Raw genomic sequence first — 114345 nt, forward strand, 5'->3', positions numbered from 1 at the left:
ATCAAGGACAAAGGACACAAGCCTGTGGGATACGAGCCGGAACCGGAAGTGTAGTGAGAGCGCTGGATTCAGAGCTGAGAAAGCCTGTCCAACCCAGCAGGGTGGCCTGGGTGACAGACTTCAACCTCTCTGCTTCTCATTTATCACCTGTGGTAATGCTTGCACAGACTCAGGTGACCCAAAGTTCTCTGGCAAAGCCATACCCATGTCGAGGGTTCTGGAGACTGAGTGACTAACCAGAACTACTGTGACTGTAGAAAGTCTGAATGTTGCAGATCAAGGGCCAACATCTATTAGGATGTTCAAGTTCCCTATACAGCGCTACATCACCTGCCTCTGTGTCTGAACCAGTGTCCCTTTGACTCTCAGGTAACACCTTTGGAATGCATAACTTAGCAGACTGCTAACTTCCACCAATCTCAGCATCAGGGTGTGGCCAGGACACATCGAAAACCTGAGATAGAAATGTCCCTGTCTTGCTGTCACTTGTCTACCTGATGTCTTCACCAGTGGATCTGGTTTACACACTAATTCACTTTCCCCCCCTTCTGTAACTATTTTTCTTTTTAAATTGAGCCCACGTGGTGGTGGTACACTCTTGTAATCCCAATGCTCAGGAGGCAGAGGCAGGTGGATCTCTGAGTTCAAGGCCGGCCTGGTCTACAGAGTGAGTTCCAGGACAGCAAGGACATAGAGAGAAATCCTGCTTCAAATAGATAAATAAATAAATAAATAAATAAATAAATAAATAAATAAATAACCCAACCAATCAACCAAACTAACAATGCTCTCAAAGTGGGAGCAGATAATCTGGGACAATGCAAGTCATGCTCACTCTGATTTGGCTCAGAATAAATTCTCTTTTATTCTCTTTGGGTGAAAGCTGTGCTTTACGCCAGTCCTGGCACGAGGAAGCCTTTAGTCTGTGGATAGCCCAGTCCACTGGTGAATTATGGGGCTGTGTTGTTATCTGTTGAGGCTTCCATTCCATGTTAACACGATGGCTGTGTTTTATGTTTGTTTCTATCTTGAGGACTTGGGAATTAAGGCCCTGGAGCTTGAGAGGTTGGGAGTGTCCTCTCCTGGTTTTCCAGCTTTATTTTATTCTGTGCTGGCGATCCATCCCAGGCCTTGTGTAAATCAGGCAAGCCGGATACTCCTGAGCTCCAGCCTCAGCCCCTTCGTACTTTTTGAGACAAGGGCTCATTATGTTGTTCAGGCTGGACTTGAACTCACTCTGCATCCCAGTCAGGCCTTGAACTTGAGATCCTCCTGCTTTAGGCTCGCAAGTGCTGGGGTTAATGCCTATGCTCTGAGACCTGACCCCCCTTAATAAATGACTTATCCTGAGACTTTTCATTATGTATCCCTGGATGCCTTGAAACTTGTTTTGTAGACCAAGCTGGCCTTGAACTCACCAAGAGCTGTCTGCCCTCTGCCTCCATGATACTAGAATTATAGACATGCCCAACCTCGCCCAGGACCACACACACACACACACACACACTAAATATTTTAAATTGTTAATAAATATTTGAATTATGAAACCAGCAAATGTGTTTGAACGTCCTCATTCCATTTATTTGTTTGTGTGCATGTGTGTTCCATGGTGCACACATGGAAATCAGAGGACAACTTCCAGGTGTTGAGTCTTCCTTTTTTCTATGTGGGTCCTCAGAATCAAATTCAGGAGTCAAACTTGGCAGCGAGTGCCAAGGCTCACTAACCGCAGGCTAGCTTGTGTTACTTAGTGAGACTTGGTCTATAAAAATAGAATAAGGGTCCTGGGTGAGGTTGGGCCTGTCTGTAATCCTAGCACTATGGAGGCAGAGGGCAGACAGCTCTTGGTGAGTTCAAGGCCAGCTTGGTTTACATAACAAGTTTCAAGGTTGCCAGGGATATATAATGAAAAGTCTCAGAATAAGTCCTTGTGCACGAAACCATCTTACCTGCCTCATAAACTTAGTTAAACAAACAAACAAACAAACAAATGACAACAACAAAATCCTTGTGAGAGCTGGAGAGATGGGCCAGAGGTTCAGAGCAACTGCTTACTCTTCTAGAGGATTGGACTTTGATTCCAAGCTCTCCTATGGAGGCTCCTAACATCTGTAACCCCACTGCAAGGGGATCAGTACCCTCTTCTGGCCTCAGAAGGCACCAGGCATGAATGTGGTACCCAAACATACATAGAAACAAAACACCTATGTATGTAAGGTAAAACCAGGCCTTGCATTTTTAAAATAATTTTAGATTTATAGAAAAATTGAAAAATTAATACAGAGAATTTCCATATAGCCTCCACCAAGCTTCCCTTAATGTTAGTGTCTTACGGATCCAGGAAACATTTCTCAGAATGAAAGATTCATATCGGCACATTCCCATCACCTGAACTACACGCAGGCCGTGGCCTACTGGTTTCCCCAATGGTATTGCTTTCTTTGCCAGGATTCCAAAACCAGAATGGCGTTTAATTGTGGTATCTCCATTGTCTCTTGCAGTTGGATAGAGTCTGGCTTTTCCTAACCGTGACAACTACTTTTATTCTGTTTTATTTTCCATCTTGTTGAGACCAAGTCTCACTAAGTAACACAAGCTAGCCTATGGTTAGTGAGCCTCTGACCTTGGCCTCTCGAGTGCTGGGATTACAGGTGGATGCTACCATGCCTAGCTGACCTTGGTGTTAGAGGGGCATCGAGGTGCCCTGGAGGGTGCTGCTCAGCTTGGCTTCTGCTCTTTTCTCACAATCAGACTGGAGGTTGCAGGTTTTGGGGAGATTACCTCAATGCTGAAGGTCCCATCCGAAGGTTGCTGTTATCAACGGCTCTCATGAGCTCTCAGGTATTGTAGCAACTGCCCAACTACGCAGGGCAGCCTCTCCTTCCTTAACAGCAGAAGATGATGGAGATAGGCCCTGGGGTAAGTCCACCTTTCTCATATGTACAAGGAACCAGAGTAAATATGAAAGCAGGAAGGTCCAGTAGGATTCTCCTCTCTGAGGTTGACTTGCAAATCCAGCCCCAACCTTTGCTCTCCTCATCATCGGCAAACAGGAACATTCCAGTAACTACTTGCCTTTCCCCTTCACCAAGGAGTCCTGGTTCAGACCTTGGGTCTTTTGTTTTACTTGGTCACTATGGTCAGTCAGTAAGGTGCTTCATAAGTGGCTGCCACGTGACAGTTTGTGGACACTTTGCCTATCCGGGTGACTTCCTCTCACGAGACACTCTACCCACCTAGAAATTTCAGAAAACAGACCAACAGGCCCAGCTTTCAAGGTGAATTTTGACAGCCTTTGCCTGCAGCCCTCAGACAGGTCTTCAGTGATTCCCCAAGTACTCACGAACCACTGAGCACATCTTTAGGCATTAAAAATAGAGCTTCAAGAGATGGAGAGGTGGCTCGATCTGTAAAGTACATGCTGAACAGGCATGAGGACCTGGGCTTGGATTCACGGCATTCACATATGAAACAGGCAGGTGTAGTAGAGTGCATATGTAACCCCAGAGCTAGGGGTCTGAGGGTGGGGACTGGTGGAGCTCATTGGCTAGTCATCGAATCAATGAACTTCTGGTTCAGTAAGAAACCTTGTCTCAAAGATTAAGGTGGACAGTGATGGAGGGAGACATCAGATGTTGACCTCTGGCCTCCACATGCATGTGTATGTACACTTAAACAGACACACATCACACACACATACAGACTCACACATACGCACACAGAAACACACAGACACACATATAGACACACACAGAGACGCACACACACAGACGCACACAGACACACACATATATAGACACATACAGACATACACACACACACACAGAAACACACAAAGACATACACAGACACAAATATACTCAGACAGACACAGACACACAGACAAACACACACACATACACACACACACACACGCACACACACGCACACACACACACACACAGATATAGACACACACACACACACACACATTTGCAGGCCCCATTTCCTCCAAGCAGGAGGTGTTGTAAATTGGGCATTTTGAGTGTCTTAGCATTCTGAGTTACAAATGAGGGCTTAGCTGGGCAGTTAAGCCATGGATGCAGGTGAGTTTTGAGAGGATTATGGGTAGAAGAGGAGTCACCAGCCAAGGCAGATCTTCATGTGCAAGGCTGTTGGCCACTGTTGTTTGTGGGGCTTCTGTCTTTTCCTGCTCCAGTCTCCAAAGGATTCAATCGGTGGTTGCTGTTCTACAACATTCCATTCCTGCTTCCTCTATTCTCTCTCTCCTTATGGAGGCCCCACCGGTGGCCTCGGACCGGCAGTGACCTCGCATCTCTTTAATGCCATCTGCATCATTGCTTTCATGTTCTGTCACTTATGGGTGGATGGCTTGTCCTTAAAGAGTGTGAAACTGGGTGTGGGGACGTATGCCCTTAAAAAAAATCAGCATTCAGGAACTGCAGGCAGGAACATCAGAAGGTCACATGGCAACATGGCAAGTTCAAGGTCTGTGCGGGATACATGAGACTCTGTCTCAAACAAACAAACAAACAAACAAACAAACAAAAATGTTACTGTGTGGGCTGGTTAGTTATAACTCTCAGCTTGACACATCTAGAATCCCCTGAGAAGAGAGCCTCTCAGTAAGGAGTTATCTTGATCAGGTTAGTCTGTGGGCTTGTCTGTGATGGACTCCCTTGATTGTTGATTGGAACGAGAAGTTCCACTATGAACTTTGGTGGCATTATTTCATGAGCTGGGTTGGAACTGTGTGAGAATTCAGAGAGCACTAAGCAAACAGGCAGCAAGGGTGTGGTCTTTTCTCTCTGTTCTTGGCTGTGGATGTGAGGTGACAGCTGCCTGGATGCCTGCCTACCTTGACTTCTCTGAAATGATGACCTGTGATCTGGAATTGCAAGCTAAAAGAAACCCTCCCTCCCCTAAGTTGCTCTTGGTTGGGGTATTTTTTCACAGCAGTATAAAAGGAACCAGAATTCTATGCTTCCCCAATGAAGGTGGCACATAGACCGTTTTATCTGGAGTCTGTGAGAAAATGTCAATTGCCTGAAGCTTCTCCCCTGGTTGGGTTCTCTCTGAAACAGCCAAGGGGGCAAGAGTTGGTCTTGTACGAGAGTAGGGTTGCTTTTTATAATAACATATGCCTATGTTGACTTTAAGTTACTCTAGGGCCAGAAGCTTCTGGATCTATTGACACTTGTTGCTAACAGGGAGGGGGCAGGGCATGATTAGGATTTATTGCTAGGGCTCCTTTCTCTGGCCAGGCAGTGAGAAGCCCTTCACTGGCTTGGCTGGTTAACTCTCTATGAACTAGAGAGGAAGGAAAGGAAAAGAATTAAGATGCTTTATACAGGCAAATGTGCACAGACACATATACATCCATACACGCGTTTACATTTTCATTCATGTTCTCATTTACACATTAACAATTCACATTTTTTTTTTTTTTTTTTTTTTTGGAGCTGGGGACCGAACCCAGGGCCTTGCGCATGCTAGGTAAGCGCTCTACCACTGAGCTAAATCCCCAACCCCACCAATTCACATTTTTGTTGGGCCCAACCACCTGTCTCATACACTCCACAAGTATTCATGCATGCTTACATACATACACATATACCTACACACATATGTACAAACAGACATGTACATTTGGATGGATGGATGGATGGATGGATGGATGGATGGATGGATGGATGGATGGATGGATGGATGGGACAGAGCTTCCCAAGCCAAACTATCCAATCAACAACTTTATTTCTTTTCTCTGGACTTTTTATACCTTCTTAGACAAAAAGTTCTTTAGAAAATTACCTCAGTGATAAAATGTTACATAGAATGGGAATTACAGAAGGATGCTGATATTAAGTTCAAAGCAGTGTTTCATTCTGTAAGCTCATTATAAGTTCAAAGCAACAGTTTCACATGGCCTTGCCTTATCATAGTGCAGGCCTGTGACTTATCTTGGACCTAAATGTTTTTTCCTTGAACACAAATTTGTCCCAAACCCTATTCTCTTTTAAGTGTAATTATGAAAGCTCATTGTATTTCTTATTATTCAGATTTTACTTACTATTATGAGGAGTAGGCACATTCTGTTATTGATTCTAACTTTATTACACCTTCCTAGCAAAGCAACTAAGGCCATCTCTTAAAACTTTCTTCCTAAAATTATTTGAATCAAATCAGGAATTCTATAGAATCATTAATTCATCTAAACAGCATTATTTCATGACAGTTCATCTTTACGTTGATCTGCAGTAAATCTAATCAATAGGGTGGGCTAATGCCCAGGGCTATTATATTGATTTAATAATGACAGGAAGGGCATATCAGCTGCAAGAAACAATCCTGAGAAGTCTCTTTGGAGCCTTGCCATTGAGGTCACCCATCACAGACCATGCAAAAACAGTGGGCCACTTCCAGGAAGTCCACCTGCTAGTCTTAGCCTATCCAAGATGGCTCCTGACAGTCAATCATTCATAGTCCAGTTATTCTACATTAATCACTTAGATTTCTTTTCATAGTCACAGAACAAGGGGCTCAGCAGTAAGGCACTTACCTAGCAGCAGGTACAAGGCCCTGGATTCAATCCCTAGCCCTGCAAATAATAAAAATTAGAGGAAAAAACCAAACAAACAATGTGGACATAGAAGAACACATTTCCCAACCACGTGAACTCTTTAGTCCGAGATTGCTGCCATCCTTCAGTTGATGGCTTCCCGTGTTGACTTTCTCCCATTTGCTGCCACCAGTAGGCAGCATAACAGGAGGGCTGTGAGCAGAGCACCTGTTTCCTTTCCATGTATCAAGGTCAAGGAGCGAACGACGTCATTGCACCATTTGGAGTACAGCAAGAGAGGTACATCTTGGTCTTGTGAAATCTTGAAGAAGCCTCCAGGACATTGTGTTGGTTTAAATGAGAATCGATTGCTGCGGGTTCAGGCTTGAATACTTGTTCCTCAGTTGGTGAAGCCTTTTGAGAAAAACAGAGAGGAGCGGTGGCCTTGTTGGAGAAGGTGTGTCATTGGGATTGGGCTTTGTGATTTCAAAAGCCCATGTCAGGCCCAGTCTTTCTTTCTTCTCTGTCTGCAGCCTGTGGCTCAGGATGTAAAGCTCTCAGCTACTGCTCCTGTGCTATGCCTGTCTGCTTCCCACCATGATGTTCATGGACTAACCCTTGAAAACTGTAAGCAAAGTCCCAACTAAATGCATTCTTTCATAAGAGTCGCCTTGGTCATGCTGTAGAACAGTGGCTAAGATAAGCATTATAGGCTGATCGTGTATGTCCTCTGATGTGTACGGTGACAGCCTGTGACCCATTGTGGTTGGATTAGGAAGCAGAGCCTTGGAATGTGTTTGTCTTCCCTTTCCTGCATCTGTAGTAAGACGTTCTGACAGAGCATCTTGAGGGAGAAAAGGTCCATTCTGACTCACAGTTCAGGTTACTGTTCATCATGGTGGGGAAGCCACAGTGGCAGGAGCTAGAGAGCTGGTCACCTTGCATCTGTAGTCAAGAGCAGAAAGGAACAAATGCTGCTACTCTGCTTGCTTCTCCATTCCCACAGTCTGAGATCCCTGCCCGGGGGATGGTCCTGCCCACAATCAAGATGGTTCTTCCCACACCAATTGACTTATGAGGCCCATCTCCCAGGTGATTCCAGCTCTTGTCAAGCTGACAACACTAACTATCCCAGAAGGTAATTAAGTTTCAACGAAACCCTGAAGGTGGAGCTCTAATGATAGGTTTAGTGTCTTCATGAGAAGGGAGAGACACCAGAGTTTCCTCTCTCTACCAAGTGCAGACACAGTAAGAAGACAAACCAGGAACAATGCCTTCACCAGAACTGGGTTAGATAATACCTTGAACTTGAACTCTTGGCTTCCAGAACTTTGCGAAATAAGGTTGTGTTTTGTCACAGCAGCCTTAGATGGACATAAGAGTTGCTGTTCTGGGAGGACAGTCTGATATAAGAGTCAGGGTCTGCCTGTCCGCGCATAGGCCAAAAGGCCACATAAGCCAAAGGTGCCTGGGGCACACCATCTGTGCTGCAAAGGGTCAGGTGATGAATTCTGAACACAAAATAACAGCCAAGGCTGGGACTGTCCTCTCCCATAAAGCTCAAGTCCAGGTTGGGTGTTTTTGTTTTTGTTTTTTTGTTTTTAACCAAGACTCGATTTTTATTACTTAAAAAAGTCGCACATTTATTTTCCTTTCTGAATCTGTGCTTGTGCCTTCAACACTCTCATAATTTTCTTTGCCTCAATGAGGAAAGCCCTCTCGATCCCTGTCACAGTCTCAACTCGGCTCACACAGAACCCCTGTAGGCCCAGCTGACGTGCTTCCTTGTCTTAGAAAATCATAAGGACTTTAGGCCTCACCGCACGAACCCCTTGTAGTCTGCCTAGGCACATACTGAATGTGGATTTCGGTGCTTTCCCCAACCTTCTTGGTATAAAGGTGGGCAGCCCTGTTGTCGGAGGGTTCGAGAGGCTGTCTTGTAAGAGAGCCTACAACAGAATTCAAACACTGGACCCTTCCGAATGCCTCTAGGCATTGTGCCTGGAAGAGCAAAAGGAAAAGGCCTCAAGTCCAGGTTTTGAAGAGGGTTACTTGTATCCTAGAGTCTTGAACTCGTCCTGAACCGAACATGAGTGTCTGCCAGTCACTCATCAACACCAATTTACTCTGTACAAAAGTACTCTGAAGAGGAAAACATGGCAATTGGGAACTCCAGGTCTGGAGCCCAGTTGTTCTGCTAACTGGCACTCATGGCCCTGGCCAGTCTAACCATGGGACTGAGAAAATTTTAAGGTCTAAAATCCTGGCTAACAAAACCCATGCACAGCTTGGAGAAAACTCCAGGCATCCTTTATAGACGCTCTAACGGGCTCCAGAGGTCACTTGACTTTCTCCACAGCATCACTTCTGCCTCCTGGATTGGAATGGTCATGGCGTCAACCAGATCCAAAGAGGGTTGAAACCATGACCCGCCTCTCAGTGGGAGGAGCATCAGTTATGCTGTAATAACAGCTGTAGGATGGGTCCTGTGATTGATGTCCACCTTTGGAGAACAGTCTGTCACGAGAGACAAAATGGTAGCGCTTTTCATGTCAGCCAAGATATGGGACCAGTCTCTAATGATGTACAACTGAGTCAAGAACATGTGCTGTGCCTACACAATGGAATAGTGAAGGGCTGGAAAGAGAATAACATCCCAGCCTTTACAGCAATGCAGATGGAGCTGGATGCCATTATTGAAAAAAAAGGAGACTTACATCCTTGCATTCATATGGTAGTTAGAAAGTTAGCTTGAAAGTTAGCCATGCATATGGTTAGTAGAGGAAGGCATGGGAGGGTCAGGTGGAGAAAGGGCAACTAGTGGTACTGAGATGGGGCAGGATAGAAGGAGGAGTAACTTCTTACGTTCTTCCTTGCATAGTGGGATAACCATGGCTGACAGTAATTCATGAAATATTTCAATATACCCATTGAAGAGCAACTGAGCCCTCCCAATACACACAACGTCTGATGCAACAGATACGCTAGTTACCCTGTGTGATGGTCAGTTTTGATTGTCCACTTGTCACCATGACGGATGGTCTAGATCAGATTGGCCTGTGGGGTTGTTTTGATTAATAGATGCGGGAGGACCCAGCCCACTGTAGGTGGCGCCATTCTCTAGGTTTGGGCCTTGGGACTGAATAAGTGTGAATGAACTTGACAGTGTAAATATGCGTGCCATTTCTCTCTGTTGTTGACTGGCTGATGTGGCTAGCCGCATCAAGTTCCTGCTGTCTCGACTTCCACACAAATGACGGACTGTAACTTGGAATTATGAGGTAAAAGAAACCCTTGCTCCTCTAATCTGCTGGTGAGCATTTTTTACCACAGAAACAAGACACTAAAATAAAGCACTCGGTCTAGTATTCATTGCTTACACATGTTTCTGTCTAGTATACATTGTTTGCATATGTTGAAATGCCACACTAGACTTCCTAAGTATGTATACCACATCCAATTACTAGGTGTCAATAAAAAGAAGATCAAAACATGATTAAGCTGCATGTTATAGCATGGAAAAGAATCCCAGTTCACATTCGTATCTACCATGGCAGTTGAGCTATAGAAATATGTAGAAATTCCCTAGCTGGGTAGTTAGGACTTTTAAAACTTCGATTTGTTCTACTTCTGTTCTCTTTTACAATAGTTCTTTTTTGTGTGTGTGAAATAAAAATGATAAGAAAATCTAGGTGCCTCAGGTTGGAACTGAATACAACTTCTTTTCCAAATTTTAAAGGAATGGAAACTCCCCGTCCCTGTAGCTCCCCTTAAAAGAACTGGGTCTGCCATGAATTAAAGTCTCAAGATGGAGGGGTTAGAGGTATTTTCACTTTTCCAAGTACTTTTGTCTTTTTTGAGACACGGTCTTGTGTAGCCCAAGCTGGCCTAAAGCAGTCTGTGTAACAAGTTCAAGGATGAATATGCTACTAGATATGGATTATGTAGTGCTGGGAACCATACACACCAGGCAAGTACTCCTCCAACTAAGGTACATCTGAAGTCTCATGTGCTTTAAAAAGGTCCCCAGTTCTCTGTGTCTGTCACTTTTCCAGCTGCAATTCAACCCTATCGGTCTGATCTACCATAGATATTCAATATTCACAGCATTAGGAGTGTGGTTGCAAGTAACAGAGAACTCAACGGATTGTGGTAGAAATAAGGTCCACCACCCTCTTTAAAGCAGGAAAGGAGTGGGGGGGTTTATGCAGTTTCCTTAGTGTGCCATAAAGAGGCAGGTTTCTCTGTCTTGTTTTACATTTATAGTAAAGTCTTCCTCAAGGTCTCAGAATGACTGTCATATCTCCTGGCATTGTATCCTACCACAGTTCAATCGTGAAGTAGGGGAAAGTGGAAGGACACAAAAGTTCCCAGGACTTCCTTCATATCCTAGGTCTCCCTTGGAACTTTGGCTTATGCTTTATGGACTAGAACTCTGCTTCTCTGGTACGCTGTCAAGCGCTTTGCTTTTTGACCTCTGTAGTGTAGAAGTGGGAAGGAGAGGGGCTTCTGAATTTGCTAAAGCATTTATCAAAAACTTTGTTTAATTGAACTCTATTGTCTCATCCACACACTGTCCTGACACACTGTTACCCACCCTTTCCCCTCTTTCTTTAGCTACTTTCCTGGGGTAGGTGAGGTTGTAGTCTTGAAGAAATTCTTGTTTTATCTCTTATAAGAGGGCACCAGTGTCTTCTTCATTCCTGCTTGGTTCATGGTCTCTTCTGAGTGTGATGGTCACTGATTTCTCTGCTTTCCACACGAACGTGTTCTTTGCACAACTTAACACCCTGATCCCTCCATCTCTGAATTCCAAGGTCAGTCACAAGGCCAGGCCCTCTACGAAGCCGTCTCCAGCCCTCTTTTCTCTCAGCCTGATACGTGGGGAGTATGTCTCAAATGTTACTTTCTTCGTGGAAGTTGAAACTAAATTATTGACAGTGGTACTATTTCCAAAATGACTGGTGCATTGCAGGTGCTCGAACTTGTAGTTCTTGCTAGTAATAGCTTATCTCCTAGATCGGATTCAATTCGTTGATGACAGGTTCTGAATCATCCTTTGAAAGCATACCATGCCTGGCGAGGGCAATGCCCATATTAATGCTGCGCCCATGTAATAAGGGGCTGGGCAAAGGAAGAGCTAAAATGCTGTGATATGAGACATTCCTTTAGCCTGAATGGTACCAACATTTCAGAGAAGCCCCTTACTCTTCTGCACTAAGAACAAGCAGAAGCTAGATGGCTTCTAGAGCCTGCAGCGGGATGAGGTAACTGCTCCGTCACTTTACTCCTCCTTCTCCACTGGAGCCCGAAAGGGGGCGATGTGGGCAATCGCGCTTCGCGCGGCCCTCTGGGACGGCTGCGCACGCGCAGCTTCCGGCTCCAGGCTTCGAGATTTATTTGACGCTGCCCACTCGGTTCCCTCAGAAGTCTCGGGTCAGACGCGCTGCGCAGGCGCAGTGGTCCCTTCGGCTGGGGAATTATTTGACGCCACCGCCCCTGGCAGTCGGAAGTTGCTTGAACGGAGCTCAGCCGGCCGGCCAAGCGACCGGTCTTCGTCGTCCCCTGGGCGCCCTGTGAGAGTCACTGACGGGTGGACGGACTGACCGCCAGTGGAGGGCCGGCCGGGGCAGTGGCAGCGCGGGCCGGATGGCGCGGGTCGCGTGAGGCGGCAGGCCGAGTGCGGCCCGCGGTGCGCCCGCCCAGCGATGCGGGCCCCGCCCGTCGCCTCAGGTACGCGGCGGCCGGCGCGGTGCGGCCGGACCCTCCCCTCTCGCCGTGTTGTTTTTTTTTTTTTTCCCCTCAGCAGCCACTGAGGCGGGGGCTCTCTCCACCTCCAGTGCTCCCGGGGCCGGGCGTTGGCAGGCGCATTCCTGGGCTCTGAAGTGGAAGCACCGGGCGCGGGAGCACAGTCCTGGCCCGCGGCTTCTGCCGGGTGTGAGCGAACCCAGGAGGGTCGGACTGGCGGAGCGCTCCCCTGGCTGCCTGGGGACAGGGGCGGGTCTGGAGTGGTGACCGCAAATCCGGGGAGAATGCGGTCCACTGAAGGGGCTTGTGGAGTTGCTGCCGTCCGGTGAGGATGCTCTTGCCCGGGGCACGGTGACGCTTGGAGAGTAAACAGCCACCCTCCTTAAGCGCTTGCAGTCCGCCAGGCCCAGGCCAGATGGGGAACTTCAACACCCTGCACGGCAGGACTGTTACCCCATTCTACGGACCAGGCAACCGAGGCCCGGAGCGATCGGGCACCTTTTGTGCCCAAGGTCATATAGCTGGGTAATTTGAACTCAGGCAGCCTTGACAGTCCAGTCCAGGTTCTTAACAACTAGGTCATTGGATCTCCAACTTTGATGCACGGTAAAATCACTTGGAGTTTTGAAAAGATTCCTGGTTCCATAGCACCCCAAACTAGTTAAGCCACCATGCCTAGAGGGTAAGGGGAGACAAATACCGGTATCATTCTAGTATTTGCCTTTCCGGAACTCCCCTAGTGGTTCTGGGCTATAGTAAGGTTTGGCAATTGTGAAAGCGTGTAATCTCAGAGGTCCAAGTGTGTCTCTCCAGCTATGTGTGCAGGAGGATGCTTGTTAAAAGTGCGGATTCCACTGGCAGAGATTCATATTGTCACTCCCTTCCCCCCAGCGCGCTCTTGTTCTATTGCTGGAACTCTCCATTTTTCTGCCTCAGCCTCCTGAGTGCTGGGATGGTAGCTGTTGTCAGGAGAGAGCTTTTCCTTAGGTTCACTGACTACCACCCCTTTGATAGGTAGGCCTCCTTGAGGGTGAGATGTAATTAGGGATTCTTAGTCAGCTGAGCTTTTAAAAAATGTATACATCCCTTGCAAAAACTGTTGGTTTGCAATTTTCCTTAATATACAGCACTCGTGGTTTCTCTAGCCTCTGGACTTTTGCATGTACTATTCTTTCTTCAAGACTGTCCTCCGTGTTTTCTCAGCACCCTACCCAAATACATACACTTTCTCATACGCATCATTTCTGTCTGCTGCCTAGCTCTCAACCTTCCCTTCAAGAACCTTTGCCACCCGTGAACCTTGCCCACCTTTGCGTTATCGTAGAGTAGCTCACATATTTTATTTTTCTGTCTTGTAGTTCTAGCTCTTCTATAATGTTTAGATGGCAGGGACCATGTTTTATTGGAGTACTTTGACACAGAGGCTGATAAACCTTTTTTAAACACAATGTTTAGTCCCTTTATGTCACAGACCTCATGCTGCAGAGACATCTGTTTTCTATTTTTGTAAAAGGTATTTGATGTTCTTAGCCTAAGGGCTTTTTTCCTTAGGAATACTCTGGGTAGATTTATTCATTTATTCAGCAGATGAATAAAATGTTGAATTCTTACCCATGACAAGGTGCTGTGTGCAAGACTATGTTCTAGCAACATTGATTGGTTTAGCTGGGTGAGGTGGCACATACTTTTAATCCCTGCACTCAGGAGGTAGAAGCAGGTGGATTTCTGTGAGTTCAAGACCAGCCTGCTCTGCACAATGAGTTAGTACCAGGATAGCCAGGGTTTCATACAGAGGCCTGTCAAAAAAACAAAACAAAACAAAAAAAAAACAAACCAAAAAACCCCTCCACCCAACCAGTCAACACACACAAAACAAAACAAAAACATTGATAAATTTTCATGTTAACTTCCATATCAGACAATCAGTTCTATAGTGAGAGACATTTTACTGCCATTGGGGTTTTGCATGTAGTCTTTCCTCATTGTGTAAAAGGAGTATTGATTGTCTAAATGTTATTGCCTTGTGAGTATGTATCAACACAAGCAGATGGGATAGCTCTCAGTTACAGTTCATCCCATTTGACGGGAGACAGTAAAACTTTATATCAGAGCAACCGACAAACTAGATATAGTTTATTACATAATGTCTGAGCTGCCATTGCTGCCCATGCATACCAGTTTTAAAGGAAGTCAATGCAATAATTCAGACTGCTTTTGTCTTTAGTACCTCCCCTTTTTTTGTTAATTTATTTTTATGTGTATGGGCATTCTGATTGCGTGCATATATGTGCACTCTTTGGGCGTCTGGTGCTTGCAGAGGCCAGAAGAAGGTACCACATCCTTTGGAACTGAAGTTACAGAGGGTTGTGAGTTTCCATGCAGTCGCTGGAACTTGAACATGGGTACTCTGCCAGAGCTGTCAATAAGTGCCCTTAACCACTGAGTCAATTCTCTGGTTCTTTATTCTTGGTTATTCTTTTTTTTTTTTTTTCTTTTTTTTTTTCGGAGCTGGGGACCGAACCCAGGGCCTTGCGCTCGCTAGGCAAGCACTCTACCGCTGAGCTAAATCCCCAACCCCTATTCTTGGTTATTCTTAAAGCCATAGTAGACTAATGAGATTAAATATTATAAGGTCATTATGAAGAAGTTTGTCGACAGTGAAGATTCCCCCATTCCTGTCTTTTTATATTGGTACTGGGGGTTCAGTACAGAACCTTCTATACAAGTGTTGTACCACTGTATCTTCATTCCCATTTTATTTGTGTGTGTGTGTGTGTGTGTGTGTGTGTGTGTGTGTGTTTCTTTTTTTTTTTTTCTGAATAGGGTTTCACTTTGTAGCCCTTGCTACATAACCTAGAAATGGTTATGTAGATCATGATGTCCTTGAACTCAGAAAGGTTTATATGTCTCTACCTCCTGAGGGATTAAAGGCATGTGTTACCATACATGGCTCTATTTTTTATTTTGAAACAAAGTCATAACAAGCTACCTGGGTTGACCTTGAACTTAGTCTATAGCTTAAGCAGGCCTTCAACTTAGGGTTCTCCTGGCTCAGCTTCCTAGGTAGATGGGATTGTAGGCCAGTACTAGCATGCCTAGATGAGTTATTTCTCCCTAGTTAAATGTCAAATATGTAGATTGAATAAGTACACATTTCGTAAAGTAATTGTTACAGTATAATGTTAGAGGAAGGTTCTCCTGTCTTACTCTTATATACGGTTTGCTTAGTTTTTAGACTAAGGCTAATAGAGAAGGTGATGGGATGAAAGGTGTTAAATTCAGCCTCTCGAGAAACTTGCCCTTGTTCTCTAATCAGATACGAACAGAGTATCCAGTTCTGGTCTTAGCATATGGAAGAAACTCAGTTTTTTTAAGCTTGAGGTTAAAGTCTTTAGTTGGCTTTAACATCTCTAGTGTATGTGTGAAAATGTTCACATGCTCAGTTAGTGACCAAAGTCACAGTAACCTATGACTTTGGCAAGAATTCTGCCTGAATGGAGGGACCTGTCAGTATTGTTCTAGACATGTACAAAGGTCTTTTAGACAGATTGAGTGATTCTTGTGGTATAAGATAAAGTTTTAAGCTGGCTGTTGTGCTCACACCTATAATCTCCGATAAGGCAGGCAGATTGGGACAAGTTTGAGGCCACCCTGAGGTGTATAGTGAGAGCCTGTCTCACCTCCTTTTCCAAAGATGTTTTAGAAGTAGTGTCTACACAGTTTAGTTTTAACTTTTTATAGATAAATCGTGCCTAAAGCTTCTAGTATACTCAGGACTGGAAAAACAGACCTTTTCCCTCTAGACTGTGTCCCTCATGTGACATTCTTTTGTTGGGAGACAATTGGGAAAGCTGAACTGTATAATCTGTATCTAAGTATGTAAGATTAGAACTGTAAGATTAGAACGTTTGGTATGTGACGTGCATTTTGTTACAGAACTGGAGGTATTGAGTGTAGGATACAGCTTCTGAACTTAAGGAGTTCTGTAGCTAGGATTGTGATAAAAAGTATATAGTATCTTAAGCATCCCTGTGAAATAGAATTTTCTGTCATGTCCGATGAGTCCAGTACACTGTGTACTAGTTTTGTGTGCCTACTAAGCACTTTAAATGCAGTAAAGGAACTGAGTTCTAAATGTATAGTTAATGTATAGTTACCCATGCCAGTAGATATGACAGACACTAGGAATATCAGTTCCGAACAGTTGTGATAGTTCTGGCTGGGGCTAGGAGTATATTTACATTTCTTTCATAGACTAGCAAAAACCATCTTTTTCTTTTTCTTTTTTTTAAATCTCTGGGAAGAAATGCAGGCAGAACTTGTCTCTCTCCTGTAATTCAAGAGCTTGATAGGACCCTTAGCAGTTACAGTCTAGTGCATAGGAGACACCATTTCCCCTCCTTTTTTTTTTTTTTTTTTTTTTTTTTTAAGTTCCCGCTTGTTGGTTGTTTGCCTTGTGGAGTCATTAAGACCACAACAGAATTAGGAAATGCGGTCCTTTGGTCATAACATTATATGGATGAGTTCAGATGCACTTGTACCTTAAGATCTAGTGACACTTTATTTATTGTGTGCTACCCTTTACTGTTTTAACATATACCTTTGTATTTCCTGAAGTATGTTGTTAGACTGTTTATTTGAGCCTTCTCCCAAGTCACTCGAGATAAGCACTGAGGTGCTCACCTGGTTTTAGAAACAGGGAGACTGTGAAAGTAAACGTAGAGTGACTTGTTCAAGGTCATATGTGAGACACAGAGTCAGAAGCATTGGACCTTGAGGTGAGAGGTAGAGTTTCTTGTCCCAATGTTGCATTTACCTGATGTGACCCTGAACGAGTCGTAGTCTTATTTGTGTCCTTTCCTAATGGCTAGTGTGTCTTTCTAACTTAAACAGCCTAAGGTAGTTGTTGGAATAAAATGAAGTAACCTGTGAAAGTTCTTGGAAATTGGTCAGTAACAGTTACACAAAGGCACATTATTATCAAGTCAAGATCTCCGGTAGTTCTAATCTGCTGCCTTGTAGCTGATCACATCATTGATCATATTAAATGTTATTTTGTTATGATGTCTCATTGGTTTCTATCTTAATCATTATAAAACTTTCTCTTGGCCATTGTGTTCTGTTTATATCTGCATACCTAAATCCTAGGACAAACTGATAATACAGGTGTTTAATGATATTTGCTTAGTGATATAACTGATATCTAGATTTATTTCAGGAAGTTTGCAAACAATTGTTCTTATAGTGTGACTTGAAGCTCCTTGGGAATAGTTTGATTGTTACTGTGGTACTCACTGTGTTTACCGTATACAGTACATATGATGACTATTGTTTGAGTCAGTTGATGTGACTAATATTAGGTTGTGGCCTTTGTGGGCCACCACTGTATTGATTGTTTTGGTTATTGTTATTTAGACTGAACTTACATATGGAGTGCTTATGAGCTGTAAGCTGGTAAGCCTCACAAGGTCAAACAATGACAACCTTTAGAGAAGGTACTTGGAAAAGGGTCCATGTGGAGTAGAGAAGGAAACTAGGGATCAACTGGTGCACTTTATCTTGTTCCTCTAGTATTTACTTCTGGCACAACTCCCACAGCTGCACACGCTAATATCAGATCATGTATAGAGGTGCGGTGACAGTCTTGAACCCACATGAACCCCCGCATTATCTCTCCATTGGTATTTAGGAAGTGGATTTACTGACTTCTTTCCAGATGATTATTCAGGCCCTGTATTACACCCACCAGTTCTGACAGATAAGGTGTGTAGAATCTTCTGGAACATTGTACAGGGATGCTGGTGGTGTGATTGCATAAGGGGAGATGCATAGTACCTCTAAGTATATCTTCCTGGGAGGGTAGCTTCTGGTTTAATTTTCTGTATCCCATATCTAGCACTTTTTTTGTTGCAAAGTTTTAGTTGATGTGGACACAGTCTATTCCTAGTTTTCTGCTTTTATTTTTTAATTGTGTGAGTGTATGCTATTGTGCATGTTTGGTTAGAGGACAACTTGTAGGAGTCAGTTCTCTCCTTTCACCACGTGGATCCTGTGGGTTGAATTTAGGTCCTTAGCCTTGCTGAGTCATCTCACAGGCCTTGCCTCCAGTTTTTACTGAATTAATTATAAATCTCTAATCCTGCCTTTCAAAGTCTTTCAAAATTGGGTATTGCTTATGTTTTAAAAATTATTTAAATTAATGGAAAAAAAGTATTTTTTTCTTGAGTCAGGGTCTCACTTCAAGCCTGGAATTCACTATGTAGACCAGGCTGGCCTGAACTCACACAGATGGACCTGCTTCCACTTTCTCAGATTAAAAGCATATACCACCATGTCTGGCCTTTTTTCAAATAAAATTCTATTACTGTCTACAATATAATCTTTTCCCCGTTCTACTCTGAGCATCTTGTTCCAGATGTGGATTTGTTTTAAAACATTAGAAAAAGTGTGTGTGTGTGTGTGTGTGTGTGTGTGTGTGTGTGTGTGTGTGTCCCCGTCCGTCCATCCATCCGTCTGTCTGTCTGTCTGTCAGTGGTTGTATATGCTGTAGGCATGCAGGTACCCAGGGAGGCTAGAAGAGAGTATCAATGTCAGATTCCTAGAGATTGAGTTACAGGCAGTTGTGACCTGCTTAATATGGGTGCTTGGGTTTGAACTCAGGTCCCTTCGAAGAGTGGTAAGTGTTTTTACCCGCTGAGCCATTTCTCCAGTCCTGTTTATTTTTTGTTTTTCTTCTTGTTTTTTTTTTTTCTTTTTTTTTAATTTTTTTTTTTTAATAGAAGGATCTTACTGTAGCCTATGGTAGCTTTTTTTTTTTTTTTTTGGGTTCTTTTTTTTTTTTTTTTTCGGAGCTGGGGACCGAAACCCAGGGCCTTGCACTTCCTAGGCAAGCGCTCTACCACTGAGCTAAATCCCCAACCCCTATGGTAGCTTTGAACTTGCAGTCTTTGCCTTGGTTTTTGAAGTGTTAGAATTACAGGTGTGGGCCATTATACTTTGTTCCCTGTTCTTACTGTCTTTATGGTTGACTTTCATTCCTATCTACCCGCTTTTCTTGTAATCAGTATCCAGTTTGTATGCTCCATATCCTTCTTGTACCCTGAATCTACCAGGCTTTCAGTTCACTCTCTTTGTATCAAAAGTAGTCTTTTCCCTGAATTTTTATGGTTGCTTATAATTTTCACATCTTGTACCTTAATGTCCCAGTTTGCATCATAGTTATTATGTGTTAAACTGCAACCTAATTGAAAACAGGATGTGGATCTCTTAGTCATCTCCTTGGTGTTAACACTGTCTATTGTATGTAATAGATGGTTAATAACTATTGAATGAGTCCGCTTGGTGATCTCTTTCTTTTGTTTGTTTGTTTTTCTCTATAGGATTTCACTGGGTAGTCCTGGCTGTCTTGGAATTCACTCTGTAGACCTGGCTTGCCTCTCAAACTCACAGGGCTCTGGCTCTGAAGGGCTGGGATTCAAGATGTGCATAATCACAACCTGACTCAATTTGGTGGCTTCTATGAGTGACTGAATTGTCACAAGTAATCAGGATGCTGACATTTTTATTAATTCTCTGTCATGGAGATTAGCATAAATTTATTGTATTAATTATAGTAATAGTACTACTTTCTTTCATCTTTCATAGTACCTCTTACCTTTCATCTTTATAATCTGAAGTCATACATGTTCGCCTAGTTGTTATTATGATATATATTTTGCTCCAGTTAATAGCAATCATTTATTGGTCCCTTACTATTAACTAGGACAAGCCCCAAATATACTTCTTAATTCTTTAATTCTCCCAACACCAGTGAAACAGGCTATTCTCCCTCGAGGTTTTGTTTTTGTTTTTGTTTTTACAGTTTTGGGTGCTCAGACACAGGGGACAAGTAACTTTTTAGGGACAGGGATAGCTTAGGTTAAGAGCAGTTGGAGCTTTTATAGAGGAACCGTATTTGGTTCTTAGCACCACAGAGCTGCCAACAACCATTTGTAATTCCAGTTTCAGAGGACTTGACACCCCTTTCTATCCTCTTTGGGCATTGCATGTGCAAGCTGTATAGACAGACATACATGCAGGCAAAATACCCAAGCATATAAAACAAAAATAAATCTTTAAAAAAAAAAATGACCTCATGTTCTAGCTTAAACCTACTGAATCAGAATTTCTAAAGTTGAGGCACAGGAAATTGCATTTTTCAGCCAAAATGTTATAGCTAATTTTTATGTGTGTATGAGATTTGATAGCTAGTATAACTTTCTGAAAATGAGAAAATTGCCTTCTTAAAACTTTCATTCCAGCCAGGCATGGGAGTGCACACCGTTAGTCCCAGCCTCAGGAGGCAGAGGCAGGCAAATCTCTGTGAGATCCAGACCAGCTTGGTCTACAAAGTGAGCCCAGGACAGCCAGGGCCTTTACACGGAGAAACCCAATCTAGATAAACAAAAATAACACCCCTCCCCCAAAAAACACCTTTTGTTCCTTGTAATGATAATTTGTAATATCAATTTTAATTTTAACTATTTTCTTTTAATATTTGGAGATGTAGTTTTATAATAACTTAGCTTGAAGTATATATAAAATTTGAAATATATATAATAGTATAACATTTTGGACATTCTTTAGTGAAATAGATGGGATATTTACTAAACTCTCTTTCCCTGCTGGTGCAGCAAACCTTGACATTCTCAAATATCTAATATGCAGTGTATGTAAGGAGTTGAGGTTCCCACTGAAGACTGGAATTACCTGTGGAGAACCTATGCATAACTATTGAGTAGTTGAATCTCTATAAGCAGATCAATAGAGTCTCAGAACAGGGAGGAGCTGCTTTTGGAGTCAAAATTTTAGCAAAAGGAAATATCTGGGCTGAACTCTGAAGGGTGAAACTTTATCAGATAGATTAAAGTTACCAGTAGGAGCGGCAAAAACAGTTGTAGAGAGTTGGTGGGATTGGTAGACGAGCAGTTATCACTCGTCCTTTGAAGCTGTAACTTGGAGGCAGGGAGTCACAATGCTGTAAGCAAGTTTCAAGGCCTGGCATTGTGGCTCAGTGGTAGAGGAGTTGCCTAACATGTATAGAGCCCTGGGTTTGATCCCTAGCATAGTATGTAAACAATTTCAGTTAGATTTCTAGCAAGTTTTATTTATACATTTTTTTAAATTAGAGAAACCCATACATTCTATATAAAAAGGACAATGCCTAGAATAGCCAGTAAATACTTTAAAATGAATGATGGGGAGATGTTCTTTGCAATTATAAAAGATTCTGTAAAGCTACTGGAATTGAATCATGTTATTGGCATAGTACATGACAAAAATGTTACTTCAATTTAATGAGATAAGGACTTTTTAGATTGAAAATTCATACAATGTGTTCTGATTATGGTTCCCCTCCCTCATCTTCCAGATCCTCCCTACCTCCTGATCCACCTAACTCCATGCCTTTCTTTTCTTTCTTTCTTTTTTTTTTTCTTTTCTATTTTTCAAAGCTGGGGACCGAACCCAGGGCCTTGCGCTTGCTAGGCAAGCGCTCTACCACTGAGCTAAATCCCCAACCCCTTTATTTTCTTTCTTTAGAAAGCAAACAGACAAATAAAAAAGGGAAACACACCAGAATATAAAAGGCCAAAACAAAATGAGAAACCATAAGAAACACAGACACAAATAAAACCTATAAAACACAAAATCTTGCTTGTAATATACAAGCAGAAGACTAGTAGCATAAAAATGCCCAGTCATAGCAATGAGACAAAAACAATTCCACACAAACATCATTGGGTTGGATTTTGTTTTGGACATGGGGCCTACTGTTGAGTGTGGTTAATATACCTTGTTAGACTCTATTGGAGAACACTGGTTTTTCCATTACAAGCTGTTGATAGTTGGAGAGAGACACCCACTTCTGGTCAGTGTGCAGAGAGTGAGAATCTTTGGGGACACTCAGTTCTAAATGGAATGTCTTCATTAAATCCTCTCCTCATCATTTATAGAAGTAAATTCCAGATGAGCAAAAAGCTTGAGTGTGAAGAATGTTGAAGGAAAACCTAAGAGACTGTATGCACACATAAAGTTGCCCTTAACATCTTAAGACACTCCATCTCACATTCACTTTGTCTCTGAAGGGGAATGTCCTTATGTTGTGGGAGAGTTTGGATCTGATTTTTCCTTTGTGTGTGTGTGTGTGTGTGTGTGTGTGTGTGTGTGTGTGTGTGTGTGTGTGTGTGTGTGTGTGTGTGTGTGTATATTTGTGTGTGTGAGCTTTCTTTCCAGTACTGCTGTTTTAAATCTAGGGCCTTGAGCATGCTAGGCAAGTATTCTATCACTGATATATTGTCTCGGACTCTCCTTGTATTTAAAAAATTTTTTCTGAGACAGGTCTTGCTAAATTGTGTAGGTCGACCTTGAATTTACCCAGAAGCAGGGGAGCTCTGTAGTGAAGGTGCTCATACAACTACCTCTCAGGAGCGATCTTCTCACTTGATCTCACCATGAAGCCTTTAGATAGCTCAGAACACTTAGAAATGTTTTAAAAATTACTTTTTAATTATGCACTTTTGTGTGGGGTATGTATATAGGAATGCCAGTGTTGTGGAGGCCACCAGAGGGCTTACTTAGATTCCCTTGAAATGGAGTTATAAGAAGTGAGCCACCTGCTGAAAGTGTTGGTCCTCTGGAAGAGCAGCAAGCACTCCTAACCTTTGAGTCCTTCTAGTTACATTTTTTTTTCTGAAACATGTTTTCCAGAATCAATGTGTTGCCACCCATTTTATTGTGCTGCCTAGTGTAAATCTTTTTTATTAGCAATAAACATAATTTAACATGTGTAACTGTTTTGTCTTTTCAGATGCCATTTGGATAGTACTTTAGTGGCACAATGTACTCTGAGTGGCGGTCACTACATTTGGTGATTCAGAATGATCAAGGCCATACCAGTGTGCTACACAGCTATCCAGAAAGTGTTGGGCGAGAGGTGGCGAATGCAGTGGTCCGTCCTCTTGGGCAGGCATTAGGTACCTCTTCAGTGGCTGGTAGTGAGAGTTTGTTAAAAACTGACAAAGAAGTAAGTGTTTCTTCATTTCATTCTATTGTTTGAAAATATGCATTGATTACTAAAAAAACTTATTTAATGTGTACTTTTTAAAAAGTAATAAAAGTAGTTTTATTACGTTTAAGTTTGTATCTGTATATAGTCTGTGTGAGCATGTATATATACATGGGTGCTTGTGAAAACCAGGGTTGTTGGATTCCTCTGCAGCTGGAGTTAGCAGCAGTTGTGATCCATCTGGCATGGTTGATAGGATTCAGACTTGGGTCCGCTGCTGGAACACTGTGCATTGTTACAGTGTTGACTTTTTAATGGATTGCTGCCCGATGTAGTGAAAGTTCTGTTTTTATCTCATTTGGATTCTGTGCTGGGACTCGGGGCCTATGGGAGATAAAAAGAAAGGGTTGTGCCGTTTTTGCTGCTAAGGCTTCTCATTGGCCCCTTCCATGTGAGCTGAGTGGTTGAGACAGAGAATCAAGTGTCAGACCCTTAAGTGCTAGGCTCAGTTTTCAGATTTCCTTTTCTGTTTCTGTTTGGAAGTCCCTGTCTTAGTTAGGTGATAAAACACCATAACCAAAAGCAGCTTGGGGAGGAAAGAGATTATTTAACTTGCATATCCAGAATCACAGTCCAAGGGAAGAACTCAAGCAGTACAGGAACCTGGAGGCAGGAGCTGACGCAGAGGCCATAGAGGGGTGCTGCTTATTAGTATGCTCCTCATGACGTGCTCAGCCTGCTTTCTTAGACTACCAGCCTAGGGTAGCACCACCTACAATGAGTTGGACCCTCCCCATCAGTAATTAAGAAAAAATTTTCAACTAAGGTTACCTCCTTGAAGATGACTATACCTTGTGTCAAGCTGACATAAAACTAGCTAGCATAGCCCCCTTCCCTGCTTATAGGTAGACACTGACTGAAAGCCTCACTTATGTCCGATTTTCCAAACTACACATATGTGCTGAGCTTGAGCTCTCCTGTGTCCCTTACGCTGCCCATTATCTAGCCTAGCTTCCACGTTTAAGGGTGATACAGAACAGCGATGCCCTTCTGGTTGTAAGCCAGGGTAGTTGGAATTGGGTTTGGAATTGCTGTTCCTAAATTTGCTGTTCAAAGGGTTTCTTGTTTTGGAACTGGTGTTCTGTTCCTGGGGTCAGGGCAGTTAGCTGACATAAAACCTCAGTGGGAAGTTGTAAAGGAATCCTGAGAATGATTCTGTGTAGGGTTAGAACTCTGTTTAAGAAAGGTCATGCCTTTTTTTTTTTTTTTTTTTTTGTAGCAGGGTTTCACTGTATCCCTGGCAGGCCTAGAATTCACTTTGTAGGCCAGATTGGGCTTGAATTTACAGAGATCCTCTTGCCTCTGCCTCCCAAGTGCTGGGATTATAGGTGTGACTTACTCTACTATTATTGTTATTATTATCATTATTATTACTATTAAAGATAAGGTCTTATTCTATAGATCAGATTGACCTAGAGCTCACTCTGTAACCAGAGTAGTGTCAAATTTGCAGTCATTCTCCTGTCTCAGCTTCTGAAGTGTTGGGATTACAGGAGTAAGCTGCTGTGTCTAGCTCTTCTTACTTTTGAGCATTCATGAAGCTTCAGATGTGACTGAAACTAAAGCCTACAGCCGCAGAGGCAGTTTGTTCATCCTCCCTTGCCCAAGGATCGCTAAAGGTTGAAGTCCCTCAGTCTTGGTAGTTTTCTCATTAAAGGACTACATAAGCCCTGACACCTTCTCTGGCTTTAGTTGTGATCTTTTGCTGCCTTTTCTCTAGATGAGATGGCATATACAGAGATAGAAAGTGACATAGTAACGCCCTTGGTTATTGTCCTTATTTCCCTCAGAAGATTATGGGAAGGTACTTTGTTTTCAAGTTTTATTTATTATTGTTTATGTTGGGGGTGAGGGACAGGGATGCATGTGTGCCATGGTGCACATTCAGAGATTAGAGGACAAATTTTGGAAATCAGGTCTTTTCTTCTACTTCTGGTCCTTAGAATCAAACTCAGGCTATCAGATACATATCAGCAAATGGTTTTACCCTTTAAGTCATCAAGGGTATTTTTCCTTTAGAACAATTATAATTTAGAACAATTTAGAACAATTTAACTGCTATGACATTATCCCAAAGATAACTTGTCTTTTTTCTTTCATCTAATAATTAGGGACCTATAGCTCCTTTAAGATTTCTTTTTTGGGCCTGGGGAGATGACTGTATAACTTGGGTTGCTTTGAACTTGAGGTCTTAGTTGATAAAGTGTTGTGCAGTCCAGCTTTAATCCACTGTGGTCTACATAGAAAGTTCTAGGCCAGACAGAGCCGCATAGCGGAATGCATGCAAAAACAGAAGCGAAAAACAAAAACAAAAAAACAAACCAACCAACAAATAAAAAAAACCCCAAAACCCGTCAAAACAGTATAGTGGCATGTACTTCAGTCACTGTTATGCCAGCACTGGGCATAAAGAGACAGGAGGATTTCTGGGTCTCACAGCTAGCATAGCCCAATCACAAGCCCCAGGTCAGTGACATACATGTCTCAACAAGCAAGGTGGTCAGTACCTGAGCAGTGAAACCTGAGGTTGACCTCTGGCATCTACACACAGGCACAGGCACACATGCATGTACCCACGTGTACATGAACACATCCACACTCTCTTTTCTTGTGTGGCTTAACATGCAACATTTCCTGCTCTGAGTATGTCACAACCTCAGTGTGGTGACAGTTACTTGTTGCAACTAACCATTCATTTTCTACCTTTAGTCTTTTGTAGGTGTTTTTGAGCTAAAGTTTTTAAGCTTTGGCAGGCGTAGGCAAGAGAATCCTGAGTGTCAGGACAGCTAGGACTATCTAACAAGACACTGTCTCAATTCCACATATCTTCTACCTCCAAAATTCAATATATGTATATATTTCATCAGATTCATATCTAGCAAGCCTTTAAAGTATTTTTGAATCCTAAATTCTTTTTTTATTAGATTTTTTTAAATTTACATTTCAAATGTTCCCTTTCCCAGTTTTTCCTGTCCATCCCATTGCCTCTCCCTCTTTTCTTCTTCTTCTTCTTCTTCTTCTTCTTCTTCTTCTTCTTCTTCTTCTTCTTCTTCTTCTTCCTCCTCCTCCTCCTCCTCCTCCTCCTCCTCCTCCTCCTCCTCTTCCTCCTCCTCCTCCTCCTCCTCCTCTTCTTCTTCTTCTTCTTCTTCCTCCTCCTCCTCCTCCTCCTCCTCCTCTTCCTCCTCCTCCTCCTCCTCCTCCTCTTCTTCTTCTTCTTCTTCTTCCTCTTCTTCTTCTTTTTTTTTTTTTCTTTTTCTTTTTTTTTCGGAGCTGGGGACCGAACCCAGGGCCTTGCACTTGCTAGGTAAGCGCTCTACCACTGAGCTAAATCCCCAACCCCTCTCCCCCTTCTTCTATGAAGGTGTTCCCCAATAACCCCTCCCTTCCCACCACCCTACCCTAACATTCCCCATTCCCCTAAGGCGGGGTACAGCCTTTGCAGGACCAAGGGCTTCTCCTCGTATTGGTGTCCAACCAGGCCATCCTCTGCTACATATGCAGCTGGAGCCATGGGTCAGTCCATGTGTACTTTTTGGGTAGTGATTTAGTCCCTGGGAGCTTTGGTTGTTTGTAAGTCTTAAATTCTGTCCAACAAACTGACTATACTTTTTGTCTTTATGTTGTTTACAGATAATTGCCCGTTGTTGTTGTTGTTGTTATTCTTTTGAGATAGGATCTTTGTGTTAGTTCAGGCCGTCTTAGACTCATTGTGTAGCTCAGACTTTCTTGAACTTGAGATCTCCCCGCCTTAGCACTTGGGAGTGCTGGCAACATCAACCACGCCTGGCCTAAATAAAAGCTTTGGCAAGGTTGGCTGGTATATCTCAGTAGTTGAGTGTTTCCCTGTTGTGTTTAGCACTCTGGGTTTAATCCCTAGTACCACCAAATAGCAGCAGCAACAACATGAACTTGGTGTGGCCTTTGGTAAGCCAGTACCCTTTCCCCAAATAATTTCAGAAACTTCATTCTGTTATTGTCTTGTGTGGTATTTGGACCACTTATAAATCTGGCCATTCTATATCCTACAGACTGTTATGTCTTCATCTTTGTCCATTAGAATTTCTTGCCAAATTTCCTGTTAGAGATAAGATACCCTGATTCCAAAAACACCTGTTAGTGGTTTAGTGAGACATTTCAAAATTTGTGGTTGGAAAACTGGGTTCATGCTTCTCATTGGAAGACAAGGTTCATTTTCAGCTTCACTATGTATGAACCGGTAGTGGACTGAGTTACTGAAATATGCTAAGTTTTATTTTTCGGATGTATGCTCTCATTAGGGCTATGGTGATAGTGGCTTTTATGAAGGTACTTTTTAACCTGCAGTGACTGTACAGTTGTCAGCCCTTATCATAATGAGCCTGTAGGAAAGCTTATCTGGCTTGACTTAGTCTGTTTGAGCAGCCTGGTTGTCAGTGCTCACACAGCCCCTTTTATTATTAAATGTTTACTGATCATCTGCTTAGTATTTGCCCCAGAATTATATCTAGAATTCACATAAACATCTAGGCGTTGGTGTCTAGACTATAGCTTCACTTTTCTTTTCCAAATTGGGAGATTTTTTTCCCCCTTTCTCTTAGTATCTTATTTCTTGTAGCACTTCAGTAAGTGGTCAGATGAAGTGTGACTAGATGCCTGGTTAAGACCTTTCCCATTCGCTCCCTCACCTCTGTGAGTTCTCACCTGTCCATTGTAGTGTTGTGGGTTTTTTTGTTCTGTTTTGTTTGTTTTTTGGCAGAGAAAACAAGTTATATAATAAGTTGAATGATTCATTTTCCTTTCTGTCATTTGTTCCTGTTGCATAATCTGAGAATGGAATATAATTGAAATGATTTCTTAAATGATACACATTTACATATGTAAATTGAGTAGAATAAAAATCCTGCATTTTCTTTTTTAAAGATGTATTTATTATATAATTTTTATGTATATGGGTCTTTTATCCGTATGCACATTTATAAACCAGAAGAGAGCATTGGATTCCATGGGACCATAGTTACAGATGGTTGGGAGCCACCATGTGGATGCTGGGAATTGAATTCAGGACTTCAGGAAGAGTAACCAGTGCTCTTAACCGATGAGCCATTCCTCCAGCTCCTGCATTTCCTATTTTTCTATTTCCAGTGTCTACAAGAAATTGAAAGGATCATTTTACAGAGTGAATGGTAATGATATCAAAGAGGTAAAACATACATAGGCATAATATTTAAAAATAATAAATTTAATTTCTTCTGAAATTTGCTTGTCAAAGGCAACATTAATATGTCTACAACATAGTAAGTATATCTATATTAAATTTGATGTATATGTTGAGATGATCGTATCTTCAATTCTGGGCACTAGAAGATGTTGAATTTTAAATTAATCTAGTGAGATACAGATAAAGATCTATAGTCTTTGCGAATGTTTTCTTTTGCTTAGGTAAAATGGACCATGGAAGTAATTTGCTATGGACTGACCCTTCCATTGGATGGAGAGACTGTAAAATATTGTGTTGATGTATATACAGATTGGATTATGGCTTTGGTGTTGCCAAAAGATTCTATTCCATTACCAGTTATTAAAGAACCTAATTTATATATTCAAAGTATATTAAAACATCTACAAAATCTTTTCGTACCAAGGTAAGTTGGAACTAACTATCTGGTCATTATCAAGATCATAAAAAATAATATTTATAGTTACTTTATTAAATATAAAAGCTGATTTTATTGTTAATCCTTTGAACTTTATTCATTCACTTATGGGTTCTATAAAAATGAATAAAAGAGGTAGGCTTACGAGATCATGTAACGTTTACCAAGAGGTTTTTCGTCGTTTGTTTTTGAGTTTGATGGCATCTCACTGCGTAGCCCAGACTGGTTATGAACTTGCTGTGTAGCCCATGTTGATCTAAACTCATTATCCTCCTGTTTTAGTTTTTTGAGTTCTGAGATTACAGTTGTGTAATCTTGGATTTAGCACAAGTTTTAAATAGCTGTGTCTTTATTTTAAATACTTTTTGGCCTTGTTTCTGAGATGTTGGATATTAAAATTTGGTGATGGTGACATATTTCTTTTCCTGTTTAAACATTTTTTGGGGGGTGGGGCTGGCCAGATGGCTCAGTGGGTAAAGGTGCTTGCCACCAAGCCTGGTGTATTGCTGAATGAAGTAATGGCATTTGAGGAAATCACGCTTTTGTTTTTACTTTTCTCTCTTGAAAAGTATGATTGTAAGTTGTTTTGCTATTTGATAGTTTGTTCCTCGGGGGTGGGGAGAGAGAGAGAGAGAGAGAGAGAGAGAGAGAGAGAGTGTGTGTGTGTGTGTGTGTGTGTGTGTGTGTGTGTGTGTGTACACAGGTCAGTGAAGTCTGAAAGGCACTAATTCAGGTATTAGAGTTCTCTCGACCAGTGATAATATATGAAGACTAGGTGAATGTTTTCAATGCTTTGTAATGGAACTTCTGATTTAATCTCCTGTTACTAGAAGTTTCAGTTTACAATTTTTAGATAGTCATCAAATTGTCATTAGCGCTTTCTTAATTAGTTGTGTTTACATAAACTGATTCTCAAAGTGGAGGAAACTGCCTTTATCTTTTGTTAGAGATTGAGTTAATATGATTTTCTCTTTTGCCCATTAGTTTATTTTTTTATAATTGAATGAAAAATGTATTATCTGTTGAAACTGATTGGAGTTTTAATTGCTTAGATATATTACATTATAAGAAATGCAGTATCTATCTTTTCTGGTCCCTGTGTACATGTTTCCTAAAGCAGTGCTCTGCTTTTTTTTGTAAAAAGCTAGCTAATAAATGTTTCTCCTTAGATCTGTGTTAGAGCAGGAAAGCAGACATTACATTCCGACTACTAAATTAAGAAATAAGAACTTTACTTACAAAGGCAGCTGGGGAGATGACTCAGCAGTTAAGAGCAGTGGCTGATTTTCCCACAGGACCTGGGTTTGATTACCAGCACTTCATATGGTGGCTCACAACTATCTTTATAACTCTAGTCCAAGGTATATCATGTGTTTTTTTGGAATCCATGGGCAAGGCACACACTTGGAACATAGACATACCTGCAGGCAGGATGCCAACATAAAAATTAAACAAACAAATAAACGAACAAATAGAGTGTTACTAAGGCAGGTGCTAGTCAAGTTCTCACAGGTTCACTAGTGCCCATTCTAAGGTGTTTCTGAAAACTACAGTCACTTTTGAGACGGAAGAAAATCTCATTTACTTTTTATATAAAGACTACCCTATTTCTTCTAGTTTTAGAAACTTGAATTCCATTCTTGAATTTAGGCTTTTTGAGTGAGGCTAAGGAACCAGAGGATACCTGGAAAGAGTTGCCACTGTGGGGAGCATGCACTGTAATAGCCACCTCAGAAGAATGTCAGCTCCAGCTGATTTCATATATATACAGTTCTTTTTTCTTTGCTCTTCCTCGAGTAAGGCAGAACAGGCACATGCTTGAGCTGTGTGGCATTTTATGGATGGGCTTCAGCTCTAGATGGATGCAGGATGGACACCCCCCCTCCCTGTGTATGTCGTCCTGATCCATGTACACATGTAAATGTGCCCACATGCAGAGGTCATAGGAGGAAATTGGGTGTCTTCCTCTATTGCTTTCTGCTTCACTCCCTTGAGACAGGGCTTTTTGCTGAACCAGAAGCTTGCCATTTCAGCTAAGCTGCCTGGCAGTTGAGCTTTTAGGACCACCCAGCTCTACCCTATGATGCTGGGCTACAGGTACACACAGCCATGCCCAGCTTTTCATGTGAGTGCTAGGGATTTGAACTTAGGCCTTACATGTTTGTACAGTGAATGATCTAATCTATTAAGCCATTTCTCTGGCCCAGTTCTGACTTCTTGAGGGAACATTTAGTTGGTTGTGTGATTTGTCTGTAACTTTAGGGTAAGGTCCAGCTTTCTGGGTCATGACCCAGGTTTGAGGAGTGGGCATTCTAGGAGTAGATGATTTGCTGATATTACTTAAAATTCTCCAGCTTTTCATGTCAAGTCACAATTTATAGAAATTTGTCTTTATATTTTCTATCAGTATTGTGTTCGGTTTCTCATGGGAAATCTGGAGGCCATCTGACTAGTCGTTAAAACTGTCCTTTAAATTCTCAGGTTGTGCATCTTGGAAAGAGAGACAAGGGCTAGGTCCTGGATCTCTGGCTTTTTCTTCTACTCCTATTTTATTGAGTAGTCTTCTCTTAAGGAGCAAACATGTCTAAAGAGAATTTTGCAACTGTTGTTTGAGGAGTCCTTGGAGCCCTTTGGAATGCCTGTGTTTTTATTAGAGCAGTAGTAGCAGGTACTCCTCTCTGAGGAAATGTTGACATGCTCTTCCAAGTTTGTATTCACCATTGGGCCTCTAAACAGAGGTTACCTTTGGGGTGACTGTGAATACTGTAAACCCTTGAATTCTTGTGAATGTATGTTTCAGAAAATTGAAAAAGAATATAAGGGCCTTTTCTGCTCCAGGGTGAAGAGCAGACGTAACTAGGCATGTACTCATGTATCGGGAACTAGTTGAATATCTGCTGTTATATGTGGGACACACATTTCAGAAAGGAAATCCAGAAGTGAAGTCTGCATTCTAGTTCTTCTGTTTCCTCACAGAAGAGGTGGATGGAGATCTCAGGGTGCTGAACTAAGTAGTGGGGGAAATTAGCTGTAAAGTGGGTTTTGCTGTCCACTGGTGCTTAGGCAGTGTCACTGGACCACTGTTCTGCTTCAGTAAGTTTCCTGTTCTTTGGCTGTTGCTGTCTCTCTTCCAGGCCTGTCAGTGATATCTGTCTGTCTTCTTCAGACAGGAACAGGGCTCCAGTCAAATCCGACTGTGCTTACAAGTTCTGAGAGCCATTCAGAAACTGGCCCGTGAGTCATCCATCATGGCTCGAGAAACCTGGGAAGTCTTACTGTTGTTCCTTCTACAAATTAATGACATACTTCTGGCCCCACCAACTGTTCAAGGTTTGTTGATGAATTTTACCCATATACTTCTGATCTCCAAGTACAGTTTACATTTAAATTTAGTGAATGATAGACTCTGGAAATTTAAAGTTCACTAAGAATGTTGAACAAACCAAAGTTAGCAATTTTTAGGCTGGAAAGATACAGTATGGGGGGTTGGGGGCAGTGGCGCTGCCCTTTAATATCAGAGCTCAGGAGGTTCAAGACCTGCCTGTCTACAGAGTGAGTTCCAGGCCAGCTAGGGTGACATAGTAAGACTGCCTTAAAAAGAGGTTGGGGGTTGTGTATGTATGTATGTTCGTGTGTCTTAAGTTATTTTACCTCTGGTGATTATTTTTGCTAATGTAGAAAAGTTAACTGTGAGCTTTTCCACCCATGCCCCACTTCCCAAGTAAGTACTTGGAGGCTTATTTATTTATGACTTAATCTTTAGGCCATAAGCTTTGGCTTGTTCCCCAACTAGCTTATAACCTATTAAACCATTTATATTAGTCTCTATCTGTTACAAGACTCGTTACCTTCCCCCAGTTTCATGCTCAGAGTCTGGGTGATAAATCTCCCTCGCCTGACTATCTCAGAGTTTCTCTCTCTCTCTCTCTTTCTCTCTCTCTCTCTCTGGTTGTCTCACCTTCTAATCCTCCGCTCATTAGCTTTTTATTGATAGGTGATGCTTCTGCACAGTGCATAAGAGATTGTCCCTACAGAGAAGAACTTGTAATTAAGCATGTTGGAGAAGGATAGGAACAAATTGTTTGTTTTGTGCAGTGGTATAGAACCTGTCTAGGAAGCAGCAAATGCTAAATTAGAGTCTATGGATAGTGTTCTGAATGGCAAAGTTGTTGTCAAAGTAGAGTCTCTAAAAACTGGATAGTGATGATATCTTGTTCTTGGAAACAACCCAGGGCCTTGCCCTTGGTAGGCAAACACTTAACCGAGACTGGGCTCCACCTCCAGCCCAGAAAACATCTTGTTTGGCAAATAAAACCTCCAAAGTCTTACGGTGTTTGATTTGGAAGTATGACATTCATTAGTAGCCCATAAAGAGCCTATATCTTTGTACAGTTTTACAGTGTATTTCAGCCCAGCTTTGTACATTAAAGCAGAGTATACATGAAGTATAAGTTGATAGTTGAGTCCCGGGGTTTGTTCTTATTTTCTGTGTATTCTAGCATGCTTGTGTTGTCAGATAGATGCAATGCCCAAGGAAATGCCTGGAAGGAATCATGGAATTGTAATGTGGGAAAGGACCTGTGATAGGAATACAGTCTGGTGCTGACAATAGCTTGCACAGTCAAAGCACTTGACACATTGGCTCTCTGTTATTGGTTCCCCATGCTCGTGACTGACCTCAGCAGTCTGAATCTGGCAACCCCCCATCCCCACCCCAAGGCTCTTTATTATTGGACCTTTGATTTTGCTTATTTGATGTGCACATTTCAATTACTTTCCCTTCTAGTCCCAACTCTATTTTCTTGAGCTGTGCATGTTCACTGCCCCTTCTGGTTTTGACTACACCAGACCAGACCAGACCAGACCAGTACTTTGACTAGAAGGATAACTTTGCCTTCTGTTTAAGGTTTGGGGCCTTACCTGGTACTAGTTCTTAGCTTTCTCTAAGTCTTTCTCCACTGAAGGGCAGCTTTAAGCACCTGGAGCATTTTTGTGGCAGACTTCGGAGTCAGGAAGACCTGGGTATTTGTTCTGAGTTCTTTTTTATTAGCTAAGTAGAGTGGAAACATACTGACATTGGAAGTTCAGGGTTACCCTTTACAACTTAGTTCCAGGTTAACTTGAGTTACATGGCAGGACTGTGTCTTTAAACAAAAACCTAATAGGTATTTATGAATACCTGTCCTGCAGAAATAAATGAGGATTATGTGAGATCATGTATGAGCTTCTTGGCACAGAAGTTGATTTATAGTGGTCACTCATTGTTGGCTTCCATCTTTTTCTTTCTTCCTGGTTGTCCCTAGCTAGAACCTGTACTAGATCTGTACTAAAACTGAGCAGGGCAATTTGAAAATTTTCCAAAAGTGATTCTTGATGTTCTCCATGGTTCAATAAGTATGCCAAAGTTAATTCTTTTCATTGCCTAGGTGGCATTGCTGAGAGTCTAGCGGAGAAGCTGATTGGTGTTCTCTTTGAAGTTTGGTTACTAGCTTGTACCCGGTGCTTCCCAACACCTCCTTACTGGAAGACAGCCAAGGAGATGGTGGCTAACTGGAGGCACCACCCTGCAGTGGTGGAGCAGTGGAGCAAGGTCATCTGTGCACTTACCTCCAGGTAAGTCATTGACTTCCTCATCCATCTGACAGGGGCACCTCTAGTCTGGTTCTGTTTTTATGGGCTTCATGGAATATATTTGAAAAGTCTGGATCCATCATTATTGTTCTTTATGGGCTGTGCCAGTTTAAAAGAAGCAAAGTCAGGGAGATGGCTCATGGTAGAGGTACAAGTTTGGGATAGTATTATTTACCTGTGTTTTTTGTTTGATGTTCAATTCATGTATTAATTTGTAAATAATTCTTGAGGTTGCATCTTAGTAACTTTATAGTCTTAAATAATTTAATAATTTTTATTTTGATAAAATATACTTTAGAAAAACTTTCTACAGTTTTATATATATTATGATTGTTTTATTAAAATAAGATCCCTAGATACAAAGTAATTGAGTCAAATGGCTTTGAAAAGTCTCAATACGTATAGAATATTACTGTTAGGTAAATAAGTTGTTGAATTCAGTTAGCTTTTATGGTACATCATAAAAATGTACTATATTGTAAATATATATACTAGATTCTGAACTTCATGTAAAGTTGTTATAAATAAATTATACTTTTTTACTTAGGTAAGGTGTTGCAGGATGTTTGATCACACTGTGAACTCTGAGACTGTGTTGTTTACTGGAAAAACCTGTTACTAGGGCTGGAGAGATGGCTCCGTGGTTAAGAGCACTGCCTGCTCTTCCAGAGGTCCTGTGTTCAAATCCCAGCAACCACATGGTGGCTCACAACCATCTGTAATGGGATCTGATGCCCTCTTCTGGTGTGTCTGAAGACAGCGACAGTGTACTCAAATATATTAAAAATAAATAAGAAATAAATCTTTAAAAAAACAAAACAAAACAAAAAAAAAACCAAAAATAAAAACCTGTTACTAGTTGTGGTGTGGCTCAGCTTTAGCACACACCTTTAATTCCTCTGACTGGAATACAGACATGTCCTTAGTATGCGCCTTTAGTCCAAATAGTGAAAGTAGTTAGTGTGTAGAAAGAAGCACCCGTGTTTGCAAGTGATGTTTAATTGTGTGGCAGACAAAGTGATGAATCAGTGAAAGATTTGACAGACTAGGATATGTCCAGTTCTCGTGAGAATAGAGAAAAAAGAGAGGCTACTTAAGAGAGAGCAGCGTGGAGAGAGGAGACAGTTTTACAGGGACAGTTGTTTAGAGGCAGGTAGCAGAGAGAGAACAAGCTAGTCACAGGTGAAGACAGAACAAGCCAGAGAGTGCGAATGAGCCAGATTAGAATATATTGCCAAAGATAGGATGATGACAAGTAGAATGATTCAGTGAGAAACTGAGAGAAGCCAGATTGAACCATGTAATAGTAAATAATTAAAAAATGGTATGGAGCACCATCTCATGCTAGCGCTGGCACCAGCAGGCCACATGGCCCCAGCAGTCTCATTCGGCCAGCCAGACTCAGCAGAACCTCTGGCCCAGAGCTCTCAAATCATCTCCATCAGACTTGCTAAGTTCCCTTGGGAGGTTGCTTCCACACCAGCCCCATAGTCATAATTCCCAGTATGTTGGAAAAAACAAAACTCTAGAAGCTTGTAATTTATCAATCATATTTATATCAGTAAATTCTCACTCCACAAAATGTCCACACAATAAACTCAGAGCCAATTGATATTGATATAAACTGCCTACCTAGAAAAGACAAATAATCCTATAATAATCCTTCCCTTATAAGCTATTTATACCTCTTATAGGATTAGGGTGGGGTCATCCTCCTCCATCTTCTCTTCTTCCCCTCTTCCTCCTCCTCTTCCTCCTCATTCTCCTCCTCTTCCTCCTTTTCCTCCTCTTCCTCTTCCTCCTCTCCCTCTTCTTCCTCCTCTCCTCCTCCTCTTCCTCCTCCTCTTCCTCCTTCTTCTCTCTCTCTCTCTCTCTCTCTCTGTCTCTCTCTTTCTCTTTCTCTTTCTCTCTTTTCCCCTCTCTCTCTTCCTCCCTCTCAGTTCCCCTCTCTGTCTTCCCCTCTCTCACTCTCTTCCCCTCTCTCCCCTCTCCAAAACTCTGTGCCTGCCTTACTTTGTCACTGCCCAATCACAGGCCTTGCCTTATCTTGCGCCTGCCCTCATCTGCATATAGACTTCAATCCACAGAAACAGTCCAGACTGCAGGTGACTTTTGAGCCAAAACAACTGAGTTGACCATCCAGAGTTCAAGAAGGAGTGACCTTATTCAGTAGTAAGTCTTGGAGGCCGAAAACATTCTAGACCTAGATAAGATTGTTCAGAAGCTGCAAGCTTCTAGGACTAGGCCTCAGTAAAAAGACTGAGGTGGTATGCCTTAGAGATGATAATTAGAGCAGGAGAATGAAAGTTACTTTTCCGTTAAAGCATGTGTAATCTATTTTCTTAAATAACGTTTGAATGTATGTTTAATTTGTTAATAATGGACTTGGTAGGTAGACCTGGTGGTAAAGACTAATCTTTATTAGTCAGGAGAAACAGAAGTTCATAGCCAGCCTCTGCAACTTAGATCTCTTTTCAAAATAAAAGTTAAAGTGGACTGGGATATATCTCATTTGCTTGAATGTGTGAGGCCTAGGTGCAGTCCTCAGTACCATCAAAAGAGAAGACAGAACCTGAAAGAAAGAAGCGGACTTAGTGGTGTGTGGTTTTTACTTTCCAGATTGCTCCGCTTTACATACGGTCCTTCATTTCCTCCATTTAAAGTTCCCGATGAAGATGCCAACCTGATCCCTCCAGAAATGGACAATGAGTGTATTGCACAAACATGGTTTCGATTTTTACACATGCTAAGGTATTGTCATTTTATTCATGGCAAGCACCATACTGTGTTTCTGCTGGAATGCAGCATGTGTGCTAAGCACAGTCCACTGGAAGGAGCTGAATTTGAACAGCATGTGCGTCTGCATCGTGCACCTCCTGTTCTCTCCGTTCCAGGATGCTCCAGTTGTCCTCAGCTGGTTTGGCCACCCTTTCTAGGAACTTGTTTTCTTGCTTGTTACTGCATCTTTGATGATGTAATCTCTCCCAGGACTTTGTCATATTCTTTGGGGATTTGAGCTCCTTTCTCTGTCATCAGTCTACTAGCCATTTCATTGGCTCAATAAAATGAAATTTTTAGAAAAGGAACCCCTACCAAATATAAGAAATGGTTCTTAGGATCTACTTTTAAAATTAAAAAGAATTATTTTTATGTATGTGTATGTGTATCTCTGCGTGCGAGTGGATGCTGTGCATTTGGGTGCCCTTAAGTGGCAAAAGAGAGCATCATATCCACGAGATTGGAATTAAAGGAGGTTGTGAGTCACTGGATGTGGATGTTGGGAACCAACCTCGAGTATTCTGGAAGAGCAGGGTGCACTCTTAACCACTTAGTTATCTCTCCAGCTCCATTTAGACATTTTTTTTTTTTTTTTTTTTTTTTTTTTTCGGAGCTGGGGATCGAACCCAGGGCCTTGCGCTTCTAGGTAAGCGCTCTACCCATGAGCTAAATCCCCAGCCCCATTTAGACATTTTATTTGGTGCTAGGAAGTGCATTTGAATTTAAGCATGTAGTTTACCACTTAGACATACTCTCCTCCTTTAATGGTTTATTATTTGAGACAAAGCTTTGCCATGTAGCTCAGACTAGCCTTGAACCTACTACTGTCTTAGTTTCCTTAGTACTGGAATTGAGCCATTGTGCTCAGTTACCCCAAAGTCCCTCTTTTAAGAGTCTTACATAGCTAACAAATGTTTTTTCCACAAAATTTGCATATTTCTTATATCATTATTTGTAAGTATTGCTAAGATAGTGGGAATCTTTGTTTTCCTATATTCTTATATGAGGCGGGAAGATCACAAGTTTAAGCCCAATATGGGCTATGTAATAAGTTTCATGCTAGTCTGTAACTTCAGTGTAAGACTTTTGTTTACAATTTTTTTTTAATTAAAATATTGTTGCCTAATGTTTTCTCATTTCTTCATTCCTAATTAATCTCTTAGGCTTTAATCTTTGTTCTTGGGATAATAATGGTGTTAGAGTTTGTTAAATTATAGATACTAGAAACCTGAGTAAGCAAATGTGTGCTCTGTGTGTGTGCTCTGTGTGTGTGTGTGTGCTGTGTGTGTGTGTGTGTGTGTGTGTGTGTGTGTGCTGTGTGTGTGTGTGTGTGTGTGTGTGTGTATGCTCTGTGTGTGTGTGTGCGCGCAGACCAAGACCCACACACACACACACCCCTGCCTCCCACCTCCCCACACACACACTATTGCCACCAGTGTGAGGGAGGTTACAGTGAATCCATGGAGAACCCTCATTAAACTTTAAGAAGCAGTTGGGAAAGATCAAGCCTTGAATTGTTGTTGAACCAAGAATACTTGACCTTCCCTAGCTCAGCTCCTTCCTTCTCTTGTACATACATACTATCTCTCTGGTAGACTGTTTCCTGTTTCTTATTTCCTTTCAGGACTTTCAGGACTGTGTGATTTAGTGGCATGAACAGCTGTGAACAACATTGGCTCTTTTAAGTTACTGGGGCTTTCCCTCAAAAGAGATATATTAGGCCAAATTATTTTTGTTAATTAGGCTAAAATGGTTATGGATTTTCTCACAGACATTTGGATGGATTCTTTTTGGATAAATTTTATGTTTTTATTTAAGTGAGCTGTGGGTGGGTCAGAAGCAGGGCTATGAGGATTACTCAGAAGGGGCAACTCTGTCCATTGGCAAATTTCCTGGGAAGAGAGCTGAATGTGATGTGTAATATAAACAGAATCTGGTCTAGTATGGTAGCTTCATCTTTTTTCCTGGAAAACAACAAGGCTCCCATTGATTTTTTTTTTTTTTTTTGACTAATGCTAGTCTCAAATGTTGTCCTTGTACTTGTTGGTAAGTCTGTACATAGATAAATGTTTATATTAAAATTTTCTTCGTGAAACTCTTGTTAACTTTATTTTTCTATTATTTGGTTCTGAACATTAAAAATAATTTTTTTATTCTTTTCCTCCTCCTCCTTTTATTGGGGGTGGGGTGGGACTGGGTTTCTCTGTGTAACAGCTTTGTAGACCTGAACTCATTGAGATTTGCCTGTCTCTTCCTCCTGAGAACTGGGATTAAAGGCATAAGCCATGATGCTGGGTGAAAATATTCTTAAAAAATTAAAATTTTAGTCTAGCTTGATTCTCATTCTATGAGGAAAGTAGGTTTTTTTGTCTTTGTCTTTGTTTTTTTGTTTTTTGTTTTCTTTGTTTTGTTTTTCAAAGAAGAGAAGAAGAGCAGTCTGGGTGTGATGGCTCCCACCTTTAAACCCAGCACTAGGGAAGAGGAGGCAGGGGAGGCAGAGTCTAGGAGGCAGGCAGAATTGGATATCTATGAGTTCTAGGCCAGCATGGTCTGCATAGCCAGTTCCAGACTAGCCTGGGCTACATGATGAGACCCTGTCTCAACAAACACAAACAAAAACATAGTATTAAATTCTCAAAAGAATTAATCAAACCATTACTAAAAAAGCAAATGAACAAATAAACATGCAGGCCTATAGAGAAACATCCATGTTTGAGTCCCTAGTTTATCAAATAAAGTCATTCTCCTCCACATTAAAGACACAGGCACAAGCAATCCTATTCTTTTTCGTTGTTGCTTTGTTTGTTTGTTTGTTTGTTTGTTTGTTTTTGAGACAGTGTCTCTCTAGATACTCTCAGTTGTCTGGAATTAACTCACTGTGGAGACCAGACTGGCCTGAAAGTCAGAGGGATCTGCCTGCCTCTGCCCATTGAAAGATGGGACTGAAGGAAGGTGTGTGCTATCATCAGGGATAGTCCTAATCCTTAAATTGCATTGCATGCATTTTGTATTGCTATAGACATCTCTAAGTGTATAATCAATTCTTTTTCCTTTTCAATAGTAATCCTGTGGATTTGAGTAACCCAGCCGTTATAAGCTCAACCCCCAAGTTTCAGGAACAGTTCTTGAATGTGAGCGGGATGCCACAGGAGCTCAGCCAGTATCCCTGCCTTAAACATCTGCCTCAGATATTCTTCCGTGCCATGCGTGGAATCAGCTGTTTGGTGGATGCATTCTTAGGTGAATTTTGTGTATGTTTCTTAGATGTTTGAAGAGCTGTGGGTAGATAGTCTATAGTTTAATGCTGGAGCCTCATAGGGAAGCCCAGAGAAAGGAACAAACTTGGTAGCCTATGGAAAATCATTTTCAGCAAATAGTGATAGCTAGAATGTTACTGTCTTTCTGTAAATCAAACAAAAATACCAGGAAAAAGGCAGTAACCTAGTAGATAGATGGAGACATTTTACACATAATTTGTGAAACAGATTGCAAATTGTAAAACTCATTCCAAAAGTTACCCATGAAATTAGTTTAAATTGCTCTAGCAACTGTTTTCATGGATATCATTGGTAAACTGTACCTTTTTAGTTTTTCATATGTAATGTACATGAAAAGTCAAAATATTTTTAATCTCTTAAAGAAGAGTGATATTTAATAGCTGTTATTTTCTAAAATAATTGTTATGTATATGTGTTAAATGTATCACACAATTGTATGTTTTTCCTCTGTCACAGATTTGTTTTTTGGATGGTGGATAAGTACATAAAAATATATTTGATAGTGAAAATGAAAAATAGAGTGAGAGACTGAATGGTCATTGAAATGTACAGACTTTAGTTTCTGGGTAATTCTTAGGTTTTGCTTGTTTTGTTTTGTTTTTGTTGTTTAAGTTTCTCTATGTAGCCCTGGCTGTCCTGGAACTCACTCTGTAGACCAGGCTGACCTTTAACTCACAGAGATCTGCCTGCCTCTGCCTCCTGAGTGCTAGGATTAAAAGCGTGGGCCACCACCACCCCATGGTGTGTGTTGTCATAGTGTGTTTATTTGCCAGTTTTTAAATGATAAAGTTTATTAAAATTTTAAAAAATAGGAAAACAAGTTAATAGATTTGTTCTGATTAGATTGCTGCCACACAACTGTCTTGAGTTCTTCATGGTTAATCATTTGTTTTCACAGGCCAGACAGTTGGCTACTCCAGTAATTTCCTGTCAGGGATCAAGACCCTTCTGTGGCTGTCCATTTTGTTTTGCACTGCCTTATACATATATAGGTTTCTAGCAGCTTTGTCCAGGAGTCAGGAAGGACTGGGAAGCCTGCTTGTCTTTTGTAAGGTTTCTTGGGAGGTGTATCCAGTTGTAGTCTACTTCTCTAAGCTTAGAACATGGTCACACCTTGTTACAAGGGAAGCTTGAAAACAGACATTTCTTCTGGCTTCCTATCCAACTGAAATAGGTTCTGTTACTTAGGAAGAAAGGCTAAGTGGATCATGGGGCAGGTTTGTTTTTCTTAAACAAAACTTTTGTTTTTTTAAAGGCATTTCTCGACCTCGATCAGACAGTGCTCCCCCAACACCCGTGAATAGATTAAGTATGCCCCAGAGTGCTGCTGTGAACACCACACCACCACATAACCGGAGGCACCGGGCTGTTACTGTGAACAAGGCCACAATGAAGACAAGTACAGTAAGAGCACTCAGCATTGTTGTTTGTTTTATGGGGGTTAACTTTTAAAATCTTACAACCTTAACTTTCTCTAACTTTTCATGTCTGTTGACACTTGTATTTTTCTGGTAGGTTACTACTGCTCACACCTCTAAAGTCCAGCACCAGGCATCCTCCACTTCTCCTCTGTCAAGTCCAAATCAGACTAGTTCAGAACCCAGGCCTCTGCCTGCCCCTCGAAGACCAAAGGTTAACAGCATCTTGAATCTCTTTGGATCGTGGTTATTTGACGCAGCATTTGTTCATTGTAAACTCCATAATGGAATAAACAGAGACAGCAGCATGACTGGTAAATATGCCCAGGAACATGTACTCATTACCCCTTTTCTGCTTCTTTCTTTTTAATCTTTCCTACCTGCAAGATTAATACAGATCTTGAAAAGCACCCTGTTTCTAACCAAGCAATATGTTGTGCTTAACCCCTTCCAGCTGAACTAGTAGAATTGTGTTAAGATTTCTTATCTATCCTTTCAATGTGTATTTTATGAAGCTTGGCCCTTTGTCTGGTGTTATTAGGGACACTTCAGGTTAGCCACTTTCTGTTGAATCAAATTCTGTTTTGTAGGTGACCTGGAAATTCTCTTTATGTCAGCCAGGATGATAATAGATATATGAATAATTAATGATTTTGAGTGAAAATTTACTCATTGAAATGTTTTCTTAGGTTTTTTGCAGCCATTTAATCATCGGTACATGTGAATATCAGGAATATTCTGCTTGCTTCGTGGTAGACTTTAACATTTCAGGTTTTAGTTTAGAGAAAATATGATCTGCCTTGTAGCTCCGTAAGACTTGTAAAACATTAACAAGCCAATCCCAGTATCTTTATTAGAGTTTACTATAGAATGAAACTGTCTAAATGAAATTGGATTTGTCATCTTACCAGTATGCTTGATGCTTGTGCCAGATGGATGGTGAGGTAGTGCAGGATGTTTTGATTGGTTATCATCTGTCCTGCGCAGTTGAATGATAATAATGGCTGGCATTTATTGAGTTGCTGTTAGTATGTGCCAGGTATCATGTTTTTGTATTAATGAGTGTATTGGTTGTTTTCTGAAAAGTACTATTCTACAGGTACTGGAGACAGACTGAGGTAAAAAGATGTCTGATAGTATTACTTTCTGATAGTTTTATTTTCCAGGAAGAGTGTTGAATCCAGAGATAAAGTCAACAATGTTCATAAGGAATTCTTTTTTTTTCTCAGAAGCTCATTTACACCTGGGTGTATGCCTATGAATAGTTTATAAGTGTAATTATTTTGGATGTTCTTATGAATCTTTTAAATGACTTAGAAAAGATTTTTAAGTATGAAGATGTTATGGGATATGAGGCTGCATGAGTGAGTTAGAAATTCTTTTGCTTGCTTTAGTTTGTTCAAATTCAATCACTTTATATTTTACCATTTCCTCATTATAGTTTTATACATGAGCTTGAGTAAGTGAAGATTTTAAAAACCATTCATGGGTATATTTTCATTATGTTATGTGCCATATATTTGAGTTTTTTGAACCATGTTTATTAATTTATATGCTTTTGTCCAGAGTCAGTCAGCCATTTATTTATTTATTTTGATAAGGTATACTTCTTGCAACATAAACTAACTGTTGAGAGGCTGTTGGCCTTGACATCTTTGAATCTAGCATGGCTTAGTCTGCTGCTTTGTGGAAGGCTTGTATAATGAGAATCTAGAGCTTTCTCTCTGGAGAGTTTGTAACAGCTTGGCTCACTGCACTAGAAAACAAGCAGAGTTCCAGTGACAAATGAGCAGCACAGCACTTCCTTCATTCTTACCCTTCTGCTTGCTTCCGAGATGAGAGATGCTCCTCCTGGCTGTGTCCAGAGATGCTAAAGGCTGTTACATTACCCAGGAGATTCGAGGTGTCCACATAGTTAAAGTGGACTTAGAGTGCTCTCGGGTGCCTGTCCTGAAGTCTTGGATGGGAGGCGCAGGGCTGGGATGTCACACGTTTTCTAAGTACTGGCTGCCATCAAGGGATTCTGCCATGCGGTTCACCTTTAACTCAACTATTTGCTCCTTTGAATTGTTAGCTTTCAGTTTGCCTCTGTGCTTTGTAAAAGTGACATTGAGCTGGGAAGGGTTAATAAACTAAAAACCTTAATGCACGTTATGGCCAGTTCAAAACCTCAATTCTTTGTAGCTGTGTAATTTTCTTTGTTCATTGTTTTGCATGATACAAAAATCATAATTTCGGACCTGAATGCACAATTTCCTATGTTTTTGAATTAGCTTGTGGTATCGTAAAGCTTTAAATCTAACTTTGAAAAAGCTAAAAAGCTTCTTAATTTATTGTAAATTTCACCATCTTTAAAGTATTTTATAATTACTGCTGTCCTTTGATTTGTTTCCATTTATTTCTATTATCTTGCAGCATCTTTTATCCAAATTCTTCTTTCTTATAAATCTTGTAAGTAGGAACCAGAAGCTTCTCCTTAATTGCAGTCATGTTTTTATTTTTTTTCCATAATTCCATTAAAATTTTTGATTGTCATTGTCTATTGTAGTTTTTGCACTTGGGAAGAAAACTATTTTTTCTGTGTTTTGAATGGGGAAGATTGTTGGCAAAAGCAAATTAATCTGCCTGAATCAATCCCATTATTTCTGTATACTAGTCTGGTCATGTCATGAATTCCAGGACTTTGCACTAACTGTGTTTTGGCTTTTTTTTTTTTTTAATTTTTTTTTTTTTTTTTTAGCTTTAAGCTTATTTTAATACAGATTTAGTGTTTGATTTGTATGCATTCTGCATGGAGTGTTTTCCAAATGTATTACTGCTGGATAGCTTATTCAGGACTAAAATGGCTCATGGGAAGTTGCATAAAGATTTATGCTTGACTCTGCATCTATTAAGCCTCCTATCATTACAATACAATTTAAATATTTTATGTAGAGTAATAAAAGATTTCAGAGTGATCTGTGTGCTATGAAATCTTTTGTTAAAAGCAACTTTCGAAGGGCTTCTGTTTTGTTGACAGCGAATGACCATGATAATCCTCCTTATCAACCCAATTTTCTGATTTATCAACCTCAAGTTTGCTGCTGTCTGTGGTTGTTAAAATTCATTCTCATTTGCTTGGTCGGGCAGCTCTTTGGTGTGTGTTTTGGAGCTGGGTGGGTTGTGGGAGTGCCCTCTTTGCCTTCCTTACTCAGTTCTTATCCTACCTTGTCATGTCATAAAGTACTCAGACTGGCATGCACTTGCCCCCTTAATTACTTTGTCCATTTGGGTTAATTGTATAAATTTTGATTGCTACTTTTCTTCATGGATAAGCATCATTCTCTAGAAGGAGGAAAAAAAAACAGAAAATAAATAATAGAAAAGGCAAATTCTGTATATATCTGTATGCAGATGTATACAATTATAGTCCTCTGACCAGAGATTCAATGAAGAAAATAATTTTTGTAGAATCTGTTGACGATGTTATTGTAAATTAATTGCTATCTATTTCAAAGAAGATATCAGAGAGCCCTTTAAAAATAAATTACGATATAGTTGCTAAACAAAAGCATTACTGGATTCTATTGAAGTAGTTATGTAATGACACCAGTATTTGATCTTTGTGTCCAGGGTCCCATGAGCCTATTTGGCACTTTGATAAAAGTAATAAAATGCTCCTTTTTTCTCCCCAGCCATTGCAACACAAGCTAGCATGGAGTTTCGACGGAAGGGTTCCCAAATGTCAACAGACACCATGGTTTCCAATCCTGTGTTTGATGCAAGTGAATTTCCTGATAACTATGAAGCAGGAAGAGCTGAGGCTTGTGGGACATTATGTAGAATTTTTTGTAGCAAGAAGACTGGAGAAGAGATTCTGCCAGCTTATTTATCCAGGTTTTAGAATTTTGTTGTTAATTTTTGCATTTATATCATTTGATGGTGAAATACTATTGTGGCATGGCTTGGTAAGCTAAATCAATAAGCCACTGTTGGTCTGAAATGCTTGCCAGTGTCTGTATGTAATTGAAATCTGCTTGAATTCTTTTACCTGCCTCATCAGATCTGGTAAAGACTTAAGGTTCTATTCTAGAGCTATTGTTATTCTATCATTTGTAAATTCTGGAGAGATTTGGAAGTACCACAATAATTCGTTAATAGATTTTTGAGACAATGTTAGGTTCTGTGTGCAGTCCAGAAATAAGTCAGCTGTGAATTTTACTCCAAGGAGTTTAATGACTGTGGTGAATAGATTCACCAAAATCACAGTGGTTCAATAGGAAGCAAAAGTTGGCAGGAGAGAGACATGATAGTTTTGAATGTTTGAAGGGAACAGCAGCCCGTACTTAGCCTACAGGGTTCGGGAAAGAGTTGTGGCATATTATTAGATGTGTATACTGGATTTAGAAAGATGGGTAGGTAGTGTTGGAAGGTTGGGTAGGAGTATCTTCCAAACCTCTGGCTTCCACCATCTGTAATTGCCTCTGCCATCCACAGACCAGACTAGGCTGCTCAGACCACAACCTAGGCATTGTTTGCCTCTCCTCTTTCATCATGGGTTGATTATTCAACTCCTGCCTTGTAGCACTTAGCTCTCCTATTTGTCTCTTCACTCTGCTCTTACCATGACATTTCAGATGTGTTATGCTTTGGAAATTTATAATTCTTGGTTCTGCTTTGCTCCTCTTCACTGCTTGCTTGCGTGGTTGCTGAGGTGGGGTTACAATCGAGTAGAACACTGAGATACCTATATTGCTAGGTGTTTTGGAAAGAGGGAACCAAGTCTGAAACGCAAGTCACAGGAAAACATGGTATATACGAGTCAGAACAGTTCTAACCATAGGCTCTTATCTTTAAATCTGGTTTAAGTCAAAGTGAATAAATGATGAGTTGCTAGTGATACTTAAGTTTAAGGTCAAGCAATACAGTAAGGCATAAAAAGTAGGAATCAGGAACTGGAAAGTGTTCACGGACCAGAACAACTCTCGTGCTTCCTGGGCCTCTGTCTCCAAGAACTGCTTCATTCTTCTCTGCAGATCATTTTCCTTATACTGCAGTGCTTCTAAGCTCCTAATTGTCATAGCCTTTGTCTAGAAGTCCAGTGGGGTAAGTTAGCATCTCTGAAATGTGAGAGTCTTGGGAAAGAAGATCTGATTAACTAGATGTCTGCCTCCCCTCTAGCTACACATAGCTGTGAGAGAAGGTCTCTGAGGGAGACCTCGGGCTGGCGAGTTATTTCAAATTGTATCAGCAGTTGGAAGGGAAAAGGTTATGGACGTGAGCTTTCTATCTAGTTCAGAAGACTGGGGGAGGGGTCATGTGACAAGCTCACAGTTTTGTGAGAGGACAAATGATGTATTTAAGTTTCAGTCTTGCATTTCAAGGACATGTGGGCTATTTATTGAGAACTGCGTATTACATGCCCGTTTAATTAAGTTCTGGATACGGAAGATGATTGAAATGAGTTGACTAGGCACTAGTGAGTGAGGAGATTTGCAAAGAAGGAAGAAATGTCCTGTGCTGAGAGTGGAGCAGTGTGCTTGCTCTTGAGTAGCCAGGCTGCCGGATGCTTAGTGACATGGTTATAGTTGGAGGGTGTAGGAAAGGAAGACATGTTCAGGCGGATTCCTCAAGGGAATCTTAGTGTGATCTTCATACTATGACGAGCAGAGTTGCCTGGGGCTCCCTTCTCTCTAACCACTCAGAAGCAGTGAAGGAAGGGAAAAGATACAGACTCACTCCTGTTTCTTAGGATTGTGAATGCTACAACAATTTACTACTTTAGAATTTGACTCTACCAGTTAATTCCACCAGATAAATACCCAGACGTTTGTTTTGGTGTAGGTATCTCATTTGTAGGCACCTGTAATTTGATGTACAGAGTTAAAACTTTTTTAGAGGGTATAGTGGTCATGGGTTGTATGATTTGAATTGCTGACTCCTAGTAGTTCCTTAGAGTCTGGAAACTAGAGTGCAGAGGGGACAGGGGCTTTTCAGATAACTGTGTAGAAAATGCTAATAATTTGGAAACATTTGATCAGCAGTTTGTTTAAATTTTTTTTCTTGCTTTCCTAGATTTTACATGCTTTTAATTCAAGGTTTGCAGATAAATGATTATGTATGCCATCCTGTCTTGGCCAGCGTTATTCTAAACTCCCCTCCTTTGTTCTGCTGTGACTTGAAAGGGATTGATGTTGTGGTTCCTTACTTTATTTCAGCTCTTGAAACCATTTTGCCTGACAGGTAAGTTGTCATTCTCTACTACTGTGTCAGTTGTCTAGCTCTTCCTCCAGTTTGCTAGTTTATCCTCTCTAGATGTTTTCACAGCCCAGTGGGACCTAGGCTGCATTAAATCGAGTACAGAGCATTCACACACTCTCAGTCCCTGGGTACCTTCATCTCTCATATGCCCATGGGCTTACTGAATCCTTTCTGGCTTGGTCTAGATGGATCAGACTTGAAATCCTACTGTTATAAAGTAGGCCTTAGATTTTCAGCTAATTCTAGCTTTAATTCAGTAAGTGTGTAACATAGCAGTTCTCATATATACAGTGCTTGGATTGTGGGAAAATGGTTATAGCATAGTATATGCTAAAGTAGCTAAAAATACTCTTTAGTTGAAAAATGCTAATAGTTTTTTTTTTTAATTTTTTTGGCAGAGAACTCTCAAAATTCAAAAGCTATGTAAATCCAACAGAATTGAGAAGATCATCCATTAATATCCTGCTTTCTTTGTTGCCCCTCCCTCATCATTTTGGCACAGTCAGATCTGAGGTAATGTTTCTTTAATTACTTCTTTTTCTGTCTCCTCCCCCTGACTGTCCCCCCAACTCCCCTTCATGATGCCTGGTCTTGCTAGGTAGCTCAGTTTGTTGCAAACTTAAAACCCTTCTGTCTCAGTATCCTGCCAGGCATCATCATTAACATTCTTTTGTATTCTGTATTCTGGTTTTGTATGTTAATTTAAGTAAAACTGCACTTTTAACAAAATGGAGCTGAGCTTTTAAAAAGTGGTTTTCTAGCCCTGCATAGTTACACAAGCCTTTAATTCCAGCACTTGAAGGCAGAGGCAGGTGGAGCCTTTGTGAGTTTGAGGCTTGCCAGGGCTATATAGTGAGACCCTGTCTCAACATTAAGTAAATAAACAAATATTTAAAAATATACAATATCAACCAACCAGACACCCCAGCGCTCCCAGGGACTAAACCACCAACCAAAGAGTACACATGTGGTTCCAGCCACATATGTAGCAGAGGATGGCTTTGTCAGTCATCAATGGGAGGAGAGGCCCTTGGTCCTGGGAAGGCTTGATTCCCCAATGTAGGGGAGTGCCAGGGTAGGGAGGCAGGAAGGAGTGGGTGGGTAGGTGGGGGAGCACCTTCATTGAAGCAGAGGGTGGGGGGATGAGAGATGGGGTTTGCAGAAGGGAAACCAGGAAAGGGTATAACATTTGAAATGTAAATAAAGAAAATATCCAAAAAAAAAAAAAAAAGACAATCTCCCCCCCCCCATTTATGTCATGGCTTACTGTCCATGTGTTATAGATTAATAATGTTAAATATTCTTTCTTTTTTTTCTCCAGGTGGTCCTAGAAGGAAAGTTTAGTAATGATGACAGCTCTTCTTATGATAGACCTATAACTTTTCTGTCCCTGAAGCTGAGACTTGTGAATATACTAATAGGTGCCTTGCAAACAGAAACGGACCCTAACAACACCCAAATGATACTAGGTTTGTGTCCAGACAGTTTTGTTTTGTGTTTTGGTAAGTGAAACCCAGGTACTAATGATCCTAGGTATGCTGTGGAGACAGGTGAGAGGAGCCAAGCCTAATGTCACTGTTACTATTCTGATTCAGAAGTGGAGGTGTCTTGGTTTTGTATTTTTGCTTTTTATAGAAGAAAATCTAAGGGGATCTGGCAAGATAATTCAGTGGTTAAAGATGCCTGCCACCAAGATGACACGGACCTGAATTTGATCCACAGGTCCCACAGGGTGAGAGGAGAGAACTGGGTCTTTTTAGCTGTCCTTTGACCTTCACACATGCCATGGCGTGCATGTAGCCTTTCTCTCCCCAAAGAAGCAAGTAAGCAAACAGATGTAGTAAACCATTTTTTTATTAAGAGTTAAGGAGATGAGGTGAGCGTTTAGTCATCTTGGTTATGCTTTTTTTCCCTCCCCTGTCCCGGCGTTTTTCCCTCTCTGCCCCTTTCCTTTCAGTACTGTAGTGAGTGCTTGGGAGGTGTGGCATGTTAATCAGTGAGAAGGTGGACTCCGTAGTAAATAAATGCTAAGTTGTCAGTTTGACAAGGAGCTGCAGGAACAGGGGATAACACACCTTTTCACGTTACTGTTGGTATGGCTATAGAAACAGAAGAAAGGCGAGAAAAACTAGAAGCAAGAGAATTCAGTTGTTTAAATTCTGCACTTGGGAGTTGCACACAGTTTTACATGTTAGAAACATATTTTAAACCAGAGAGAAAAACCAATAATGTTCACATGGAGGGATTGTCAGAAATAAAAAAATGCAAAAAGTTTAGTCCAGTCCAGGGGTTGGAGGGGTAGGATGGGTTGGTTGGAGGGGTAGGGGAACCATGGAGGCGGGCAGCAAGAAGTTCATTGGGTTAAGAGTGCTCACTGGGCTAAAGGTGCTTGCCTTATAAAACTAATGACCCGAGTTCCATACCTGGACCCTAACTTGGAAGGAGAGAACTGATTCCTGCACATTGTCCATGTACATATGCTGTGGCATGCACTTGTGTGCAACCAACCCTATCCCTATAAATGAAAGTATAAAAACTTGGAAGGCATATCAGAATATGGAGTTTTCTAAAGCATTGTTTGTTTTAACCTATCAACGTATTTATTTGTAATCTTCAGAGAATTTCAGGAATGCTTTACCAAAATTTCCCATTTCTTTCTTTTTTAGAGGGTGGGGAGGAGACACAGTATCTTGTCTATGTAACCCTGTACTTGCCTTGTAGCCAAGGTGGCTTCGGCTGATAGCAGTTCTTCTGCCTCAGGCCTCTGAATGCTAGGGTTATGAGTCTGACCAATCCTGGCTCCGAATTGTACTCTCTCTGCCCTGTCTGAGCCATCGCACTGTAATTATATACATGCCACTGCTTTGTTTCTTTTGCTGTTGCAGGGGCAATGTTAAATATTGTTCAAGATTCTGCACTTTTAGAAGCCCTTGGTTGCCAAATGGAAATGGTAAGAAGCTAACGTAGTCTGTCATAGAATATCTGCTTCTGATTTATGTAAATTCTATCCAGCAGTGCTGCAACCGAACCTAGAGCCTCAGTGCAAGCTGAACAAGCTGTCTGCCACTGAGCCGTGTCCTCAGCCCTTCATCTTTAATTTTTGAAGGAGTGTCTCACGTAGCCCAGGCTAGTCTCAAACTGTGTATGAGGCTGAAGGTGACCTTAAACTCTTGGTCTTCCTGCCTCCACACGTTTGCACTGTCACCCTGGTTTTAAAGCCAATTTGTTTGCTTATACATTTCAGCTCATAGACTTAAAGGATCCTATTTTCAAACATCACATATATTGAGATTTTTCTCATTAGATCCTTGAGAAATCCTACATGAGAGAAACACCAGTTGGGATTATTTTGAAGTACCAGTCAACTAGTCTGAATATTCTAGGAAAGGCCTTTTTAGTTTCTGTTATTCCTAACAGATAGAGACTACCGGTAAGATGTGCTGTCCTGTTTGTTGTTCCTGTAGACTCTTTAGAAAGCTCCCAGATATGGACAGTATCCCCAAAGATACATGTTATACTTGTGGTACAGGCTGGGCTATAGGGGAAATAATAAGGTATAATGGGCTGAGCTGGATAAATGAAAAATTATTAAGGAAATTTGTTCATGTTCCAGTAGATGGCTAATAATGTGCTGATCTGGATACAAGTTCTGTTTATATGGGGAAACGTACAAGGGATCTTTAACAAATGGGTTTATGTGCTCCTGGGTGTGTGGGAATTTAGACTAATTATAGTATTTTATTGTTTGTACTTTGTCATGCAGCTACATTTAAAAGTTGCTCTTTTATGTGTGTTTATACCCAAATGGATGTGGCTTTTCATGTGTGTATAGATACATGCGTGGGTATGCGCGCGCTCGCTCATGTGTGTGTATGTGTGTGTGTTAGGGTATGGGTGGGTGTGAGCATGGAGGTAAGAGGATATTACTTTGCCCTATTACCTAGAGACAATATCTTTTAATGAGCATGGAGCTAGACTGGCAGCCAGCAAGCCCAGCGGTGCGTCTGTTTAGACCCTCGATCCCAGCACTGTTGTTTTAGGCCATGTGGGTGGCCATGCTCAGCTTTAAGTAGGTTAGGGATTTGCACTGAGGTCCTACTGTTGTGTAGTAAGTGTTCTTACCCATAGCCATCTCCCTAGGTCCTCCTTCTGGCATTTTTTTAATTTAAAGTAGGTTCTGGGGATCAAACTCAGGTCCTCATTGTGAGTGGCAAATATTTGTTGAGCTCATTTCCCAGGCCCATGTTGTCTTCATTTGAAGATTATATTCCTGTTCTGAAGTCTTGCTGTGACTGCACTTTAAGGTATTTTCCTTAGTGACTTGAAGTTATTATTAGTTAGAGAACTCTCGCATATGTAAAGGGTTCTAAGATGACTCTTTGAAAACCAGCACAGGAGACCTCAGTATGGGTATTTGTAGTTATCAAACCCTGTGTATCCACAGTGATTTGAATCCCTTGTCTGTGTATCTGTGTATCATCAGTGCTAGTTAGCCTGTTAACTGTTTCAGTACTGGGGAAGAACCTAGGGCCTCCTGCATGTGAGGCAAGTGCTGTACTCCTGAGCCACAGCCCCAACTCTAACAGACTTGAATATTACTTTTGATGCCTGTAAACTGTTCATCTTGGTTCATCTGTCCAGGGTGGTGGAGAAAACAACCTGAAGAGTCACAGTCGCACCAACAGCGGCATTAGTTCAGCAAGTGGAGGAAGCACAGAGCCTACAACCCCTGATAGCGAGAGACCTGCTCAAGCTCTCCTGAGGGATTATGGTAAGCTGTGCTTAAAACAGTTTGTTAGCACTTACACGTGTGTTAATTCTCAGAGTTAGGCAGACTAAATCAGGTAGGCAAAACTAAAACTTTTCAAGAATTGAAAACAAAAATAAAAATTCTGTCTACTTAGGTTTAGGTATAATAGAAGATGTTAGTCAAAAAGAACTAAGGAAAAAGTATTTACATGATTTTTCTTTTGTAGACCCGTTTTGTAATTTGTTAGATCTTAGAGATGTTTATGATGAAAGGTCTGTGTTCTGCACCAGTCAGTGGTGATCCAGGCTCACATAAGAGTGGCCTTGCTTCAGAGCTCTCAGAACACTGGCAGAGATGGTCAGTGAGCCAAGAAATTGCAGCTGTGAGGGAAGAGATGGAGGTTGACTAGAGGAGACCCAGAGGAACATGTTTTTCCATGTTAAGACTGACTCAGATACTGTGTGGTTAGGCTCTTCAGTTACGAGAATAAAGAGACACTTTTTGCCCTGCTAAATACAGTACTTGTCCCCAAAGCATCTTGTGCAACCGTGCCCTTCACACTGAGCAAGTATTTTATGGACTTGGTGTGAACACTTTATAATGTTCTTATGCACAAGTGCTAATAGTGATTAAATCTGTGTTTATTCCATGAGATTAGCATATCTAATTCCCTAGATGTGAGCTTGATTTTTTTAGTCATCTGGAGAATTTTGAGCTGTGTCCATGGGGGACACTTTCAATTGAAGTTTATGATACAGTACCATCAGCATGTCAAATTCATAGTCATCATGTGGATATTCAATACATGTAAATTGTTATTTCTTACGTAGACTTAGTCATTTTCTAGGTTGAAGTGTTCTTTCTCATACTTTCTAAGACATTTCAGAACTAAAGATATCTCTGCATACAGCATGTGTTGTATCTAAGTGTTTGAAGTGATTGTTTGTCCCAGCATTTTCAGCTGGTGTTAGTGAGCTCTGCTTGTTATGTCATATTTTTACTGAGAAATCCAGATTTGTGTTAGTGTCGCATGACTGTCTCTCTTTAATGATCATTCCTTTTTCTGTTGTCACTGCCCTCTTTCTGATAGGATCCACAGGTATAATGCCCCTAAAGCTTCCTTTATAATTAGAATTTATCATTGTTTAATTTCTTAGATTTCACTCTTTAAGTAATAATTACTTTAAATATAAAATTGAAGTCCAAGTAAAAACACTGGCTTGGTTATTTTACCTTTATAAAGGTGTTAAAGTAGTGGTAAAGAGCGAAATGTAAACGTGTTTGAAAGGCATTGCATGTGGGTTTTACTGCCTTAAACCCTGTCATTCAACAGATGCTTTAAAGTAATTCCTAGCCTCTGAGGTGGTTCTAAGGCTGAATTTTTGCCTCTGTAAAACTCTAGGAAATACTTGGATGCCTTTTCATTCTTCTTTTTGAAGATTAAACTCTATAAGATACTTACTTAAGAATATAAGATGTTTCTTTATAAGGATTTTACTGAAATTGCCAAGTCCATAGTGTTCTTTGTTAAAATGTAGACTGGGAGCTAGAAGCTGGCCCAGCCCCATGTGTGCCTTGTGGGCGGGCCGTCAGTCAGGCCTGGGGCTCAAGATGGTGGGTGGGGAGCATAGCTCTCTGTGGGTTCCCATTGTGTTCACTGTGGCTGCTGTGGTCTGTGCCTGGTGGAATGCTGTGCTTCTGTTACTAATGCTTAGTTGTTTTCCCTCCCTGTGGATGTGGCATTGGGTTATATCCTAGCTCTTAATACAGATTCAGCTGCTGGGCTCCTGATTCGCAGCATTCATCTCGTCACTCAGCGACTCAACTCCCAGTGGCGGCAAGATATGAGTATATCCTTGGCAGCTCTAGAGCTCCTCTCTGGCCTGGCAAAGGTGAGACAGCCTTTAATTTAGCCCAGTACACTTTTGTCATTTTTTCTTTTTTTTAATTTTGACACACACTCTTTCGTGTGGGTATTTTAGTGTTATCAGTATACCTGCATACTTTACATTCAGAGTATACAAAATCAAGCCTCCAAGTGAAATTTGCAAAATGAAAAAATAGGTCAAAAGATAGGAGTCTTTCTGTTACGGTACAGAAAATATTTCAATACTGATGATTATTTGCACATAATATAGTATATAGTGTATTTTTTGCTTTTATAAAGAGTTTATTATAAAGTATTTCTGTGATTACCATTTTCTGTTATCAGTACTAAGCAAAAATTGACTATATATTTATTTTTTCCTGTTATTTGAATTTTATGGAACTTTAGAAGTATGGGATCTTTGCCCGTACATCTCACTCTCTCTCTCTCTTGTTCTCTTTCTCTTAAATTTATGTAACATAAAACTGACAACTTTAAAGCACGTGATTCAGTGGCCGTTAGTCATATGCTGTGTAATACAGCTCACCAACTACACTCGCAATGTGGTTTTTGTCACCTCAGAAATCCCTAAGCCTCAAAGCAAGTGCTCTTCTGCCCAGCCTTCCAACAACTACCTCCTCTGACAGCCACTAAGCTTTTGCTTCCTTGGGTCAGGGCTGTTCACATCAAGGGTTCAGGATGAAAGTTATGTTATGAGTGTCATTTCAAGAGTGCCTGTCCTTCTCCCTTGATGTAATATTTTAGTTTCAGCCCCCTTTTATGGTTGCACAGCACTGGGCTGAATGTAATTATCTCTGCTTGCTTGCCTGCTCATCAGTTGAGGGGTATTTAGACAGTTTCCATCCTCAGCTCTTACTATTAGAGTTGCTGTGGATGTATGTGTATTTATTTGGAATATCAGTTTCAGTTCTTTGGGATATATACTGAGGGATAAAATTCTTGGGTTTATGATAATTCTGTTTAGCTTTTGAAGAACTACAGATTGTTGTTCCTTAGCATCCAAGGGTTCCAAAATTTCTACATCCTTGCTAGTATCAGAATGCCTTTTATTTAAAAATGGAAAAGAATATTTTTCATATACCGGTTGGTGTTGTGAGGATTAGATGAGCTGAAAGAATAAAATGCATTGTGGTCATGTAGTAATAAGTCACCACAGAGTGGTACTGTTTGAGATGATGACGCCTAGGTCTTTGTGTCAGAGCTGTTGTAGAAGCTATGAGAAACAAAATAGACAAAAATATTGAGTAGTATTGAGTGTGTTGTCAATACTACTTGGAACTTTACTCCAGAAATCCCCAAATATAATAGATATGTGAGGAGCAGTTACTGATATAGAATGTTAGGATAGCTCCCCAGGAGATACGGTGGACCATACAGAAAGTGAGGTGCTGCTCCCTGTGACTTGTGGTCCACTTTTGGTTTAAGATGAATTAGCTTGGATGGAGCATTGCTTGGACCTTGTCCTCATGTACAATGGGCTAATACTACCTATTTCATAACTCTCTATAAAGATACAATGATTAAAACAGTCTGGTGTTAGAACAGGGTTGAATGAATAGACCAGTTGTCTGTAATTGAGACTTCATTACCATAGTTTTGAAAAAGGTGCAGAGATAACTCTAAGGAGGAAGGTTAGTCTTTTTGACCAGTGGTACTAGTAGAAAACTTGGTTTCATACCTGTTTGGTGTATGGTAGGTATAAATATCAGCTAAAAGTTGATTGTAGACTTAAATGTAAAGTGTATTAGTCACTGTCTCATGCTGTGACAAAATACCCTGACAATATCAACTTAAGGATGGAAGGGTTTATTTTGGCTCACAGTTCAAGGGTACAGTCCATTATGGCGGGGATGTCAAGGTGGCAGGAGCTTGAAGCAGCTAGTCACGTTGAGTCTGCAGTCAGGAAGAAGAGAGCAGATGAATGCTTGTGCTCAGCTGGCTTCCTCCTTTTTATGCAGTCCAGGACCTAAACCCAGGGAATAGTGCCACTCTCCTTTAAGGTGAGTTTTCCTACCTCAATATCATTAGTTGTTAGGGAAATGTAATTAGATTCACATTGAAATACTTTTACATAATCATTAGAATGGCTAACGTTGAGGACTAGGAGTATAGCTCAGGGCAAGAGTGCCTGTTAATTCAAATCCCCAGCATCTACTTAAAAAGAGCAAGCATGACCACAGGGACCTCAGAGTGGCAGGTAGAGATAGGCAGTTTTCAGGATTTACTAGTCTGTCAGCCTAGCTGAAACAGCAAGTTTTGGTTTTGTGAAAGACCCCCATCTAAAGGGAATAATGTAGAAAGCGTTAAGAGTAGTGGTTCTCAATCTGTGGGTTGTAACCCCTGTGGGGTCAAATGACCCTTTACAGGGGTTGCCTCAACCATAAGAATACACAGATATTTACATTATAGTTAACAACAGTAGCAAAGTTAAAGTTATGAAATAGCAACAAAAATAATGTTATGGTTGGGGGTCACTACAACATGAGGAACTGTATTAAAGGGTAATGAGAACCACTGTGTTAGAGGAAGACAGCCAGCAGTCCTCCTATGGCCTCTGCATACAGACTTATACACATACATATACACCACATATACACACATGAAAAAACAAAGACAGACTAAATTTAAAAAGACTTGACTGTACCAAATGTTGATGAGGAGATATGAGAATGTTTCTTATAATAACCACTTTGGAAGAAAGTTTGGCAAATCCTTAAAAATTTAATCACATGGGCTGGAGAGAAATGGCTCAGTGGTTAAGAGCACTGGCTGCCCAGTGCCCACATGACAGCTTACAATTGTCTGTAACTCCAATTCCAGAGACCCGTCACCTTCACACAGACATACACCAACGCACATGAAATAAAAATAAATTATACAAACAAACCCTCCAAAACAAACAACAACAAAGAAAACATTTAATCACATTTGTATCTTATGACCTTGTCATTCTAGTTCCAGTATAAGAGAACATATCTATTCAATGACATGGATGTTCATAGCAACTATATTTCCACAGGATGGAAATATCCTAGATGTCCATTAAGAAGCTATTGGTTAGACAGATTGTTCTATATTCATGTACTAATACAGCTCAGTAAGAAAGGATCATTACAAATTAGATACATCTGGAAGTAATTAATATGCTAAATAGAGCAAAGAAGCTAGCCAGATAGCCCTCCTTAAAGTAGATACTGTAGAAGTTACATATACTTTAGAAAATATAGTCTGATCAGTTATGGTAGCAGAGAATGATAGCAGTTCCTCACAGAGGGGGACAAGAGGAGTGGGAGGAAGCTTACAAAGGTGCATGAGGAGATTTGGGGGTGATATGCGTTTGTTATCTGATTGTACTTAACAGTTCTTTGAGGTTACATGTTTTGAAAATGTGTAACTTGCTGTAACTGATAATTGAACTTCTGGGCTATTTCATTAGACTTTGTGTAGAGCAAAACCCATCACTGTGAGGTTGGGTTAGGGACCTTAAAGTACGCACGTGTTTCTTTTCTGGCCATTCCTGCATATTTTGCAATATGAGTAAGAGCATCCAAGAACTTGGGGTTTTAAGCTACGAACAACCATGCTTTGGATTTGAGAGTACCACTTTTTTTGTTACATATAATGGTATATCTAGAATATTCTGTTCTAATATTTAAATAATATTTTTTAAAAAGGCCTCTTGTATATCACATTATCAGATAGGCACAGTCAGGGCAAATACTTGGTGTAGTGGTTCCTGACTGATTGGTTTTATTCCTTAAATGGACATGCTTAGGTGAAGGTGATGGTTGACTTGGGAGACCGGAAGCGTGCCATCAGTTCTGTGTGCAGTTATATCGTATACCAGTGCAGTCGGCCAGCTCCTCTTCACTCCCGGGATCTGCACTCCATGATAGTGGCAGCATTTCAGTGTCTCTGTGTCTGGCTGACAGAGCACCCTGATATGCTGGATGAAAAGGTGAGCTTACTCAGTCTTGAAACACTAAGCAGGAAGCTGGATGTTGAGAAAATACCTTTGAAAAGAGAATATCCGAATTTAAATACAGTATCACATACTTTGAATTTACTTGTTTGTTTTCAATAGGACACTTAACTCTTTTGAGGAAAACTTGAAAACTGTCATCATGCTTAGATTTGCTTCCAAATAATCCCATAGAGAAATTCTTCATGAAGAGAAGACCTTGCTTAATTTATCTGAACCAGCAAGATCTCTTTTATAAAAAATAATATTTTCACTAATATTTGTAAAATTTCATACTGTGTATTTTGGACATTCTTGTCTTTTCTCCAAATTCTACCCTCTATTCTCACTTTCTTACCTACACAATTTTGAGCGTTTTTTCCTTCTGTTGAGTCTTTGTGTTTCCTAGCTACTATTGAGAATGGGGCCTACCCTGGATTGTAGTCAACCTACCAGTGATCACGGCATTGAAGAAAGTTGATTCTACCTGTTGTCATACATGAGCACACATACCAATAGCTCCCTAACTAGTGGTAATAGTTTTGGCCCGTTTTTACCATCTCCATGCTGGAATTTTATTTAGCTTGAGCCTTCTACACTGTGTACACTTTCACAGTTGTTATGAGCTCACATGCATAACTGTTGGGTCTGGAAAATTACTTTTTTTGATAGTATGGCAGACTGGAGATAGCTATTGAAGCTATTTGGTTTCCTATTGTCAAACAAAGAAGGACACCTAACTGTGACTCTGGAATGCTAGTGGAACAGCTTGGCGATAAAGTAACTTTCATGGAAAACATTCCTCACAGGTTTCTGCACTTTTAGGTGGACTCAGATATCTGGTCTGTTTTCTCTGCCACTGTACCTTATAGGGAAGCAGGTGGAATGAGCTAGGAACATAACAGTAAAGCCTTTTCAGGGTCCTTGGATATTTATAGGGATCTTCATAAGTAATATTGTTGGTAAAATCTGAATTAGTTTCAGTGTGGCTTTTAAAGTTATGATATCAGAAATTGTTTACAGGACTAAACTTGTAGCTAAGTTTAATAGAATGCCTACTTAGTGTTTGATCTCTAACACTCAGTTTGATCTCTAACACAACATAAACCAGCTGTGATGGGGCTCATTCATAATTTCAGGTGCTTGGGAGGTAGAAGAAGAGGGACCATAAGGTCCGGGTCATCCCTGACTATATAATGAGTTAGAGGCGAGCCTGGGTTCCATGAAACTGTCACATAAAAACAATTTTAAAAAGAAATTATTTAAGATGTCTATCATTGGAGTTGGGGATGGTGTCACATGCCTATAATCCTACCATTTAAGCAGAGTCAGAGGGTTCTAGGATCAAGGCCAGCTTGGGTGGCATAGTGAGTTTGAGACTCTTCAAAAAAAAATAAGTAATTCTCCTTGATATATTAGGTAATCTGATGTCTCTTACACCACCTAGGTTTGACTGAATTACTTCTGAATCTGTTTTACTTAGCTTTCTAGGGTTTATGACAGTCCATGTTAATTATGTGAGCTCTGCAACTACTAAAATTAAAACCTGTCTTCAATTTCCTTTGAACATATCAATTTCTTTTAAAAGAAATTTAATGGAGGTTTAAGTTTATTATGTTATAATACAAACACATATCTGTTAAAGAGCATTAGAAACTGGAGCTCCACCTTCAAAACATAACCACGGTTATGGGTTCCTTGTCTTCTTTTAAGTAACATAAAAACTCATCTGGGGTTGACGAGATGGCTCAGCACATAAAACTTCTTGTCTAATGACTTAAGTTTGATCTCTGAATCGCAAATGGTAGGAGTTGAGAACCAGCTTCCAAAAGCTGTTCTCTGACCCTGGCTTGTACACAAACACACATTTTTTTCTTAAATAAAATAATGTATTTGAAATATTTTAAAAAATCATTCTGTCTTTTCCTGCTTCTAGGATTGCCTTAAGGAAGTCCTAGAGATTGTAGAACTGGGTATCTCAGGAAGCAAATCCAAGAACAGCGAGCAAGAAGTCAAGTACAAAGGCGACAAGGAGCCGAACCCTGCATCCATGAGGGTAAAGGACGCCGCAGAAGCCACGTTAACATGGTATGGAGGAGCTGCTGGAGACTGAGCTGTAACAGACAGGGCTGCAGTGGCCTCTGCTGCTTTGTCTTCCTTGTTCAGCACAAAGTAACTCAGCCCCTGTGGGGTGCTGCATCTCCAGACACAGAATGGAAAGGAATAATTCTTTTTGTACTCAGCAACAGGAAACCAGAGAGTTGGGGTGTTTGTCTTTCTACCCTGGCCGATACTAACTCAGGTCAGGTCATGTTAGCGCCAGGAGTCACTGGGAGCTAACTTCATCCCTTTCTTTGATGGCTTAGCCTAGAGCTGAGCTGTGCCACAGCGTCAGATCTGCTGCCCAGTGATTACATCTTTATATTCTATTCAGTTAAGATTTTTTTTAACTCTGCTGTAAAAGCTTGGTAATGAATCATATAGATAAGTTAGATTCAGCTATTACCATGAATACCATTCTGGTACAGTCGGGAAGATGAACTAGAAATACAAAGTTCTTCAGTATCAGGTGGATAGTTAGTGCCCCCCAAGAAGAGACACAAACATGTCAGAGAGCTGGGAGGAGGCAGTGAGTCCTTTGAGATAAAATGAGAGCAAAGTAACGTGCTTAGGGAGTCACTGACCCAGCCTGAGGACGGGGAGCCTTTGAACTGTGAGCAGCGCTGTGGGCAATTAAGACTGCATGTCACATGGAAACACGAGGTTCTGTCCTTGAGAGAATGGCAGGAAGAGTTGAGGAAGTCCCTTGTGCCTGCTGGATTGGGGACCGGAAAGATTGTGTTTAGGCACATCTACAGTTTGAAAGGACTGAATAAGTAGAGATTACATAGATTCACAGAATTTGTAAAAATATGGTTCATGTGAGGAAATGAGTGAATGAGAACCTTGAGAAACAACCACAGGAAGGAAGTGTCAGGTTACTAAGGGCTGGCTTGAAGACCTGTGTGTAAGCAGCCTAAGATCCTCACATCTTTGTGAGCGCAGTGCCCTTTGCTTTTTGGGTTGTATTCAGATTAGTTGGATTTGTTTCTGTTCTTCTTGGACTTAGGTGATGATTTTCAGAAGGATGCTTGCTTTTGTTTAGAGCTGTGCATTGTGTTAATAGCTAGACTCTCAGTATCTTTGTTGAGGTCTAGCTAGAAAACTGGTGAAGTATGTGCTTGTGCAACATCTGGGCTGGTGTAGTCATAAAGTGCCACAGAACTGGACTTGCTCTGTACCAGGAAGAGGAAGAAGAATGGGAGATAAGCAGGAGTTCTTTGTGCTGCAAGAAGTTTGTTCTCCTCCAGCCTGATTGTTCCTATGAGAGCTTAGTTGCTGTCGAGGACTGACTGTGTGCTGGGGTCTTTCTCCCTCAGACTGTAGCTATCCGAATGGCTTTTTCTTCATTTTCTGCTTTCTTGTCTGTTCGCAAGTCCATCATGAAGTCTTTAGTTTGCACTTTTCAGCAGAGCTCATCCAGGAGGGACATGCACCCTTTGTCACTGTTGCTGCTGTTTTTAATCACATCACTAGTTTTTGTGTGTGTGTGTGTGTGTGTGTGTTTTTTTTTTTTTTTTTTTTTTGGTTTTTGGGTTTTGTTTGTTTGTTTTGTTTTGTTTTTTTCTTGGGGGGTTGTTTTTTGAGGCAGGGCTTCAGTGTATAGCCCTGTCTGTCCTCTAGCTCACTAAATAGAGAAGGCTGGCCTTGGACTCACAGAGATCCACCTGCCTCTGTCTCCCAAGCACTGGGATTAAAGGCATGCACCACTGTGCCCAGCCGTCGGCTTTTTCTGTGATGTATAGCTGTCATTCCTCATGAGGCCATCACAGAGTCCCATAGACTGTCTTTGTAAGGTCTTCCCACTATCCCCTGAAGCCCCAGGCAATGTTCTGTAGTAGATGATCTCACTTTTTGCCTGATTTTTGTTTCCAGTCTCTTAACTCTTCCTGTTTGTCTTGTATTCTGTGACTAAACTCATCATCCTTAAACATTATTTCATCCTACTGTTTGAGTGATGAAAAGCCTTGTTTCCTGTGAAGTCTGAGTTCCAGTGGAGAGTCAGGGAGGTGATCCGATTTCTCCCTACCATTGCTTTTGAGCCCCGCCTTGCTGAAGCTAGGCCACTTGTAGTGGTGAACTGGGCATGCTCATACTTGCTTATATAGTTCTCTTGCATCTCAGGCACCAACATAGACTTTCCATGCTCACAGTAAATCTAGCTACTTGTAGGTGCCTCCTCTATTACTCTGTTTTTGGAAGTTTTGCACAACTCTTTTTACTATTTCTGTACTCACTGACCTGTCTCACACAGTGTGGGCGTCCATACTGTCACAGTCATACTGAGTTTATTTGGTACATGCCAGTCTATCTTTGATAACTTTTACAATGTACATATTAACTGTTTGGGTTTTTTGACCTTAACATACAAGAATAAATCCAGAAGTCATTTCAGTGGTTCCCTCTGCTAAGGTATATTTCTTTACTAAATGCTTAGCTTTCAGTTGGGGTTTAGAGTCTAGCCCCCTAAGCTTTCCTACTTTGTTTTAATTATTAAAAGCTTGATATTCTGTATCAAACTAAAAATCTCTCATGTTAAACTTATTCTCCTCCACTCTTGCTCAGACTTTTGGTAGTTAAATCCGTTCTACAGGCAGCAGCAGTATATAGGGACAGTGTGTGTGTAGCTCTGTTTCTCTAATTCCTTCATGTGGCTTTCGTAGTGCATGGATTTGAGTGTCTTTATTATCCTGTCACTCGATGGTTTAGCTTTGACCATGTCTCGCTCTCAGGTGTTAACCAGTGCAGTGTTCTCTGTGAGGTCTGACTGTCTCCAAACTCTGTAAAACAGTGTACTTCAGCAGCAGCTGCTGGGAGACAGCAGCAAGACTTGCAGCACTGAGAGTCTCATCAAGTTAACTGGACTCTTCCAGGTTTTTTCATGTTTTCTTTTCATGTTACTCTCACCCTATGCTTATTTGTTTGGGACTGTTTAAATTCCTTTTTGTAAGATATTCCGCATTATCTGTAGTCTGTTTAAATCCCGACCTTTACTCTGTTATATGATTTTTGCAGATTAAGTTCTATTCTGTTGTGGGTTTTTGGGTGGGTTTGTTGGTTTTCTTAATTATTTTGTCCCCCGTCGCCCGTCTCATTATGTAGCTCTAGTTGTCCCAGAACTCACTGTGTAGAGCGAGTTATCTCAGAGATAACTTTTGAGAGTCTTTTCTCTCTCCTCCATGTGAGCTTCAGGGAACCCAGTTTTGGTTGTTGGGACCGACAGCAGTGGTTTTGTACCTGCCGAGCCAGCTTACTGGCTCCTGTTTATTTTTGAGGCAGGGTCTCACTTTTTAGCCCAGGCTGGCCTCAGATTCATAGCAGTCCTCTTGCCTCACCTTCCTGGGTGTTGCTGTTACAGGCATGAGCAAGCTTTATGAGCTTGTTCTGTATGTTCTTATCAGAATACTGCTTATAGAAAGCAGAGGTTGAACCTCAGAGCACACCAAGAGAAACTTCCAGAAGTTCACAGGATTTTTAATCTTTAGCTACAGGTTTAATTTTAAAGATGTTTGCTCACCATTCCAGTCTAGTCAGTTCCATGAGAAGAAGAATGTGGTGAGGCTGGTAATGATTTCACCTGAGTGACCTAATCCTTCCAGCAGCCTATGAGATAACATTGTAGACCGTAATGGGACATGCAAGCTCGCCTGGTCTGTGTGCTTCGTGACATCTGTGTTTGCTCTGTGGGAGAAAGCCAAGGCTGTATTTTCTCAGTACTAGGCTCTAGGATGTCTCCTGTTTCTCAGAGTCTTAGAGTGCCAAACTTACTGAGGAGTTCTCTTGTTCTTGAATTGAGGCAGTACTTCTAGGAGGAGTGGAAACTGCAAGTCAACAGTGCCTTCCATCTCAGAGACCTTAGACCACACAAGCTAGAGATTGAATGATAAAGATGGTGTTGAGGCTGGAGGTGGCTCAGTGAGTAAGAACACTTGGTACACAAGCACAAGTACCTGGGTTCAGGTCTCCAGTGATAATAATAAAAATGACAATAATGATAGTACCTAATTCATATGGTTATTATGAAACTATATGAGAAATATGTATAAAGTGCCTAGACTAGTACTTGATACATAGTGAGAGCTAGGTGAGTTTTAATTCCTTGCATAGATGCAGAAATCTTTCTTCCCTCACTTTATGTATAAGTGTATACATACCCTCTATATACATACACACAAACATTTCTGAATGGTAAGTCTTGATCAGTAGAAGTCTGCTTTATGAAAGCATTTCGTGTTATATGTTTATTTATGATAGTTTTTTGAGATTTAACTCTTAGTATCTCAAGTTCCTTACTTGAAATGAGGATATATCTTTTCCTTGGTCATTTAGGGGGAAGGCAGCAGGCTTTGGGTTTTGGCCTCTTAACAATCATTTAGCTCTTTGGTTTTAAGTTTCCTTATCTGAAAAGTGAGGAGGTCTGGCTGATTTTTATGTCCTTTTCTAGACCTAACATACTTTGGCTATTATAATCCTGAAACTTGGAGCACACAAGCACAGTTGTAAATGTGTCTTTAGGAGCTTCCTGATTTGGAACTGCAGTCAGCCGTATTCCCTGGGTAACAGAGAGAAATTTGCTTGCAGTGGTTGTTAGGAGGAAGCAGGACTGGGCAGGTGGAGGGACAAAGGTGTGGACAGTGGAGGTAGAGTTGCAACCAGTGCTCAAACTGACTTGACCTTCAGAGTTCTTTCTAATTGGGAGGGAATTGGGACCTAGGACCCTTGTACTAACCTGTAAATATGGTCTGTCCTAGAAAGAAGCAGTGGTCCTGGGTGAGGCATTCATGACCGAGGGCAGTTCCTAGGCCAGTTGAAAGCTGTGATTGCTGTTACCCTCCCCAGGAGAGTGGCTTTCCTTATTAGGGTGCAGGTTCTACCCAGCACCCCACAGGGAGTAAATCTGGCTGACTTATGAAGAGGAAGCATAGCTGTATCAGTAAATTCAGAGAGGCAGAAGGATACAGAGATCTAAGAGGTACAGTTAGATTTTCTGTGGGAATTAATTGTTTTTTTCCATCCTTTGTAGTATCATGCAGTTGCTTGGCGCATTTCCTTCCCCCAGTGGTCCTGCCTCTCCTTGTAGCCTGGTGAATGAGACCACTCTGATCAAATACTCCAGGCTGCCAACCATAAACAAGCATAGTTTCCGGTACTTTGTTTTGGATAACAGTGTCATCCTGGCAATGCTGGAGCAGCCGCTTGGAAACGAGCAGAGTAAGTTGTAGCACTCTTAGGTTTCTCTCCTGCTCAAACCGTGTGTTCTCCGTTCTTTCAGGGAAGCAGAGACTGTGAGTTCTAAGTAACTATTTGTCAAAAAGATTTAAAGATATAGGATAACCACCAGAGAAACTGAGGTCAGAAAATAGAATGTGCATATGAAGTAGAACTGTTTAAAGATTCTTTATGTAGGTCTAAAATATCATAGTGTGCCAGACTTTTATATAAAGATTACTTAGTGAGATATTTTATATTTATAATTTATAAAAATTATTATCACACTTCCTTTCCGTGTGAAGTTTGGATCCTGCCCCTCTCCCTCCTTTGCCCTGACCCATCATTGTTCTGTTTCATTACTACCCATACAGGGAGAGATTTGAGAAGTCGTCTTTGCTTCCTCCTGCTGTTACTTCCTTACATGATTAGTCTCAGTGACTCTTGAATCTTTCCTTTATCCCTCCCAGTGCATCCAGAGGGAGGGCCTTATTAATTTCTTGCACTAATTTGTTGCATTTTCTTTCTACCTGGTCTGATACCCCTTTGGTAGTGTAACATCTTGCTTGCCCTTACCACCTCCTTCCTCACCATACTGCTTGCTCCCCCTTAGCATGTAGACGTGATCTGCTGAGAACACTCGACTGATTGTTCACAGACAAGACATACACAGAAGACATACAGTTATGAGGCTCACCGAGGGTGTGTGGTTTGCTTTCGGTAACATGAGACGAATATAACTAGGATTCAAATTCAGGTTTTCCAAACAATACTATTTTCTGTTGTTGTCCCACCACAGTAGGACTTCCTCAGTGACTAAAGACACATGCAAAAGTAACCAGAGTCTTTGAGTCCTGTACAGCTTCTGTTGACTATAAGCAAGATGTCATAATTCTACAAAAGGAGGGAACCAGCCCTGATTGCAGTACGATACCATCGCATATTTCTGTCCTGTTCCTCGTAGGTTTAGTGGCATTACTGTGAGATAGAATGGCACCATTCATCACTGGTCAGTTACCTTCCTTATCCCAGAGCTAAGGCTTGCCTGGCCTTTTCTCCCTGCTGCCTACTTTTCATTATCCCCACACTAAGCCATCTGTGAGCAGCCTGCAAAGTCCTAGTGTCCTTTCAGGCCTTCTGGTTCTCTTGCAAGTTTTTGTTTTGTTTTGTTTTGTTTTTAAAAAGGATTGCCATACTCTTGTTCCAAGTAAATTTACTGCATAGATCATCTATCCCAAAAAACCAAAAAACCAAAACCAAAATGAAAACAAAGAACAAAAATAAAGCAATTTTATACAATTATAAAGATATTTTATTTATTGAGATAGTTAATAACAGAAGAAATGAGAGCATTCAACCCAGTTTTAATTCCCATACCTGAGACTAACTGGCCTTTTAAATACACCTCCATCCCTGAACATCTGCTGGGAGGACACAGTGCCCGCCTACAGTATGCACACCATAGGAGCCCCATCTGAACAAGTGTCATGTCAACACTGCAGATGTCCAACCTGTTTTCTGGGTGTTTAAGAGTGTTTGCCTTGATAAATACCATCTTACCGAACTATGTATCGAGGGATGCAAGGATGTTAGAAGAGTTAGAAGAGTGCTTGGTACAGAGTGGGGTACTGGTACTCAGGCTACTTAACTGTGGCATTGCAATTCAGGAGGCACTGAGCTAGGACTTTAATCATGAGGTGCTCTGCAGGTGATAGCAGGTTGTATATTACATGGTTGTTATTTGGAGTAAAACTTTTACACATACACTTTATTCTAGATGACTTTTTCCCCTCTGTCACTGTGCTGGTCCGGGGAATGTCTGGAAGACTCGCGTGGGCTCAGCAGCTTTGCCTTTTACCCAGAGGAGCAAAAGCAAACCAGAAGGTACATGAAAAGTTACCGTGTGTGAGTGAGTACATATACATGCGGTTGTGTGTGCATCCGTGTGTGGGCGATTTAAAGTCATAATATTCCAACAGAAAGTCCCAGGTTACATGAATGTTTCTGGTTCCTAGCCGGGTCCTCTGTCACTTAATTTATTTTTAAGTCATCTTAGGAACTTAGAATTCCAGGTCTACTGAACTCCTTACAGGAACCTTTAAAGTAAGGAGAGTTGGCAAAGCTCTCCTGCTGATCCTGATGCTCAGTTGGGATAAGGACTGCTGGTCTAAACCGTCCCAGACAGTCTGTGCAACTTTAAAGTCAGATGCATACTGGACGTCAGAGAAGCTTGGATAGACCTTTGAGAGGTTTAACATTGTTTTGCATGATTTGTTCTGTATAATTGCTAATGTGCTATAAAATTTACTGTATTATTTTTTAACATTTAAGATTATGGGGCTATTACTTACTTGTTGGAAAATTCAGATAAAAAAGAGGAAATGTTAAATCACCTTTAGTCACTTTTCAGAGGGAACTAGACAGTTTGTTAGACTGATAATACTGATAATTTTACTCAGTTTCTTCAAATCACTTTTCTTTCTGTATAAGGTTAATAGCTTAAGGAAATATGCGTTTGGTATAGTACTTTGTAAATTATTACTTTTAAAGAATTTACTTATGTTACTAAAATTATTTTTAAATATTATAATGAAATTCCTCATCATTTGGCTTCTCTCCAAATTTAACACCTGAGATGTATCTGTTCGTGAGCTGAGCAGATTGCATTCTATTAGTAGCTCTGTAAGACTCAAGGGAGGGCAGAATAAGGAAGGAACTGAATTCTTTGAAGGTTCAGTGAATGCAGTGTACATATTAGGGTAGTGTGTTGGGGTGGTGCAGACCTGGATTTGGGATCATACTCTTAATTAAGCCAGCTACAGTTCTGATCAAACACACTTTCTAGACATGCATGGAGTGACTTGAGAGCTCTTAGGAAAAAAGGAAGTTTGGGTCTTTGGTCTTTTGTTTGTTAATTTGTTTTGTACTGGGGATAAAGCCTAGGGCAACAGGGCAGAGCCTGGTAGAGCAGGGCCTGGTAGGGCAGTGCCTGGTAGGGCAAGCCTTTAGTCCTGGAGCACTCAGGAGGCAGAGGAAGGCATAGCTCTGAGTTTGAGTCAAACCTGGCGTATAGAGTTCTGGGACAGCCATGGCTACACAGAGAAACCCTGTCTCAAAAAACAGAACAAAAATCCTAGGACAATGTAGATATTTAAGAAGTTTGAGTCTTAAAACTTTAAACTGCCTTAGTCATTAACTTAAGAGTTGTGTGTGGGGCTGGAGAGATGGCTCAGAGGTTAAGGACACTGACTGTGCTTCCAGAGGTCCAGAGTTCTGATTAAAGCAGACCAGGAAACGGAGAGAAGACACATCATTAGCAGTTGTTGTTGGAGATGTGCAATGCCCATAATTTCATTTGTGCTATTTTAACAGCTCTTTGTGCCTGAACCTCGCCCAGTTCCTAAAAATGATGTTGGATTTAAATATTCTGTGAAACATCGGCCATTTCCTGAAGAGGTGGACAAGATCCCTTTTGTAAAAGCAGACTTGAGCATTCCAGATTTACATGAAATTGTCACTGAAGAAGTAAGACAAGTTACTGTTCACTCCTGCTGAAAGGATAGATGCGAACATTCTTGGGGGGTAAATGGTCAGACATTGCCTTTTGTATAGGGAGGAGGGGAAGAAGGTGTGATTACCATCAGGAGGCTGGCATGTCAAAGGATGGCTGTGTAGATTTGGGCCAGTTGTTAAGAACTAAACGTCTTTTAGAGACAGGCTGCCTGGGCTGTTGACAAAAGGTGTGATAACATCAAAATCGGATAGTAAAGGTAGATATTCGAATAGTGTAAGAAGTGGGGTTGGGATTGGAGAGGGAAATACAACCCTTGAAAGGGGCTAACATCTGAATCTCAGAGCGTTTGCTCATGCATGGTTGTATTATTAAGCCAGGTTGTTTAGAGGTATCATGATGCATGAAGGGGTGAAACTGTAATGTAGGGTTGATCAGAAGGTAAGGAATCCATATGGGTAAGCACTTTAAAAAGATAGGTACTGCAGGGCGAGGATAACCATCTGGGAGTCAAGTGAGAAAACAGCTCAGAGCAGAGATAACAGGAGACAAAGAAGCAATTGATTATGTCCTGGGGAAGAATTTTGGGGTATAGGTCTGAAAGACCCTCAGACAGAGGAGACTCTCGCTCCAGTCCTGAGGACACCCACCACCCCACAAACACACGGGACTCAGTCTTGATGTAAAAACAAGAGGTTTACTTTGGGATACCAATGCATTGGGGCTCGACATGGTCCTCACGCAGGAGGGATGTGAAGAGCCTCGAACAACAGAAATGTACAGCTTAAATAGTCACTTAAGATTACACAGTTTCATTAGCTCAGCTATTTCAGTGCCAAGGATAACTAGGCAGATGTTTTTCGTCCTGGAGTTCCTGGGACAAGGCTGTAACCATATCAACGCAGCCATTTCAGTACCAAGGACATCTAACTTGATATAGGTTTTCCTGACTTGATATATGTTTTCCTATCCTGGGGTTCCCAGGACAAGGACCAAGGATATCTCCAGATGTTTCTCTCCTGGAGTTCCCAGGACAAGACTATAGCTATGCCAGCACGGCTATGTCAGTACCAAGGACATCTAACTTGATATAGGTTTTCTCATTTTAGGGCACAATCTATAGTGGTCAGTCAGCTTCCTGGAGATGTTTCCTGCCTTGTAATTGCCCTGCAGTAAATATGATCTATACCATCTGTTCTTATGGTTGGGCAGCTTTCTAGAGAGTGGGTTGGAATGTGCTTTCTGTACTTTCTGGTCTATTGTCTAACATCTAGGGGCTAAGCAAGGGCCAGCTTAAAAGATTCTCATTCTTAAGAAATGGCTGCACTAATATCAAATGGGGATCCTTCAGGTCTAATTTTGAACCGTGTTGGCTTATGCTCTATGTTTAACTAAGAAAGCAGTTAATCAGCAGAACTTACCATTTTCTTTGTTGTGTTTTGCTTTATTTTTGTTTTAAAATTGAAAGAAACTTCATTTTGGGGAAATGTTTTAAAAGTATCTGTCTTATTTCAGTTAGAAGAGAGGCATGAAAAGTTAAGAAGTGGTATGGCACAACAGATCGCTTACGAGATGCACCTGGAACAGCAGAGCGAGGGAGAATTGCAGAAGCGAAGCTTCCCTGACCCTGTTACGGACTGTAAGCCCCCACCTCCTGCCCAGGAATTCCAGACAGCCCGCCTTTTCCTTTCTCACTTTGGATTTTTGTCCTTAGAGGCATTGAAGGTAATTTCTAGAAATCTCTATGAATAAATATATCTACAAGCTAACCATCAGTTGATGATATCTATAAACTTTTGTCAAAATGAAGAAAGGTTTAAAACTAATGAACAAACGAAAAAACCAAGCTTCTATCCTGTTATCTGCTTTCAAGTCAGTGGGATTCTGAGCTGCTTTTGTGGGTTCAGTATGGGCTCCAGGACAGTGCACCCATGAAGGGATTGCTTCCGTGGTAAGCTGAGCTTGGAATTGGTTCTTTTCATTTTTTCATTTAAAAGAATGAAGTTAATTCTGTAGTAAAATTTTTCATTTATTATGTATCTGGGCTTCGGTTTGTGGTTCTAAGAATTGAATATGCATGCTAGGCAAAGCACCCTACCAGTGACCCCATCCTCAGCCCCAGATCTGCAGTATTACACCCCAAGCCACACACTCTTATGTTACACAGTTGGTAAGATTAGCTGGTCATGGTGACTCGTGCTTAAGTGGAGACAAAAAAGTTCAAGACCAGCCTGGTCTACATAGTGAGATCCTGTCTTTAAAAGGGGAGGGCCCTATACCCTAGTGTTGTAGGTAGGTAGGTAGATAGGTAGATAACTTGCCTGAAAAGTACCACAGACCTGGACATGTGTCATTTAATTTTTTAGGAAAGCAGAAAGATGTTGCTAATTGATTTGGATTGCAGCATATAAAGAGAATATATTTTATACTGTAGAAATTAGTTTGAGATGTGGAATGTAAGCATAAAACCTCTTAAAATGGAAAATGAAAGAACCTGATACGATAGTGCACGCCTTTAGTCCTATGCTTGAGAGGCAGACACAGGAAGACAGATCTCTTGAGTTAGAAGCCAGCCTGGTCTACAACGTGGGTTCCAAGCTGGCCAGGGTTCATAGCGAGGCCCTGTCTCTAAATAAATAAATGCAGAGTGAAAGAGCAGAGAATGGGAATAATAGGTGCAGAAGAAAACAAGGAAGGCACAGAACAAAGATCTAGCCTACAGTGATTAATGATGTTCCTAGTAGGTAAGTTACATAGTAGACACGTAAATCGAAATATCCGGGATGAAAATTACTTCATCCTTCACTAGCCTTGTTCCTGAGACTGCAGGGTGTTTCTCTTTTTAAATTAATTTATTTGTTCACTTTACATCCCAGTCAGTTTCCCCCTCCCCTGTTAGTGCTCACCCCCTTCTCTGAGCAGGGTGACACACCCCTGGGGTACGGCCAGCCTAGTCTACATAGTTGAGTTGTGGCCTAACGAAGACTACATAATGAGATCCTATCTCAAAAATAAACAAATACATATATACACACTACCCAAGGAATGTGAAAATACCCCAGCCACCACTGAAATAGTAACACAAATTACATTTACCCTGAAAAACTTTGTACAAGAGCTACAGAAAGAAACAAGGAAAATCACAAGTACGTGAACACTGCTCACGTCGTATCTGCACCATGCAGCACTCACAGTTCTCATCCACAATTCAAAGTAAAAGTAGAAAACTAGGAGGGCTGACTATATTTCAAGAAAATTCACTGAATGGCAAAAATCTGAGCATACCTTTACTCCCAGCATTTGGGAAGCCAAGATAGGTGGATCTCTTAAGTTCAAGGCAGAACTTAGGTTCAAAGCTTAAGAACAGAGAGAGTTCCAGACCAGACAAAGATCTATAATAAGTCCCCATCCCTGAAAAACAAAACCAAATAATCCATCCTGAATTGTCATTGGGACTATTTGTAATCTTCTACTGTGACTTCCGTTTTATATCAGGAAGATAATGTCTGTGGTCAGTATTTCCCAACTCTTAGTAAATCAAATTAACATGCCAAGTTCAGAATCCCCCTGTGTGAAAAAGGGTGATTCTTAGCACCCCTGAAAGTGGCTTTCCTAAAACAACAAAAACAAACACCACTGCCAACAAAACCTTGTTTTGTTAAAATTTTGTTTGACAAGATCAAAGAAGATTAGTGATTAGAAGAAAAATGAAGCAAAAGTACAATTCATTTATCTAATGTGTGTGTGTGTGTGTGTGTGTGTGTGTGTGTGTGTGTGTGTGTGTGTGTGCGCGCGCGCGCGCGCGAATGTGTGTGTTCTGTTTTAATGTAAGCCAGAATTGAGCATTGGATCCCATTACAGATGGTTGTGAGCCACCATGTGGTTGCTGGGAATTAAACTCAGGACCTCTGGAAGAGCAGTCAGTGCTCTTAACCACTGAGCCATCTCTCCAGCTCCCAAAATGCATTTAAGTTAATGGATTTTTTATCTTTCAAGAGTTTATAGAGTAGCCAAGCAAGAAGCGTGGGAGAAGGGGTGGAGGGGTCCAACTACTCTGTAGACCAGGTTGGTGCAGCTTCCAGACTTTCTGTGGTAGTGACTTCCACTGACGTGGTGTGTTTACTACAGCAGATCAGCATATGGCTGTGGGTTATTAACTGGAGTTTTTTTTTTTTTTTCCTATTCTTTTTTTTGGAGCTGGGGATTGAACCCAGGGCCTTGCGCTTCCTAGGCAAGCCACTCTACCACTGAGCTAAATCCCCAACCCCTTAACTGGAGTTTCTAATCTGCATTACAGTTCATTATTGCAACAGGCTAGTAAGTTCTGACAAATTGTATGAGACATGCCCACCATTGCAGGATTTAAAAAATACTACGTTACTTGTGTGTGTATCCATGTATGGGCACATGCATGTTCTGTGTGCAGAGTTCCCACCGTCACCACAGATCCCTGTAAACACTGGTCTTTGTGCTATTTCTGTGTTGTTGTACCTGTTCCCTAATGGTATATGTTTAGAGTCGTGAACAACACAGTCTCACACTGTTATTTTTCCACTTAGCAACAGGGAACTTAAAATTCGTACATTTCTTTTTTTAGGACTTAATACGTCATTTATTTTTATTAACAAGCAGTTTGTTTATCCATTCACCTATTGAAATACATCTTGGCTTCCTGTACATGTTGGCAGTTATGACTGAAGCCGCTATATAAACATCCATCATTTTCTGTGGTTATGTTTTTCTTGTACTGGGAAAAATACCAAGGTATACAGTTGCTGCATTGTATTGAAGACAGTATGTTGGCAAGAAACTGTCACTTATCTTCCAAAGTAACTTTACTGTACTGTGTCTGTATTAGCAATGGATGAGTTTTTTTTTTTTTTTTTTTTTTGGTTCTTTTTTTGAGCTGGGGACCGAACCCAGGGCCTTGCGCTTCCTAGGTAAGGCGCTCTACCACTGAGCTAAATCCCCAGCCCCGGATGAGTTTTTAAAATACATTTTTTTAAAAGTTTTGAAGGTCCTGGAAAGATGGCTCAGCTTTTAAGAACACCGTCTGCTCTTAGAGAGGATACAGATTAAATTCCCAGCACCCTTGTGGCGCCTAACAACTATCTGTAGCTCCGGCCCCATAGGAGGATCCTATGTCCTCTTCTGGCCTCTGTGGGCACCATATATACACGCAGAGAAAACAACCACATGTTGTTGCAGTCTACAAAGCATTATATTCTAGAGAAAAAAGTCCTCCGACTACATATACACTATTACCTCAGTTGTCTGAAGCAAATAAAGTAACTTGCAGTATGAGCACATTCAAGGATAGCAAGGCTACAAAATGGGTTGGAAGCTAACCTGGGCTGCCATGCTATCCTGAGACTGTACTGGAATGAATGAATGACTGACCAATCAACCAAGCTGTCACAGTCCCAAGTGCTGCTTTATGACTGGAGTACTGCAGTGATAACAATTGCTCCTTTGTCTTGTGTGACAGGAACCTGCAAATAGTCGTCTACCTCCTCACCTTATTGCACTCGATTCTACCATACCTGGGTTTTTTGATGACATTGGGTATCTGGATCTCTTGCCATGCCGGCCTTTTGACACAGTTTTTATTTTCTATATGAAACCAGGTCAGAAAACAAACCAAGAGGTAAGGATTCCGAACTCTCCTCCTCCTCCTTCTTTCTGTGCTATAAACATAAAGCTGTCATGTCAGCTGTTTGTGTTTGTACTTGCCGTGAGAATTTTATATGGATGCTTTGGCTCGTTTCATTTAGAAACTGAGTGCTGGGAACTCTGAGCCCAGTGTCCTGAGCCTTCCTACCACCGAGAAGCAAGGCTAGAGGAGGAGTCATCATGGACTCCTTTTCCCTGAGGAATTCATACCCATGAGGCAGGCAGAGGAAACTAAACCACCTGAAGGTTAGCTCCAGGGAGCCAGAACTGGGCCTCAAGCTTCAGAGTAGGACACGAGTCTTAAATGCTTGCTGCCAATCTTCCTGGGGCTCCTGCCAGACAGATGTGAGCAGCAGGCTTTCTTACAGGTAGCCTGACAGTAAGCTATTTCAGTTGAGCTAAAGCGTAAGATACGATGAAGTAAGAAAGGCACGGTTGGATGTGGGTAACAGAAAAGACAGCAGGAGCGTTGACGGAATGTGTGATATGAGAATGAAGAGCTGAGAGGAATGACGGGATGGGAAGTTTCTGTTGGAAACGAGATTGAAACATGGACTAGACAGTGGCTGTGACTAGGAGAGGGTCAAAGGAAGGTGTTACAGTGTTGTGGCTTGGAATTGCCCTATCATTAATCTGTCATTAAATTAACATACGTATAGAAACTTCCTGAAGTCACAGAATGTTTCCATAAAAGCACTGTCCCAGATTGTGTATCAGTGAGCTGCTGATAAGAAAGTTCTTCTCATTTCTGTTACTGACTCAGCACACCCTAAGTTTCTCCTTTCTGTTAGGCTCCAAGATTACAAGCAAACAGTATCTAAAAGGCCGTATCACTATCTAAAGGGAAGGCAGACTTGGAAGACAAACTGATAACAGAATGTGTTAATGGGGTATTAATTGTGCCTTAGGAGCCTGAGAGACCTAACCTGATCTTTTTTTTTTTTTTTTTTCCGGGGCTGGGGCCCGAACCCAGGGCCTTGGGCTTGCTAGGCAAGCGCTCTACCACTGAGCTAAATCCCCAATCCTCTAACCTGATCTTAAGGTTCTGAGACAAGGCCATTTCATCAGTGTGAGCATACATTCCCCAGAGGTAAAAAGAGCATTATTGCATCCTCATGGAATTCATCAGGGCACCAGTATGCTTAGAGGTTTCGAGAAGGGAAGATGGTGGCAGCCAGAAATGAGACTTTGTCCTTTAGTTTGTTAGAATCCGAGTAAAATCAGGTTAGTAAGATTAGGGTGTTGCTCACATGAAAGTATGGAGCAAGTTTTCTCCTACCTGTAAAAGACAGGCCCTGAGGCACTTCCAAATCTATTCAGTTTCCTTGGGCTTCTGGGAGCTGAGCCATGAAGTTTTCTGAACACTTCTTGAGAATATTTGAAACCTCTCCCTAACCAGTGAAGATTAATTTCTGGCTGCTTAGCAGGTGAGCTTCAAGGTAAATTCGAATCACCTACTGCTTCGTGATTAAATTTTCAGAAGTTAACTACTACAGTTGTCTCATCTAGTCAGGCTGCAGGAAGATGGAAAGTTCAAGGAGAGCCGGGTTATAGAATGAGACCCTGTCTCCTAACTCACGTGAGATGGCACCTCCGGTAAAGGAGCCACTGCTAGCCACATCTGGTGTCTGAATTGGATCTCTAGAGCCACGTGAAGGAGAAAACTCACTCCCAGAGTTGTGTTCTGACCTCCACATGCTATGGCAATGTGCGTGCTCTCACATTCCTTTTTTGGTCTCTGGCTGTCTCTCACATGTTAGAAAGACAGCCAAATAAATAATGTTTAAAAAGAACTTGAGAGCTATGGGTGGACAAAACAAATATACTTCTAGAGACTGATAGCTGTAACTTCCTTTTTTTTTTCAGGCATGCAGGGTATTGCCATCAAATAACATCACATAAATGACTAGAGATTTATAGACTGGCTGCTTCACTCATTTGAGTGGAGCTTTTAAAATCATGATTTTTAAGATTTTGCTTTTGCTAACACTGTAGGCCTGGGGCAAGCTAAGAGAGTCTTATTTTTAGAAAGTTCTCCATATGGTTTTGGCACACTGTCCCTGCCTCCTTTTTGTTTCCATTTGGAAAGGAATTCCATATTTTCCTTCCTGTAGAACTGAGTGGTTAAGAGCAGCTGTTTCTTTGTTGTGGGAGCTACCCGGTGTATTTCAGACCACTGAGCAGCATAATTTTTCTATCACTGTGTCTTAGTTTCTTTTCCAGTTACTGTGATAAGATACTCTGACAGAACCAAGGTAGGGAAAGGGCTTATTTAGTTTATCATTCCAGATCCCTTATGTCAGGGAAACCAGGCAGGAGCTATGAGGAGCTGCTCACATCACACCCCATACTCAGGAGAGCATGCAGGCTTGTATTCAACTCCCTTTCCTTCTTCTTTACATCATCAGTCCAGAACTGAGCCCATGAATTGACCTGCCTGCATTCAAGGTGGTTCTTCCCACCTCAGTTAACCCAGTTGAGAAAATGCCTTATTGGGGGATGGTGATGCACACCTGTAATCCCGGCACTCAGGAGGCAGAAGCAGACAGATCACTTGTGAGTTCAAAGCTAGCCTGATCTACATAGTGAATTCCAGGACAGCCAGGGCTATAAAGTGAGAAGATGGACGGACAGACGGATGGATGGGCGACAGAAGAGAAAGGCAGGGGGAGAGGGAGGGGAGGAGGTGGGGAAAGAAAGAAGGAAAAGAAAGAACCCTCACGGACATGCCCATAGATACCCTCATCTAGACAGTCCCAGGTCGTGTCAGGTTGACAGTAAATACTGACCATCATACTGTGACAGCCAAAATATCTCCAGACTTACTGTCACCTGTAGGTCAAAATGGCCTCCAGGGGAGAATGATTGCTTAAAAATTTCCCATGTTTTCATATCTGTTCGTATGCTTGTACTCATCCACACACCATGGTATGTAAGTGGAGGTCAGAGGGCAACTGGTGAGAGTCGGTTCTCTCCTTCCACTGTTATGTGTGGGATTCTGGGATCAAATTCACGCTATCAGGTTTAGTAACAAGCTCCCTTACCACTGAGCCATTTCGCCAGCCCCCAAAACTACTGTTTAAAATGAGGGTTTGTCTTCTCTGTGGACAATTGAAGAAGAGAGAAACTTCTGGTTACTTTGTTTTTCTATACTGCCTATATTCTCTCCTTTGCACTAAGGAAAGGGTGTTTTCATGTTTATTTATTAATTATACCTAATCTTTAATGATTTGTACTAGGCTTGTAGTTTTATACATTTGTCAAGACTGTGAGCACACCCCTGTTTAACATCTCATCAAACAGGTCTGGCTCAGTAATTGTTTGGCCAGAGGGAGAGTTTAGGATTTTGTTTAAATCATGCCCTATGGTCTTCAACCATCATTAACCCCACTTTGCACCAGAGGCAAGGGCCAGCCAGCCAACCAGCCAACTCTAGAACATGCATTTTTCACTATGGTGATACATTCCTAAATTCATGCTCAACTCTGGACCTTGATTTGTCAGAAGCTTCAAAATTCATCAGTCTTCAGGTGTGTTTATTTTAGTATATCCTTGTATTCCCTTCATAACTCATGCTTGCTGTGTATTTCAGATTTTAAAGAATGTGGAGTCTTCCAGAAATGTTCAGCCACATTTCCTAGAATTTTTGCTCTCCCTGGGCTGGTCAGTAGATGTGGGGAGACACCCCGGTTGGACGGGACATGTGTCCACCAGTTGGTCAATTAATAGTTGTGATGATGGTGAAGGGTCTGAACAAGGTAAAGCTTGGAATAGCTGTTTGCTGTTTTCTTGTTTGGTCATTCTTGCCCCTCCTTCCCCTTTCCTGTGAACCTTTAGTGTTTTAAACAGATGATCTCAAGGGGAGGTCTCCTTTCCTCAATGCTAATCTTTTTGGGGTCATGTTGGGGTTTGTATATTTTCTTTCTTTTTTTAATTTATGTATTTTGTGTGGGAGGTTTGAGGAAGGAGGGATATGTATGTGCCCGTGGATGTAGAGGGCAGCCTGGGGAGTGTTCACTCTTTGCACTGTATGAGTGCAGGTGGAAACTCAGGTCCCTGGGCTTGGAGGCAAGAGCCTTTACCTACAGAACCATCTTGCCACCCCTAGTTTGTCTAGTTTTATAGATGTTTCCCGTGTGTGTGTGAAAGATGTAATGATAGAGTAAGCCAATACAAAATTAACTACTTAATCATTACTGTGCTGTGTTGCTTTTTGTACGTGAAAAAACAAATACAGCTTCCTGTAAAAATACTTTTAATCTATCTAATAAACAACAGTTTCTTTCTTCTTTCTTCTTCTTTTTTTTTTTTTCCCTGTTTTGGTTGGGGAGCGTGTTTCAAGACAGGGTTTCTCTGTGTAACAGCTCTGGCTGTCCTGGAACTTGTTATGTGAAGCAGGATGGCTTTGAACTCAGAGATCACCTTGTGTATCAGGCTAACCTGTGCTCCCAGGTGCTAGAAACAAGACTCTTTGATAGTCATCTGTCTCGGCTCGTCCCCATCTCCACACACCTGAGAATAACTAGAATAACAAAGAGCGGCACAGATTAGAGCTGGAGGCAGAGTCTAAGTGTTCTGGGCTCCTGAGGTCTGAGGTTATTCTCAGCTCAAGACCATGCTGTCTTACAGTTCCTTCAGCACCGGTGTGACCTGACCTCTAGTTTCTAATTTTTACTCAAGTTGGAAGAAAATATTTTGGGATATACCATAATTTTAATTTCTATGTACCCATGAAACATATGCTGGATTATATGTAAACCTTAAGTTTCTGTAAGCAGAATTGATAAAAGATATGCACAGTTTTCACTTTTATAAATATGCCATCGAGCATAGTGGAGTTTTTGTATATATGGTGCTGGGAATTGAACTTTATGGCCTTACATGTGCTAGGTAAACTCTACCACTGAATAGATTTTTTTCTATACCACTTTATAAATAAGTCTTTTAAGTGCTTATGGTTTTAAGAAACAGAAACTCTGAATGAAACTGACTGAGATTTTTATTAATTTTGTATGTATTATTATTGGCTATGTGTGGTTGCTCATATCTTTAATCCCAGCATTTGGGAGGCAGAAGCAAGTGGATTTCTGAGTTCAAGCCTAGCTCATTGGTATAGAGAGTTAGCCAGGGATACATAGTAAGACCTTGTCTTAAAAGAAAAAGTGTATGTATATGTACAATACATGTGTGTATGTGGCAGGTGTGTGCATAGCACACTACACATGTAGGTACAGAGGACAATTCTCCCCTTCCACCTTCACATGGAGTGTAGGAATTAAGGCCTTTTTCAGGCCTTGCAAGCACTTTTACCCACTAAACCAATGCCACTGGCCCCGGCCTAAATTTTGAAGATCATTTATTTCTCCTATGGAACATTCCAGAGTGGTTAAGTTTTTTTTGTGTGTGTGTGTGCGTCATCAGCACCCTTACTTTTTTTGCAGTTTTCTTTTAGATCTGTTCTCTGCATTCTTGCTTTCTGCCTACTTGCCTTCTCTCAGAGGAAAGAAAGGCTGGTTCAAACTTTGCACCACACTAGCCAGAAGAAGAGAAGTAGCTGGGCCGGAGTCGCTTTTCTCCCTAAACCCTGACTCTGATAAAGAGGATGTATTTAGAGTTAGTCCACCTATGCTTATCTTCAGGCCTGCCCTACAGTAGAGACAGGCAGAGTAGATGTTAGAGCAGTGACCATAATAGATGCGGGTGCCTCCCTAGAGTTTCAGCTGGGGCCCATGTCTAGTTTTGTAAGTAGAATGTTACTGGAACTTAGCCATACTCCATTTATGTTGTATATAATTGCTCTGGTCCTACAGTGCTAGAAGTGGATAGTTGTAGCAGAGACATACTGCCTGCAGAGCATCAAGGATTAACATCTGGTTCTTTGCAGAAAACGTGTGTGAACCTCTGCTCTAAACTTCTTATGTACAACATCTTTACCAGCATGAAGTCTTGTAATGTTAGGTAAAATGATAGGAAAGTAAGCATGTTTTTATATATTTCCTTTCCTGGAAATCTGTGCAACATCCTGTGAAGGTCCTGATCTTTTATATCACATTGGTTTTGAATGTGCATTTTAACTGAGACTTGGAGTAGTTAGGGGTGTTTTAATTCATTCTTTCTGGTGTAGAGCAGATGCTTCCTTTGTATGTTTTTACATCACTGACCGTCAGAGAAGGGAGAGCAGCTCAGCTGAGGAGCAGTAGTCTACTCTAGAATATTTTACAAACTGGGGAATTATGATCCAAAATTACCATAAGGACACTTAGTCAACACTCATGATTTGTTCTTCTCACCTACAAATTGGTTCTTGTTAAAAATGTTATTGCTTTGTAAAGTGGCTAGATTTCATGAACAAGAAGATGGATGTGCCCAACTTTCTGAAGTAGTGATATGTTGTTTCTTATTCGTAGATGAAGTAACTTCCTCTGAAGACGTTGGGGCTAGCATTTTCAATGGGCAGAAGAAGGTGCTGTATTATGCTGATGCCCTAACGGAAATAGCTTTTGTGGTTCCTTCTCCTGTGGAGTCATTGAGTAAGAACATGTTTTGCACAGTGCTGTTTTACCATCTGTTCACTACTTGGTGTGTTGTTATGCATTGGAGGAGATTTTGAAGTACCAGAGGCATTATTTAGCTTCTAAGCAAAGCTGCTATAACTGTAAATATGCACACTGTGAAGTCTGGTCATCACTTAGCTTTCTGTAGTGTGTGAGTTACTTTTCTGGTTCTATTACTAGTTTATTCTAAAACATAGTTTCAGAAGTTTCAGGCCATCATGATGGAATAGACGTGGTGGAGTGGCATAGTCCCTGGTAGTGGGAACCTAGACAGCTTCTTACATCACGGCAAGCTAGGAAGTGGGAACCAGGGCCGGAACCAGGGCCAGAACCAGCAGTCAGGCCTCAACCTCAAAGGTCACTTCCCAGTGACCTATTTCTGCTATCTGTACCACTTCCTAAAGCTTTTATGGTCTACCCATAGCACCAATAACTGGAAAGGAAAGAAGTACTTAAAATATGAACCTATAAGGAATTTCTCAGATACAACTTTAATACTCTGTATCTAGCCCCAGTGGCTTGAAGCTGTCTCATAATACATAATTCATCAGTCCAACTCTCAAAGAGTTGCCACAACTCTTAACAGTTTCCACAGCGTTCAAAACTGCCAAGTCTCTCTCTCAGACTCAAGATAGCTGTCACCTGCAAGCCCCTGTCAAATAAAAAGAAAGTCAAAAACATCTGATACAGAATGGCACAGAGTAAAGCATTTACTTTCCAAAACCAGGGAGTAAGAAAATAGCTAAGAAAGATGGGACTGAAGCAAAACTAAAACCCGGAAATCCAAATGTTATTCTGTAACTGTGTCTCTGGCAATCTGGGAACATTGTTATGTGATATGAACTCATAACAGACCTGAACATCCTGTCCCTGTGCCTTTTGGAGTTGTAATGCACTGTCAGGTCCATCTTGGTTTAATTCCACTCCACCTACAGCTTGCTTTGACAGTAGGGCCTAACGTCTCTGACACGTTGTAATCTCCATCACAACTTTGGTTTCATCGTTAACATCTTCACACACAGCCTTCTCTGAGCTTTCTTGCAAAGTTTCCACCCCATGACACACTACCTGCCTCACAGGCTTTTTTTCTTTTTGGTAGAGGGTGGGAGGAGTTTTGATATGGGTTTCTTTATAGCTCTGACTGTGGCAGAACTCACTCTGTAGACCAGGCTGACCTCAGACTCACAGAGATCCACCTGCCTCTACGTCTTGAGTGCTGGGATTAAAGACATATACCACCATGCCCAGCTTAGTCCTTTTATTTAATGTCAGCCTCGTTGAGGTTTTTTTTTTTTTTTTTTTTTGGTTCTTTTTTTTCCGGAGCTGGGGACAGAACCCAGGGCCTTGCGCTTCCTAGGCAAGCACTCTACCACTGAGCTAAATCCCCAACCCCCCTAGTTGAGTTTTTTAAAACACAGATAAAATGTAGATAAATTCTTTGCCAGAATTCTTTTGATAAATTCTTTGTCAGTCCCTAGTAAAATCATTGTCTGAAACTCAATGAGTAGTCTTTACTGTCTGAATCTCTGTTGGCATTTCTGGTCCTACTAGAACTGCCCATTAAGCTCTGCTTACAGCATTCTAGAGCTTCTCTGGCCTACATCTCCACACATCCCCCTGCTGATCAGTTCTGACGGCCTATAAACACATGGTTGAGTATGGTCACAGAAGCAACTCCACTTCCTTGGTACCAGTTTTCTTTAATAGTTACTTTTGTGTTTGACCCAGTTTGCTTTCTATGGCTATGATATAACACCAAGTCCAGCTTGGGATGGAAAAGGTTTAATACGCCTTAAAGGTTAAAGTCTATCATCAAGGAGAGCAAGGGCAGGCGCTCAAGCAGGAACCTGGAGTCAGAAGCTAAATTAGCAGAAACCATCAAGGGGCACTGCTTACTACTCAGTCCCAGGCTCCTGTTCAGCTACATTTGTTAGAGGGCCCTGGCCTATCTGTGAAGTAGTAACATTCACAGTGGGTTGGGCTCTCCTGCATCAATTAGTAGTTAAAAAATAGCCCGAAAGACATACCCACAGGCCTTCATTTGAGGCTCCCTCTTCCCAGGTATGTCAAGTTGACAAAACTAGACAGTGTCGGTTACCAAAATATCTGACAGAAATAGAGATGAAAGGTCTGTTTTGGTTGATGGTTTTAGAAGTTTTCATCCTCATTGTAATAATGCCATGGCAGAATGCCTAGTCCATAGCTGTGGTAGCATATGGCAGTGACTTCTCACCGTGGCAGACAAGAAAGTGGATGCCAGGGTCAGAATCAATGGCTAGGTATTTACTTCAAAGGACCTTTCCCAGTGCCTTGTCTCCCTTGCCAGGCTCTACCCACTAAGGCTCCCCAGATCCCCAGAGTAGTGCCACCAGCTAAAGAAGAAGTGCTCAAAGTAGGAGCCTGTGAAGGCAGTTTCATATTGAAAACACAGCAGGACATACTTAAAAGAGAAGTGGGGTAATGTTAATTCTGCCCTCCCTTTTTTTGGCTATCGCATTTTCATGTGTATATGTTGTACTGTGTCTATATTTCTCCACTAGCCTTTTGCATACCCCTCTGTACATACATTGTTAAATTGAAATTCAGCATGAAAGAAAACATGCTCTAGCTTACCTATGATCTTCCCTGCTCCAGTTGTTCCCTTTCATGTCAGGCTTATTCCTCTCCCTTCTTCCTTCTTATCAGATATTTTATGTATATCTAGATTGCATATATGAAAAAATGAGAGGTTTGTCTTTCATGGTCATTTTATTGGACACTGATCTCCAGTTTGATCCAATTTCCAGCATTTGACATAATTTTTTTTCTTTATGTGCTCATCTAATGAATCTTTGAGTAAAATCCCACTTCAACCCTAGATTTGTCTTTTCATCTAGCATAACTGTGTACAGGCTGTGGTCATTCTTTCACAATGGTGAGTAAAGCCTTCCTTTAGATGCGAGAACCCGATATAAACCTAGAGCTAGAGGCTCTTAGGGTGCCACCATGCTCACCTGTAGACATAGGCAGAAAATCTTGAGCAGCCCAGAAAAGATGGCACTGTGTTTGCAGATTGAGTATGAATACTCTTTCTTAATCTAAACTCACGAGCTTATTTTGCTTAAAATATTGGTGTGGCCTGGAGAGTTGGTTCAGCAGTTAAGACCACTTGTTCTCCCAGAAGACCCAGCTTCAGTTCTGAGCACCCATGCTGAGTGGCTCAATCACCTATAACTCTAGTTCTAGATCCCACAGCCTTTTATAGGTGTGCACACCCCCCACACACAAATACATTTGAAAAATATTGGTCTTTTGCAGATTAATCTCATTTTTTGTCTGGGTAGACAGTAAGTGGAAAAATCACCTTCATAAGTGTGAGATATGATACATCACACTTGATGGCCTCATCTCCAGAGTAAATACATTTGCTATGTATAGCTTAGTAGCTTCCCTACCTTTGTACTCGCCCCTATTACACTGTAGGTGCCTATGTTTTTCACGCTCTGTATTATTTTTGTTTCTAGTAGAATGAACCTTACATGGTCAGTATCATAGTATTTATTTGCCTTCCCTTCAAAGCTCTGGTCTGCCTCCTTGTTCCAGAAATTAAGGCCCAGCTGTCTCTGTAGGTCGAGTGCCTGCCTGGTTTCTCTGGTTGAGTAAACCTGCACTAGCAAGTCTTCCCAGACCTAGAGCCTTTTGGCTCACACCGTGGTTCCCACAATTGAGTCTTAGCCTACGATCATGATATATGTCTAATGCCACTTCCATTGCATGCTCTGACTCAACCTCTGTTGGTATTTATATTCTGGGGCCAGAAGGACGGCTCTGGTTTAGAGTATTTGTTACTCTTCCAGATGATCCAGGTTCGACTTCCTATACCTACATGGTAGCCTACAACCATCTGTAACTCCAGTGCCCTGAATCCAGTGCCCTTTTATGACTTTCTTGGGTACCAAGCATATATGTAATGCGTTTACACACGGGCTGCCAAACCATTTGTTTACATAAAATAAATGTTTGTATTTTTTTCTTTTCTTTTTTTTTTCCGGAGCTGGGGACTGAACCCAGGGCCTTGGCTTGCTAGGCAAGCGCTCTACCACTGAGCTAAATCCCCAACCCCAAATGTTTGTATTTTTCTGGGGGTTTTGCTCATTTGTTTAGCTTTTACTGCTACCAAATTGTTCTTTAAATTCAGACTAGGTCCTTTGGGTGTCTCAATGTCTACTTAGAATGGGTTTTTTGATTGAATATATAATATAAATAATTCAAAAAATAACAGATAGCTTTGAATTTATTTCTGGTCTTACCTCAGTTATTCTGTAGAGCAGGAGATGACAAACTATAGTGCACAAGACAAATCCAGCCAATAAATTTATGGCTTTTAAAAAATTTAAAGTGTTTCTCTTAGATGTATGAATATTTTGCTTGCAGATATGTGTGTGCATGACATGCATGCCGTTGGTGCCAATGAAGGCTAGAAGAGGGCAGGGGATTCCCTGGAACTGAAGTTACAGATGGTTATAAGCCACCATGTGTGTGGTCCCCTACAATAGCAGCCATTGCTCTAAGCTGCTGAGCTGTCTTTCCAGCCCCAACCTTTTACATTTTTTTCAAGTTATAAATAAGATGCAAAGAAGAGTATTCTGCAAAGACCTCTATGAGCAGCTAATTCTGTAATAAGGTCCCCTGCTCCTTCACAGGATGTCTGTTGGACTTGCTGTGGACACGGTGCTTTGTTTAAGTTACTTAGGGTAGTTAGACTTCTGCTCCAGAAAAGTAGCGGGTTCTATAATCTTTTTTCTTTACCTTGTAGCTGATTCATTGGAAAGTAACATCTCAGACCAAGATAGTGACTCAAATATGGATCTTATGCCGGGAATTCTGAAGCAGCCACCCCTGACGCTTGAGTTGGTCCCCAATCACACAGACAGTCTTAATTCCTCACAGAGGGTAAGTTGTTTTATTGACTTGCTGAAAACTTTGTGAAGTGACAGTAGTTGTAGAATCACATCTGAAAGTTTCTTAGTTTTTTCAAAGCAGGGGTATAAGTATAGCAAGAATACTGATTCATTAACTTAAGTGTTTTAAAATGAATTACTGAATTTTTTCATTTTTCTTTTTTTTTTAAAGATTTATTTGTTTATTATATATGAGTACACTGTAGCTGTCTTCCAGCACACCAGAAGAGGGCATCAGATCTCATTACAGATGGTTGAGCTGGGATTACAAATGTGGTTGCTGGGATTTGAACTCAGGACCTCTGGAAGAACAGTCAGTGCTCTTAACCACTGAGCCATCTCTCCAGCCCGTTTTTCATTTTCTAATCTATGATAAATAGTTGGTTCTGAGACATCGTTTTCCTTGTTTTAACATTCTGATGCCATGGTTGGTTCTCTTGCTCACTCCTGTTTAAGTGGAGGCTTTTCTTTGTCCTTAATAATATCCACTGAGCAGACTTTCCCATCATTCAGCTAAGAACTGACTGTATAATGGTGACAGATTCCGGAGGCTCTAAGGACTGCAGCTCTCCCTTGGCTATTGCTTTGCTTTCAGCCATTTTGTGACCCAGATTCAACTCTGATCTAAAAACACTAAAAGGAAAATTGCAGACATAAGCAATAAGTAAGTTTAAAATACTGTAACATCCTAGAAAGCTTGGAAAAGCTGCCTCTTCCAACCTAGAATGTTGATCGTCCTTTTGTTCAGTGTCTGTCAGTGTACTGTGTGTGCTGCCCCATACTCACTTTATTGGTTTGTGTCATGAAATATAGAGCTGTGATGCCTACGTTGTCACAGTGCTTTACTGTGTCTTTCGTGAGGCATCGCTTCACATTACATCATCCCAGGAAGAGGAATGAATGCAGCATGGAAAGGGTTCTTGAGGGAAGAGACAAGTTTACATAGGCTTTTATTAAAGTACATTGTAAATTGTCCTGTTTTATTGCTGTTGTTAAGACATTTATTTCAAGGGTGTTTTGTTGGTTTTTTTTTTCCTTGTAGTTGTGCACTTGAAAAAGAATACTATAGGATTGGGTAGTGACTGGTTTCAAAATCTTTTAAGTGTGCCCCTGTGGGTAAGGAGGCTGCTGAGCATAGTTACATCTGTGGAGTGTGGCACGTGGCTCCTACTGCATAGGAGAGGCTTTTGCTTGTATATTTCTTATTAGTGGATGCTCTTTCTTTACTGTGTTTCCCCTTTAGTCTTTATTGAAAAATGACCAAGTAAGTGATAACAAGAGTACATGAGAATACTGTAAGAATGGGAAGATTGATTTAGAACAAATAATAAAAACGACAAAGTGTAAACCCAGCCACAGTCATTCTTATATATGATTGTAGTTTGGTTCCTTCTACAGTAAAAATTACTACTCCCTCTCCTCTCTGTCCCCAGTACTGGGGGAATTAAGCTTAGAGACTCACTCGTGTTAGCCAAATGTTTCCTCACTATATCAGCACTCCTCTTTATTTTTAGTTGAGACAGGATCTCACTAAGTTGCCCTGGCTGACTAGAACACATTCTGCAGCACAGGCAAGCCTTGAGCCCTGTTCTCCTGCCTCAGCGGCATCCCTAGCTATAGCTATAAAGATTATTTTTAGCATAGGTACATGCTTAATTTGGTAAAAATACCAAGTTATATGACTCCTAAATGTGGACTGAGTTTAAACTTCATGAGGTTAAAAGGCCTCACAGAACATGGTTTGAAAGGAATGCAGAGTGCAGACGTTATCTTGATTCTCATAATTCTGAATGTTAACATAGTTATTCTTTTATACCCAGAGAATGACAGCTCTTAAAGCATCTTGTTTTTTTAATCACATATTCTTTTCAGACAGGGGGAAAAAAAAACAAAAAAAAAACCAACCCTAAAGTTTAACACTTGCTGGTGAGGAGAAAGCCAGCAAACCCTAAACAGAAGTGAGCCTCGAACACCATAAAGCAGCCAGTGTCCTGTCTACATGCTATGCACTGTTTTGAACACTTTCCTCTAAGGTGAAAGAGAGTGCCAAGATGTTTGCTCTTTCTTCTGCCTCTTCTTAGAGAAATGGGGGTCCAATTGAAAAATAAGGCAAGGAAAAAAGTAAAATACACAGAAATTGGGAAGCAAAGAATAAAGCTGTATTTGCCAGTGGCATGACTATGTATATAGGAAACGTTAAGGAATCTGTTTAAGTCCATTGGAATCATTAAGTGAGCATAGCAGGACTGCAGGAAAGAGTGCCACCGTGTTGACCAAGGTTTGAAGATGACTCCCAGTGACCCTTGCTTTTTTATTGTCTTCCTCATGCGTATGATAAGACCTGTGACTATGATGGCGTACCCCATGATTATGTATATTTTATGGCAATGGGAATTTGTGGATATAATTAAAATTACTTTAAGCCAGTCAAAATGTAGGTGATGTTCAGAAATCTGACCTAAACACAGGCTCTGTAAGCCTGCCCTGCAGTTCAGAGATAAAGAGTGTGGCATATTAAACACTGCTCTGCTAAGAGAGCAGTTTCTGGGTATGCTTGGATTCCTTTGAGAGGAATCTTTTAATCAGTTTCTATGATCCAGATAGAAATAATCTGAGGGCTTGTTGTGGGGCTCTAGTCATTTGGCAGTATATTTGATATACCCATTTCTATCTTAATAAAGTAGTTTTAATTTTAAAATTCAGCCTAAGTATGATATTCTCCTGCTGCACAGGTGCTCTGTTTAGGTTATTAGCATAGTTCTGCTATGTGTCATGCAAGTGGTATGGTTCAGAGTGCCAGTTTGCTAAGGGACATTCACATGGTCCTGCTAACCTTGCAAATAAACTTAAAGCTGATTGGTGGAGCCAGGCATTGTAGCACATACCGATAATTCTTGCACTTGAGTGGTAGAAGCACAAGAATCAGGAATTCTGGGTCAACCTGAGCTATAGTAAGGTTGAGGCCATAAGACCCTGTCTTAAAAGTAGATAAAACACAGGCCAGTAGCTTTCATACTCTATACCTACCCAGCTATTCTCCTTTCACAGTTTTTCATCTTTCAGTTAGCCAGCCAACTCTATCTGGCTCTCTTCTTATCCGGTATAAAATAGTTTCCCTTTTTATATTCCATTTTTTTTCTTTAATATTTTTTTCTCTCAAAGAATATTGGCTGGCCAGTGTTTCAGGATCTTTGTGTTTCAGCCTTTCAAGAGCTGGAAATATTCTACATGCTGTGATTGCCACCCCTCCCCCCTTTTAAGACTTATTTTTATTTTCTGTCTATCAGTGTTTTTCTTATGTATGTATTTATGTGTCACATGCGTGCCTGCCAGTGCCTAAGGAGGCCAGAAGAAAGTATTAAGACTCCTGGAATTGGAGCTCCAGATGGTATAGTAAGATTCCGCAAATCAAATCAGGTCCTTTGCAAAAGTATCAAATGCCAGTGAGCCAGCCATCTCTACAGAGCTTTCATTGTATTTTTAAAACAAACAGACAAACACCCAATTGCTAAATTTTCACGGGTCTACCCTTTGTCTGTCTTTCAGGTCTAATTCCAAGTGAGTACTGGGAATTGTACTTAGTGTACTGATCACTAGTTAGCAGATGAAAACTGTATCCCTCTCTGTAGCTTACCCTGAAAACACTCCCTCCGAAAGAATAACATTTTTTTTAAAGCTAAAACTAAAAATAAATTCAACCAGTAACCTCACCAGAGATGTACAAATCCCAGTGAAAAATCACAAGTAATGTGGAAAACCAAGGCAGCCTAAATCCTCCAAAAATCACTAATCCAGGCAGGGCATGTGGACAGTACTTTGAATCTAGCACTGACAGCAGAGCTCTGTCAGTTCCTCGCCAGCCAGGGTGCAGTGAGACTTTGTCATAAAAGAAGAAGAAAGTTGGGGCTGGGGATTTGGCTCAGGGGGTTGGGGATTTAGCTCAGTGGTAGAGCACTTGCCTAACAAGCGCAAGGCCCTGGGTTCGGTCCCGAGCTCCAAAAAAAAGAAAAGAAAAGAAAAAAGAAGAAGAAGAAGAAGAAAGTCACTAATCCCTTAGTAATGGTCTATGGTAAGAGAGAATCATGTGAAATCCTAAAGAACTTTGAAAATGACTGCAAGTATATTCAAAGATGCTGAGTATGGCGGTGCCCTCCTTAACCCCAGCACTCGGGAGGCAGAGGAGGCAGATCTCAGTGAATTCATGCTCTGCCAGGAATGCACAGTGAGACCCTGTCTTAGAGAGGGGAAGAAAACAAACAAACAAATAAATATATAAGAAAGACACAAATTCCTGAATGAATTCTGAGAAAACAGGAGAACAAACAAACAGAAGAGAGCTGAATGAAATGAGAAAGCTCATACGGGAGCCAGTGACATGGCACAGTGACATGGCACAGTGACATGGCACAGGGTAAGAATATTTGTCATCACACCTGACAACCTGAGTTTGATTACTGCAACTTACATGGTGAAAAAAGAAAAACTGTTTCTACAAGTCGTCCTCTGTCCTCAACATACATGCTGTATGTAGCATGTACATAAAAAAATGTAAAAACTTTAAATTAAGACAGTCAATACAGGCTATGAAAGAGCAACTCAATAATGAGAAATACTGAAGAACAAGCAAATTGAAGTTCAGGAATTGAAAGACAGTAAGTTGAATGGAAGGTTCATGGGAAACCTCATGAATAGAAGTGAGTGATCGGGGAGGAGAGCATATCAGAATTTGAAAACGAGGTAGGGAAGTTGGGACAATTGAACATGGACAAAGACTAAGTTAGTAAGAAAACAAGAGCAGTACTTTCAAGATGTTTGTGATACTGTGGAGGCCAGATCCAAGAATTCTGGGCATAGGGAAACAGAATTTTCATTCTAAAGACAGAAAGACTTGATAAATTCATCCTAAAGACTGACTTTACCATTTCAGTAAAATCAGACCATTTCCCAAAACTAGGGGGAAAGATGCCAATTCTGATACAGGAAGCACATAGAATGTGAGAGTAGAGAAGAACCCCCACATCCCAGCACGACTAAATCACTACACCAAAGAAAGAAAACAGGCTGGGCTAGGAAGGCGGCTCAGTGGACACAGTTGTGCCTAGAGCACTGAGTGCAATGAACCATCCATGTTACAGTCTAGGAATGGCATGTGCTTGCAGTTCCAGCACTGGGGAGAAAGGCAGTTCTCAGGCTCACTGGCATGCCTGCTAGCCTACTTTGTGAGTTCCACGTCAATGTAAGACCCTGTCTTGGCTGGTTGAAGGTAACGAGTCAATCCCAGTTGGTGGTTCACAGTCAGTTACACATGTCCCCTTCTCACTACTGCACTTGACTTGTCTAAAAACCTGTCTTTATAATAGAGCGTGGACAGCACCAGAGGAACAGCACCCACGGTTGACTCTGGTCTTCACACGTGCACACAAATGAAACATGCATGTGTACACACACAAAGAAAATATTGAAAGCATCAAGAAAAACACCAAGTCATGTATAAAGGCAGATACATGAGAGAAAATTTCTTCAACAGAATTTTTTTTTTTTTTTTTTTTTTCTTTTTTTCGGAGCTGGGGACCGAACCCAGGGCCTTGTGCTTCCTAGGTAAGCGCTCTACCGCTGAGCTAAATCCCCAGCCCCCAGAATTTTTTTTTACAGATTTTGTTTTTTATTTTTGAGATTATAACATAGTTAGGTCATTTCTCCCTTTTCTTTCCTCCCTCCAAATCTTCCCATATACCTCTTCTTGCTCTCTTTTTCAAATTCATGGCCTCTTTTTTTCCCCCAGCTGACCCGTTTCATCCTCAACAGAAACTTTTAAAACCTTAAAACTGAGAGATAACGTATTTTGTAAGGCCCTTGTAAATCCAGACTACTCCCCTCAGCAAATCGATCATAATTGAAAAAGAAGGTTTCTGTGATATGGCTAAAAGAACTCATGACCACTAGGCTAGCTCCATAGAGATAACAAAAGGAGTCCTTTGGACTAAATAGGAATCGAAATAAATCTGTGAGGATATAGAAGCAAGCAAACCCTTTTAGTTAAGCAAGGGAGAAGTAAGAAAACACCATTCTAAGACCAACCGAAAAGAAAACAAAGAATTAAAAAAAATGAAATTCAGAAAATTATCAGGACATGCCTTAAAAATACATATTACACAGAAAATCTAGAAAACATGGACAATTTTCTGGGTATAGAGGCATATCAAAATTAAATCAAAGTGATATCATTTTAATATATTTATAACAAGCAACACTGTTGAAGTACTTATTTAAGGAAAGAAAAGACAAAGAACAGAGAGAGAGGGAGGGAAGGAGGGGAGGGGAGAGAGAGAGAGAGAGAGAGAGAGAGGGAGAGAGAGAGAGAGAGAGAGAGAGAGAGATTTCCTAAAAAATACTGAGCTTGACTGCTGAGTTCTGCTGACTTCCAAAGGGCTACCACAGGAAAAGGATGAGGCACTTTTGGGTTTTTCTGAAACCAATGTCCAGTACCAAAACAAGATACAGACATAACAAAAAGAAGATTATAGATCAAGCTACGTAACTGTAAAAATTCTCAACTAAATATTTGCATGTTGAAATCAAGAGTATTGAAAAGATCACGATCAAGTTGTCTTTATTCTAGAGATTTAGCTAGGTTCAAATACAGAAATCATCAGTAAGGGGCTAGAGAGACGGCTCAGCCGTTAAGAGCACTGACCGCTCTTCCAGAGGTCCTGAGTTCAATTCCCAGCAACCACATGGTGGCTCACAACCATCTGTAATGGGAGCTGATGCCCTCTTCTGGTGTGTCTGAAGATAGCTACATTGTACTCATATAAGTAAAATGAATAAATCTTTAAAAAAAAAACCTGAAAGAAATCATCAATAAATGTAGTAATATACCACATGTTTTCTCTAGGATAGATACCAGATGATCATCTCAATTGATTTGAAGGTTTTATGACAAGATCTGAATCCCTTCATGATAAAAGCCCTGAAGAGGGCCTAGAGAGATGGCTTAGTGGTCAAACAAAGCAATTACTGTTTGGTTCCCAACATCTCTGTTGGGTACCTCACAACTACCTATCACCCCAGCTCCAGGGGATCCTGTGCCCTCTTCCGGCCCTCCTTGGGCACCCACACATGAACATACACAGATAAAATAAGACAAATAATCCTAATGGCCACTAACTGAGGAATGGTTAAACAGTGAAATTTCAAGCATAGTAAGAAGTGCACCCTTATATAAATAATGATTTAAAGACACATACCAAAAATAGTTCATTAAAAACAAGCCGGTTGAGTGGCAGAGAAGATAAGTGTGTATGAGCTTTTTCTAAAGACCAGGGAACTCTTGTCTATTTTGCAGACAGCATGAGGGCAATTAGATATAAATTACTATTGGAACACCTATCTAGAAGCTGGGAATAACTTCCCAGTGTTGCATTTTAGAGACTAAGATCTCCAGACAAAGTGGTGGTATTTCAAGCTTCTAAGCAGAGATACTGAAGAACTATTTGGCAAATTTATTTCACACTTTCTTCCCAAAGTGACTTTGGTAACATAAACACATCACTAATCATCTTGATAAATGTCCAGTCAGGTCATTTAAAACAACAATAACAACAATAAAAATCATTCTTTCTGCTCTTCTCTTCATGTAGCTCAGTCCCAGTTCCAGAATGAAGAAGCTGCCTCAGGGTCGCCCTGTGCCCCCCCTCGGACCTGAGACAAGAGTGTCTGTAGTCTGGGTGGAACGCTATGATGATATAGGTACTGTATGAGAAAAGGGTTTTTCTCAGTGAAATGCTAAGGAGACAGCGACTTGCCACGGGTCTGGAAAGGGTGGATGTGGCGGTTTGATGTTCATAAGCCTGGGTTCCTATCCCAGCCTCCATTCAGTTTCACGAAGCCTGTTAACTGGGTGTACTTGTGGTCCTCATTTCTAGTTGTGAGCTGTTCTGTTGTTCTCTCGGTGTTCCTAGTACGACCCGGAGCTCTGGGCCAACTTTTCTGTGTGCACAGGTGATCTCATTTGTGTACAATAGCTTCCTTTGTCCTTAAAAGTTCTGTCATGGATAAGTTTCTTGGGGTTTTGTGTAAGCAATGTTGGAACCTCAGAAGTACATGCTTAGCCTAGAACCCTGTCCATCTCAGAGTTCATAAGAAAGTGTCATGGCTGCTTGTGACCAAGCCCTCACAGTGACAGATGAGATTCTCCAAAAGCTCCTCTGCTTTAGGCGAGCTCAGCCAAAGCAGATTGTGAAAGACATTGTCTTTGCTGGGAGTCATGGGACTTTGCACTGTGGTGTAGCACAGACTCTGTACTTCTCTGAATGTGGGGAAACGAGGTGGGTGTAACTGAACTGTTTTCTTCCAGAAAACTTTCCGCTCTCAGATCTGATGACAGAGATCAGCACTGGTGTGGAAACTACTGCAAATAGTAGCACTTCTCTGAGGTATGTTCTCTTCCTTGCATGGGGTTATCAGCATGTCTGTTTTTATCTGTTGGTTACAACTCAATGAAATATTTAGAATGAACAGTGGTTAAAGGCAAAAAGGACCTAGCAAGTGCAAGGCCCTGGGTTCGTTCCCAGCCCCGAAAAAAAGAAAAGAGGGGAAAAAAAGGCAAAAAGGAAAGGACCTGGAGCTGGAGAGACAGATAACTCAGTGGTTAAGAACACTTATTCTTGCAGAGGATACAGGCTGTTTCCAGACCCCCCACATGGTAGCTCACAACTGCCTATAACCCCATTTCCAGAGGATCCCCCACCCTCCTCTGACCTCTGAAGACACCAGGCACACATTCCCATGTGTACATGCTGGTGAAATACTCATATAAATAAAAATAAGCAAAATAACATTTTTAAGTAAAGAGTCAAAGAAAGAGCTAGCAGGATGGCTTATTTCCATGTTCGAGCATTTGCTAGACCAGCAGATACGGCTGTTAGCTGTCCACTGCTCTCCAGTGTCCAGGCTTTCCACAGTCACGGAGAGAGGGAAAAACCAGCATGGGCTACACAGGAAGACTCTCAGAAAAAAAGTAAAAGTAAAAATTTACTTTGTTGAAGTATGATTGTTATACAGAAAGTTGAACATACTTAGTATTTAGTGTGTTAAATCTGCTAAGTTTGGAGGTATATACATATGAAACCATCACTACAGAATATTCCATAAACATACATATCACCTTCAGAAGCCACCTGCCACCCGTATAGCTATCATTTAACTACAACCACTGCCACTGCCACTGCCACTGCCACTACTACTATTTGCTCTGCCTATAATTACAGTATAGCTTTACTCCGTACAGTGGACAGTTGACATCTAGGACTTAATCTGTACAACTGAAATTTTGTATTCTTTTAATAAAAACCTTTCCATTTTGTCTTTAAGCACTGTGTACTCTAAGACTTTATTTTCTGTTCTTCAGATAAATGCTACAGTGAAGAATTTGTTTTCTTACATGTGACCTTATTCTCTTAGCATACTGTTTCCCAGATTTATCCCAACCCCTGTCTTGTGAAAAAAAATTATATAGAGAGTTCCAGAATTGGGCTTTCACTGTTCCTGACTGTACTCTGGCCTCTGCCTTGACAGTGTAACAGCCACACATCTGCTCCTGCAACAAGGGTCTGAGCAAAAGTCCCGTAGTTGGCCTCCAGATGTTTAAACCTCTGTAATTCATTTGCCTGGCTGTTCTGCCCCATATCTTGGAAGTGGCTGTCTAAGAATAATTTTTCAGACTCTCTTTGTTATTTAAAAAGCCTAACCCCAGGAATAAGTGCTTGTGGCCAGTGGTTCCAGCTGCAGCAGCATGGCTTCCCCTCAAGAAGAGTGTTCTGGGGGGCTGGAGGGATGGCTCAGTGGTTAAGAGCACCCAACTGCTCTTCCAGAGGTCATGAGTTCAATTCCCAGTAACCACATGGTGGCTCACAACCATCTGTAAAGAGATCCAATGCCCTCTTCTGGTGTATCAGAAGACAGCTCTGGTGTATCAGAAGACAGCTACAGTGTACTTATATATAATAAATAAATAAATCTTAAAAAAAAAAAAAAAAAAAAGAGTGTTCTGAGCAGACTCTGCTCAGACTTTGCTGACAACAGGTTCCCAGGCACTGGTGTGTGTTCTTACACCACATAGGAAAGTCTCTTGTGTGTCTGAACTAAAAAGACTTATCTTTTCTAAGATCTACAACTCTTGAAAAAGAAGTCCCAGTAATCTTCATTCATCCTTTAAACACTGGATTGTTCCGGATAAAAATCCAAGGAGCCACTGGAAAATTTAACATGGTCATACCTCTGGTTGATGGGATGATAGTCAGCCGGCGAGCACTGGGTAAGGGCTTTGTGGGTGCTGGAGGGCTAGGTCCCTTGCTCTCTTCTTTTCCCCTCACCTTTAATTTTTATTCTTTGACAATCTCATTCATTCACATATATATTTCCTCATTTCTCTTCTTATTACTGAAGCCCTGCCCCAACTTTCTTTCATGGTGTGTGTGTGTGTGTGTGTGTGTGTGTGTGTGTGTGTGTGTGTGTTAAATAGGGCTCCCTGTATGGGTGTACGTTAGGAGGTCACTGGAGCATAAGATGTCAGTGAGTACACCATACCTTGCTTTCTTTCATAAAGCACAAATAAGTAAAAGTAAGGAAATGATTTTATTGCTTAATAGTACCTGCACATGCTGCTGCCCTTAGAGAAGGGGTGGGGACCATATCGTCATCTGTTTCAGCTTTAATCTAGCGATACAAATGAGCCTTCACTAACTGCCAGGATTAGAAGAGGAAACCAGTTGTTCTGCTGCAGAGGACAGGGCTCTACGAGAGGAGACTTTGACTCCAGTCTCCTGATAATGTCTCTAGTAGTTTTGTCTTGATGTCTTGTTTGTTTCTGAGGTGGGAAATTAAAGGATTGCAGTGAAAGAACTAGAGCACTCAGGAAATGGGTCTCCTGAACACAGTTCACCTGGCACCTTACTGACAGTTATTCTGATCTCTGTTTCAAGGCTTTCTGGTGAGGCAGACAGTAATAAACATTTGTAGAAGAAAGAGACTGGAGAGTGATTCCTACAGTCCACCTCATGTCCGTCGGAAACAGAAAATCACTGACATTGTCAACAAGTATCGGAATAAGCAGTTGGAGCCAGAGTTTTATACTGCCCTTTTCCAGGAGGTTGGACTCAAGAACTGCAGTTCTTAGAAGGCAGTTTGCCCAGGTCAGTGAACTCCAGAGTGGGCTCTAACATCAAGCAAGACAGTCCTGTAAAAATAAAAGCTGATCACTCCCAAGAGCTCACTATTGAATCACCAGAAGAAATACGCTGTGAAGCCACTGGCGTGAAGACCCAGCTCTCCAGTGAAGGGACCCTGCACAGTCACACTCCTGCTGAAAACAACCACAAGCATTTTAGCCATAAACTTTCTTTTAAAAGTGACAATTTTAGTAAAATACCAGCCTTTTGAGGAAAAAGGCTTTTATGCACCAGTTAAATACATGCATTGATAGTGTCAACACGTTTGCAAGTTAGAAACTGAAGATAGTTTTATACCTCGCTTTTTAGGAGGGTGTATTCAAAATTAAAATCTGTCTCAGAATCTTCCAGAACCTTTTAGGCTCAAGTTGACACTGTGGAGAAGGAAGGCTCCATCGTTGTCCTCATGTGTGAATTCATTTGTCACCCTGTCACACTGACATAGGGTGAAATATAAATGAGTTTTGTTCAGATAAAAAGTCTGACATTAAAAAATTTCCTATTTTCTCTCCATATTTAAGCAAGTTGTCCCTTTCATCGCTGTGGAGACCTGTCACTTGGCTCAGCTTCTTAGCAGACCTGAGGAACGGAGGCACAGCCGTGTTCTCTGAGGGGTATGAGTCCTGTTTGTGGTTAAAGGCTGTGAGAGAACAGCGGAGCCTCCTTCTCCGGTGCTGTTCAGTTTAATGGCATGATGATAGGTTAGACATGGCTCCTCCATAAACACCAGAAATGTGAGTTCACAGCAGGGACTGAAAATTATTTGGCTTTATTAATCATTGACTTCAGGACCAAGTGCAAGCTGCAGTAGTTGACGAAGGGTTCTGATCTGTGGAGCAGGAGGTAGTGTCCCACTCAGCTCTTTGGAGAGCACCTAGCCCACAATCCACAGAACTTAGTGCCACCTCCTTAAGTGGCTGCTGCTCTTTGGTTTCTGGCCATAGCCAGCTGAAGGCACAAGTTGCTGCCAGGACTCTGGAACATTTCTGTCACGTCACTGCTGCTTTTCTGCCAGGGACAAAGCTTAGGAGGCAGCCAGAACCAATTTGTTTTAGGTGAACCCCTGTTACAGTGCTCGGTATATACCTGTTTTATGTTCTCCATCAGTAAGAGGTTTTTGTCTTAGAAAACAAGTGACATTTATAGTCCAAAGAGAAATAATCAGACTTGAAGGGGGTGTTCCTACTGGCTCTGTGTTGTCATTACATTGTAGATGAGGACTCCACTGTTTGGTTTAACGTTTATCTCTTTTCTTTGGCCGTCAGGGGCAGTGTGGGCCTGTTCTGTGCAGGTTCCTCCATTCTAGACACGTGTGCTCTGCCGTCCCAGAACAAGGACCATGGCCGTAGCAGTCCTTGGTCTGAAGTTTGCCACCACCCTTTTTTTTTCTCAGCTCAGGTACAGACACCCACCCCCATCTTCCTTGTCCCTTAGCATCCTTTCTTGTCCTCTTCCTCCCCTCTGAGTCCAGTTCCCATTTGAGGTAGCCTCCTGTCTTTGATTATTCCCTCTGAAGTCAGGCAATAATCTCATGTTTCCAGGTGATTCCATGAGGTGGAGAGTGGTGAAAATTAGTGAGTTTACCCTAAAAATATTCTAGTAACTCAGCAAGAATAGGTGAAATTGAGCAACTTCAGGTCTGACACTGCATGGGGAAAGCAGGTCTTGTTCTGTCCAAGGTGAACAAAGAATTTAAACACACACATGCAACTTCTAACATTCCAGAGGGTACAAATAATTGATAGAGATGGACTTCCTTGGTGTGATTCTTCTGAAAACCTTTTGTTTGGATGTGTTTAAAATGATATCAGAAAAGTAACATTTGGGTTATGTGTGTTAGGGTGGGCTTAATTGTCCTTTCCCCTTCAGTTGGCTCTAATTTCTGATAACTCTGTAATTCTGATTATTTTGATAAAAGAACAACCATAGCAGATGCAGTTTGAAATCTGGGGCATGCAGTGGTTCCCCAGGGGAAGAGGGCTGCCCCCCACTCCAAGAAGCCCTGGTGTACACAGCAAACAGAACTTGGAATGCACCCCCCTCACTGGTTACTTCTGCTCCACACACCATCTCCCCAGCAGAAGACTGGGTACGAAGAGCCTTGAGCCTTTGCAGAGGTGTTTGGAGTCCTGTTCACTGAGGTCACCCTCCTGCCTGCACTAAGATCACTTTGAACAGAGTCATGTCAGAGAAACATACAGTAGTACCTAACAATATTCTCAGTAGTTCACTTGATAGATTTGAACCACAGGTTCAGAGACTTTGGGGGGAAACTGGGACCAGTCTGGACGGGGCTTAAACTATTCAGTTGCTGTACTTGGATACTCAGGCACCTTCCAACAGGAAAACATTTCCCAAGGGTATTTAGACTGGTGGCCCATTTTGTTCACTTTTGAAGCTGGGCTTAAGGGTAGGCATAGGGGTGGGGCTTCTACTTTGGCCAAGAACACAGGAAACGGGGATCTTCAGTCCTCACAGCCACCTTTCCCTTTTGTCTAGAGTTTCTTCCTTAGGCCTTGAAAAGCATAATTAAATGGTAGGGCAGCCCTCCTCGGCCATCCTGAGACATGTGCCATGCACATGTGTACACGAGTATCTCCCCTTCCAGCACCTCCATTTTAGATCAGCTCCACCTGTGGACTCACATAAAAACATCCGCAGTGTAACTGGCCTTCTCCGTGTCTGACCCACAGGGAGTAGGACAGTCGGGAAGCCCATGAGCTAGGGAAGAACCAGGTTCTGTGGGCTGACATTACAGTGCTGAGGTCTCCAGGGTGTTTATTCCTATTAAAAAGTGGAACTTCCCACATATAGTCAGCCTTGGTTACAGCTGGGTAGCCAACTGCCTTGGAGGTTATGTGGCACTCTCCTGGAAGCAGTTGTCCTTTAGCATTTAAAGCCCGTTCAGGCAGATCTTCTGTGCTGACAGTGACCATTAGCATCCGCCCATGTGTTCCTAGCACTTCCTGACAGCCCCTCTTCCTGAGGGGTCCACCTGGAGAGGGGAGACACTGATGTCACGGCTGGCAGAGCCATGCACTGCAGAGGGTTTGCTCTGAGTAGTCACCTAGTCCTTCAGACAGGCTTTTCAAATGGTGAAGGAAAAGGTAAAATTTGGGATTCCACAGTGCCTTGCATACATTAGGCGCCCAATACCTATTTGTTGAAGCAAATCAAGTTCCTTGTTCCCACAGTGACCAAGGCATCTTCCTCCTCTGAAGGGCTTGGCGGTTGTGGCTAAAAACTAAGCATCATTATTTGCTCGAAACCATATTTACAATTTGTATGAATTTCGGTATATTGCCAAGATGGGATCTTTTTCCTATTGTATTTTCTGTAAATATTTCTGCCACTGACTTGTAAAGTAAAGAGATGTAAATATGAAGGTGTGCCTGTGTCCCTTGCTGCCTCTGTTGGGTCTGTGTCAGCCTGGGAAGGAGGTGCAGAGCTGTTCCTGTTTATGCCGGTCCTTTGTCCACAAGAAACCCACAAGATATTGAATGTACTACACGCAGTCAATTAAATTTTAAGGAGCTTCTTATCTAATAACTTGGTGTGTGCTTTTGGTTACAGGCCCTGGGGCTGGCCCTGGCAGGGGCACTCAAGTCATACTCTCCAGGAGTCTGCTCAATTTTAACTGATCTAGGTTTTCACTCTGGTTTTTTAGTTTTCCCCAAATACTCAAAAGTAGGCTAATTTTAAGGGAAAAATACACGATCTTGTGATACCTGCAGGAACATGGAGCATTTATACACAAAAGGCCAGAGCTGTGGGATGAGTAAGTCTTGGCAGTTTTTGCCTGCAGAGAAAACTGACAGACCAGGACACTTCAAGGGATGGAAGGCACAGATGTCACCCCCATGCCCCCTCGCTGCCCCTTTGCACAGGTTGGCTGCAGAGGGTTTTACAGGGAACATGTTGAGGCCACGAGCCTGGGGCATAGGTGATGGGGCTGGCCAGCCTTGGAATCAGGTAAAAGCTGTTGGAATGTGTGCCTCCATCCAGAGCCACCCGACCTACGCATGCTGTCCTGCTGCATCTGAACTGCCTGGGACCCAGAGCTGCCTTCTGCATTTCCTTACACCAGCACTACTTGGAAGCCACGGGACCTCCAGCCAGGCCCATTGGCCAAAGAAGCTGACTTTGATGGCCTCATTTTGGTGTCTGAGAAGGTGCCATAGCCAAAGTAGTATTCAGGTTTTTCCGTCTGACACAGCTTCTAACCCAGCACCTAGAAATCCCAGCCTGCATCATCTACACCCTGCCTGTGTGCTGCTCTTTGATGCATGTTTGAATACTATTTGCCCAGACCCCTCCTGTGGATCCATCCCCTAGTGAGGCTGAAATTCCCCATAAACAACCAAGACAAGTTTCAGCTCTTCTGTCCTCCTGCCCTGGTTCTCCTTCCCCATAGATCGGTGCCTCCTCCCCCCCCTTCAGCCCCCCCCATCTCATCCCTAACACCCAACTTCAGCTTCCCTCTCTAGAGCTACTCTGACTTCAACCTGTGCTTTTCATCTGCGAGATGCTGTCTTCTCCCAAGTCCAGTGTGCCTCTCCTCAGTCCTGATGCCCCCTCAGGGATGTAGCCTCCTTTGTAGATGAGGATGAGCCTAGGAACTGGCATGTTTGGTACCCAAGTTCATTGTGGGTCCCAAGTTCTGCTTCTCTTCACCAATTCACAGGCAGGGCAAAGTCCAGGGCAGGGGTTGCATTTCCCTGAGGCATTAGCTCACAGCTGGAAGGAGAAGGGGGTCTGCAATGCTGTGGTTCCCAATTTCCTCTTTCAGGGTACCTGGGTGCCACTAGGAGAGGAAGTCAGGTGGGGTGGGAGGACATCTCCCATTGGAGTGAGCACCACTGCACAGCCAGACCTGAAGGGGAGAGCTGCTCCATCTGAACAGGATCTGATCCAACTGGGAGCGAGTATCACAGCTCTTAGGTGAAGGCCTTACCCGTGGAGATCTATAGTGAAGCAGCCCTCTGAGACAATCTAAGCTTGTTCATGTTTCTTTATGTGAACGAATATGCTTTATTCGGAGTGAACCAGGAATTCTATAGTTTCGGGGAAGGGTGTGAGAATATCCAGGAAGGGAAGGTCATTTGCTGAAAGCCAAGGCTATTGAGATACCTCATTAGCGTGGAGAGGTATTCTAGGTGCTGCATTACGACTGACTGACTGACTGCCTGTGGGCCTCTCAGTTGAGGGTTGTGTTCCAGAGCAGGTACTAGAGGCTGGCAGCAGACAGCTCAGAGCTCTGAGATTCCCAGTGTTTGAGCGTGCTCCACGTCACCATCACCGGTTCTTAAAGCTCAGTCCACAAGCCCTACAGGCATGTTTAATGTACCTCCCTGCCCCACCCATCTTTTGAAGCTTGTGTACCAGACCATCTATATTACAGACTCCTACTGATGATCCCCAGTGCCTACTTCCTGCCACGTGTTTTAGTAAATACTTGAGTAGATGACTAACAGGCCAGGTCAGAGGTGGACAGCGTTCATCTTGTCCACTGAGGTGAGGAGACAAGCTTTCAAAAGTCCCTCAACTAAAACTCCTAATAAGGATAAGTGGGGAAACTTCAAAGTGAATTACTGTTAAAGTTTTAAATGGCTGCACAGCGAGTGGCCTGACAGACTTAGCCTGCGAAGTTGGTTTGTATGGAGCGGGGTATTGCCCAAGGTGTTTCTCTCCTCAGTCTCTACCTTACAAAGCGACACAGGTGCTCTTGCTGAATTTAGCTGTTTCAGCAATGGCAGCTAGCCAGCTTGGCTCTAGGGTTCCCTGCACTGCACCCTACTTTATGTGGAATCTGGAGACCCCAACTCTGGGCCCCATACTTGTGGAGCGGGTGTTTTACACCTCGCCCCTCCCCCCAATCTCCTGTTTTGAACTTGGGAGACTCCATACCGCCCATCTGCAAAACAGCCAGACTTGCACTGCTGTGAGGGCTGGCCGTGTGGCAATGCTGGACCTGTCTTTCCTGCAGTACAACTGTTGCAGGAGCTATCCAGCCTCTTACCTCCCAGCACTGAACTCCCCCCATGCCCTATAGTCCTCTGTCCCATGAGCTTGGCAACATATATATGTATGTGCTACTGGGAGGGAAGACTCAGGGACTTGGCTGGCTCCTGGCCACACTCTAACCATGAGTATGCAAGTACCTTACATGGGCTGATGTTTGTCCTGTCTGTTTTTCTGATTTTAGAATTACTCAGTTTGCTTTCATAAGAAGGTCAAAGGCTCACATGAGCCAGTGACTGCTGGGTCAGGCCAGCCCTGGCCATCCTCCTGAGAAGCCTGGGCCTCTCCAAGCCAGAATGTCTTCCAGCCAGCCCCACTCAGCTTCCTCCCCTATAGGCTGTCTCTGCCTGAGGACACTGGGACTTCCTTGTTACATCACACACCCTGTAAGTCACAATCGGGCTGAAAGCAGAGCCTGGCCAAGCCAGGGCCTCAGGGGCAGCGCTCCCGCTGAATCCAGGAGGCCCTGCAGGGCCACAGGTACACAATGAAGTACCCTCTGGTGCCGCTGGTCAACGACCTCACACTCTCTTTCCTGGTTTTCTGGCTCTGCCTGCCCGTGAGTTTGCTGCTGTTTTTGATGATCGTCTGGTTACACTTCTTACTTAGTCAAGGTGAGCTGGTTTAGGCTGGACTCTCTCATTTTAGAGCTGGGCAGGGGCCTAGTCAGAATAAAGTTCCCTGATACAATTACAGAAGGGAGGTTTACACAGCATTTTAAGCACAGTTCAACTGTCAGGAAAAGGTTATTTTATTCCTTCCTCTTTCCTTCTATTTTTGTTTGCTTTTTTGAGATATTATCTTACCAGATAGCACTGGCTGTCCCGGAACTCACTATGTAGGGTCTTGAACTTAGGTCCCCCTGCCTCTGGCTCCTGAGTGCTAGGAGTAAAGATATGTACCACCATGCTTACTCCTGATAGAGCCCCTTGTTTGAAGCAGTATGCTTGTGTTTGTAGCCCCTCGGGGCCCCTGCTAGTGCATAGGTAGGCTGCTGAATTTGGAAAAGGGGCCTCTTTCTGTGCAAAAGACACAGAGCAGAGGCTGGACTGGCTCTCAGCTTCACTCAGACCCTTCCCTGCATGCTTTTGTAAACAGCCTTTGCTGTTTTCAGGGGCACTCACATACTGTCCCGTTTGTTTGTTTTTTGTTTGTTTGGGTGGGGTTTTTTTTGTTGTTGTTGTTGTTGTTTTGGTTTTTTTTGTTTTTGTTTTTGTTTTTTTTTGCCAGACCAAACTCAGAGACGAGCTGGTCTTCTCTGAGATATGAGATGGTGGAAGCTTGCTGACAATGATCTGAAAAGTAGCAAGAGTAGACAAAGCACTGGTTCTCAACCTGTAGCTCAAGACCTCTTTGGAAAGTCAAACGACCCTTTTATAGGGGTCATGTATCAGATATTTACATTATGATTCACATCAGTAACAAAATTATAGTTTCAGCATACGGAAAATTGAGAACCACTGAGCTATAGGCCCAGACAAAACTGGCCATGAAAGAGGCTAGTGGGTAGGTAAGGTGGGATACGGTAAGGGGCATTCTCTCTCTATAAATACCTCCCCTTAACCCAGAGGCTTTTTTTTCTCTGCCTCTTGAATCTGTGACCTTAGCCTGACTGGGCACTAGTGTACGGAGTGTGCTGCCAGCTCTGGTTACAAGTCACTGAAGCAGCGTGAGCAGCACCCTGCAGCGGCCTGCCTTGATCCGCCTTGTGTGAGCTGCAAATGGTCTCCTCACTGTTTCCTGGCAAGAGCCTCGAAGGGCCTTAGGTTTCTGAAAAACATGTTTTTAAGCTTATTCAAGTCACTTTCAGGGTGAGTGAAAGCCCTCCTTGGGGCCCAGCCCCAGCATTAGGCCTGGCAGGGACAGGGCTCAAATGCTTGTGTGCTGACTGTGGAAGCTGTCTCCGGCCTGGGGCATAAGTTGGTAGAATGCCTGAATAGCATGCAGGAAGCCATGGGCTGGAGCTTCAGCACTGCATAAACCAGCAGGGTATCACATATGTGTAATCCCAGCACTCCGGAGGGTAAAGATGAGGGGGATCAGGCCGTTCTTAGCTACGTAGCAAATTTGAAGTCTGGGATATGAAATTCTCTCAAAAACAAAACCCTATGTATCCCCCAGTATCCATCGTCTTCCTTGTTTACAGTAAAGTTATACTGAATGTGTGTCCCATACCATCTTCCTCCAATCCCGAGGATAACCCTATGAAGCAATCCTAACTGCCCAGTTGGGGAAACTGAGGCTTGGAAAGGTGAAGCAACCTGCCCAAGGTCAGCCTATGAAGAGTTATCAGTGCGAACTTCAAATCCTTGTGCTACATCTATTAGCCCTGTGGCTTTAGGGCAGGGCTGCCTGAGCCTCAGTTTCCTCACAAGTGAATGTAATCATAACCCCCAATGCACGCGCACGCACACACACACACACACACACACACACACACACACACACACACACACACACCACATCTTTCAGACAGAAGACACTTGACCAGGTCTAGAGCTCTTGTTGCAGGAACACAAGGATCTTAGCACACAGCACACAGTAGGTGCTTGTAGGCTCAGAGTCAGCTGAGTTGGTGGTGGTTTTGTCACCATGGAGGGAGGATAAGAGTGGCTTTGGGTGGCATCTCTGGAGAGGACATCTTACCTCCACCTTTGAAATGAGCCCTGTGCTCTTTGGGGACCATTCAGAGGTGGTGGGCGGCACTCTGCCATCATTGTCTCCTAACTCCACCACACAAGCTGAAAGACAAGGACATCAGTCAGTCAGTCATCGGCTTCTGGTGTGGCCCTGAGTGTCTGGACCAGGTCTCCTGTGAAATGGAGGGCGGTGGAGTCATGCAGGCTTCTCCTGATAGATGTGTGTGCTTTCAGGAGTTCCTGCATTCACACGTGTGATCACCACCAGGCAGGAGAAAGCACAGATGTTTGCTAATGAGTAGCCCAGAAGATGGTAATACCTCCAGGTGGTCCCCAGCCCTCTAGAGGCTCCACTTCCTGCAGTTTCTACAGATTTCCCACAATCCTGTGCAGGACATTTCTCATTCAGACTGCTGCAATGGGGCATTCATGCACCTCCTGGGTCCTTCTGTTTGTAGTAGGTGAATATGGCCACTGTCTCCAAGAGAATCTTATTTCTAGGTCCCTCCTTGTTCTCTATCCAAGGCCATGAAGTCTTAGAGCTAGCCCCAACCCCCAGCTTCTGGTCTCCTAAAGGGCCACATGGACCCCAGGCCTGGCAGATGTCTCTTCTGGAGCTGGGGAGCACTACAGGCTGTACCCACCCCAGAAGCTTTGTCTCTGGTCTCCACAGATTCAAAGGAAGATGATTCGGATTTATGCTTCAACTGGGAGCCCTGGAGCAAAGGACCATCCGAGTCTGGCTGTGAGGGGACATTTTCTGGCCAGGAGGACAGGCACCACTGGTGAGCCTGCTCTACCAGGTAAGGCCTTCGCTAGGGATAGGAGATGTAAGAAGTCCCTGAGCAGCACAAGGCCTCGGCAGCTGCCCTTGGAGCAGGCTGCCTTGCTGTTTGGACACCCTGTGCCTTGGCCTTGCTGAAGAACTGACTGTCCTGCCATGATCTCTACGGTTTCAGGGAGTTGACTTGACTGGTGCAGCAAGGGTGTGAAGAAAGGACAAACACATGACATAGACAAGCTTGGATGGGATGATCTGGGCTTTCAGAGCATGTTTAGTACGGACAGTTGAATAGGGAGGCAGGGTTTATAGTGTACATCTGGACGAGGATGGTCTGTAGAATACAATTGGACGAGGAGTCAGGGCCCATGGTGTGCAGCTAGATGAGGGGGCAGGGCCATGGTGTGCAGCTGGATGAGAAGGCGGGGCCATGGTGTGCAGCTGGATGAGAAGGCGGGGCCATGGTGTGCAGCTGGATGAGAAGGCAGGGCCATGGTGTGCAGCTGGATGAAGGGGTGGGGCCATGGTGTACAACAGGATGAGGGGGCGGGGTCATGGTGTGCAGCTGGATGAGAAGGCGGGGCCATGGTGTGCAGCTGGATGAGGGGGCGGGGCCATGGTGTACAGCTGGAGGAGGAGGCAGCAACTATGATATTCAGCTGGATGAAGAGGAAGGTTTAGCTAAACTCATTAGGTGCAGTCTCTGTAATGGAGTAGTCTTCAGGCCATAAAAATCTAGAGGAAGAAAGCTATGGACATTTTCTGCCTGCTAAAGGAAGACTTTGCCATCCCTCTGAGCCCCGCCTCAGTGGGTGCACTCCCGTGGGTCTGTGGCATCAGGGTCCTTTATATGGTTGTGTTGCTGACAATGCACTGTCACAGTTTCACCCACATGGGCCCCTGGTGGGCAGCTGCCTGCCTGGTGTGTGGAGGACTGTCACCTCTGCCAGGAGGAGTTTCCTTACAAAGCCACACCCCTTCTGATCTCACCTCAGGGCCTTTAGCTGCGACCTCCAGTTCTCTCTGCTAGATGCTTCCTTCCTCACACAGCTGTTGGATACCCCTTCTTACCTCCCAAGACTTGTTCAAATGTCGCTTGGTCAGGGGTTTCCCCCAGTATTAAATGTTACAGTGCCCCTGCCCAGGCCCCTGACTGTGCACCACTTTCCTTTGGTGGCTATTAACCACCTTCCAGAAACCTAGATAATGGGGGATCCAAACACCCAAACCCCTAGCTGTCACATAGTGGAGGAGCTGCACGCACATTGGCTGAAGCCCACGACACCAGTCATCATCCTTGGTTGGTCCTGGGATGTGCAGAGCGTCCTTCCCACACGCTCACCGTGAACGCTGTGGCAAGATGTTCTCACCTTCACATATATGTGGGAACTTGGGGCAGCACCCACAGGAGCAGTCTTGGAACCCATTCCGTTGGGTTACTGCCATCTCCAGCCAGTGACCTCCCCCACAAATGTGTGTCGTCACGCTCATCTTTCTCTGAGCTCTGTCATCTGCCCGTTTAAGCTCCCCGTGTCCAGAGTGAATGAAATTCTCCATTTCCACTGCCGCCCCACAAAGCAAAGCCCAATGGCCCCGTTCCCTCTTCTCTCCTCCCTGCTCCAGCCACCACTTGAGGGCTCAGCCTCCAGCTTCCTTCACATCCAGTCATGGCAGCAGGTCCTGGTGACCATGTCTCCACCTCTGCTGGGCCCACATCTCTGCGAAGTGTGGGCAAGCACCATGCTTTCAGTCTCCCCGGAGGGAGGGGATAGGCCTGAGAAAATGGGGCCCCTTACTGAGCCCTCACTGAGCCTCACGGTCCTTGCTCACCCTTTCGGGGTCACAGCCTCACCAAGTGAGAGGCATTCCCCTGGGAAAAATTCACATGTAAATGTGTGCTCGAAATCACACAAGGCCTCACCGTCAGAAGCCTCTGTGTTTGATATGACTCCTTGCTACGGCTGTATTCATTCATTCATTCATTCATTCATTCAGTTTTGTGTCTTAGTAGTGCTAGGGTTTGAACCCAGAGTCTCAGGCGTACTAGGCAAGCTCTGTACCACCAAGTCACATCCCAATCCAAAGGATCCTGTCCGTCTACAGAGAGCCCTTCCCAAACCACCATTGCTCTGCCTCTTATCCTTCACCCTGACGTCATTTCTAGCCCAAGCCCCACGTGTTTATGGCTTGTTTATCCAGGTGTCATCTGGGCCTAAGTGGATGGGGGGAAGAAAACACTGGCGACCGAGGAGCCTTCCTGGGACCTCCGGTTGTCAGACCTGCCAAGCCTCTTGCGAAACCATCCATTCTCCATCATCACAGATGACCTGGGCCTGGAAGAGCCAGGCTCAAGCAGCCTTTGGGGTCCAGCTGGCAAGTTCAACGCACAGGAGGTATTGGGTACCTATTAAAGAAATGGGGGTGCTCTTGTGCCCTGACAAAGCTTCCGATGTCCGTTCATTCACCGTGACTCTGCCAGCCCTGTGTCCGATGGCAAGGACAAGCACTCTGAGCTTTGAGCGTCACACCACCAGCTTAGACTACAGTGTGAACGTCCACAGTGCATCTTGTGGCCCCCTTACCACAGGAGCATTTATGAGTAGTAACGAGGTGAACCACACTCTCCTCAGTGCTTCATCTGGGACTGTTGTTAGTAAAAACTCTATGAGGTTATCTTGGTTAACTTATCTCTGAGTTACAAAGAGGGAAACGGAGGCATAGCAGCTGAGTAACTTTGCCAAGTCACCTTGGAGGAGCAGGGAGTCACACCCAGCCCCAGTAGTCAAGTGCTGACCCACCGTGTTCTTCCTCTCCAGGTGGGGATGTGGGGACAGTGGTGAGAGATTAATACACACACACACACACACACACACACACACACACACACACACACACACACACACTGAGACAGATGTCCCTAAGTAGCTCTGGCCTGGAACTCACTCTGTAGACCATATTGGCCTCCAACTCACAGAGATCCGCCTGCCTCTGACTCCAGAGTCCTGGGATTAAAGGCCTGTGTCACTGTGCCTGGCTGCATTTTAAGGTCCTGGGCCTTGGAAAACTACCCAAGTGTCCTGCAGCCCTTCTGGTTACCCCAAGGCAACCAGAAGATGGTTGGTGGGAGGGGACAGACCTAGGTACCATCTGATAACACTTTGCCCCTCCTTAGCATCCTGCTGGTCACCCCAAAGACCGAAGTTCTCCCAGGGAGAAGACGGAGCCTGACTTGCTAACCCGTGGCTATTCGATACTGCTCCTGCTGTCCTGTCAGAGCGACTCACCCACAGCACCCATCAGAACACCCTCCCCCGTCTCCCTAACAAGCGATCTGTGGCTCCCTGTGCTCCTGGCTGAAGTCTCAGCTCTTCATCCAGTGTAGCCCTGAGCTTTGGGATCTGATGCTGCCGAGTGGGAGCTTTTCTCCTCCCAGTGGATGTGACGGCTATGGCTGTACTTCCCCCTCAAGCCTGCCTGTGTGGAAATGTTCCAGAAGGTTCAGAGCACGGTGTAGTGTGCACGATACAACCCCACTGTGCACCTTGCCGAAGTTGCCAAGGCTTTCCACGGAGGGTGGCGCGAACTGTGTGTGAGAAGGCTGTGTTTCTCTATGATGCCTCTGTGCATCCCCCAACACACAGGCACACATAGACTCAAGCACACACCCCATGTTCTCACATGTACACACTCACAGGCACACTTCATGTTCTCACATGCACACACACTCCCATGCACACACACAAAGTATGATGGGGCTGGGCTTCCTTTGGTAATGATCCCCGTTCAGCTGGAGCTGCCCCTTGGCTTTGCCTGCAGTCTTCTCCATAAACCCTGGTACAAGCAACCCCAGCAGCAGCTCAGAGGTCAAAGCCCAGCCTCCCTGAAGTCCAGCCCCCAGATCATGGCCCCAACATGACTGGAAGCACATGGGCTGGACCCTGAGGGAAATCGGGAGCAGGCAGATCCTCCTGCCCCTCCTTGGACTGGTGGGAGAAGGCATGGTTATCCGGACCTCTGATGCAGCCTATGTCCCAGTCAGATGTTGAAGATGGTCACCATCATAACGTGGGTCCCTGGGTCCTTCTGACAGCATCTAGGTCCCATGCTCCTTGTCACACTGACAGTCATACCCTCTGACTTTCCACTCTGAACCTCGGGTTACAGGCCAGGTCTCCTGCCCCGCAGCACTCCCCCCCATCTCCCCCTCCCATTGCTTTGAACCTTATGTCCTCATCTTCAGAGCCAACACAGTCCCCTCTAGGGACCCATCATGCAGGGAACAAGCTCGGGCCTTGAGCAACAGCAGGCAGTATCTCTGAGTGGCGGAAGGTGCCAGTGTGAGGAGAGTGCTCTGCAGGCTGACCCTACTGAAGGCTGTGTGTCACAGTCCCCACCATGGACTCCCCAACATCTGGTGGCTGTGACTGGCTTCTCGGCCTGAGGCAATGCCATCAAACCTGTCTTCACACAGTCCCCTTGGATGTCTGTCTGCCACAGATTTGCCATCTGTGTCAGGACCCCCGTTCACGTTGACCTGGGCATGCTGTGATGGCTGGTTTTTGTTTGATTTCCTTTGTCAACAACACCCTGTGTCCACATACAGTCACATTCTCGTGTCCTGGGGGTTAGGACTTTAATATCTGCATGGAAGGATACCCAAGCAGGCTCTGAGGGCAGAGCTTGGCTTTGCAAGTGGCCTGTACATTTTCATTAAAAAAAAAAAAAAAAAAAGTCAGGGGGTTTTGAGAGATGGCTCAGTGGTTAAGAGCATGGCTGTCCTTCCAAAGGTCCTAAGTTCAATTCCCAGCAACCACATGGTGGCTCACAACCATCTGTACTGGGATCCTATGCCCTCTTCTGGCACATACCATATATTCACACAGAACACTCACATAGAAATAAATTAAATTTAAAAACAGGCCCCTGGAAACGAGGGGTGTTGTGTCTCATGGGGCAATTAAAGCGTTTGCTGTGGGTTTCTCTGAGTCCTTACCATCAACTCTCAGAACATTCGATGCTTAATTTAAATGAGAAAGCCGTGAACCAAAGCCATTAAGGCATTGGCCAGAAGTCACAGAGCTTAGTGGGAAAGCTGAGGGTGGCCCTCAGGATGAGGCGCCAGTATACTGTACAGGGCGGAACAGCATTGCCTTAACTAATGTGCTGTGTGGTGGGCACAGAGATATGGAACAGATTCTGAGCCCGGAACACGGTCTCTGGGGCCTCCTGGTGTGAGACACACAGGAGTTCAGTGGGAAGAAGGTTGTCCAGATCTCAGGTTGCCGAGGGAGGTGTTGGCAGGCTGCCAGGTGTGGGGCCCACGGGTCTGAGTCACCACTGTGACCTAGCCGGCCTGGCCGATACTCCTGTGACAGGGCCATGCGGCTGAGGAATGTTGCCAGGGGTGCCGAGGTGGGGCACACTCCCACCTCCAGGCTTCATTCTGAAGACACACAATTCTCCAGGAAGCCGGGAGGTGGCACTTCCTGCCAAAGGATCAAAGTCTCTCGCGGAGGATCCGGGCTGATTGCTCACTCTTGCTTTCTCCCGGCAGCTGCCTCTGTGGTTAATCATTTAGTCGGGCCCTAGCTTCCTCACCTGCCGCTCATTTCTGCATCCATTTGCTATTCCCCAGTGGTTCACTGATTTATCACTTCACCCAGGCCTGCTGTCTCCTTTCCCCCACAGTGATACTCTTCCCTCACCCGTCCATCTATCCGTCCATCAGCCACCTATCCTATCCTCTCTCTTAATGGTTCTCCTGAGTATCCCTCCCAGCCACTGTCTTAAGACGTGTGTGTGTGTGTGTGTGTGTGTGTGTGTGTGTGTGTGTGTTTGTACATATGTACACCATGTGTGGGCAGGTGCTCAAACTGGCCAGAAGAGGGCATTGGATTCCCTAGGACTGGAATTGAAGGTGGTTGTGGGCCAATCAATGTGAGCGTTGGAACTGCAAATCTAACCCACAGAAGAGCAGAAGTTCTCTTAAACCAATGCACATCTCCCCAACCCCTTATTCAGTCATTTTCTCATCTGTCCATCCATCCGTCCGTCTGTTCACACGTGTGTCCTGCCCACCCGCCGATGCACCCATTCTTCATTAAGCACCTACTGTGTTCCTCACACAAAGCTCCAAGCGCCAGCCTCATGCCTGTCCTCCACGCAGATTCACTTTATAGACAGGGAGGAGCTTCCGCAGCAGTCGGACCCAACCTCCTTCCGCTTCCTGGGATGTGTGGTTCTTTTGTCTCCTTCTGAGGAAGGAGTGCTGGGAAGGTGGTTAGTTGTTCTTTTGTGCGGTGTGACTGAACCAGCGAGGGCCGCCTGCAAATTCGAGCTCCCGTGGTCCCTTTTTCCATGATGTAGGACCATGCATAGTTCTAGGCCTGGGGCTCCTATAGGACCATATTTCCAGTTTCTTTGACTCCATTTCTTGATTCCTTGTGTATTTGGTTTCCTGACTGGGCAGTGCCTGGGACCTCTCTCTTTGAAGGTAAATATGCTTTGGAGGAGGTCACTGGCCGAGAGAGCCAGGTCTCCGTGTGAGGAGGCTGTGTGGTCTGGTCAGAGAGGAGGGGCTCATGATCCTCAGAAGACCCAGAGGTGCACATCTACACCCCCTGCAGGAACTCCTTTCCACCCCTGCCCACATGCCCCGAGCTGCCTCTATCCAGAAGCTTTCCTGTGGCTGTTCCTAGCCAG

At 42.5% G+C, this 114345-nt stretch overlaps 2 protein-coding genes and 1 long non-coding RNA gene across 11 annotated transcripts; all 3 read left to right on the plus strand.

Moving 5' to 3' along the window:
* Nucleotides 1-12009: 12009 nt before the first annotated feature.
* On the plus strand, nt 12010-101748 carry Ralgapb (Ral GTPase activating protein non-catalytic subunit beta). 9 transcript variants are annotated; one of them, XM_032904647.1, is made up of 32 exons: nt 12010-12292; nt 23154-23369; nt 28830-29032; nt 32211-32374; nt 34471-34657; nt 37295-37426; nt 40515-40693; nt 41987-42135; nt 42247-42463; nt 44565-44600; nt 45824-46025; nt 48204-48371; nt 48788-48902; nt 49711-49858; nt 51275-51339; nt 53031-53160; nt 54230-54238; nt 54898-55031; nt 58803-58985; nt 60925-61076; nt 66112-66299; nt 68074-68180; nt 69669-69821; nt 71323-71532; nt 75296-75454; nt 79073-79238; nt 81888-82010; nt 86830-86966; nt 94615-94723; nt 95331-95409; nt 97141-97289; nt 97957-101748. In XM_032904647.1, exons 2-32 carry the CDS (start codon nt 23184-23186, stop codon nt 98148-98150), a joined length of 4533 nt encoding a protein of 1510 aa, XP_032760538.1. In that variant the 5' UTR covers nt 12010-12292; nt 23154-23183; the 3' UTR covers nt 98151-101748. The 9 variants fall into 9 exon arrangements, with proteins under 9 accessions (XP_032760538.1, XP_032760540.1, XP_032760537.1 ...); XM_032904649.1 differs by having other exon boundaries at nt 54910-55031; XM_032904646.1 differs by lacking the exon at nt 54230-54238 and having other exon boundaries at nt 54874-55031.
* Nucleotides 83536-85599, plus strand: LOC116902238. The gene is made up of 3 exons (XR_004388055.1): nt 83536-83550; nt 84007-84009; nt 84977-85599. It is a non-coding gene; the product is annotated as an uncharacterized LOC116902238 (long non-coding RNA).
* Nucleotides 101749-104615: 2867 nt separating the features above from the next.
* Adig (adipogenin) lies at nt 104616-110086 on the plus strand. The gene is made up of 3 exons (XM_032902439.1): nt 104616-104837; nt 107536-107665; nt 109843-110086. The coding sequence occupies exons 1-2, from the start codon at nt 104711-104713 to the stop codon at nt 107649-107651; spliced, it is 243 nt and encodes an 80-aa protein (XP_032758330.1). The 5' UTR covers nt 104616-104710; the 3' UTR covers nt 107652-107665; nt 109843-110086.
* Nucleotides 110087-114345: the final 4259 nt, after the last annotated feature.

The sequence above is a fragment of the Rattus rattus genome, chromosome 5, assembly GCF_011064425.1.
Source record: "Rattus rattus isolate New Zealand chromosome 5, Rrattus_CSIRO_v1, whole genome shotgun sequence".
Taxonomy (NCBI): Eukaryota; Metazoa; Chordata; class Mammalia; order Rodentia; family Muridae; genus Rattus; species Rattus rattus.

What these genes read in the sequence shown, in the direction of transcription:
- Ralgapb (XM_032904646.1), top strand. Translation starts at nt 23,184, where the DNA reads ATGTACTCTGAGTGGCGGTCACTACATTTGGTGATTCAGAATGATCAA. An exon ending in TGTTAAAAACTGACAAAGAA is followed by an intron (nt 23,370 to 28,829) that starts GTAAGTGTTTCT and finishes TCTTTTGCTTAG; the next exon opens with GTAAAATGGACCATGGAAGT. An exon ending in CTGATATGCTGGATGAAAAG is followed by an intron (nt 58,986 to 60,924) that starts GTGAGCTTACTC and finishes TCCTGCTTCTAG; the next exon opens with GATTGCCTTAAGGAAGTCCT.
- Adig (XM_032902439.1), top strand. Translation starts at nt 104,711, where the DNA reads ATGAAGTACCCTCTGGTGCCGCTGGTCAACGACCTCACACTCTCTTTC. An exon ending in ACACTTCTTACTTAGTCAAG is followed by an intron (nt 104,838 to 107,535) that starts GTGAGCTGGTTT and finishes TGGTCTCCACAG; the next exon opens with ATTCAAAGGAAGATGATTCG.